The 144179-nt window shown below is 38.1% G+C and overlaps 1 protein-coding gene across 2 annotated transcripts; it reads left to right on the top strand.

Moving 5' to 3' along the window:
- Nucleotides 1-38997: 38997 nt before the first annotated feature.
- LOC131061412 (probable LRR receptor-like serine/threonine-protein kinase At1g56140) lies at nt 38998-110619 on the top strand. 2 transcript variants are annotated; one of them, XM_057995060.2, is made up of 24 exons: nt 38998-39156; nt 39402-39543; nt 39644-39715; nt 40952-41023; nt 41249-41320; nt 41488-41559; nt 41743-41814; nt 41918-41989; nt 42161-42232; nt 42613-42684; nt 42804-42875; nt 89680-89748; nt 89909-89974; nt 90342-90407; nt 90680-90718; nt 90890-90942; nt 107616-108031; nt 108223-108415; nt 108607-108768; nt 108872-108984; nt 109138-109348; nt 109467-109704; nt 109797-109947; nt 110051-110619. In XM_057995060.2, the coding sequence occupies exons 1-24, from the start codon at nt 39075-39077 to the stop codon at nt 110396-110398; spliced, it is 2997 nt and encodes a 998-aa protein (XP_057851043.2). In that variant the 5' UTR covers nt 38998-39074; the 3' UTR covers nt 110399-110619. The 2 variants fall into 2 exon arrangements, with proteins under 2 accessions (XP_057851043.2, XP_057851042.2); XM_057995059.2 differs by having other exon boundaries at nt 39026-39285.
- The last annotated feature ends 33560 nt before the right edge of the window (nt 110620-144179 follow it).

Raw genomic sequence — 144179 nt, 5'->3', positions numbered from 1 at the left:
TAGATTCTCATACTAGTGAGCTCCTTGATCCCAACCTCCATTACGGGGTACATGAATAAAACCTAGAGGAAGAGGTACTAGTAGATCAACTTGATATATCCCCACAATTCTCCTCCTTCCTAAATGACCCATATAACCATGTTAGAAAATATAATTAAGGCTAACCCAGGTGCCTTTTTGTTGGACCTCATTCTACATGGAGCTAGACTCCTCCCAAAATTTGACACTTCCATCCTCACCACTCCCCCAACTGATGAGTTCCTTCATGTCACCCAACCCATTCTTAACCCGCCACCACATAATTTTATTCCATCCACTACCACCAATCTAACCACTACTCCGCCTGTCACCTCTACATCCTTGAACAACATGGCCAACTTCATTGACACAAGAATTCCACCTCCAAGCACTAGTCAAATATCCCAACCTCATAATAATGTTTCCGCTACTACATCCACATACAAATACATCAGTTATATCATTCCCCCCACCTCTAGCTACCATCAATCTAGGTCCAATCTACACCATCAATATCACCCCCTTCACTATCAACAATCTAATTAGCCTCAACTTAGCGATTTTGCAAAAGAGCTTCAAAACATGAAAAATTTACTTAAGAGACTAAATGATTGACATCAAAAGATGACTTATACGTTTGAGGAAATGTGTCCATATCCTTTTGATAAATCAGTCTTCGTGGATCCCTATCCTCCTAGCTTTGAAATTCCAAATTTTGATAAATATAAAGGAAAGGGAGACCCTAGAGAACATGTGAAGGAGTTATTCATATCTTGTCAAGAGGTCTCTTATAGCGATGTCTACCTAAGAAGACTTTTTCTAAAGAGTCTAGGGGACCCCGATCTCACATGGTTCTCCAACTTGCCACATGGATCGATCACTTCATTTCCTGATCTAGTTGAAAATTTTGTGGCCCATTATAGATATAACATTAAGAATTATGCATCCATGATGGACTTGTTGAGTACCAAACAAAGAAATGGATAGACCTTTTCCAACTTCTTGCAAAGATGACATCACCTTGTTAAGATATTTCCTTGTGATATCCTCAAAGCACACCGAGTAGAATTATTTATTTGCAATTGTGTCCCCAATATATCTTTCTAATTTCTTGTGCAATATCTTAAGGACTATGAATAATTCACTAAGATATACTTAGCCATAGAAAGATAATTGATAGAACAAGGTGTCATTAAACATTATCAAAAGGAGTCCCAAGCTTCATCCTCTAATAACAAACCCAAGTTTTGGGCCAAAAATAAGAATATAGAAAATGATGGTGTAACAGATTCCAAACATGTCCAAACAATTCATGTCCCATCCAACCTACCTCCCAAATCCAATCCACCTCTCAATCCTCCACCTCAAAAATCAAACCAAACCCAACCCCAACATTTTTGTCGCTTTTAAGCCATCGTGGTCCACTAATCAAGCAAAGTGTGAGTATACACCTCTCGCTCAACCTATTGATGTTGGTTTTCAATAACTAGCTAGGGCCAACATGGTTCAATACCCTATCACACAACCATGTGATGAGAATCAAGCTAAAGCTACATAGTACCATAGCAACGAATATTATTAATACCAATGCATTAAAGGTCATGACACTAAAAAGTGTATGAAATTGAAGAACTATATCCAAGACCTTGTTGATAGAGATGAAAATTTTGAAAGGGTCAAATCAAATACATCCAATGAAAAGCTCAAGATTTATCAAGACCAATTCCCTGAGCATGACAAAGGAAAAGCCTCATCATGTCATTTTGTACCTTATGATTATGCCAATATTGTATCATCCTTCGACTCCCTTGTTCAAATAGAAGCATTCAGAAATTATGTTGACACAATCTCCATCAAGGGAGTTGATAATCCTAACACACACCAAAGAGGGAGAGTTTTTATCCAAGCAGCACATCCCCCTTCTGCTAGTTGTAATGTAACCACTCGCAGAGGGAGGGTCACTATCCAAGGGGCTCCTCATCCTCCCCCTTCATCCTCCAACACTCCATCCACATATTATTATGACATCCTCAATGACCTGGGCAAAAAAATTGCACAAATTTCCATCTTTGAGCTTCTCAATTCATCCCTTGTTCATAAGGAAATCCTTGGAAAGGCTTTACTTGAGTCACATATCCCTAATAATATCAACGACTCACAATTTCAATATTTGATAGGAAATATTTCCGCCCAACATCACCTCATCTTCACCTCTAAAGACGTTTCATCCAATGATACATGTCACAATAAAACCCTTCGTATTGATGCCATTGTACATAAGCATAAAATAAAAAAGGTCCTTATAGATAGTGGATTCAGTCTAAATTTGTGTACATAACGTTAATAAAACAATTGGGATACCTCGAGGATATTATTGATTCAAAAGGAAAAATCATAATCAAGGCATATGATGACACTGAAAGAGTTCCTAAAGGCAGGATCACATTACCCCTCCAAGTGGGCCCAATAGTAGTGGAAACACCATGTCAAGTCTTAGACCTTGATCTCCCATACACCATTCTCTTTGTCCATCCTTGGATTCATTCCTTCCAAGTCATTTCCTCCACTTACCATAAATGTCTTAAATTTCCATGTAATGGTAGGGAAATCACAATCCTTATCAATCCACATCCCTTCCAATATTGCAAACTCCTTGAGGGAAAACATGCCCATCATTGCCCTCTCAACACCCCTACTTCAACACCACTCATTGATAACTCTAATTTCGTGTCTACCTCCAATTTGACTCAACTTGAGATGAAGGATAAGATTGTTGACAATGGATGTGGAGAATGTACTCTTCAAAATACATCTTATGTGGGACATCCCCCTACCTCCACTAAGTCCTATGGGACACCTAAAGAGATTAAGATTTAGAAAAAGCCCACCATTCAAGGTGAAAAGGCTACCTTCTAGCGGTGGGGTCCACTAGATGAAGAAATCCTTGAAGCAGATGTCACTTCATGGCTCTATTGAGAAGAAAATGAATAGACTGTCAATATCCTAAAGCATCGACCATTGTGGAAAAAATGGGATATCAAGGAAGAAAAGAGCTTATTGCACCTATCTCTGTAATATCCTCGACAATTTTTATTTTTTATTTTTTCAATAAGATTAAAATGCAAACACAATAACCTGTTAAGGTTATAGAAATAAGCCAAAACAACTGAAATGGAACCCTTTCACCTTTTGTTCACCGAGAGCCCAATTTGGGAGGGTGAGAGCATACAGTGTTCCGAGGATCGTTAGCACCAAAAACTAAATTGAAATTACAAATGTAATGCCACTTTTCACCAAGACTTAATTAAATAATTGCAATAGAATTAATAGATGAAATATTAATGTTAAGATCAATGTAATAAGACTAAATTAGATGTGAATAATTAATGTGATAATTTGACAATAGTTATAAATTCAATTGATAAAACAATAGATGGAATAACATAGCCACATATTATCATCAAAATTATTATATTATAATTATCCTTTATCATCAAGGGCTTCAAGTACTTATCTATATCATGAGGCTTGGAAAGGTCATTCTCACTTCAAGGAAGTTCTGGTGGTATTGGCCTTTATTGCTAGGATGCACTTCTCAGAGGAACTGCTTATTACATAGAACCAACCATATGATCTACAATTCAAAGGAATGGTCATAGGTCTAGGCTCTTTACGACAAGTAAGCACTCCAGGAGGACAAATTCTTACACAAAACCTCTCATGCCTTCACGACACAAAATAAACATAGCCCTGGCCAAGACACCGTACCTCAAGTTGGACACACATTGTGTGCCCCTTCTCCAATGCCCATGCCAATCAATAACCTTAATTCATTCCTTTGTCCCCTCTAAATTCCTATATTTCCTCCCATGCCCATAGCCCATCAAGCCACCTTCTTCTTCTTCCTTGAGTGAATTCCATTCCCCCTCCCAAGTCTCACATAAATGACTTATATGACCTTTTCAAGGGTAGTTTCCAAACCATCATACCCTTTCGAAAAGGTCACCTTTAGTTGTCCTTTAATAATTATAATTATTCCTCTCTCTTAAGAGAGTTTGTCATTAACATTATTTATTAATATTTATTTAAACCAAAGGATTATAATATCTTTTATTTTTATCTCCCTTTTTAAATTTTAAAAGGGTTATTTCATTACTTTATCTTCTCTTGGAGAAATAGTCACATAACAATGCACGGGGGGCAAGCCAACCCCTTTTTCTTATCCAACATGAAAGAAAGTAAGCTACTTGGCAGAGAATTGGCCAAGGAAACAAGGAGGAAATTCAACACAATCACTCTACCACTTATGCAACGGAAGGACTTATACAAAACTATCACTCTACCACATATTTCAGCGGGAGGACAATGTCACTCAACCACTTACTCAGTGGGAGGAAAAAAGACACCAACTGAAATTACAAACACTAAGGTGGACAAGCCAACTTCTTCGACTTATGCAATGGGGATTACAATGAGCACTTCAAGTTCAATAATAGAGGTTAGTACTACTAACCAATGATACAAGGATGATTACAATGAAGTACTACTAACTTACAACTATAAACTATAGCTGATTTCAAGCCAAAAATAAAAAAATAATAAGTCTGATATAAAATACTAGCAACTCTAGAACTAGACCAACAACACTGATATGCACACAACTCCTCCGAAATAGCTCCAAAATGCACACAAACACATGCAAACCACAAATAAGACCAAGACAATCAAACAAGGAACTCAAACCAACACTAGAATCACCACACAAGGATGACACGCAAACCTAGGTCGCTCTAGAAATGTACAACCATCTAGGAAGTACGATTTGCAATTAAAAATTCAACCCAACATCATATCCCACGCCCTTCTACATGAATGGTCGCCTCTCCAAGACGCTTCCAATGAGCCTCTCCCTAGAAGAATTAGACACTCAAGCAGAGCGCTATGAACAGAAATCCACTTCAACCACTCCAAAACCTGCAACATAGGAAACACACCAAACTCAAAAAATTGGAAATCCACACACCAAAATTCACTCGCAAACACATTGATAAGCTAGGTACTATATTGCAAGTACAAAACTATGCAAGCTAGGAAGCCTCAACTTCGAAGCTCAGATTCACTCACCATTTCGGCAACATAATGATATAATTTCTTTAGATCCTCCAAATAAGAGCCCAAGGCTTTTATTTATAACATTTCCTCTCAACTACTCCCAAATCCCCCCAAATCAAATTACATTTCATCTTGCTTCAATAAATGGTGTTGCACTTCACTTCATGTGTTTGGCATCCCCTCCTAGGCAAGAAGTTTGATTTTTTCCCTTGGAGAATAAATTGCAACTTAAAATGTAATAAACACATGGGATATGCCTCCTTTTTCTAACGCCATTGACTTAGGAAAATAACAATATTAATGGTAGATACATTTTTTTCCCCCTAAGTCGCCCACAATAAAATTAATCAGTAATAAAATAATTAAATATTAAACCTTAGGATAAGAAAATAATATTTAATTAAATAACTTGTAACTCCAATATTGGTTATCATCAAAAGAAAGGATGAAGCTGAGGAATGAAAACCATTGAACTGAACTAGATCAGGACCCTGTCTAAGACTGCTAAAAATAGCAATGCTCAAACTGCCACTTACTAAAAATAGTAAGTTGTGAAATACTGCTCCAAAAAACATGATCTTCACACCCAGAGAAAGAGCTCGAAAAACTCGATAAAACTATACCATCTAGTCAGCCAAACCCTAACTTACTAAAAATAGTAAGTTCACACTTCACCATAGAATCAAATGCATGTTATGCCACCCTGAAGTTCATGAAAAACCTAGAAGGAAACCATAAACAGAACTGAAGAATTTTCTCCTGACAACCCCTAAAAAGCTTGTGCAGAACTCTAGAAAAGTAGGAAACCCTAATTCTCCTTTCCAAATAGCCTACGGGTCTCTAGAATAGGCCACAGGATCACTAAATGAACATCATTGAGAAGGGGACATTACAATCTCCTACAAATATAACAGAGGATTGGGTTACTTCCCCATACCTAAATTAACCCTCACAGGTGCTCCAACGACTCACCCTTCTGATGTAGATGACTCCGATGAAGTGAAATTATATGAAGTTGCCTTCAAACACCTCAATGAACTTTTTTTTTTAGTCCCACATCGACCCCATTACCCACTCCACACCATCTAATCTTCCACTCATATACCCCAAACTCATTGAGTGGGACCAACAAGGATCGCTTTCTCTTGACATATGTGTTGATGATAAGGCCCTGTTGGCGCTTTTGGACATGTAGAACTTGAAAGATCACACTGACGTCTATGACATCGAACTCAATGGGGATGGATAATTTAATAGTTAAGTCAACTCCCTTAGTCAAAAAAATAAAAAATAAAAATCATGTTCCCTAGTGAAAACCTCAATGAGGCGCTATCAAACGATGAAAAAGTAAAAAGAAATGATGTATCTGCTAGTGAAATCTTGAACCAGGTGGTAGAGGATGAGAGAATTGAATTGCCTACCATGGTTCCTCCATTAAAAGATAAATCATCTATGTTGATTCAAGAGACAAATAAAGTCAACTTGGGGATCGGTGAAAATTCAAAGAATATGTTCATTGCCAAAACTCTCAACAATCAAGAAAAGTAGAACATAACAACCCTTATCAATTATACACAAATCAACTTTGCATGGTCATATGTTGACATGTCAAACATGTATCTTGACCTTGTGGTTCATCACCTTGCCTCCCATCCTCATGCAAAACTTGTCAAGCAAAAATTAAGGTGTATCCCCAAATTGCCCTTTTGGTCAAAATAGAGCTATATAAAATGTTAGACGTGGGATTCATTCGACTCATTGATTATCCAAAATGGTTCTAAAAAATAGTACCAGTTGATTAACCAAAAAGTGGCATTCGTATTTACATAGACTTCAAAGATCTGAACAAATAATTCACCAAGGATGATTCCTGATGCAAAGGTCTTGTGCCTAGCTCTCCAATTCACCCTTACTCACCCCAACTCCTCAACTCACCCTTCTACTCAAGCTCCTCCAAGGTAACTTGTTAGGGTACACTCCTTAGAACTCCAAGGCCTAAAATCTATTGGATTTCCTCCTAGGTATATCCTCTTGAGGTTTCTTGTTGGTTTTGACCCAAATCTCTGATTTTGAGATGGTCTCCTACTAGGTTCCCAAAGCTCCAACTAGGCTCCAAAGACCTCCACCAAGGATCTTCACTCTAACAACATGTTTAAAGTTTGTGGTTATGTTGTGCAGGTATGTTCAAGGTCATTTTATGCATTGACAAGGTCTGCACCTTCCTCCCAAACCTTAGGCTTTCAACTTGCTTCTACCAACTGCTATTAGGCCTAATTGACTAGCCCTTCTTGGACTGTGTTTTGGTCTTTTCCCCCAAACTTTCCTAACAACCCCTAGATATTTTACATATTCAGATACCCATTTGGAAGTTAAACAAGATCACAAAGTTTCCCATCTGGATTTGTCGTACAACTAGGGTAACTAAAAAAGAGCTATTTTTAAAGGGTTTAGGGCTTCCAGGCAGTTTTGGAAGATGTGCTCCAAACTCTTCACCAGTAAAAATCACCAACCCAAAAAATATTTGATTATTTTAGTAAACCCATAGACCTTTCCAAAAAACTATGGTTTGTTGGGCTATCACTTCTCCATGGTTCTGAAAATGAGCAATCTCTGCTGCCCTCACACACTAGCTACAAGCTTGTGTGTTATTCATCTCACCTATTCTCCTCCTTGTGGCCTAAAAAAACACAAAATGCCTACTCTAAAACTATTTACAGAGCCTAACCAAGCCATCCACTAGATTTAAACTTGTTCCATTTGTGGAAGCTCAAGTAAAATGCATTTTTACAACCAAAACCCCAAGTTTCAAGGGTTTGTGAGCAACTTTTACAAAAACAGTGATAACTTTTGATCCAAAGCACTTTAGACCTTCATATTATACTTGTTGGAAAGATAAATTAAATTCCTAACTCCCTCTTCAATATGAGCATTGTACCAGACCATACAGGTTGTACAAAAGCATAAATTCAAAGCAAAAACAGTCCAAACGTGAGGAAAAGCATAGGAAACCCTTGGCAAATGAATTGAATGCAAACCAAAAGTTGATTAACATGTTATTGGATATTATTAGAAAGTTTTATACACCATTTTAAGTTGGTTCCAACCAACTTCCAATTCCATTTCCTTCATGGACAACTTTTGCCTAAAAATGCAAAAGTTGTCATGACCAACTTTTGACAACTTTTACCTATGAGTGCAAAAACACACTCCAAGGCTCTCAAGGCCTAAAAAATTACTCAAATGGAATCCCACAATGGATTTAAACCATTTCCAAACATTCTAGCAAGTTTCCAGACATCCACCTGGTACAAACCAAAAATTGACATTTTGACAACTTTTCAAGATAATAACAATTTTGGATCCTGAGCACAACAAAAGTGTGGACAACCAAACTATGGCTTCCAAAAGCATCATAGGATTTATTCCACCTTATTACAACATAAAATAAGTCGTGTCATGCCTATGAAGCATTTACCTATTATACCTACAACTGCAACACAAAACACTCAATAAATCATTACAAGCAATGGTTAGAAAATTAATCAACGAAAGATAAAAACCATAGCTAATCGATCTATTGCCTCCTAGTAAATGCAAGTATGAATTTTGCGCTCAGGTCTGGTTATGAAAATTCCAGTGACTTGACTACACTTAAATGGAGGATTTAAATGATGAAGATGCATTATCTAGCAATGATAGCATGATTAAGCTACATGATTTCATGATTATTCTATAAAATAAGCTAGATTTAAGATAAAATTGGTCATGATAAAAATGCTAAAATGATAAACTAAGAGCTATATGACTATAGTAACAATGCTCGAATGCAAATGAGATGGGATCAATCGGGATTGGGATCATTTGTGCTCCAAAATGAGGTCTATTTATAGGATTTCCAAGGCCAGGGGTGAGGTGGCAGCAATCAACGGTCAAGATTAAGTCTGAAGATACCAATGGTTAAATTGGAGGAAGTTGGCAAAGAGGTTGGATGAAAGGGAACATTGTCATCTCCATGGTGACAAGTGTCAAGAGGCTTCTAGAAGAGGTTGGATGAAAGAGAACACTTAGTGACAAGTGTCACAAAGCTTTGCTCATGAGAGGACAAAGTGTTAAAGGAAAGGGGACATGGTGGTTAGGATGTGCAAGCTAGGATGGTTAAGTAAACCCGGGGTTAGATGGAATGAGTTAGGTTTAGAAGGGGTTAGGTTAGTTGGTTAGAAGTTAGGAGAATTTGAATTTAGAAATTCAAATAATAGCAAAAGGCTAATTAATCTCAACAACTCATTATTGATTTGTTTTAATTAATCATGGGATTTGGAAGAAAATGAATTTGATGATGAATTTGATAGGGGGAATCAATTAATTTGAATTAATGAATTGAAGGGGATTATTTGAAAATGAACTTATTAAATAAATCCTTAGGTTTATTAATAAGTAGATGAAAGGGGGAATTTAATCAAATAGTTGATGAATTCAATTAAATTGGGGAGGGAGATTAATTAAATAATTTCTTATTTAATTAATTATCTTCAGACCATTTTTAGGTGTATAAAACTTGAAATCACACAATAACTCTAAAATGCAAGAAAAGACAACTTTGAGCTAGGTGCTTTGCACCATACTCCCCTAGGGCAAGGAACTCAAGTCCCTTGAGTTATCAGGTCTGCTAGTTGCACTCCATAATGAATTATGTCCGCTTCTGACATCCACATAGCCTCTAAATCAGGTAGACCTTCCCATTTCACAAGATAATGTTTGTAGATGCCCTTTCTTGTCTTCTTGGTCACCTTGGTATCCAAGATGCTTTCCAACTAAACCGGTTGACTAACTGGTAAATCCTTCACCCAATCCTCTTTAGATTGCAATGTGGTATCCATCTGAGAGGTCTGAGATTCTCCTTTATAGGTATACAAGTCACAAATATTGAAAATAGGACATATGGCCAAAGAAGGTGGTAGTTCAACCTCATAGGCATTTTGGCCAAACTTATACACAATCCTGAGTGGCCCTATGTTCTTCATCATCAACTTGGTTGGCTATCCTTTTGGAAGTCTTTCCTTTATGAGATAATCCAAAACTAAGTCTCCAACCTTAAATTGCAAGTTCCTCCTTGATTGATCAGCTTGTTCCTTATATTTTTTTGATTTTTGTTGCAAGGATTGCCGTACTTTGTCATGAATTTCCTTAATACCTTAAGAAAAACTCCCTCCCTGAGCACTCTTCTGGGTCATTATGCTGATATCACTAAGTTATAAGACACCTCTAGGATGCATTCCATAAATAATTTCAAAAGGACTTTTTCCTATGCTCCGGTTGACTGAATTATTGTATGCATACTCTGTTTGGTTGATAACCAAGTCCCAAGTCTGACCATGCTGCTTAGTGAGACACCTTAGGAGATTACCCAAGGACCTATTGACCACCTCAGTTGGACCATCTGATTGTGGATGGTAGGCAGATGAAAATGAGAGTCTAGTACCCAATTTCTTCCATAAGGTTCTCTAGAAATGACTCAAAAATTTAACATCTTTATCACTCACAATGCTAACTGGAAGTCCATGGATTCTTACTATTTCTTTGAAGAAAAGACTTGCAATATAGGTGGCATCATTGGTACTCTTACAAGGGATGAAGTGAGACATTTTGCTGAACCTATTTACCACCACATAAACACTATCAAATCCTTTTAGTGTTCTTGGTAAACCCAACACAAAGTCCATGCTCAAACATTCCCAAGGCCTTTGGGGTATGACTAAGGGCTGATATAAACCTGCATTACTTGTTGATCCTTTTTCTCTCTTACATATGGCACATTGTTCAACAAATCTCCTTACTTCTGATTGCAACTTGGGCCAATAGTAGAACAGACTAACCTGCTCCATTGTTTTATCATTGCCAAAATGACCTCCTAGACCCCCTTGATGTTTCTTTTGAATGATGTTTTGTCTCATAGAGCATTGGGGTATACAAAGGAGATTTCTTTTAAACAACAAACCTTCTTGTATCATATAGTTTGAGTAGGAAATATGAGAAGTGTTAGAAAAACCAGAACATGTAGCATATATATCAACAAAATCTTTGTCTTCATTGTAGCGGTCTCTCAACTCCTCCAACCCCACACTGTGCAATTTAACCTCCTGTATGGTCATGACTCTCCTACTGATTGCATCAACAACTTTATTTTAGGTTCCCTTCTTATGCTTGATAGTGAAGGTATAAGATTGTAGGTATTCTACCCACTTCAGGTGTTTTTGATTCAACTTATCTTGTCCATTGAGAAAACTAAGGGCATGGTTGTCAGTATAGACCATAAACTCTTTGGAAATAAAGTAATGGCACCACTTCTTCAAAGCTTGAACCATGGCATACAACTCCAAGTCATAGACATAGTACTTTTGTTTTGCTTCATTCAACTTTTTAGAGAAAAAGCTATGGGAAGACCCTCTTGACTTGAAACAACCACTATTGCTCTTTGACTAGCATCACACTCAACTGTAAATAACTTATTGAAATCAGGTAACCTAAGGGTAGGTAACTCATCTATCTTAATTTTCAACAACTCAAATCCCTTTTGGGCCTACTCTGTCCACCTAAACTGACACTTGACTCCGTCTTTGATAATATTGAGCATAGGAGCACACACATGACTAAATTTTCTTACAAACTTCCTATAAAAGGATGCTAACCCATGAAAGCTACTAACATCACTGATATTATTATCTTTAGGCCAAATGAGGATTGCCTCAACCTTACTAGGATCCATTTTTAAACTACCTTGTGAAATGACAAAAGCAAGATATACAAGTTCAGTCTTGAGAAAATCACACTTTTCAAGGTTGATTTTGAGTTGTGCCTTTTTCAGCTTCTTCAAGACCACCTCCACATCCTTGAGATTTTCTTATTTGGACCTGATAAATATTAGAATGTCATCAAGATATACAATTACAAATTTACCTATGAACTCAACCAAGACTTCATTCATGAGCCTTTGAAAGGTGCTAGGTGCATTGGTAAGGCCAAATGGCATGACCAACCACTCATAGAGGCCAACATTGGTCCTAAAGGCTATCTTCCATTCATCCCATGGTCTGATTCTTATCTGATGATAACCTGATTTTAAATGCACCTTTGTGAAGTAGCTTGCACCCCCAAGATTGTCCAATGGGACTTCTATCCTTGGCATAGGGAAGTAGTACCTTATAATGATCTTATTGATTGCTCTGGAATCTGTACACATTCTCTATTTTCCCCCTTTATTGGGTGCTAATACAATGGGTACAACACATGAACTCAAACTCTTTTTAATGAATGCTTTGTCCAAGAGCTCCTGCACTTGTTTGGCAATTTCTTCATTTTGACTAGGTGTCATTTTGTAGGCAGCCTTGTTAGGCAAACTTGCCCCTGGAATCAGGGCTATTTGGTGATTTACATCCCTCATTGGTGGAAAAGAATCAGGTATATTTTCTCCTATTACTTCAACATATTTTTTTAGTAGACCTTTCACGTCTTGTGGCACTTCTTCCATTGGATCTGCCTTACCTTCTTCACTAGGTTTGAGCATAATAGTATACCCTTGATCTCCTTCTTGTTTCATCACCTTAAGAAACTCTTTCACACTCATCATCATCACACTTGATCCCTCTTTTTTTTCCTCTTTTGGATAAGGTAATGGATCCATTTGATACCTCTTATCATTCTTGATAATGACATGGCTATTCTTCTCTCCACCATGCTGAGCCTTTACATCAAATTGCCATGGACCTCCATACAATAAATGGCAAGCATCCATAGGCAATATGTCACAAAAAATCTTGTCCTTATACTCACAAATCTCATAGTCTACCCATGCTTGCTCATCAACTAAGACATGTTGGCCCCGATTGAGCCATGACACCTTGTGGGGAGTTAGATGTGGCAGCCTCTTTAGCTTGAGTTTATCCACCATTTCAGTTGAAACTATATTCTCAGTTGAACCTGAGTCTACAATCACTTTGCAAATCTTTCCTTGAGACTTACAAGTTGTTCTAAAACAACTCTTCCTCTATGGTGGCTCTTGAGCTTGAGGAATCTTCAAGACCTTCTTAGCATTAGACTTTCACCATCTCTCATTGGGCCTGCCTTGCTGACAGGGGAAGAGACGCTTTGATTGTCTTCTTCCTGCACTAATTGTGTTCTTATCTCACCCATGTATGAGTGTGAAGAGCTGGTTGCTTTCTCTAGACACCTTCCCATTGTGTGGCCAACTTGATTACAATTGTAACATCTACCAGTGAAAACTAAATTTCATCTTCCTGAGCTTCCAAATCTGCCCCTAGAATTGTTTCTTCCTCTGAAGCATCCTCTAAATGGCCCCCTTGAAGAGTCTCCACCACCTTCTTTCCTTGATTTTTCTTCATTCCTTGATGTTTGTTGTCCTATACTAAAAGTACCCCTTCCTCTAAAGGATCTGCCACCTCTAAACTTTTGATTTTGTTCACTCCTCTTAATTTTGTCTTCTACCCTTAATGCTAACTGAAAACACTTATGAATGATATCAGGAGTAAGGATACGGATTTCATCTTGTATAATTTGTCTCAATACATTCATGTATCTAGCCAATTTCTGCACCTCATTCTCATGCTTCTTAGCTCGAAGGCTTAATTTATGGAATTTCTTCGTGTAAGCATTAACATCTAGCTCCCTTTGTTTCAGATTTTGTAGTCTCTTATGAATTTAAACTTCATAATCTCCTGGAAGGAACTGTGCTTTAAGTCTGATCTTCATACACTCCCATGAAGTTATCCTTTTTTTTCCTTCTTGTATCCTTTCTTATTGCATCATATTCCACCAAACCAATGTGGATTCTCTCATTCTTGATTTGGGCACATTAACTCTTTTCTCTTCTGCTACCTCTTTTTGATCAAAATGATTATTGAGAGCTTCTATCCAATCTAGAAACTCTTCTCCATTGAAGTTTCCTCCATATGTGGTTAATCCATCTAGATTGTCCTTAGAACACCCCATTGTGTCTTAACCTTTTCCCTTCTCCTTCTTTGCCTCTCTGGTTCCTCTGCTTCCTTCTATATCTTTCAATCCTTCTATCATCTTTGCCACCATCTGTCAAATGGCTTATGTAGTCATTGCCTTTGGAGGCATTGAACTTGCTTCTGATTCTTAACAATTTGACATACACCAAATCTATCAAAGAATGGCTCTGATACCACTCTGATGCAAAGGTCTTGTGCCTAGCTCTCCAATTCACCCTTACTCACCCAAACTCTTCAACTCACCTTTCTACTCAAGCTCCTCCAAGGTAACTTGTTAGGGTACACTCCTTAGACCTCCAAGGCCTAAGCTCTATTTTCTTGCCTCCTAGGTATAGCCTCTTGAGGTTTCTTGTTGGTTTTGACCCAAATCTCTTATTTTGAGATGGTCTCCTACTAGGTTCCCAAAGCTCCAACTAGGCTCCAAAGACCTCCACCAAGGATCTTCACTCTAACAAAATGTTTAAAGGTTGTGGTTATGTTGTGCAAGTATGTTCAAGGTAATTTTATGCATTGACAAGGTCTGCACCTTCCTCCCAACCCCTAGGCTTTCAACTTGCTTCTACCAGCTGCTATTAGGCCTAATTGACTAGCCCTTCTTGGATTGTGTTTTGGTCTTTTTACCCAAAATTTCCTAAAAACCCCCAGATATTTTTACATATTTAGATACCCATTTTTAAGTTAAACAAGATCACAAAGGTTCCCGTCTATTTTTATCGTACAACTAGGGTAACTAAAAAAGGGCTATTTTTAAGGGGTTTAGGGCTTCTAGGCAGTTTTGGAAGATGTGATCCAAACTCTTCACTAGTCAAAATCAAAAACCCAAAAAATATTTTATTATTTTAGTAAACCCATAGACATTTCCAAAACACTATGGTTTGTTGGGGTATCACTTCTCCATGGCTCTGAAAATGAGCAATCTTTGCTCCCCTCACACACTAGCTACAAGCTTGTGTGTTATTCATCTCACCTATTCTCCTCCTTGTGGCCTAAAAAAACACAAAATGCCTACTCTAAAACAATTTACAGAGCCTACCCAAGCCATCCACTAGATTGAAACATGTTCCATTTGTGGATGCTCAGGCAAAATGTATTTTTACAACCAAATCCCCAAGTTTCAAGGGTTTGTGAGCAACTTTTACAAAAACAGTGATAAGTTTTGATCCAAAGCACTTCACACCTTCATATTATACTTGTTGGAAATATAAAACAAATTCCTAACTTTCTCTACTACTATGAGAATCGTACCAAACCGTACAAGTCGTACAAAATTAGAAATTTAAAGCAAAAATAGTCCAAACATGAGGAAAAGCATAGGAAACCCTTGGCAAATGAATTGAATGCAAACCAAAAGTTGATTAACCTATTATTAGAGATTATTAGAAGGTTTTATACACCATTTTAAGTTGGTTCCAACCAACTTCCAATGTCATTTCTTTCATGGACAACTTTTGTTTAAAAATGCAAAAGTTGTCATGACCAATTTTTGACAACTTTTACCTATGAGTGCAAAAACACACTCCAAGGCTCTCAAGGCCTGAAAAATAACTCAAATGGAATCCCACAATGGATTTAAACCATTTCCAAACATTTTAGCAAGTTTCTAGACATCCACCTGGTACAAACCAAAAATTGACATTTTGAGAACTTTTCAGGATAATGACAATTTTGGATCTTGAGCACAACAAAAGTGTGGACAACCAAACTATGGCTTCCAAAAGAATCATAGGATTTATTTCACTTTATTACAACATAAAATAACTTGAAATCACACAAAAAATCTAAAATGCAAGGAGACAAAACTTTGAGCTAGGTGCTCTGCACCAATTCCCTTTGCCCAACATTGACATATTAGAGGATCTTACAATGGGACATTAGATGCTCTCCTTGATCAATGAATTTTTAGGTTATAATTAGATTAAAATTTTTGTAGAGGATCAACATAAGACAACATTCACCACTCCATGAGAAATTTTTGTTACCAAGTCATGTCCTTTGGACTAAAGAATATCGATGCCACCTAAAAATGAGCTATGACCACCATTTTTCATGATCTTCTACATGACATCATGGAAGATTACGTGGATGATCTCATGGGTAAATCAAAAATATGAGAAGGGAGTATTGTTGTGTTAACTAAATTTTTTGAAAGACTTGAGAAATACAAACTATGCCTCAATCCTAAGAAATGCATCTTCAGGGTCACTTCCAACAAACTTTTAAGTTTATCAAGACGTGCAATTGAAGTTGATCTTGCCAAGGTAAAAGCTATCATGGAAATGTCACCTCCTAGGAATCTCAAATAGCTACATAGTCTTCAAGGAAAGCTTTAGTCCATCCACAAATCCATTGCCCAACTCGTAGATAAATGTCAACCCTTTTCTCATCTGCTTCACAAGGATACCAAATTTTAGCAGGATTGTCTATGTTAGAAAGCATTTGATAAACTCAAGGAATATCTTTCCTCCTCACTAGTGTTAATGCCCCCTATTCTAGATCAATCACTCCTCTTGTATATATCAACTACAACAATTGCATTGGGGCCACTATTTGCATGGGTTGATGAAAAAGAAAAAGTATGAGCTATATATTAGATCAATTGTACTCTCATGGGTATGATCTCAACTAGACACCTATTGAACAAGCATGTCTTGCTATGGTCTTTAGTATTCAAAAACTATGCCACAACGTGCTTAATCATAAGACCAAGCTCATTGATAAAATTTACCCAATAAAGTATCTCCTTTCCAAAGCCACTCTTATAGGGAGAATAACTAAATGGGTAATGATATTGATTGAGTTTAACATTGAATATGTGGATTGTAAAGCCATTAAAGGACATATTATTGAAGATCAGCTGGCTAATGTACCTCTAAAATAAGATCATCCTTTGGTTGCAAATTTTCCAGATGATTCTATCATGACCATCGTGCAATCTACCAATTGACAACTATACTATGATGGCTCCTAAACACAACATGGGTTCGGGGAAGTCATTTTGTTTGTTACCCCTGAAGGAGATTGTATTCATAAGTCATACAAGATAGCTTTCTAATGTACCAACAATATTTCTAAGTATGAAACCCTTATCACAGGGATCCACATTGCCATTAATTAGAAAATAATTGATTTACATGTCTATGAGGACTCACAATTGGTTATGAAACACATAAGTGATGAGTACTAGACTAAGGATGATAAGTTGCTTACCTATTGCTGCACAGTTGAATATTTTAAGAAACACTTCACCTCTATTTAGTTTGAGAGGATTCCTAGGGCAAACAATAAGGATAGTGTAGACGTATAAAAATGACCATATTCCTAAATGAATATTTTATGTTCATTTCTCTATTTGATTAAATCTAATTTAATTAAATTATCCACATTCTTCTATTTTATTAAGTAAATTACTCAATTTATTTAAATAAAATTCACTATACCATTTAATGAATAAATCATTTTATTCAATTAAATCCCCCTAGCCACTTTTAATTAAATTCAAATTTAATTAAATAGTTATCCTAAATTGAATAAATCTAATTTATTTAATTATAACCAAATTGAATGAAAATCATTTAATTCAATTAAATCCTATTATCCCCCATCCACTTACAAAATCCCAAACCCCTTCCTAATCCCTTCTAGAATCTTCTAATCACTTCTAATTAACCTAACCCTCCTCTAAACTTTGACACATCCCTAAGCAAAGGGAAGTCATTTCTCAAAAGACCCAAAGTCTTTGATAACCATTAAAGGTTTTCAACCTTCAACCACCAAAACCCTTAAAGTCTTTGAAAACCATTGAAGGCTTCCAATCTTCAACCACTTAATCCCAAAGTCTCCAATAACCATTAATGGTTAATTCAAACCCTCCCACATGGTTAAAACATTTGTTTTGACTCAACCTCTACCCAACCCAAAGGTCTCATCAGGCCATTAATGCTTTGACCATGATTATCTCTTAATCATTTGCACAAAGGTTTATTCTTGGATTAATTCCTAATCCAGTGGGTAATCCTAATTTAGACTTGACTCTTAGCCTTTAGATAACCATGAGGTCTTCTCAGGCCTTTAATGCCTCCAACCTCTTCTTTCAACCCAATCCTATGTTGACACTTGTCACTATTTTATTGGTGCCAATTGTGCACATGGATCCCCAACTTTCAAACTTGGCCCTTGATTAAACCATTCAATCTTGACCATCCATTGCCCTGTTTGTGCTATAAATAGAGCTCTGATTCCTCCATTTTTAACAATCATCTTTCAAATTTGAAGCATCACACTTATGCTCAAATATATTCAAGCCTTCATATCATTTTTATGCTCATCATTTAGCCTCTCTTTAAATCAGGAAGTAGACTAAATATGTATGTTTAGAGTAATTTATTTATAATTCTAGCTCAATCATAGACTAAATATAGTATGTTAGGATAGTATTCATACTAATCTTGTCATCTTATCATTTAGTTTATTGCATTTTAGAATCATACCTAGCTTAACATCCATTTCATACTAAAATTCATCAAAGCATCTCTCGTTCTCATATTTGCCATCCCTAAACCATTTTGCTCAGTAATCTAAGAGCAAAAACGTTGGTTTGAGGGACATTGTGAGATAAAGAACCATGGGACCCTCCTTGGGAAGCTGAGTAATATTACGTTACTCCATAGCTTGCACCAAGAAGTCCTGTGTGTGTGTGTGGACTAGTTTTTCTCATTATTTTCACATTTTAAATTCTACCAGCCCACTTTTCCACCATACAGATAGTAATACCATGGCCACTATTGGATTTGTCCTACAAATGCCTGAAAATAGGCACAAGTGTGATTTTGTGGTGGAACATCTTCTTATTCCAACATTTGATATCCTTGAATCTGAAATGGTATGTGAAATTGTTGGTCCTGGCTCACCACATAGGACCATGACATTTACACCTACCTTGACAACAATACCATCCCCCCTAACCTCACTAAGAAACAACAACAAACTTTCATGTGTTTCTCATCCCATTATACCATTCTTGATGATACCCTGTATCAGAGGCACTTTGATAAAACCCTCTTATGATGTTTGGACAAGGAAGTGGTTGAACGAGCACATCGAGAGGAACACAAAGGTATATGTGGAGTATATTCAAGTGGTTTGACTTTGTCAAAGAAGATCCTTTAGATATGATATTACTGGCCTACAATGGAACAAGAGGCTTATCACTTTGTGAAGAAATGTTTGCCTTGCCAACAACACAAAGATTAATTCACATGCCTTCACAAGCATTGCAAACTATTACTACTCCTTCACCCTCTCATAATGGGGGATTCGTCTCATTGGAAAAATCCATCCTACCTCCTCCAATGGCCTTAAATTAATTCTATCTCCTTGAGGATCTTGCATGAAGAAGATTGATTCTATCTACCTCGAGAATGTGCAAAATCTTAGTAAACGGTGGAGAGTGTGTGATGGGTTATCAGCTTCCCGAAGCGGTGAAGAATAGACAATGGAGAATGTCTTGAGATTTTTTCAAGATTGTTTTACCCCATGTAATGTGTTTAAACAGTCAAGATTGGACCGCTTATATTGTTAACCTAGATACTTAGGGTTTTAGATTTTGGCTACCGACCTAATTGTTGCTATAAGGTCGATGATGATTCTCATTTGAAGTTGTTGGCAAATGAATGTGTGTGAAGTGATTCTTTCCAAACCAGAGCAGTGAGTAGAGATCTGCAAAGTGTGATTGTAGATGTAAAGGAATTGAAGCAGATCTACCTTGGCATTAAGTGTTGTTATCATATCAGTGTATTACCTGTTGACTTCTAACCATTTCAGCAGATGGAACATCCCTTTACCGGGTAGCTTTAACAAACTTTTTGTAAATCCTTTAACAGGGTGACTCAAAATCATTGAGTTCTTTAAATCCTCTGACAAGGTAACCTTTAACAAGGTTTTAACCTCTAACTGGGTATTTAGCCATCCCTTAACCGAGTGATCCCTACCAGGATCGGTTCCTAGCAAAACTTGTTGTAAAGTCTTTGACCAGACTAGGCTCCTAACAGAGCAAACTTCAAAAGAGTTCAAGAACAACTTGTGGGTATTCATCCCCACCGTGGTTTTTCCCAGTTGGGTTCCACGTGAAAAATAAGTGTGTCATATGTGATGCTTTTTCATGTGATGTTTTAGTGTTTTTTGTTAAGCAGTAATGCAAGTTGATCCAGTGGTCATTATATTTCTGATGTATTACTTGTTTAAGCATATGGGTGAAGTGGAAATGAGATATTAGGTTTTGTGAAGATCTAAGTGTTACAGGTTTAGGACTCTTATAGTCACTGTGTTTTACCGGTATTGCCTTGATTTAGATTGGTGATGTTGTTTACCAGTTAGTGCAGTCTTTGCAGTTTAAGTTGTTAAAGAAGTTTTTGTCTATACTGATTCACCCCCCCCTCTCAGTATCTGGTGGGTATTTACTGTTCATCATTATTCATCGATTGGTATTAGAGCATCCTCCAAGTCCTCTGTGTTATAAGCTTAACCGCTTGAGGAAAAGATCCTATTCTAATGATGAAGAGGGAAGGTCCTAAGTTCAACAAAGATAACTTTAAGATATGGAAGGAGAGAATGAAGATATACATTTAAAGAATGGGTGCTCAACATTGGAACTATGTTGAGAATACTTATGTTGTCCCTACCGGTACTCTCACCGATGATCAAAGAAGAAAAATTCAGGAGAATGGGCAAGTCATGGAAGCTCTTATCAGCAATCTATCTGATATTGAGTTTATAGATGTTCAGGATAAAGATAATTCCAAAGATGTATGGGATACTCTGGAGACTATCTATGGCAGTGATGAGCATGTAAAGCAGGCTAAGGAAGAGAGACTGAGGGGAAAATTTGAAGACATGCGGATGGTTGAAGGAGAGACCATTCAACAATATGGGATAAGAATTAAAAATGTTGTTGGAGACATTAAGAGTGCAGGAGGAACAATGGATGATTCCACCATTGTTAGAAAAGTTTTGAGATCTTTATTACCGGTCTGTGCAATAAGGGTTGCTGCTATTCAGGAGTTGAGATCTATTGACAAGACAAAGGTATCCCTTGATTCCATTATTGGTAAGTTGACTGCATATGAGATAAACAATTATGATGGTAGTGTTCAAAAGACTGAATCAGCCTTTAGAGCATCTGTTGCACTATCTAGAAAGGGAAAATATGTTGGTACCAGTTGTGAGCCTAGACAAAGCAAAGATATGGATGATGAGGAGATCCTGATGGAATTTGAAGCTCTTCTTGCCAAGAGACTTCCTAAGGGAACTAGAAAATACAGAGGTAAGCTCCCTTTGAAATGTTTTTCTTGTAATAGGATAGGGCACATTGTTGTAAACTGTCCTACTAGTGATAATAAGGACAAACCGGAGAAGTTCAAAAAGTTCAAAGGAGGAAATAGGAGAAACTGTCTTGTTGCAGTTGATGAAGGTGTCACTGATGATGAATCAGAAGATGAAGAAAGTGAAGACATAGTATTTGTAGCTATTAAGGAAGATGTGTAAGACAAGAAGGCTCTTGTTTCCCACTTTGATAATTCTAATGAGTGGATTATTGATAGTGGATGTTCTCACCACATGTCTGGTGACCAGAAAAAGTTTCTATCTCTGGAAGAGTATGATGGAGGTGTAGTCCGATTTGGTAATGATGCACCATGTATGGTAAAAGGTAAAGGGTCCATCTCTCTAAATGGAAAAATCAGTGTTGATAATGTGTATTGGGTAGAAGGTCTCAGACATAACCTTTTGAGTGTTGCTCAGCTGAATGATAAAGGACTCACTCTGGAATTCAAAGATGGAGTGTGAAAAATAAAAGGAAAGAGTGGTGAACTGATGGCCATCGGTATGCAGACCAAAGGTAACTTATTTCAGTTAAATGCAAATATTAGTCAATGTCTAATGGCTAAGTTTGATGATAGTTGGATATGGCATAGGAGACTTTGCCATGTAAATTTTGATAATATTGTGAAGGCTAGTAAGATCAAGGCAGTTAGAGGATTGCCTGTGCTGAACAAACCGGAGAATCCCTTGTGTAGAGAATGTCAACTGAGGAAAATGTCTTCCTCAACCTTCAAAGGTAAATCTTTCACAACAGATAATTTACTTGATCTTGTGCATACTGATTTGTGTGGTCCTATGAAAACTAGGAGTGTTTAGGGAGATAGGTACTTTATGATTCTTACTGATGATTGCTCAAGAATGATGTGGGTCACATTCTTGAAAGACAAGTTTGAAGTTTTTGGAAAGTTCAAAGCCTTCAGAGCACTAGTTGAAAAGGAAAGCGATAAGAGGATCAAATGCCTTAGACCCGACCAAGGAGGTGAGTTCACTTCTGGAGAATTCAATAAGTATTGTGAAGAGAATGGCATCAAGAGACAACTGTCTGCCCTCCAGACTCCATAGCAGAATGGACTAGCAGAAAAGAACAACCAGACTATAGTTGAAGTGGCTAGAACGCTGCTAATTCAAGGGAAGGTTGCTCACACTTTTTGGAGAGAATCGGTGAGCACTGCAGTCTACACTATGAACCGGGTACTCATCAAGAAAGGTAAGGATAAAAATCCTTATGTGTATTGGACTAGTAAGACTCCAGTAGTAAGCTACTTTAAAGTGTTTGGTAGAAAGTGTTATATCAAGAGAAGTGAATACCAGAGCAAGTTTGATGCAAAATGTGATGAGGGAATATTCCTAGGGTATTCCACCAAGAGCAAAGCTCTCAAGTGTTTTAACAATAGGACTCAGAGAATTGTTGAAAGTATCAATGTTAGAGTTGATGAAACCTCTGAGAAACCTGATGAAACCAACAATGAGTGAGTGGTAGATGAACTGGATGTAACCTTCTGGGAACTGGTTGCAAAACAACCAAGTACAAGTAACAGTGCTCCTACACCAGTAGATGCTGACAAAGATGAGGATGAAGAGGAAAAGCAAGAGGAATCAGTTAAGATCATTCATAGGTATGTAAAGCTACATCATGATCCAAAGCAGATCATAAAGGATAAGGATGCAGGAATACTTACAAGAAGAAAGGTCAGAGAGAATTCTTGCATGATTTATGAATTTGAGCCTAAAACATTTAAAGAGGCACACAAAGATGAAGACTGGATTAAGGCTATGGAAGAGGAACTTGACCAGATATAAAAGAATGGTACATGGTCTTTGGTACCCAGACCTGAGCACAAAAATGTTATTGGCACCAAATGGGTTTTTAGAAACAAGCTGAATGAAGATGGCACAGTGGCAAGAAACAAAGCAAAATTGGTATGTAAGGGATATGCTTAAGAAGAAGGAGAAGACTATGGAGAAACCTTTGCTCCAGTAGCTAGATTGGAAGGAGTTAGAATGCTACTTGCATATGCAGCCTTCAAGGGATTCAAAGTGTATCAGATGGATGTGAAATCTGTATTCCTGAATGGAATACTTGAAGAGGAAGTGTATATAGAGCAACCAGATGGGTTTGCCCTATCAGAAGACACTGATATAGTATGTAGGCTACATAAAGCCTTGTATGGATTAAAGCAAGCACCTAGAGCATGGTATGAACATTTACACTCCCATCTTGTGAAGATTGGATTTGAAAGAACAAGTGAAGATAGCAATATCTATATGAAGTTAGAAGGAGATCAGATTCTGATCTGTGATGTGTTTGTTGATGACATAATTTTGGGTGGAGATGACAAGATGAGCCATGCATTTGCAGATGAAATGAAGAAGGAATTCGATATGTCATTAATCAGAGAGATTAAGTTCTTCATTGGACTACAGATTCAATAAAAGAAAGATGGTATCTTTATCACTAAGTCCAAGTATGTCAAAGAGGTGTTGAAGACCTTTGGCATGGAAGATAGCAAACCAGTTGGTACACCAATGATGACCGGTTGTAAATTGTCAAAAGAAGATGACTCAACATTGGTGAATGAGAAGGAATACGGTCAGTGATTGGTAAGTTGCACTGTGTAGTACACAACAGACCGAACATTGCACATGCAGTGGGCATTGCTGTACATTTTCAGAAAAGTCCAAGAGAATCCCACTTGGTAGAAGTCAAGCAGATTCTTAGATGTCTAGAGGGAACTATAGATTATGGATTGTGGTATCCATACATTAATGATTTCAATCTCAAAGTGTTTACTGATTCCGATTGGGCTGGTAATGTGGACGATCGAAAGAGCAAAACCGATGGTGCATTCTTTCTCGATGGCAGACTAGTCTCATGGATGAGAAACAAGCAGAGTTGTATCTCTCAGTCTACAGCTGAATATGTGGCAGCATTTATGAACTGCAGTCAGACAATTTGGATGAAGCATGCATTAAGTGGTTTCAAAGTCCCTGTATCTGAACGAGTGAGTATATTTTGTGATAACACAAGTACAATTAATATTTCCAAGAATCCAGCACTGCATGCTAGAACCAAGCACTTCGAGCTCAAGTATCATTTCTTGAGGGAGAAAGTTCAGAACAAAGAGGTTGTATTGGAACATGTTTCCAGTAAGGAGCAGTTAGCAGATATATTCACCAAGCCTCTACCAAAGGCTACATTTACCTATTTAAGAGGTGAATTAGGGGTGCTACCTATTCAAGAGTTGAACTAAAGGTACGTGCTCTAGATTAGTCGGGTATTGTATTGTCAAATCTTTTCAAGATTGGTGTGTTGAGGGATGCTACTCCTCAGGGGGAGCAACATAGTAGAACATGGATGTTTGTGCCTCCACTTTGGCATTGTTGTCAAAGGGGGAGAAGATGTGAAGCAAAGAAGATATCTGTAGTATTGAAGACATATTATATGGAAAAAGATGTAGAGATATCTTTGTGTATTTCCATCAATGCCAAAGGGGGAGATTGTTGGCATATGTGCAGAGTTTGATGACATGATGGGATTGTATGTTGTTATTGATGTCAATATGCTGAAGTATGAACCGGTATATTGAAGTAAGCAAACTGGCAAGAGAACCAGTATGATGGTATGAAGTGAATTGGTATGATGGTATGAACCAGTATATGCAAAAAGGTGAACCGATATGTTGGAATGTGACTCGGTATATGCAAAGCTTGTATCGGGGTTTCATTTGATATGACTACCGGTTGGTAGTCTCAGCTTCAGGGTTTCCGGTTGATGCATTCCAAGTCTGTGTGATTCGACCGACGACATCTTGTGATGAGTTAGCATTGAAATGAAGATCAAATCATGTTGCCACGTCATCCTTATGCGTGCGAAGAATCTCCTCGAGGATCTTGCATGAAGAAGATTGATTCTATCTACCTCGGTAATGTGCAAAATCTTAGTAAACGATCAAGAGCGCGTGATGGGTTATCAGCTTTCAGAAGCGGTGAAGAAAGGACGATGGAGAATGTCTTGAGATTTTTTCAAGATTGTTTTACCCCATGTAATGTGTGTAAACGGTTAGGATTGGACCGACTGTATTGTTAACCTAGATGCTTAGGGTTTTAGGTTTTGGCTACCGACCTAAGTGTTGTCTATAAGGTCGATGATGATCCTCATTTCAAGTTGTTGGCAAATGAATGTGTGTGAAGTGATTCCTGCTAGATCGAAGCAGTGAGTAGAGATATGCAGAGTGTGATTGCAGATGTAAAGGAATTGAAGTGGATCTACCTTGGCATTAAGTGTTGTTATCAGATCAGTGTATTACCTATTGACTTCTAACCATTTCAGCAGATGGAAAATCCCTTTACCAGGTAGCTTTAACATGCTTTTTGTAAATCCTTTAACAGAGTGACTCAAAATCATTGAGTTCTTTAAATACTCTAACAAGGTAACCTTTAACAGGGTTTTAACCTCTAACCAGGTATTTAGCCATCCCTTAACCGAGTGATCCCTAGAAGGATCGGTTCCTAGTAGAACCTGTTGTAAAGTCTTTAACCAGACTAGGCTCCTAACAAAGCGAACTTCAGAAGAGTTCAAGAACAACTTGTGGGTATTCATCCCCACCATGGTTTTTCCTAGTTGGGTTTCCACGTAAAAAATAAGTGTGTCATGTGTGATGCTTTTTCATGTGATGTTTTAGTGTTTTATGTAAAGCGGTAATGCAAGTTGATCCAGTGGTCATTATATTTCTGATATATTACTTGTTTAAGCATATGGGTGAAGTGGAAATTAGATATTAGGTTTTGTGAAGATCTAAGTGTTACTGGTTTATGACTCTTACAATCACTGTATTTTACCGATATTGCCTTGATTTAGATCGGTGATGTTGTTTACCAGTTAGTGCAGTCTTTGCAATTTAAGTTGTTAAAGAAGTTTTTGTCTATACTGATTCACCCCCCCCCCCCCCCCCCCCTCTCCTCTGAGTATCTGTTGGGTATTTATTGTTCATCATTATTCATCAAGAACTTTGCCAAAAATTTAACTTCCAACATTGCTTTTCCACCCTTTATTACCCATAAGATAGTGGTCAAGCTGAGGCTTCAAATAAAACCCTTATCAATATTATTAAAAAGACAATCAATGAATTTGGTTGTGATTGGCACTTACAACTTAATGTTTCCCTATGGGATTGCCGTAGTAGAATCCATACACCCATTGAAACCACCCCATACTTCCTTATTTTTGTTTTTGAAGTTGCCCTATCAATTGAAACCGCGTTTCCCTCGTTGAGGGTTTCATTGGAAAACATCTTCCCTGATGAGGAGTATAGAGTTACACAACTTTAGGAACTTCAATCACTAGATGATAGGTGCCTCAATACCTTGAATCACCTTCATGCATATCAAAACTGCCTTCGTCTCCAGTATAATAAGAAAGTTAGAACCCGTGAATTTAAGACCAGTGATTTGGTACTTATATAAAATCAGCAAAATCTTCAAGATCATGAAAAGAAAGGCAATTTTGAGCCTACTTGGTTAGAGCCTCACATCATCATTGCTAAGTATGGATCTGGGGCCCATCAACTAGCAACACTTGAAGGAAAACCCTTGGATGATCCCTTAAATATCATCTACCTCAAGAGGTTTTATGCCTAAGTTCGTGGAGTCTCCCAATTTTTGAAATATCAAAAAATAAAAAATAAAAATAAAAATCCAAAAAAATGAAAAAATGCTAAAAAAAAATACAAAAAAATAGCAAAGAGAAATAAGTTCATCCATTAGTTTTGTTGTGCTATAGGAAAGTATCATGGTGAAAACCTATCTACAAGTGCCATGAGTAGTTCACTAAATCCACCATCTATTTTGGATACCTCTCGTCCCCCTTTCCCCCACCTATTGTCCAACCTTTTATAAAATTGTCATTTCCTTCTTATTTCCCCTTCACATCGACGTTCTTCATATTAGCCTAATGGAATTCATTCCACAAATATTCTTTTCCATCTCCCACCTACCCATATGAGATGATAGGCTACTCTAAATCATGAATACGAATCCATCCCATCATATTAAGCTTTATCCCATCACTTTGAGCTTGAAACCATCACATTGATCTTACCACCAAACTGAGCTTACTTGACTTGCACATACACCAAACACCTATCAACATTGCATTATCTAAAATCAATCTTGAGTTATCCTCATTTTTGTTCTTTAACCAAAATGACAGTTGCCCCACCATTAATCTTTTTCATCATGCCCATTAGGATTTATCCTTCCCGTGAGTTGGCAGTTTAATCCAATCCTTGTCTTACCTCTTGGCAATAAATTTTTGTTGGCCAAAAGAATTATTTGCATGTGTTGATCTTTTGTTTTGATCTTATTTGTTGTCTCGTGACTATACCTACTTAGGACCACATAAATCCTTCTATATATTGGTGTGTCTTGATGAGTGTACATTGGGGCATGGTTTGTGTTGGATGACATGTTTGTTGGTTTTCTTATGCATGGTCCAACAAGTTGATCTATAACTATGAACATGTAGGTATGGTGGTGGTGGTTCTCCTTTTCATATACCCATCAAGTTCCTATAAAGGAATTGTGTGCACAAAAATGTCACCATACTTTTATGCTCATATATACCATCATAGCTATATGTGAACTTGCATATACAACCTTTTGTTTGAGAGTCTAAGTCCATGCACAGGGAAAATCATTGCATCTTGGCTTTTATAACCAATGGTGTGGTTATCCCTTTGCAATACCAAAACTAGGATTTATCTCCACATAAATGCACAAAAATCCCATCATCCTCATTCATAAGCCTTCCATTCAACCTATTCCATCATCCCTGCATTCTGTTTCTCACCTCCATCTACCTCAAGGCTCCGATTTATCTCCACCCATCCCTCCCATTTCTTCCTAGGCTTATGTACCATGGTTTGTACACACAAAAATATTTTGATCACTCACACATGTTTGCCTCACATTGCATTAATCATTTTCAAGTAGATCATCCTAGGATTGCATTCAGACATGTTCCCCCCCCAACCCCTCCTCATGAACCATATTCCATTAATTGGCCTCCTTTATTTGTCTATTCAAATTTTCCTCGTACATGTAGGTTGCATTTCATAGAGAACTGAATATGCAAAAAACTCGAGCTTTGGCCTTGTCAAGAGCACCAAGTGTTCCTTTTCTTACGTTGTGGGATGACATTGCGCGCTTGGCAACTCTTGAAATCTACATGAGTGGTTGTCTACAATGGAAGACATTATCTTGTTCTAGGTAGGGTTTTGTGATGCCCTACCCCGAGCCATCATACCATTGCAATTATTTTTTTATGTTTTGGACCTATTATTGATACTTTATTTTGATGCATTATGGACATAGATTTTATATGATCCAGTTATTGGATAACATTGATATAGTGTATGCCATTTATCTCTGATTTGCAGTACTCTATTATGATGCTAGAAATTATGGATGCATGCCTTATAAATGATTGAATTTCATGATGATTATGATAATGCCATTGAGTAAATTATTTTATGTGGATTTTATTGGATAAATGGTAATTCAATTGTTATAATTGAAATTGTATGCAAGTGTCTGAATTGTATTCTTTTCATATGTTAATATTATATGTGATTATTTGAGATTACTAATGTGCAAAGTGAGATGTGTAGGAAAACTAATCCATGTGATCATGGAAACTATTCAGAGAATGAAGCTAAACCTATGTGCGTTTGTGAAGACAAGGGTTGTCTATTTGGAGAGACAACACCTCGTGTGTAATATATTTTATTAGTAAATGTTTATGCTTGTATGCGTGTTTAATTGAATTTGTTAAATTTGTTAATTCCAAAAAAGGCACATTGCCATGTGTATTTAGGTATTGTGTATTTGTATGGTGTCACTTGACACATGTGTTGTGAAGTGAGTTGGCAATGACATGTCCTTTGGAGGGAATTTGTTTTACCAATGCATTTTTCAAAATATCCTAGTATGGTCCCAAGAAATTCTTGGATAGAGAGCGATTAAAAAGGACAAGTCAAGGTTGACCCGTAGGTAAACTTTGGGTGAGTTTCTAGAGGGTTAAACTAACTCCTAAGGTTATGTTAGGGGCATTTTTAAAGGTCCATATGTTATACCTATGGGTAAAGGGAAATTTTAGCCATGTGTCCACTCCCTGGTGACTGTCAAGTTATCTCAAAAGTTGAGTTTTTCAAGATGGCCAAATTTCAACTTTTAAGGATTTTTCTTATTAGGTTAGACAACCTTCCAATTGAGTGATATTTGATCTTCCCCATTTTTCTTTTACCTTTTTGGGTTGCCTTGTTTAGAGATCTTGTAGGATGTTCGCAAGGCCAACCTATGAAATCTCTCACCCTTTCCAAGAGGTTGGAAAGAGTGAGAAGAGACTTCTTAGGGAAGGGTTTGAGAGGGAGAATTTCGGGATCACCCGCTCTCCATTTTTGGGGAACTTAGAATTCTTGTTGCCTTTTTTTTGGTCTCTTGGAGTTGCATTTTTCTAAGTATGGAGAAGTAAAAAGAATAGTAGATTGGGCAGCTCTTCTTCAACTTCTCCTCATTTCCATTTGCAAGTTTAAGGTTGGTAGAAAATCATTCTTGTAAATGCCTTTATTGTTAATGTGAAAAGGATTGTATGTGTTTTTGCTTGTTGCTTTCTTTTTAGTTTTTGGAAGTTCATCTTGATTCCTTCCTTGTGTTTTTCCTTATTTGTTGAATGATTTATATTTTTGGGGTGTTTCAAGACCATACTCACCCTTGGGAGGGTAGAGTAGCCTTGGGGGTGAAGGGCTGCCTGATAGTCTAAGAGTGTAGAGACTCTCTTCTTGGAAGAGAGAGATACACAAGGGTTATGTGACCCTTACTGCATTGTATTTTTATGTTTATGCAAAGGGGGTCATAAGGGGAGATTTTGGGCTTGTATGCCATGGGGGACATAAGAGTATTTTGGGACAATTATATGGCTTGTGGTGGTTCTATTTTGGCAGCCTTGTAAAGGCATCATGTTCTCCATATTGCAGATTCTCCTCTAGGTACTTGGTCCACCTTCACCCCTCAAAGAAATGGTCACTTGGTGACTTTGTTTATCCTTGGGTTGGAGAGTTCTAATGTTGTGAGTCTTTATTGTGTTGTGTTTGTATTGTCTGTATTTTGTTTAGCCTTGGTTCTCCTAGCTCAGGGGTAGCTTCATGTAAGCTTAGGTTGGGAGGTGAGCCTCCATTGTCACAAACTACAAATATTATTGCAGGTTTGCTTGGGAATAAAGAATAGAGTGAAGTCTTTTTGCAAAGTTCCTATTTAATATATATTAAGTTTTCAAAGTAAAGAAATGTATTTTTGTCAAGCCCTCATTTGGTAGAAATGAAGAGGCTTGAGTTTGTAACCTTCCTATTTTATGTAAAAGAAACAAAGAAGAGACAAATGTATATTTATTTGAGTAGTTCATTTCAAAGAAATAAAAGAAAAGAAAAGCATTTGAGTTATTCTTTTATATTTGTTATTGCTTGAATAAGTTGGAATGAAATCTACTTTTTGTTTTATTAGTTAATAAAAGATATGCATGTTGGAAATGGGAAAAAAAAAGAGTTAGATAATTATTTTAGTTGTTTTCATTCTGTTAATCTTATCATTTCTTGAAAATAAGTGTTAAAAGTGCAGTTGAAAATAAAAGGAAATGTTATTGATGTCCATAGTTTAAAAAAAAATAAATGAAAATACTTTTTAAGTGTCAGTTTTAATCCCCTTAGTATTTGCATCATGCTACTTTATTGATCAAATAGAAATCTAAAGAAATTAGTTGCAACTGTAAAATAAATTATTTATGTTAAACTTTATATTCTGAAAATGAAAGTTCATCATTGCATTCTTCTAAAACTCTACTTTTAGTTAATTTGTAAATGCACAGTTTAGAGGAATAATTTAATCTATGCATTTTTATTTAAATAGAAAAGATAGAAGAAAACGATTTTGTTTATTTGACATACTTGCTCTAAGCTAGTGTAGAAGAAAATAAAAAGTGCAGATTTAAGTATATGGTAACCACAATGAGTGGAACTGTGGTTATCCACAATGGTGCCCGCGTACTACCGTGCGGCTCACAACCACCACCCTTGATCGCACCTCAAACCCCGACCCCATGACACCACTGCCTCTTTGGCCTTCATGCCTCCATCATGCCTTCCTTCGGCTCCGCCCTTCTTCACCTGCACACACACACACAACAAAAAAAATTATAATAATGTGTTGTTAAAATAAAACTCTAACCCAATTTCGGTTAGGGTAAATGAATAACAAGAAAAAGATTATGTTAAGAAAACATAAAACCCTAACCCTATTTCGGGTTAGGGTAAATAAAATTACAAAAGAAAAAGAGTCATAAGAATGTAAAATAATATAAACCCTAGTTAGGGTTAGAATAAAAGAAATAAAATAATAAAAAAAGGGGGGAGATCTTTTAAATTTGAAATGGAGATACTCCATTTTGTTTTAAGTTATTGTTTTAGGTTAGTTGATCTTTTAGGGATTTTAATTGCAGGTGTAAATAATTATTATATAGGCAATATTATACTCATGTATAGGTATTTAAGTTTAGAAATTACTAATGAAAATTTTATATAGTAAAATGATTAATTTTATGTTAAGAGGGTAATTTGATGTTGATTATTAAATATTTAATATTTAATGTTTTAGGGGAATTATTTCGACAATAATGTGAAGTTAATGACTAGGAAATTAATATATTTGAATTAGTCAATTTTAATAGACGAATTTAAAAACATTATTTTCGATTGCTAAATTAATTTATTTTTGAATGCTATGGAAAATGTGATAGCATTATTTTAATTAGTTCAAAAGCAATTAAATATTATTAGGAATGAATATTATCTCTTGATTAGAAAATTGAAGAATTATTTGAGGTGAATTAATTAATTATTAAATAAAGTTGTGATGACTACTTAGGTAAAATTATTTCAGCATTAAAAATATAAAAGCTATATTTGTTGCGTTAAATAAATTAACCTTAGGAACCCATTCTTTTAACGCACAAGTCAACCCTTAGTATAAACAAACTTATTTATCGCATCTTTTACCGAATAATATTTAGTATTTTTGTGTTGTTTTAAAAAAAATGTTGTTGCGTTTTTGCCCAAAAGTTTGGGCATGATAGGTTTGTACCATTCTCTTTGGCACTAGGTTGCTTGCATCCATCTCAGGATCATGTCATTGCATCTGTTTAAATTCGAACAAGTCACCCTTTCATAACAAACTATAATCATTAATCACACTATTCCTCCTAGGCTCTCATTTTAGAAGTCATTTTCATGTAGAATGCCTTTTCATCCAAGTCATAGATCCCCCTCTTTCATGTCAATCCTATGAGTTCCTAAATTTAGTAAGTATATAATGCTTGGGATGGGTGTGCGAAGCCCTATGAGTTACTAGTATTCTTTGTATTTTATATGACAATGGGACAATTTTCTTTATTCATTTTGTACATCATGTCCCATCTAGCATGAAAGAGGGTTTTAAGGGTGTGTTCCTCTTAGGTCACATGTCCTTAGGATTCATTCATATTTATTTAATTGAATAATATCATTTATCTTTCATATTGTCTCATCATACATTCATTTTAGATACATTTTGCATAATGCATTATATATATCCATTATTGCATTTCATCATCATCTAGAAATTAACTCATCCATCATATACATATACATACAAATAATTTAAAACACATATATCATCATGCATAAATCCACACACACACGCATATCATCTACATGCATCACAAAACATGTTAGCAACATCATGCATATATCCACACATATAAGCATATCATCCACCTGCATCACAAAACATGTTATCACCATCGTTCATATCATATATCCATCTCATAAGCATAACTACATACATCATAATAGAGCCATCATAAAACATACATCCTACATCAGCACATATCAATCTCATATAAATCATATCACATACAATACAACATCACACATTATAGTCACACCATAAACATCCATCCTGCATACACAAATATCAACCACATCATAAGCATGACATATCATAATAGATCATAACATCATTATGCATAATCATCATCAACATCATAATAAAAATTCATCATAGAGTCCATCAATAAATGTCCATATATATAATGTATATATCATCACCAAAACCATGCTCATGTAAATGTTTCAAAAACAATGTTTAAAATCACGGTACATAGGAATATCCCCATAGGGTCAAAAATGGTTGTCCATGAGCACCACTATTTGGTTCTCTCACCATCTGATGGTGTAGGGCCTCCCCCTCTTGAGCTCAGTTTTAGTGTTGGCAATGGTACCCTCATAGTCATAGATCCCCCTGATACCTTTAACCTGGTTTGCCTTTAATGTGTCCTCATAGCACATGATGAAGCCCACTAACCTACTGATAGTGCATCCTCATATAGACTCTTGTAGTACTGAGTCTCTCACGTAGCCCTCTCCATTTTTCTTTGTGCATCCATCGCATATGTCACATTTGTCTTAAACCCTATGGTCCCTCTCTCCCCTCAAGTGTGTGATGTATTCCTATGCTTGGGCTAGTCGAGTTTGTAGACTATCTCTCCCCTCTCATAGTCCATCCATCTCCTCCACCATAGCTCCCCCTCCCAGGTCCTGTAGGGTTAATAGTCATCTCTCTCTTGGATATCTATGTCTAGTACAACCTGTAGACTGTCCTGGACTCTACCTATAGAGTGTCTACTTCAGCTCTCTCTCTCTCTCTCTCTCTCCCCCTTTTCCTGTAGGCTTGCTGACCGAGCCCTCTCTATGCTAGCTCCATCTGTAAGCTAGTGGTATGTGCCATCCCCTCATTTTGAGACCTAGATAGCTAGTCTATCAACCCTTGTAGTCGATCCTAGGTTTCCTATGTCATAATTGGAGGTCCCCTCGGTCTATCTCTATGCCCCACCCTCTATCCCCCTTCACACTCCTCCCTCTGCCCTTATACCTATGTCGAAGCCTACACTTGCACTTGTACCTATCCCTCTACCTAACCTTGTCCCCAACCTTGCTTTGGGGCATCCACATGCACCTGCACTAGTCCCTGTACCTATATCGGGGCCTGCCTCGACCCTCCTCCTTGCCTTCTCCATTGTCTAATCTATGTTAGTGTTCGTGGTGGTCTTTTTAGTCATGCTTTGCCTGTTGCTAAGGCCTCAACCATCGATGCGTCTCCTCCTTCATCTCCTTCACCATCTCCTCCATCACCACCATCATCCCCATCTCCTCCAATAACCCAATCCACCCCAACCCCTCCCTCATTTGCCTCCAACACCCTCGGGATCATCAATCATGTATCCCTGTGGTACTCCCACCATGTTGCATATGTTGTTGTCATCCCTGCATCCATAATGTTTGTTCATGGATCCCACATTATCAATTTCATACCCAAAAATCTCAACCAAGCCCACATAATATCAATAGCATCTCCCTAGGCATTTGTCTCCTATGTCACTTGAGGATGTGTCAACTCCCCCCTACATTCTCTTATTGGATGCCAAATTGCCTCATCACCCTGTGTGGTAAGTATTGGTCGATGACATGTATTGTCTGACCTATCAACCAACATTTGGTTTGCACGAATGAAACAAAGTAGTCATCCTGTGCCCATGCCTCCACCATCCTATAGGGTATCCAAGCATAATCCTACATCTCATCCATGTAGCACCTCCAATAATCAAGTTCCCTCATCTGCACATAATGATATAATCCCCCATACCTACATACATTGGGTTGTTCTAGCTCCCTATCCCTCACTCCCAATGGGCGACATACAAATATATGCTCGAAGGCCCATATATGGAGGAGTGTCACCCCCATCCCTAAACTCTTGTTCCTGTAAGACACGCATATGAATATCGTGGTACAATTGTCCTAGCATTACATAACCCAAGGCATAGATAACTATCTCATAACATCATGTATAGAAATTTGGTCCAACTGATAAAAAATCCATGGCTATTGATATTAGGCATCATACGCTTGTTGATCAATTTGAGTACATACAAGACTACCCTTATAATCCACTGATGCCTCTCCATTGCTAGCTTAAGTCACATCAGCATCTGATCCATAAGAAAATCATCCATCTCAAACACTAGCCGCATGTAGTGCTTGTTGTGGTCTAAGTAGTACTTATGGATGACCCCCTTGAATCTAAATGCACAAGATCTGCCACACATCCTCCAAATTGATTAACACCTCCCCCATCGATAGGTGGAAGTTGCATGTATCATTATGTCACCACTCTAGCAATATTTTCATTGTCACGTTGTGCAATTGCACACACAACCATCTATGTACCCAACCCATCTCAATCACATGCAGTGTCATCCGGTCTACTCTCCCCAATCGGTCTCACAACTGCATGGTCGAAGGCCAATGTTCTCTCAAGTCCACCAATCCTAGTGACCCCTGCATTTATAATTTAATGCTATGAGTTTTTTCTGAACCTAATATATCATTCTCCCCGCAATAGTTGGAGCATCTCCTCCTACCTTTTCCTACCTTTTCCCCATTTTTGTCCTAGCCTAGTCTTCCATTTTAGCGGAGATGCCATTTCCTAGGCACCTACGTCGAATAATGTAGATGTCGAAACCGCAACAGAGACATCATTCAGCAGGTACCTATGCCGAACAACACGTGTCATTTTCTAATATTTTTTCTCTCTTTTTCTGTAATCCCTCAGATGCAGACTTTGATCCCTCGATTGATGTCTATGCATGCGGTACCCCACATGCACTTACATTGCAGCGTCTGTGCATGCACCGTTGCCCAGCTGCAAATGTCGAACTGGCGATCAATATCTTGTGTGTCGATTTCTTCTCCCCCTATTATAGAAATAAATGCACCTATCTAAACAATTAATGAGAGGCTTAGGGTACGTATCGGCTCCCTATACTCCGGTGGTCACTAGAATCTCCTCACCCACTCCTTGCATTGTGCATGTCATGGAATGTTCACCATCTTGATCATTCCTTCACTCTGGGCTCCTTTTGATTGCAATAACCGAGAGTACACAAATGACCTCCCATGGCCTCCCCATAGCCTATATGTAGCCTTTTCTTCCACCTTCAAACCTTCATCATTTGCATAGATCTTCTCCTTTTCCCTCGGTTTCTTTTCCATTAATTCCTCCCTCTCTTCCTTAGTATCCTTTACATAATCTTTTCTATTCTTATCAATAATTTGCCTTAAATTTTTTAAATTTTTGGGTACAAATTCTCGAGGTGGCATCATCCTTACATATTTCTCTTTTTTCCCTCACTAGGGCATCTTTTTCTTTGACACGATGGTGTTTCACAACACTGTATCAAAGAGGAACAAAATGTAGACACCCCAAATTAATTAAATTTTATTTAATTAATTATCTTTTGTAACATGGTCAATTTTACTAATTATGTTAGCCCCTTCATCATTTCAAAATAATTTATTAAATTATATTAAATTAATCATGCCCCCATTTAATATAATTAATTTATCAATTAATTATATTCCCCTTTCCTCCCAAAGGTTTGATTTCTTTTAATAAATCAAATCTCACTTTAGCCCATAAGCCAAATATTCCTCTAATCCAAATTAGTCAATTAATTCTTGATTAACTAACTAATACCCTTGATTCTTACAAACCCTCCCACTAAACTTATTAATTAGTGATTTAGGCTAACAAATCCTCATTACCATTTCTTCAAATTTTAAATTTCTCACACCTACCTAAGTCCACATGTGACACCCCACTTAAACGAACTTTGCATGCACAAGTCATTTTCAAGGGCCTTCACATCACTCTTTGACCATGGGTTCTCACACATGTGTGAGGATGCTCTTTTCTATAGAGCCACCCTACACTTTCCCCTTTCATCCATTTGTCATATCCCCCATCCTACACCTCTTCTACTTTGTTACTTTTGCTTGAACTTTTCATTCTCATGTTCTTCCCAAGTGTTTGATGGAAAGATTGGTGGTAGAAACATGATACAAATTTAAAGAATTACATTCCTAACCCAATCTGTTGTGTTCTTAATCTATTCTTTGTAGTTCTTTCAAATACTACTTTACAATAGGTTCTTGATTCTTCCTCTTTATTGGGCTTTTATAGTAATATAGAATTTGGTATGTTAGACTAGAGCCTAAGATTGTTTTCTTTTTCTGGTGCTTATATTTTACTAGGGTTAGCATATATTGCATCTTGATCATTCTCATATTAAATATATCCAACTTATTATTAAATTGAGTAGTTCAAGCAATTCTTGAGGTCTTGTCCTTTCACCTAGTTTGTATGACATTAAATTAATAGCTTGCTTGCTCCCTTTTATCTAAAATTTTTCTTCTAGAGAGTTGTTATTTTTGGGGATATGATCCTCGAGTCTACTTATATTATTAGACTATAATTATTTATTTATTATTCTTTTTAATCTTTGGAAGTCTAAAAATCATATTATATTTTTTATGGGTATATTAGTTGTAGTTTTCTATTATAAACAAGGTTAATACAAATTTCTCTATTTATTTTTTAATTCAAGCTCCCACAAAGAAGGTGGTGCTAGAATTTCAACACCCACAAGATTTTCTCAACCATTAGAGGAGTGCCTTATGTACAATGAGCCAGGTGCCACCAAATATTATTGGTTACACCATGCCTCCTTGTAGATATAGCTGAAATTGTTCTTGTACATGAGCCATTTCTTGTCATTGTCTAAATCCACAAATTGGAAATCCACTTGTAGTAATCAATTTGCCACCTAACAAGGATGTTTTGATCCCCCTACATATCATTAAAAGATGGATGAATGACTTTAGATATATTAAACAAACACATAAAAATAAACAATAAAAATAAAGAAAAAAAATTCTAAGTAACTCTAAAATTAAATAAATTTTTAAATATAAAGTAAACAATAGAAATAAAATAAAATAAATTTTAAAGAATATAATAAGATATCAAATAATTAAAATATCTATACTAATTATTTTATATTAATATAAATTTTAATAAACACATAAATTTTGGAATCATAAATATCAAGTGATTATATTTTATTATGTTTAATAACAATATCTAAAATCAAATTGGAGGTGATAAACACGAGTACGCTATAAATGCAGGACTTCAAACCCTCCGTTCCCTCATATCACCAGATTTCGAAAAACCATAACCCTCAACATTATCAGTGCCAGGTTGGCAAACCAGGCCAACCGGTATTCGCAATTTTATAATTTTTTTAATTTTGAATCAATGCCACATCGTTTGATAAAGCTGAAAGCCCATCGGTATTCAGAAATTTAAATTCCATCAGCAACCAAACCAAGTGCCATAATAGACAAATAACAATAATTCACGTTACAATTCCTTAAATTGTATTACTATATTGTCTTTGACAATTCCTTTTCTCCTCAGCATCATTAAATAATAATAATAATAATGTTGACTCTTTAGTCTTCAGTGAATGTCGGTGGGCTCACAGCCTCTGGTCTGAAAATGACACGCGACTTTAAATTACATAAACGTAAAATTTTCAGAACGAGACAATTCCTCACTAGAGCCAACAATCGATGTCCTGGTATGGTTTCTTTGCAAGCTCTGCTTATGGCTTCCCATTTCCAGTGCACCATCTTACTTATTCTTTGCACCATTTTTTTGGATGGCCTCCTTGAACAAGCTGAGGCTGCAACGACACCCAAGGATGAAAGTATACAGCAATTTTATAGTCTCCTTGTAATTCACTGCACTTATCTGGGATTCTGGAGTCAAATTCTGTATTTCTAACTTCCGGTTTTTTATTTTTTTGGTGGGTGTAATTAACAGTTGAGACACTCATCACAATTGGAAAGACGCTGGGTAAAGGAGACTGGAACTTCACTGTGGATCCCTGTGCAGGAAACATTCCAAACGAATTGGGTTGTAACTGTTCTTACCAAACTGAGACCGTTTGTCATGTTATCAACATGTATGTTTTTTGTTGTTATTAAGCTATTTTATGAACAGGGAATGGAATTTTGTTTTGAAGTAACAGAATGGATTCTTAGGGTTCGACTCTTTGATTGCAGAACACTTGTGAGCCTCAATCTCACCGGAACGCTTCCCCCACAGCTAGCAAATCTGTCATATCTTCAGAGCCTGTGAGTAATCCTAATTATACTACTGACATATCAATTATAATAGAAAGGTACAAAGGTAAGGGTGTTTTTTAGGTCATCGTGAAGCCACGGCCCAAATTGGTAAATGGCATACCCTTATGCACGCACTCAATAAAGGGATTGCTTTCAATTATCTTTTAAATTGTTTAAATGAGGTGAACAACCCCACCTCCTCCATGTTTGACTCTGTAACCTCGACTTTAGAGTTCAATCCAACCCCATTTCTGAATTGATCTCAAATTCTCTTATTGTATATTTGCTAAAACTGTTAATACAAATAGTTTTTTGGGATTAACTGCCTAGAGTATTTGATATGGGAGTCATTTTGGTTTTGATCCATTTCTCATGGGAACAGTGAGTCAGTAGTAGCAATCATTTTAAAGAAGTGATTGAAGCTACTTGAAGGTTCATTTTGCTAAAACATCTCGAGTTTGTTTGATGGTGAATGCATGTGTACTACATAATGAAATTCACATGTTTAAATCAGGAGGGGTAGGGTTCTGCAGCTCAAAATAATCTAAGTTAAATAGATAAATAATCCCCTTGTGGGATGCTCGCATAACAAGGGTCTCATACACCAAATTCATGTCCCACTTGGTGACAAAAATGGCCTTAGGATACTACCTCACCTTTACATATGTCGATCCTATCTCTTCACCACACTGAGCATCCGCATAATAGAACAGCTCAAGTTTGTTTGATGGTGAAGGCATGTGTACTTCATAATGCAATTCACATGTTTAAATCAGGAGGGGTAGGGTTGTGCACCTCAAAATACTTTCAGTTAAATAGATAAACAATCCCCCTGAGGAATGCTCGCATAATGAGGGTCTCATACACCAAATTCATGTCTCACATGGTTACAACGATGGCCTAAGGATACTACCTTACCTTTACTTATATTTGGTCCCACCTCTTCAACACTCTGAGCATCAGCATATGCAATGATTGCCAAGTGAACCGATCAAGCTTATGAGAGATGGTTTGTTGAAGTGGGGTGATTTTGGTATCAAATAATCTGTGCATTTAATGGCCCAAAGGACATCCAAAAAAATTGAACTGTGAGAGTTCCATATGCACAAAATATTTATAATTTCTCTGAAACTGTATGTGAATTTTGCTACATCATGTCTTTTAGCATAGATTATTTCACTCCAGTATTATGGTTTGCACTTTAGATTATTCCTATGTAAGTATTGACAGTGGTGTTTGTGACAGTATTCTCACAGACAACTATCTAACCGGTCCAATTCCTTCACAACTGGGCTCCTTGAAGTCCTTGAAATTTCTGTAAGTACAGAGTTGTAACAGTTTATTTGCTATACTCTTGACAATGTTGACATTACACTCGTTCTAATTTCTCTTCACATATATAGGATTGTATTGCACAACGAAAGGCTTTTGAATGTTAAATTATTTGGGAAAAAATTTAGAGTCATGGCCACCTTAGGAGAAAATTTCATTAGACCTTGGATGTCTGTTTGTTTAACTTGTAGTTGAAATTTCGGACTACAGGGATCTTTCAAGAAATCTTTTGTCTGGTCCTGTTCCAAAGGAGCTTGGAAAACTTGCAGATTTGGAGAAACTGTAACCCCCTCTCTCTCTCTCTCTCTAAAATTCACACACATATATACACACTCGCTTTGTTGCATTTGAAAACGTACATCTGGTACGCAGATCAGTATATGCTGTTTGCATCTCCAATTATAGTATGAAAGAATTTTTGAATGATCAAATTTCCTGTTGTTTTCTAGGGTGCTTCATTCCAACAATCTTTCTGGTAAACTTCCTCTAGAGATCGGTGACTTGACAATGCTACAGACAATGTATGTGTCTATCATCTTTTCACATGTATTCATCAACTCCTATCAATGATGTATACCTGTTATTTAATGCAGCACCAACATTGATGACTTATATATTTATCTCTAATCTGGAATCAGTGGCTCTAGGATAATGAAGTGAAATAGTTTTGGTTAACACAATTATTGCTGTCCTTTTATTTACAGGCATATATCTTCTAACCGATTTACTGGTCCGATACCTGAAACTTATGCCAATTTACAGAATCTGATAGAGTTGTAAGTGGCTATCAACATCTGTAAAAAATCTTTAAGTTAAAATATCATTAAAAACAAATGGTTTCCACTGTCTAAAGAATCATTCTTTTCATCTTGGTTACAGTTGGGCATCTAGCAATGATTTGAATGGCACAATGCCAAGTAACATTGGGAATATGGTCAACCTAGAAAAATTGTGAGAACTTAATCTATGAATTTCAAGCTGGTTTGGATGTTTTTTCTATCCTTCATCCAAGGATGATGATATCAAATGAATCAACAAAGACATAAAAATGTAACTTTTCTCATTTCTGTAGAATCTATCATAGTAGGTGATAAATGGGTATGTGAAATGTTTCTATTACAGGATACTTCAAGGAACTTCTTTGCAGGGACCAATTCCTTCAAATATATCACGGTTAACTAAACTAGAAGATTTGTAAGTATTGTCATGCTCTCATATCTTCTTTCTGTAAAACAAAACAGTTGTCAAAACTCCTAGTTTTACTGTGTTCCAAAAATTGAAAGGAAGATAAATGGTAATAAACATCAAGTTTTCAGGGTCCATTTGATTAAGTTGAAGAACTTCAGGAATAGATTGTGTTTTCAATTTTTGCTTCAATGTTTTCAGATCACACTTTGTGATCCATCATCATAAGATAAAAGGTAGCAGTCGCTAGTAAAACCACATTTGCTTTGTAATCCTCTCCTTTGCATTTGCACCTTTAAATTCTCTTACTATCTCATATGTGCCTCGGTATCACATATATGTTGATTGGCAATTAAGCATTCAGTCATATTACGATTCAATGTTAACAGGAGGATAAGTGATATAACACAAGGTGGGAACTCCTTGGAGTTCATACTGCAATTAAAAAATCTGAGGACATTGTAAGTAGAAGAACATCCTTGATGACTTTTCTTTTCTGGAGTATGCATGCTATTTTTAAATTTTTATTTGCTTGACTGTTACTGTTCCGAGTGACTTATTATAGCTAGGCATGTTGCAGAGTTCTGAGGAACAACAATATCACCGGAAACATTCCTGATGACATAAGCATATTATCCAAGCTGAAAACTTTGTAAGAATCTCAAAAATGTTTTGCTTAACTAGTATTACTGTATTTAGACCATAGGAGAAACACCAATTCTTATTTATTAGATGTGATATGATAAAGAATTTTTGTACATCGCATTCAAAATATTTAATTGGATTACTAGAAACTATCTCTTTTAAAATAAAATAAAATCTATCAATGTAATATATATTGAAAATGTTTTAGAAACAATTTAGCTCAGTTATTTCCAAATCCTTAGATTTTACTGTTTTCATCTTTTAAAGGAACTCTACATCTAAGCTAATAAATGTGGTAAATATTACTAGGGCTAAATAAGGTAGCCACTTTGGGACAAAAATTCACTGGAGTCATGAGAACTGGATTCCTTAAATACAATATAGATATGCCCCCTTACAATTGAGGGAAAACTGATTTCTAGTAATATCTTGGGGAATGTAATGTCCCCATTTTCATGAGAATCAGTTCGTAGAGGGTTTAGCCTATTCCTGGCTCTCGTAGGCTAATACGGTTTGTTTAGAGGGTCGCTTGGGCAGTTGCTTGTGGCTTCACATTTTATTTTTATATGAATTTTGGTGAGATAATGTATTCTCATGTATGATGTCAGGTATGAAGTCAATTGCATTTTATATTTTAATGATATTTTAATATTATCTAAAGTGTAATTAAATATTATTTTATAAAAGAGAGTCTTCTAGAAGGAGGCTGACCCATGTGAGGAAAAGAATAAATAGAGGGTGAGGCTCATTATTTTGGCATCGAATATTTGATATTTTCTTCTTGTGCTAATGAGCTTGTGGAGCCAAGGGTTTCCGCAGATCATTTCAGTCATTGAGAACGATAACTCTCTTTGATTGGCATAACTGAGGTGGTGAAAGATCCTCTGAAGGGTTGCAATTGAGAGTGAGGGATACTTCAGTCCTTCATATCTGAGCTTATTGTGTTATGCATCAGCATTCATGGAGATCGAATTGGGAGAACGCTTCAGCTACATGGTCTATTGATATCCATGATTCACTTACACTTCAAGGGAAGATAGGCGATGTTTGGAGGTGATTTTTGGTGGTGATTTTGAGGAGTTGGAGGTGAATTTCAGTCCTAATCGTGGTCTGCCATGGAGGTCGATCAGACCTACTGAGACACACCTTTTGTTCATTACTTCAGATTAAGGAGGCAGAATTTTGTGGGCAGTTGTTCAATGAACTTGTCTTGCCTTGGCAATCATTTTCATCATTACTTTTTAGGGAAAAAGTGCTGCATTAATTTATTATTACATCTGCAACTCTAGGGTATAAGGCAGCAGAAATTGGAAGTCAGCCATTAGAGTTTATCAATAATATCTAATACTTGCATCAATAATGGATATTGTTTATTTATGAAGTCTGAAAATAGGATCAGAAAATTAGTTGCAGCAAATTCATTATCTCTGAAACATGTATGGCAACTATTTGACAAAATGTCAACTTCAAAAATTGATACATATTTGAGTTGTTCCATTAATGGCCAGCTTATTATATGATTCTTTTAAGCTTTCAATCAGTTAATGATAAGTTTCAGATTGTATGTGAATTGTTTGACGATATTCCTTGAATCATAAAATCTTCATTTTGTATATATATTAGGAAGGGATATTACAAGGAAGTCTATGAAGAATTGCTACTACAGGTACTCATGCTTCACATTTAAACAACTTGCCTGGTGAGACAAGAGATGCATAAAAGATTACCATGGAAGTTCAGATTCAAAGATGGACAAAAAACTACCATGGAAGTTCAGAATTGAGATGCACAATAAGCTGCTAGAATTTTAGAATCTGCTCAGTCTAACCCAACTGCCTGTCTTGATAGTTACATTCATGGCTTCAGAGTGATCCAACTATAGTGTATTATATCTGCTGTCCAAGTTTATCCAGTGTCTCCATAATCTCCTATATTTGGCCTGAATTCTCATCCAGCTGCTTTTAAGTTCCTTCTGAAAAATGAAGATCCTCAAGCCAGATTTTTAACGAACTGAGAGATTAGCACTTCTCTGTGACCAAATATGCTCTTGATAGCACCTGATAATCAGATCCCACCGTCTAAATACTTTCCCATCTGAATGAACTTTATTTTCCTAGGTAATCTTCTCAGAGTCAATGGTAAATGGCATTCGAGCTGAATGGATGAGCTGAAGTGGTTCCTGTCGTGCCTTGCACACACTCCCCTGTCGTCGATAGGGACCCCCTTTGCTTGTTTGCCTTGTCATGGCCCTGAGTAGGACTTTGTTAGGTTGCTAGAGTAGGATGTAGGAGGGAGAGGAAGTAGGGTCCCAAGGTACAACAAGACTTGAGAAACGATGTTCAGGCTATGATTTCAATGTTTGCAAAGTCCAGGACAAGAGAAGTGACGAAGGCTTGTGGAGAAACCAGAGGTCCATCAAAGTAAGTTTGGACCATTTCAAGGCAAAAAAGTGCAAATTTGAAACTTCTCCACAAGTCTAGATACTCCCTAGACCTCGAGCAAAGTTTTACAAGAATCCAAATATTCAAAGAGAAATAGCTCAGACCTCAAGTGCATAAGCCAAGGCAGATGTCATTTCAAAATGAGAGGCTTTTTGATTTTCCCTTGAGAATATTGAACTCACCAGATCGAATGAATCTAATTTTGTAGGGTGAACTTGAACACGTAAGTAAAGCGAAAGTCTCCATTCACCGAAAATTCCCAAACACCAATAAAGGAGGGGTCGGTTTTGTTTTAGAAATTCGAAAGGCTTAGGCATAAAGAACTATTTTTATAAAGTCTTGATAAAATCCACGAAGTTTTTGCTGAATGGGGTCCAAATAACAATATTAACCTCGGCGTGCCTTCACAAGTTTTCTTGTTGTGGCAAAATTTCTTCACATTTCAAATCTCATCCAAATCACCGAACTTTATCTGAAAGGTGGCAATATTAAAGGGATGAGATAAATTTAAAATCGAGGCACTTAATAGTGAAATGCTTTCTTCACCTTCGAAATCGCCAAATAAAGCACCGAAAATTTCCAAGCTCCCATGTTTTGAAAGCGCTTTCTTTTTCAAAATTTGCCTCTATTAGCCAAAAATATGCCAAAGAAAAGAGAAGGCCAATTTAAGTCACATCGCCCTTTTCAAAATCACCTATAAAACCATTGAATTTTCCCCGAAAATGATTCATGTCAATGGCGAAAATAAACAAAGTTTGTAAGTTTGTTTAAAGACTTGAAATCTTTTGCCATAGCCTCAAATCGCCAAAAAGGCACCGATAAAGGGAGGCAATGTTAAAAATTAAGGCAACTGTAAAGTCCAAACGTTTAAAGAGGAAAGTAAAATTTCTCCCTCTTCTCCTTCATTTCGCCTTTCAAAAGCTTAAGTTGTGCCGATAGGAGGATGAGATCAAGCAAACCAAGTCAAAAGGTGATATGAACCTTAGGCAAGTCTCAATCCACCTTCATTTTGCCGAGTAGGCACCACAAAAGGGGAAAACGTTGTGTTGAAGGATCAAGCTCGAGTTTTTTTCTTTTTCTTATGCCCCTCATCCACCAAAAACTTCTAAACCGTAGTTCGTGAGCAAATATATGTCAAAAGGAAGCTTTTTTTTAATTTGCTAAAGGATACACTGGGGAGGAAAATTCGCAGAACGCGTCTTTCTGTGTGAGATCCATCCTCCATTTTCTATGTTAAGATTGAGTGAGGTCAGGGTTCGTTTAAAGCAGGCCAAGGCGAGTAAAGTTCGTGGTATTTGCAAAGCCATAGAGGCACTGGCCAAGATAAAGCGTGTTCCAATCATCAAGCCATTCTAGCCAAAACATCTGCAGTAAACAAATCATTTCAATCATTCCTAGGTATGTGTCTATTATCAAATTTTTTGCAAATGAGAAGTTTAATATTTTGGAATGATAGTAAAATGCTGCATCTAAGATACTAGGGTTAACTAGATTGGCACCAAGAGCTGCATATTTTAAAAATTTGAAAATCTAAATCCTAGGTTGCCCAAACACTACCAAGCTAAAACAAAAACCTTGCAAACACCCAGCTGGCAATAATTTCGGGATTCATAGCCCAAATGGAAAATTTAAAACCTTGCTCAAATAGACCTGCAAATACCGAGTTTCTACCCATATCTTGGCAAAACAAGGCCAAAATCGCAAAATAAACCAAGCCAACAAAGTTTAAATTTAAAACCGCGCCAAAACCAAGATTCCTAGCCATGCAACAAATCTAGAAAAGTAGAACAATAGATGACAACAATTTTTCAAAACTCACCATTACGCTGTTATGTTGTTTCTTTGCTGATGATTTTGATACTAACGTTGTTGATGGGCACCGCTAACCCCATTTTCACGTTTAAGACCGCCTTGTAATTTGCATCCTAGTGTGTAGGGTAGATGCCTCCCAAAGTGGCTGAGTCCTCTAAGGCACCTGAAGCACCAAGAACCTCCCAAACGTTTTGTTGGATCTCAAATCAACATATTGGATAGGTTCTAAGGAAATGCCAACTCCTATGATCAAACCCTCCAATTTGACATGGCCAACTTATAGAGTGAACCTATTTGGTTACTAACTCCCTCACTTTAGGCTCTGCAAGACCTAGGCGGGTATACTATTCACTAGTGTCTTTCAATAACTAATGCTTTTTATAGCAGATTGAGTATCTTGATCCAAATTCTTCCCTACCTCAGAATGGCATAGGTTCCTAGGATAGGTGGCTTTTAGATAACTCCAAGGTTGTTGTTGTGAAAGCTATTTGATCTTTGTACTTAAAATTTATATGTTTACACTACTGCTAACTGATTTTATATGTCCTACTCAACTAGTCCTATTGCTTTAATGTAAAGGTAATTGATATGGTAAAAAGTTATGATTTGTGAATGACCAGTGTCTTTCCTGTTATTTGGGCTACAGAGTCTTATATTTCTCTAGGACTTAATGTATGATTTGTGAGACAGTTTTTAAACTTACCCCCTTTGGTAAATCTGTCAGTTACTGTTTCTTATGAGATCTGCTAAATGTTTATATCATAAACCACCTGAATGAATTTAACCCTAACCTTAAGGGACCATTCGAGGAAGAACTACAATGAACAATTACAATCCACGAGTAGATCTTTTTAATCCAAATTTATAACATAGGAACATAGACTTCATTGTAAGAATACGAATAACCTTATCTCCTTTAGATAATATCACAAACAATTGCCTACAGAAAATGAGATAATCCACAACACATATGCGAAGGAAAACAACTAATTGAATTGATGGTTTAAAAATAATACAGTATTATCCAGAGTTTATATTATATTTCTCTTCTATTTCCTCTTCTTTCTCCCCTAATTTACATTTTTTAACCACTTATATATGTGGTTGAATGGGCATCATACCCCTTTTGGGGTGAAAAGTCACCATTTTACATTAAAATTAACAAAACCCTTTGAAATTAATATGCAAACTAATTAGTCAATAACCTTGCTTTAAGCTATCTTTCGGGTTTTCATTTGGTCGGCAGCCTTAAACTTCAGATACGAATCTGATTTTTTTATTGGTGGTAGGAAACATCCACTTCTAAAATGGGTCTTCATCAGATTTGACATTTGCATACATTTTCATTGCAAGTCGACATCTTCTTTCATGCAGGTCGAAATAACAGGCTTTTCAGCCTTCTTACGGTCTTCTGTATGGTCTATAGTCAAAAACACATTGTACAGATCTAATATTTTTACTGGAGCTTGGAATTTTGATAATCTGAAATGGGTATTTCTTATATTTTCATTTTTCATTCATTTTAATTCTCTGTTCATATCATCTTTTCTACAGATCAAAAACACTAGTCTTTCATGGGGTCCATTGGAATTAATTTATTCATATCCTCCTTTACTCTAGTTGTTCAAATCATTAATCATCCATTATGTGTCATTTCCATGACGTGACCACCATTTTTAATAGTAGGGTGCTTGAAATTATTTGGAAATTTGAAGCCCCTACACGTCTAAGACCGAGAACCACTGCAAGTTGGAGAAAATGAAATATGAATATTAGGGATTATTGTGGGACTCCAAAGTCCAGAGCCAATCGAAAAATGTGGGGGATACGGACTTTGGACATATTGACATCCAGTAGTTTAGAGACAGAGTGTATGCCACAAACGCCCATTGGAGAGTAAAGAGGATGGTGGAGAGTGGAATTGCACAGGCCGTTGGATTCCCGCAAGCCATTCAAAACTATGAGCTCATTGTAGAAAGCTCCAAACACTACAAGCCTGATGATAGGGTGGTTTTTGTGAACGAGATAGTGATGGCAGATTTCACTCCTAAGGCCATTGGAGAGGCTTTTGACACCCTAGTGCATGAGGAGGCAATGGTAGTAACAATGAAGGAGGCTCAGACTATATATGATTAGAATCCCACTAAGTGCAAAAGCAAAATGAATGACAAATGGTTTAAAGAAAAGAGACCCCACAGCACTAGGATCCTTAAGAAGGTGTATAGGAGTGAATTCAATGAGGAATACGGGGACATGGTCACCCTACTCAGCCACGTCATGGGATTGCCCCACTCCAATCTGTTTGAGGAGTGGATGTTTTATTATGCAGAGGAGGTCTTTGTAGGAAAAATCAAGTTCAATTGGGCTCAAATCATTAGTGATAACATTCATACACAACTAACTCATCTTGCAGAGAAGAGGTACTTCACTATGTCCTCTTACATGGTGTATATGTTTGCACGACATCCCAGGTTGATGGGATTAATGTAATATCCCTTGCCAAATCTGATATAAAATTCTGATCCTTCTGGCCCAGATATTTCGTCAAACACTTGGCATATGACTGATTTAAAGTACTTCAGACTTGTCTTGTCATCATAAACTTTTGTTTTAACAATAAGGGTAACTTGCAAACCATAGAATAATGATCTAGGATGATAATGCAACTATAATTCTTAATATTTGATGCATTAATATAAATTAGTGTGCAGAAATATATAACTACAGCAGACTGAAATTATGACAAATAGTTGGTATGCAATCATGAAACAACATGTAGACTAAAACAACCTTATATCTCCCTTTATTGAAGGCGATAGACTCAATACAATATCTAGATAAGAGCTAAGACCATTGGCTAACAATGATAATTTTCAGAATGTCTGAGTACAAATGTTAAAATCATGGATTCACACATACATGACTGAAACTATTTGTAAATAGTGCCAAGAACAACCTGGAAATATCTCCTAGGTGTAGAAGTGAAGAAGCAAGCAATATCATAGACCAAAGAGCCTCCAATGTGCCAATTCGTACTACTTCTTGGTTCGCCCCTGCTGCTGCATATGGAAGGTCTGATCTTTGATAATGATCAGCAGTAAGTCCTTAACCTTTCTCCCAAAAGGATCACCTTCTCCTAATAAGGGTAGCGCCACCATATGATGATGAGAATTGATGCCAAAGGTGGTAATATGAGCAAATTGAAGGGACAACAACTGACTGGTTCGATTTTTATTTAGACTGATAGTGCTCTACTTCCTCCACAAATTGCCTACAATCGCCTCAAGATGAATCGCCCTTGGCTCCTTCCAATATCGCTGTCCTCAAACCTATCAACTGATGCATCACTGATGATAAATGAACAAAATTGTGGAAAAGAGGAGGTAAGGTGCGATCTGCTTCAGACTGATATATTAGCTGCAACTTCACTCAATTCTCCTCCAAAATGCATCAAATGGAATCGCCCTTACTTCTAGATAATATCGCTGACTTCAAGCCCATGAAAGGATGCATTCACTATGACATATGGGCAAAAACGTGGTAATCTGAAGGTCTGATGCAAAACATCTCAGATCTGATATGAAACTCAATTAGCTCAGTATGAAGGACTGAATGCCCCACACTCTCAAGGCAACCCTTCGGAGGATCTCTCACCCCCTCAGTTATGCAGATCAACGGGAGGTTTCGTTCCCTAAGACCAAATCTACGGACAACCCTTGGCTCCACAACCACAATACAAGAGAAGATAACAAACAATTGATGATCAACCATGAATTACCCTCCTCTATTTCTTCTTTTCATATCCCATCATAAGATTCCTTCTAGAAGATCCCCTGCTTGTTGGCACAGGCGTTCTTTGCTCTCCAAACTCGCCGGGGAGAAACCTACCGCGAGACCTGTCGACAACAAATTTTGCAACAATTTGAAGAAAGGAGTCGATGAGAGGAGGAACGTGACGAAAGCCGTTGACGAACCTTCAACCCCACAGAAAGAAGGAATTGATGCCCGTGACACTAAATAAGGATAGAAATCATGTGCTGAAGGAGGAAGAAGACGCGCACGAGGCAGCCACGAGGACGCTGAGGTTAGAACAACAAGTAGAATGTCGGCGATGACTGAAGAAACTTGTTGAAGAAAGCACAACTGGCAATGATGGCTTGGGTGTTGAGGGCCAAGTTTCGATACTAATAGACACCACCAGAAAGCGATTGGGGGACCTTTCCCTGACATTGGAAGAGATTGGTGATGGGAGTATGGTAGAGCCGTACACACCATACAGAGGTGTCGAGACCAGGAGGGAAGAGGAGACAGAGATCGAGAACAGAGAGGCCGGGGATACCAGTGCGACCGAAGGTGTCGGGAGGACACAAGGTCACGATAGTAGAAGCAATCTGTTCGGTTCAGGCTCATCACACCCTGGTAGTCAGAGCAACTTGGTGGGACCCAACAGACCAAATCTCGGTGGAGTACCTTTTGGAGGACCAGTGTCTGGAGGAGGAGTTCCTGGAGGGTCAAGTACGAGTTCCAGAGGGCAGACTGGGCCGCCGCCAAGGAACGTGATGGTGAATCGGCAAAAATTGCCTAAGTTCAATGGAGACGGGAAAGAAGACCCGATATGCCATTGCCGTACATGTGAAACAATCTGGTCGGCCAATGGCGTGGCCGATAGGACGGAATGGGTGGTGCAATTCCCCGCCACCCTACGAGGAGTAGCCATCGATTGGTACTCGGATGTTGATAAAACTAAGCTGACAACTTGGGATGAATTACACAAAGCCTTTGAAACAGAGTTTCGACTTCTTAGAGACGACAATGAAATCGTGGCAAAAATCCTGAGTACCAAGCAAAGGAAAAGTGAGACCATCCGAGCATATAGCCGATGCTTGAAGGAATTGTTGGGAAAAATGGACAACCAACCCGATGATGGATTGAAGAAAAGGTGGTTGTGGAGGGTTTGAAGTCGTCACTCAGAAGGAAAATGAAAAATGTACCCCCACATCCTACGAAGATGCCTATAATCGGGCAATGGACCTGTAAAGTGAAGGGAAGACATCCAGGAAGAAGAAAGACAGATCCTCTGGAGAGGACTCCTCCTCCGACGGAAGTAGTAGCGACGAGGGGTCGAGCAAGAAGGTGTAAGCCCTTCAAAAGGATATGCATCCCATGATGAAGGAATTCAAAAGTATGAAGGGAAGCACCAACAAAAACGAGGAAGTGTGGTGCGCGGAATGTAAGGAGGAAGGTCATACAAAAGGCTCCTGTCCTAAAAAGGCCTTTTGCGACATTTGCCAAGTGTTGGGACACTCCACCAAAGAATGTCCTTACAACATGAAGACACGGGGAAATCAGGTGCTTTTCACCCAAGAGCAGTCGTCACCCTCCGCTATAGTAGGCACATTGCAGCCTCAAGCCAACACCACGACATCATCTGGTGGTTACAGAGGTAACCGAAGGGGAGGAAGAGGCAACAATAATAATAGCAATAGCTGGAGTCGAATGCAGTATGATGCCAAAGGATGACCAATGATTCAATGTCAGGCCTGCAACTAGTGGGGACACTTTGCGCGAGATTGCCAGAAAGAGGAAACACCGCAGAACTTGTGCAGATGGTGTGGTCCTGGAGACCATGACGACACTAATTGCCCCAAGCCAGGGGTTAATCTTCTCAATATTGAGAAGACTTGTGGTAAAGAAGTATTGGCAATCACCCGTGCTTAGACCAAGAAGGCCTCTTATCTTGACCCCCGTACGGAGAAGGAGAGATTACGGGAAGCAAAGGCCAACATTGAGTGGGAGATGATGGAAGAACGATGGAAAAATGCAGAGGTGGTGAGTACATCATCCTGTACTGAAGCCGAAAAGAACATAATTGGGCAAGTCTTGCAGATGGAGGTGCCGATAAGGGTGAAAGCAGTGAAAACTTTAGTGGCTAATATTCGCCAATTGGCTATTTTTTGAAATTTAGGAATCAAATTTGGCTAATAATTTCAACTTTGAAGGTGACCCAAATCGCCACATTTTTGCAAATTTTTATTTTAATGTTATTTAAATTGCCAGACAAATTATTTCATTAATATTTTTAACTTAAAGATTCGCCACATTATTTGATACATGATTGGATCAGATTCGCCAACATTTTATAATTTATTGTAGAAATCCAAATTAATTCACCAATAATATTAAATATATCAAAATTATTAGTTACTTTAGGGTTATATCACCAATCTTTTGTTTCCACTATTGATTTAATATATAATCTAATGACCTTCATTGTATTCCATGAGATAAAATGTACCTACGAGTTGTAATGCTCATGGGGTTTGAAATTGCTTTTGAATTGTTGACTTCAATGAAAACCAATGGTCTAAAAGCAATTTTTGGCCCCAGGAGTATTACAAATTGTTTGTAAATTTTATCTCACAAAATAGAAAGAGGGCTATTAGATTATTTTAATTTAATGGTAGAAACCAAATAAAGTATAGTCTAACCCTAAAACTCATTAATGATTTCAACCTTCATGCCTTTACTTTTTTATAAAAGATTATTTTTAAATGAAAGGAAATGTAATAGTAATTAATGCATACAATGATTATTTTCCAAGATTCGCCAATATTTTCTACCAAAAAAAATTGATATAAACAAATTCGCCAATAAAATTATTTTATTTTTTATAAAAAGGAAGGATTCGCCAATAAACATTATTATTATTTTTATTTTTATTTTTAAATATTCGCCAAGATTTTATACAATTTTTTGAGGAGGGGTTTCTTAAAGTTATCACTAGGTGAAATGCCTTCTAGACACAATGCCACAGCTGGGGACCGCCATTTTCAGTACTGTACAAAGCACCGCACACACACCTTCGGTGTGACCCAGATGGAAGTTCTGGTCAGCCTCTTGGCTGATCCAATGTTGTTGGCCTTAAATAGTGGTCAAAATCCTGCGGTAATGGAAATGGGAATCCTCGGGGCTATTCTCAAGGACACCATCATGGACGGAGGTTCTGGGGTGAATGTCTTGCCGGAGGATACATGGAAGAAGCTCGAGAAGCCAACACTATGGCCACCCACATTCAATTTGGTGGGAGCAGACCAGCACGACATCAAGCCACTTGACACCCTGATGGCCTATCTCGTGACCATTGGCACACAACCCTTGCTACTGGATTTTGTGATAATCCCACTTTAAAAGAAGGGCTATGACGCCATCTTAGGGAGAGGGTGGCTGGTCACAGCCAAAGTGAACCACAATTGGAAGAAGAACACCCTTTCCATGGAGAAAGGGGGTTGGAAGTACATTATTGATCTTAAGACCCAGGTTGTTGGCGAGGAGCTTGCATCGTCGGACTCTGATTCAGAGGACTCAAACAGATGGGAGTGGGATTCCTACGAAGGCAAAGATGAGATGGAATGAAATAATGAAGGAGTGCTTGAACTCGATGGCTGCTTGGAAGATGACATCTTCTCATTGAATGGACTCTTCCACTAGCAAATGGAAGATTATGAAGTGTTCCACCTTGCGTGTCACATGCTGCAAATTGAAGAAGAGCCAGACGAGAAAGATGAGTTCCTGCCAGAATACAAGGAGTATAAGGAGGGAGACGCCAAAGTGAATGATGTTCCAGTGTACGAGTTTTCAAAGGACAGACCGATGCGGTACGAAGACCCCACTGTGAAGGAGACGAACTTAGGAGACACTACCACCCCTCGAAATATCTGGGTAGGAGACGATTGAAGCCCGGTGCTGAAGGTTGCAACATTCAAAATCTTCATGGAATACAAGGACGTGTTTGCTTGGTCTGACAAGGATCTGAAAGGGGTCCCACCAGAATTGTGCGTCCATTAGATACCATTGGTCCCGGGAGCCCAGCCGGTACGGAAGAGGCCGTACCGAATGAACAAGAACTATGTGGCCAAGGTGAACGAAGAGATTGAACAGATGTTGGAGGCCGACATCATATTTCGGGTGGAGACAAGTGAGTGGGTCTCGCCGATTGTGATCTCACTGAAGAAGGAGGCTAACCAGATCCGCATCTGTGTGGATTTTCGGTGCCTCAACGTAGTCGCCATTAAGGATCCGTTCCCTATACCTTTCATAGACAACATCCTGGAGGAGGTGGCTGGCCATGAAATGTATTCATTTCTGGACGACTTTTCTAGATACAATTAGATTTTGATAGCTAAGGAGGACAAGTTGAAGACCACCTTTGTGGTGGAGGACGAAGTCTATGCGTTCAACCAGATGCCGTTTGGTTTGTGCAATGCTCCGACAACATTCCAGAGGATAATCCTTCACATCTTCGATAAGATGTCTATGGGAAATTTAAAGGCCTTTTTGGATGACTGGTCAATTTTTAGTAGCGAAAACACTCACTTGGTGGCATTGAGAGAGTGCATGGAGAGATGCCGGAGGCCCAGGCTGGCCTTGAATCCAAGGAAATGTAGATTTATGGTACCGCAAGGAAAGTTGCTGGGCCATATCGTTTGTAAAGCTAGATTGAAAAGTGACCCGGATAAGGTACGGGTAATTGTGGAGATGGAGTCGCCCATTGATGTGATGGGAGTCAAGTCCTTCTTGGGACATATAGGATACTACCGGAAGTTCATCAAGAACTTTGCCCAACTTTCATTCCCATTGGACAAACTGACAAGAAAGGGCGAACCGTACATATGGGGACCATCACAGGGGGGAGCATTCGAGGAACTCAAGAGGAGACTGGTGGCCGCACCCATTCTAGCCTATCCAAACTGGGACTGAGAATTCCACGTACATGTGGATGCCTCGAACTATGCCATTGGGGCTACACTAGCATAGGAAGGGGAACATGGGTTGGATCATCCCATCTATTTTGCCAGTCGGTTGATGTCGAAAGCCGAGAAGAATTACAGTACCACCAAGAGGGAAGCCCTCAGAATGGTCTATGCCATACAAAAATTTTGGCACTACTTGTTGGCGACACCCTTCACTTTCTATGCAGATCACCAGGCGTTGGTGTACTTGGTAAATAAACCCATTATCCAAGGTAGGATAAGCAGGTGACTACTGCTCCTTTAGGAGTTCACTTTCGCAATAATTGTACAGCCAAGCAAGAGTCATGTGATCGCGGATCAGTTGTCCCGGATTAGGTCGGGAGAGTCGCGAGGAGTCAATGATGATTTTCCTGATGCACATCTGTTCCAAATTGCGGCACTACCGCTGTGGTATGCAAACATTGGGGAATACTTGTCTACCTCTCGGTTCCCAGCCAGAATGTTATCGAGTGAGAGAAGGAAGTTGGTCTTGAGAAGCAGGACATTTCGATGAATTAATGGGTTGTTGTATAAAATGGGACTTGACCAAGTCCTTAGAAGGTGTGTGATGGAAGAAGAGATTCCGGGAAGCACACGAAGGGCCCGCAGGAGGTCACATGGGTCCAGACACCACTGTGCGCAAGGTATTGCTGGCTGGACTATAGTGGCCCACCCTGTATAATGATGCATGGGAATGGGTGGTGGGCTGTGATACATGCTAAAGGGCAGGAAAACCATTAAAGCGGAACTTTATGCCTCTCAATCCATCCCATGCCTAGGAGGTGTTTGAACGTTGGGGTTTGGATTTTATTGGACCTTTGAAGGCCAGCAGAACAAGAAGGTGTCGTTACATTGTGGTGGCGACATAATACCTTACGAAGTGGGCTGAGGCGCGAGCACTGCCGGATAACTCAGCTTTGAGTGCAACCAAGTTCATTTATGAACAGATTATTACAAGGTACAGCATCCCAATCCAACTGACGAGTGATCGCGGTGGGCACTTTGTGAATCATGTTGTCAAGCTGCTCACAATGGAATTGAAGATTTTTCAGTCCCTGTCAAGCCCGTACTACCCGAGGGCCAACGGGCAGGCGGAGGCTACTAACAAAATACTAGTGTTGGTGATCTATAAGTCCTGCAGAGTTGAAGGGGAAGATTGGGAAGAGAAGTTGCTGTTGGTACTATGGGCATACAGGACCACCAACAAAGTCACCATAGGCTAGACACCCTTTCAGTTGATGTACGACCAGGAGGCCATTGTGCCGACAAAATTCATGGTTTCGAGTTTAAGGATCGCGATTGAGAATCGCCTAGGAGATATGGAAAGCCTGCTGGAATGGTTGTATGCGTTAGGCAAGTTGGATGAACACAGAATGATGCCCCAATGGGTCACTGAAGCTGCCCAACAAAGACGAAATTTTTGGCATGACAAGCACATCCGGCACATGGAAATTCGTCCAGGGTAGTGGATGTTGAAGTATAATGTGTGGAATGAGATTAAGCCTGGGAAATTTAAAGTTCGATGGCTGGGGCCATCTAAAATCCGCGAAGTAGTTGCAAATGGAGCAATTAAGTTGTCAACATTGGGCGACCAGCTGATAAAGGAGACGGTAAACGGGTTGAAGTTGAAGATTTACCGCCACAGGTAGCAGTGGAATGATTCAGTTCGCCCAGAGGCGGGGCCTAGCTAGACAAATTGAAAAGGTAATTATTTGATTTTTTTTCGCTGAAAGAAAAAAAAAATTGAAAAAAATTGAAAAAAAATTAGAAAAGTTAAAAAAAATAAAAAAATAAAAAATTAAACATACCGTACAGTGAATTCACCGTACGACGGATGTTAAAAAGAGCACAAGGAGGCCGTATGGCGAAAACAAACAAAATAAAGACAGAGAACAAAACCATATGGTCACTAGCTGGAAGGAGAACGAAATCCGTATGAAAGGGGGAGGACGCATCCGTACGGTCACGCCAAGAAATCCGTACGACCAGTAGTGATGAGGATGACAAGGACTTGACACGTATGGACGCTGAGAAAGGACATTGTACGGCTGAAGAGGGAGAGGGAGGACCGTACGACAACATAAGATAGAATACGTACGACAACAAACAATAAATCGATACGGCCGAGGGGAGAAACAACTGTACGACCACGTGATCGAAGGAGGTTGCACGGTGAAGGAAAATGGAGGACCGTACACCAACATCAAATACAATCCATATGGCCGAAGAGCATATACTAGCGCTATACATGAAATTTGTATGGTTGAGCATTGATGTTCTGTATGAACTGAACATGTACAGTCTGTACATCGGTGACAGCTAAAGACAAAAGACCGTACAAGCAATTTAGGGAATTGGAAAGGTCGTACAAGTGCCATACAAGGGACTGCGTAAAAGGAAAAGAGTCGTACAAGGTAGAGCATAACGAAATTTCAAAAGTTTATTAAGTGTTGGTGCCGGTAGCTAAATCATTCAAATGGAATTAGGAAAGCTGGACTGGAGAAAACGGTTGCAGCAGTTAGACCAACCATCGAAGTCAAGGAAAATGGCAGAGGGAAGCACGACAGCCAAGGACAAGGGGAAGCGAGTGTTGCAGTTTGGAGTGAAAATTGCAGGGTCAGTGGATACAGGAAAAGCCAAGAAGGCAATGCTGGAGAAAATCACACCTGACACTATTACATTTGAAGGATTGAGTGGAAATGTCTACAGGACCTGGTGGTTGGAAACCCTAGATAATTATGCAATTAAAGAATCTCTTTGGAAGGCACAGGTGCATTGGGCAATTCAAATGCCCATCTTCGCCATTAGGGATTTTGAATCATGTCTACGAATGATGGTGGCTACATATGACAGCGCGACTAGGGCATCAACTTTCTCTTACCAACAGAGCACTGTGACCGTCTCCTTTGCACCTGATGATTTTGCTAGGGTATTTGGCATCCCAGACGATAGAAAGAAAATAAACAAGAATGCCACGAAGATGTCGCCAGAAAGGAAAGAACAACTGTTGCGGTTAATTTTTTCGAAGTGATCTCTCAGACCAGGAATGGGCTGCGATCAAGGCACCCAAGGGTAGAGGGTTGAAGAAGTCCTACATTGTTCCAGGAGATTGGCAGTCTGTTGGATGTTATGAAAAGCAGACTTACAGGAGTCAGCAAGGCATCTGACGCGGTGGTACCCATGATTGCACTTATGAATGGCCTGAGGAACGGGACGGTGTACAATTGGGCAACAGTTTTGTCTGACAGAATCCACAAATTCTTGATCTTGTGGCACAAGGCTTTTTACATGTCGTTTCACGCCATAGGGTTTTTCCTCGACGTTGTACGCACACAAGTGTTGTCGGAGAAGCATGTCTGGAAACCTCGAGAGACGAGGGACCCTTCACAGCCATTGATTTTTTATTGGACCCACCTGGATACCATGGCAGGTAACGGGCAAGCCCATTCTAGCAGGAAGCGACGGGGACCACCACAGGTAGACACAAAACAGGAGACGAAGACAGTTGACGAGGATGCATAAGAGGTTGATAGTAGTGCAGAGGAAGGGGACGATTCCGAGGACACTTCTTCTTGGAGCAGCCAGAGTCATGACACATTCTGCCTTGCCAGCAGGAAGGAAATAGCGAAAGCCCATAGTACAGAGGAGAGTAGTGGCCATGCAGTGCCTTTTGAGCATGTGACGAGAGGAATCCATGGATTGCTGGCGGGTGGAGTGCGACCTGCGGGAGTAGGCCGACAAGTATATGCACCAGTAGTATTGACTCAGGATGGAGGACTGACACCTCTCTAGACTTCAGCGGTGATGGTGGGAGCCATACCAGCAGTACCCATCCCAGGATTTGGGCAGTTGAGACCTCGACCTTCAATGCCTACACCTTCCAGGGTTGTCACAGTAGTTCTAGCAGAGGATGTTCCAACAGTGTCATTGGTTCCCAGCGAACCTCCTTGCATTGGGTCTACCTTACGGAAGGAACCGGTACATACGGATGTCTCGGCAGTAGAGGGTACGGTGACCGGAGATGATGATGCCACCATGGATGTGTGGTTGGGTCGTTATGAAATGCCTCCCATGACACCACTGGGACCCTAATGTAGAGTTCTTGTGCCTAGCACTCCAATTCACCCTTACTCACCCAAACTCCTCTACTCACCCTTCTACTCAAGCTCCTCCAAGGTAACTTGTTAGGGTACACTCCTTAGACCTCCAAGGCCTAAAATCTACTGTCTTGCCTCCTAGGTATAGCCTCTTGAGGTTTCTTGTTGGTTTTGACCCAAATCTCTGATTTTGAGATGGTCTCCTAAAAGGTTCCCAAAGCTCCAACTAGGCTCCAAAGACCTCCACCAAGGATCTTCACTCTAAAAGCATGTTCAAAGGTTATGGTAATTTTGTGTAGGTATTTTCAAGGTCATTTCATGCATTGACAAGGTCTGCACCTTCCTCCCAAACCCTAGGCTTTCAACTTGCTTCTACCGGTTGCTATTGGGCCTAATTGACTAGCTCTTCTTGGACTGTTTTTTTGGTCTTTTTCCCCAAACTTTCCTAATAACCGCCCAGATATTTTTACATATTCAGATACCCATTTGGAAGTTAAACAAGATCACAAATTTTCCCATCTAGGTTTGTCATACAACTAGGGTAACTAAAAAGAGCTATTTTTAAGGGGTTTAGGGCTTCCAGGCAGTTTTGGAAGATGTGCTCCAAACTCTTCACCAGTCAAAATCACCAACCCAAACAATCTTGGATTCTTTTAGTACACCCATAGACCTTTCCAAAACACTATGGGTTGCTGGGGTATCGCTTCTCCATGGCTCTAAAAATGAGCAATCTCTGCTGCCCTCACACACTAGCTACAAGCTTGTGTGTTATTCATCTCACCCATTCTCCTCCTTGTGGCCTGCAAAAACACAAAACGCCTACTCCAAAACTATTTACAGAGCCTACCCAAGCCATCCACTGGATTGAAACTTGTGTCATTCGTGGATGCTCAGGTAAAATGCATTTTTACAATCAAAACCCCAAGTTTCAAGGGTTTGTGAGCAACTTTTACAAAAACAGCGATAAATTTTGATCCAAAGCACTTCAGACCTTCATATTATACTTGTTGGAAAGATAAAACAATTTCATAACTTCCTCTGCTATTATGAGCATCGTACCAGATCGTACAGATCGTAAAAAAGCAGAAATTCAAAGCAAAAACAGTCCAAACGTGAGAAAAAGCATAGCAAACCCTTGCAAATGAATTGAATGCAAACCAAAAGTTGATTAACCTGTTATTAGAGATGATTAGAAGGTTTCCTTCATGGACAACTTTTGCCTAAAAATGCAAAAGTTGTCCTGACCAATTTTTGACAACTTTTACCTATGAGTGCAAAAACACACTCCAAGGCTCTCAAGGCCTGAAACATCACTCAAATGGAATCCCAAAATGGTTTTAAACCATTTCCAAACATTCTAGCAAGTTTCCAGGCATCCACTTGGTACAAACCAAAAATTGACATTTTGACAACTTTTTAGGATAATGACAATTTTGGATCCTGAGCACAACAAAAGTGTGGACAACCAAACTATGGCTTCAAAAAGCATCATAGGGTTTCTTCCACGTTATTACAACATAAAATAACTTGAAATCACACAAAAACTCTAAAATGCAAGCAAAGACAACTTTGAGCTAGGTGCTCTGCACCATACTCCCCCGGGGCAAGGAACTCAAGTCCCTTGAGTTATCAGGTCTGCTAGTTGCACTCCATGATGAATTATGTCAGCTTGTGACATCCACATAGCCTGTGAATCAGGTAGACCTGCCCATTTCACAAGGTAATGTTTGTAGATGCCCTTTCTTGTCTTCTTGATCACCTTGGTATCTAAGATGCTTTCCAACTGAACCGGTTGACTAACTGGTAAATCCTTCACCCAATCCTCTTCAGATTGCAATGTGGTATCCATTTGAGAGGGCTGAGATTCTCCTTTATAGGGATACAAGTCACAAATATTGAAAATAGGAGATATGACCAAAGAAGGAGGTAGTTCAACCTCATAGGCATTTTGGCCAAACTTATGCACAATCTTGAGTGGCCCAATCTTCTTCATCATCAACTTGGTTGGCTGTCCTTTTGGAAGTCTTTCCTTTTTGAGATAAGCCAAAACTAAGTCTCCAACCTTAAATTGCAAGTTCCTCCTTGATTGATCAGCTTGTTACTTATATTTTTCTGATTTTTGTTGCAAGGACTGCCGTACTTTGTCATAAATTTCCTTAATACTTTCAGCAAAACTCTCTCCTTGAGCACTTTTGTGGGTCATTGTGTTGATATCACTAAGTTCTAAGACACCTCTAGGATGCATTCCATAAACAATTTCAAAAGGACTTTTACCTGTGCACCGGTTGACTGAATCATTGTATGCATACTGTGCTTGGCTGATCACCAAGTCCCAAGTCTGACCATGCTGCTTAGTGAGACACCTTAGGAGATTACCCAAGGACCTATTGACCACCTCAGTCTGACCATCTGATTATGGATGGTAGGCTGATGAAAATGAGAGTCTAGTACCCAACTTCTTCCATAAGGTTCTCCAGAAGTGACTAAAAAACTTAACATCCCTATCATTCACAATGCTAACTGGAAGTCCATGGATTCTTACTATTTCTTTGAAGAAAAGCCCTGCAATATAGGTGGCATCATTGGTACTCTTACAAGGGATGAAGTGAGACATTTTGCTGAACCTATCTACCACCACATAAACACTATCAAATCCTTTTGGTGTGTGTTCTTGGTAAACCCGACACAAAGTCCATGCTCAAACATTCCCAAGGCCTTTGGGGTATGACCAAGGGCTGATATAAACTTGCATTACTTGATGATCCTTTTGCTCTCTGACATATGGCACATTGTTCAACAAATCTCCTTACTTCTGATTGCAACTTGGGCCAATAGTTGAACCGACTAACCTGCTCCATTGTTTTATCATTGCCAAAATGACCTCCTAGACCCCCTTGATGTTTCTCTTGAATGATGTTTTGTCTCATAGAGCATTAGGGTATACAAAGGAGATGTCCTTTAAACAACAAACCTTCCTGTATCATATACTCTGAGTAGGAAACATGAGAAGTGTTAGAAAAATCAGAACATGTAGCATATATATCAGCAAAATCTTTGTCTACTTTGTAGAGGTCTCTCAACTCCTCCAACCCCACACTGTGCAATTTAACCTCTTGTATGGTCATGACTCTCCTACTGAGTGCATCAACAACTTTATTTGAGGTGCCCTTCTTATGCTTGATAGTGAAGGTGTAAGATTGTAGGTATTCTACCCACTTGAGGTGCTTTTGATTCAACTTCTCTTGTCCATTGAGAAAACTAAGGGCATGGTTGTCAGTATAGACCACAAACTCTCTGGGCAGCAAGTAATGATGCCACTTCTTCAAGGCTTGCACCATGGAATACAACTCCAAGTCATACACAAAGTACTTTTGTTTTGCTTCATTCAACTTTTCAGAGAAAAAGGCTATGGGAAGACCCTCTTGACTCAAAACAGCCCCTATTGCTCTTTGACTAGCATCACACTCAACTGTAAATAACTTATTGAAATTAGGTAACCTAAGGGTAGGTAACTCAGCTATCTTTTTTTTCAACAACTCAAATCCCTTTTGGGCCTCCTCTGTCCACCTAAACTGACACTTGACTCCCCCTTTGATAGTATTGAGCACAGGAGCACACACATGACTAAAGTTTCTTACAAACTTCCTATAAAAGGATGCTAACCCATGAAAACTCTTAACATCACCGATATTCTTTGGTGTAGGCCAACTAAGGATTGCCTCAACCTTACTAGGATCCATTTTTAGACAACCTTGTGAAATGACAAAACCAAGATATACAAGTTCAGTCTTGAGAAACTCACACTTTTCAAGGTTGATTTTGAGTTGTGCCTTTTTCAGCTTCTTCAAGACCATCTACACATCCTTGAGATGTTCTTCTTTGGACCTGGTAAAGATTAGAATGTCATCAAGATATACAATCACAAATTTACCTATGAACTCAACCAAGACTTCATTCATGAGCCTTTGAAAAGTGCTAGGTGCATTGGTAAGGCCAAATGGCATGACCAACCACTCATAGAGGCCAGCATTGGTCCTAAAGGCTGTCTTCCATTCATCCCCTAGTCTGATTCTTATCTGATTATAACCTGATTTTAAATCCACCTTTGTGAAGTAGCTTGCACCCCCAAGATTGTCCAACAGGTCTTCTATCCTTGGCATAGGGAACCGGTACCTTATAGTGATTTTATTGATTGCTCTGGAATGCTCTGGAATTTGTACACATTCTCCATTTTCCCCCTTTCTTGGGTGCTAAGACAGTAGGTACAACAAATGGACTCAAATTCTTTTTGATGAATCCTTTGTCCAAGAGCTCCTGCACTTGTTTGGCAATTTCTTCATTTTGGCTAGGTGTCATTTTGTAGGCAGCCTTGTTAGGCAAACTTGCCCCTGGAATCAGGTCTATTTGGTGATTTACATCCGTCATTGGTTGTTAAAGAATTAGGTAGATCTTCTTCTATTACTTCTGCATATTGTTTGAGTAGACCTTTCACCTCTTCTGGCACTTCTTCCATTGGATCTGCCTTACCTTCTTCACTAGGTTTGAGCACAATAGCGTACCCTTGATCTCCTTCTTGTTTCATCACCTTAAGAAACTCTTTCCCACTCATCATCATCACACTTCATCCCACTTGTTTTTCCTCTTTTGGATCAGGTAATGGATCCATTTGATACCTTGAAAGATCCCTGATGGATCTCTTTTACCAATCTGCTGTAATTTTTATTTATTTAAATTGATTTTTCCTGCTTATTAATATTTTCTTTCAGAAATAGACAGAAGTTGCAGAAGGGTTGAATTCTTTTTGTATTTTGATGATTTTTCAACAAGTAAATAATGAAGTACAAGTACATGAACAAAGTACTGAAAATGAAGTTCATATACAGCCAAAACAAATTCGATTCAAGGCAGATTTCTGAATATAAAATCAAATATTTGACCGGATGAAGATTTCCAATAATTTCAGGAAGATTACAATCAGGAATAATTCCAACCTGGATGCTGAAAGAGTAACATAACTAGGAATGAAGTTGTGGCAAGATTCCAGCCCTCCAAGTGCTGCACGTGGGAAGGAAAGTGGCTGCCAGGTATAGCCGTATGGTTGCCAAGTACACCCAACTGGTTAGAAACCCCAAACCCCACGCTGAACTCTGTCAGAATTGCTGAACCTCCAGAAAGAATGCCGTACAATCTCCAAGATGCTAATAGCTGCAAACAAATCCAAACCACTGTATTGGGGGCTACGTCCCAAACAGGCAAGGCATTGGGGTTGGCGTCCCAGATGCTGAAAAGCTCTTCCAGAGCCAAATCTCAAATCCAAGATGTAAAATGTGTAAAAGATAATCATAGAATGAAACTCCTATCCCCTTATAACCCCTCTCAATTGCAAATCGAACCCTAATTGTCTCCAAGTGGCGTGGTCTAGTGGAAATGTTATAATTTCTTATTTTAAAGTGGTCATGTTACTAGAAAATGACCTTTTTCCCCATAGACAGAAATCCGCTCACTGAATTGCCCTGAGACCAAAGAGAAAGATTTAAAGAATTTCAAGATCTTTCCAACGAGCTATCACACAATAGGATGCGCATCCAGATGAGACCAAAAATCCCCTTATTACTCCAAAATGGCTAACAACTTAGCCTTATTTAATTATTAAACGCTAACTTAGGAAATATTAAAAATATAACCCAAATAGCCACAAAATGCCCAACTGACATTACAAACCCTAAAATCATCCTGTCACCTGTCTGTGACTGAAGTCGGAAATCAAGGATTCACTGGTAGTCTCATCCCTAAAATCTAGGGATGTTCCTAAAATTTAGGAAACAAGCCCAATCTCTTTGAAACTGAAACCATCTAAAAGGTCATGAATAACCTCACGACTGGCAACTGTCACGACCTCCTAAAATTTAGGGATACCCCCTAAAATCTAGGAACTGCTCCAAATTGGCTCCAAACTGCCTGTAAAGCCAAAATCCAATCACTATATGCACTGAATGAGTCCCAATCAACCTCTGCTAGCCTACGAGACTCCAATGATAGGCCAACTCCTCCGTCTCCGATGTCCACTCTAGAAAGGGGACATGACAAGCCTCCCCTCTCGGAGTTGCTTGCCCCACAAGCAACTGAAACACCAATCCTCCACCATCCCAAATAAGATGTAAACAAATCATTGCATGTAACTGCTGCTCATCTCTGATATAAACAACATGCAATGCCCCGGTTTGGAATGGCTCCTCAAAATGCTGAAGCACCTGTGCTGTCAAATCAACACTGTCTGGGTCCCAGAGCGAAGCATAGCTCCCGCTGAATACCTCAAGTGAGCAATGGAAAACTATATCATCTCCATAGATCAAATATCCATAAATGCCAAGACCACTAGTGTGTCTGTGATCACCAACATGCATAACATCCGTCATAATATCCAATGAATGCCAATCCATGGAAGACCCTCTGTGATCTGACCCCATCTGACACAAGTGACACACAACTGCCACACACTGCTGCTGATGTGCCGGAAGATCTAATGCCAACTCACTAGACAATATATAATACTGACTAAAATCATCACTGTCCAAGCTGGCATCTAAAAATATGTAATCACCAACTAGCAATGAAACAATCACCCTGTCTAGAGAATCAGGTGAAATTGCCACATCAACTGGCTCAAAGTACTCACTAGGAGTAACATCACATAACTCATCCACGCCAGCTATCTGATGACAATCAACCTGTGGATCAACTGTCGTCCCACTCTGCTCGATAAACTGAGATGGATAGTGGGTAAACTCCAGCTCCATCCTCGTGATATTTCGAACATACCGTCCAAGTGTCAACAACCATTGTACACCCACAACTACATCTATACATCTGAAGTGAAGCAACCCATGTAGGATCCACGAAAGGAAGGTACTACACATGTCTATACCATGATCCCACACAAACCACCTGTAGGACATAAACTGCTCCTGCTGCTCTCCTCTGATATAAGTGCCATATAATCTTAATATCTGGAGCAACATACTATAATCCCTATAAGACGCTGTATCAAATGAATCAACACCTGGATCCCAAATAAAACTAAATCCACATCCATCTGTCATGAAGAGACAATGATAGTAAGAGGCATCGTCGATACCGTGTCTCTCTATAGCCACTGTGAAACCATAAATACCACCAATCTTCAATGTTGAAATGGACCCATCAATAAGACAATTTCCAACAAGCAAAGTGTGATGGAAACCTCTCCAAAACCTTTGATCAGCGGCTGCAACTTGCCCAATTTCTCCACAAGTTAGTATGTCTTCATTGGAGGATGCCAAATAAATATATTGTTTAGCCATGCACCAAATATAGTCTCTTACACGCTGATCTTCATAGCCCACTATCACATCTAAGAAAACTGAGTCATCAATTAATAAGTACATCGCTGCCCTATCATATGAAAGAGGTGACAAGTCCACAAATGAATAGTAGATGTTTTTGTTCTGCAACATGGATAAACCTTCAGTGACTGGTCCACTATGAATGCCACCTAACAACTCATAAACTTCACACCTAGTCTTCCCAACTTGAATGTTCTCAATGCAAGGTTTCAAATTTGACTCATTAGATGAAGGAAAATTGCTGATCAAACTCAGAAAATCAAACTGATTTCTATTTCCATTCAATATATCTTCGCTGTCCTTTTCTTCCCTTGGAAGAAATAAAGATCTAATGGATGATTCTCTTTGTATCCTTGCATCATCTAACCGATTGTGACGCTCTTTGACTCTTTGGAGGTGGTGTCTTGCTTGGGCAGCAAGCGTTTTTGCTTGGGCAGCTCTATGTAACCAATCTTCGTTCAACTTTTGGCAATGTTTTATATCAGCTGCCCCAAAGTACACAAAATCAGACTTATGGTGAGTTGTATTATTTGCATCAGCATAACCCATGCTTGTACCATAAGCACCCGCAAATGTAGAATGCAAATCTCTATTCTCTTCATGACCAAAGGCTGTCATATCTTGAGGGAGATAAGTTATGTCACTGCTGTTATGGACTTCAGAATTATGATCATACTGTGGTGACAAATCTTTGGATTCACTACACACCATTAAATTTCGACTTTCCTCATGGTCTTCCCAATTGAGAAGAGGAAGTAGTGTGACAAATGAATCCAAACTTACGCTGTCCATTTCAACCTCATGTTCTTCATCAATTGCTGATTCAAAATCAGTCTTTGGGCAATCTGAAAACTCATCAAACCTCTCATGAATGTCTTGTGTATTGCTTGAAGTTACAAACTCTTCCACCAAAAATGATGGGACAGCGTTGTAACCAACCAAAGAGGCACCCATTGGATCTACATGTCTCTCAAAATCTTCAAATAGTTTCCTACCAATCTCACTGGTAAACATCATATCTGCTCCTCTTCCTTTGCTTCCCTTGCTCTCAATTGACTCTTGTTTTGTTCTTGGTTGATGACGTGGACTTGAAAACATCAAGTCATCTTCAACTGGTACACCCATGAATTGTGTGAAGGAAAGGTGGTCACGTATCTTTTTAGGAAGAGAGCAATACTTATCATAGTTGTTCATAACTATATCATTGAATGTCTTGGCAGGAGACCTTCTCCTTGTACTTGTTGAAGGAGTTGTACCCTTAGACTGTCTGGAACTCCTTGAAGGTGTTTGTTCAAATTCTTTTCCTGCTTGTTTATTTCTAAACAACCCTGTCATGATGTCCAATTTGATTTTCAACCAAACTAAACTCAAATCTGAATTAGAACTCTTGATCTTCACCCAACAGGCTGGCAAGATCAAAGCTCTGATACCACTGAAAGATCCCTGATGGATCTCTTTTACCAATCTGCTGTAATTTTTATTTATTTAAATTGATTTTTCCTGCTTATTAATATTTTCTTTCAGAAATAGACAGAAGTTGCAGAAGGGTTGAATTCTTTTTGTATTTTGATGATTTTTCAACAAGTAAATAATGAAGTACAAGTACGTGAACAAAGTACTGAAAATGAAGTTCATATACAGCCAAAACAAATTCGATTCAAGGCAGATTTCTGAATATAAAATCAAATATTTGACCAGATGAAGATTTCCAATAATTTCAGGAAGATTACAATCAGGAATTATTCCAACCTGGATGCTGAAAGAGTAACATAACTAGGAATGAAGTTGTGGCAAGATTCCAGCCCTCCAAGTGCTGCACGTGGGAAGGAAAGTGGCTGCCAGGTACAGCCGTATGGTTGCCAAGTACACCCAACTGGTTAGAAACCCCAAACCCCACGCTGAACTCTGTCAGAATTGCTGAACCTCCAGAAAGAATGTCGTACAATCTCCAAGATGCTAATAGCTGCAAACAAATCCAAACCACTGTATTGGGGGCTACGTCCCAAACAGGCAAGGCATTGGGGTTGGCGTCCCAGATGCTGAAAAGCTCTTCCAAAGCCAAATCTCAAATCCAAAATGTAAAATGTGTAAAAGATAATCATAGAATGAAGCTCCTATCCCCTTATAACCCCTCTCAATTGCAAATCGAACCCTAATTGTCTCCAAGTGGCGTGGTCTAGTCGAAATGTTATAATTTCTTATTTTAAAGTGGTCATGTTACTAGAAAATGACCTTTTTCCCCATAGACAGAAATCCGCTCACTGAATTGCCCTGAGACCAAAGAGAAAGATTTAAAGAATTTCAAGATCTTTCCAACGAGCTATCACACAATAGGATGCGCATCCAGATGAGACCAAAAATCCCCTTATTACTCCAAAATGGCTAACAACTTAGCCTTATTTAATTATTAAACGCTAACTTAGGAAATATTAAAAATATAACCCAAATAGCCACAAAATGCCCAACTGACATTACAAACCCTAAAATCATCCTGTCACCTGTCTGTGACTGAAGTCGGAAATCAAGGATTCACTGGTAGTCTCATCCCTAAAATCTAGGGATGTTCCTAAAATTTAGGAAACAAGCCCAATCTCTTTGAAACTGAAACCATCTAAAAGGTCATGAATAACCTCACGACTGGCAACTGTCACGACCTCCTAAAATTTAGGGATACCCCCTAAAATCTAGGAACTGCTCCAAACTGGCTCCAAACTGCCTGTAAAGCCAAAATCCAATCACTATATGCACTGAATGAGTCCCAATCAACCTCTGCTAGCCTACGAGACTCCAATGATAGGCCAACTCCTCCGTCTCCGATGTCCACTCTAGAAAGGGGACATGACATACCTCTTACCATTCTTGATAAAGACATAGCTATTCTTCTCTCCATCATGTGAGCCTTTACATCAAATTGCCATGGACGTCCCAACAATAAATGGCAAGCATCCATAGGCAATATATCACATAAAATCTTGTCCTTATACTCACCAATCTCATAGTCTACCCATGCTTGCTCATCAACTAAGACATGTTGGCCCCGGTTGAGCCATGACACCTTGTAGGGAGTGATGTGTGGCAGCCTCTGAAACTTTAGTTTATCCACCATTTCAGTTGAAACTATATTCTCAGTTGAACCTGAGTCTACAATCACTTTGCAAATGTTGCCTTGAGACTTACAAGTTGTTCTAAACAAACTCTTCCTTTGTGGTGGCTCTTGAGCTTAGGAACCTTCAACAAAGACCTTCTTAGCATTAGACTTTCACCATCTGTCACTGGGCCTGCTTTGCTGAGAGGGGAAGACACACTTTGATTGTCTTCTTCCTGCACTAATTGTGTTCTTCTCTCACCCATGTATGAGTGTGAAGAGCTGGTCGCTTTCTTCGGACACCTTCCCATTGTGTGGCCAACTTGATTACAATTGTAACATCTACCAGTGAAAACTAAATTTCCTCTTCCTGAGCTTCCAAATCTGCCCCTAGAATTGTTTCTTCCTCTAAAGGATCCTCTAAATGCCCCCCTTGAAGAGTCTCTACCACCTTCTTGCCTTGAGTTTTCTTCATTCCTTGATGTTTGCTGTCCTCTATTAAAAGTGCCCCTTCCTCTAAAGGATCTGCCACCTGTAGACTTTTGATTTTGTTCACTCCTCTTGATTTTGTCTTCTATCTAACTGAAAACACTTATGAACGGTATCAGGAGTAAGGATACTGATTTCATCTTGTATATTTTGTCTCAACCCATTCATGTATCTAGCCAATTTCTCCACCTCATTCTCATGCTTCTTCACTCTGAGGCTTAGTTTATGGAATTCCTCCATGTAAGCATTGACATCTAGCTCCCTTTGTTTCAGATTTTGCAGTCTCTTATGAATTTGAACTTCATAATCTCTTGGAAGGAATTGTGCTTTAGGTCTGATCTTCATACGCTCCCATAAAGTTATCTTCTTTTTGCCTTCTTGTATCCTTTCTTTTTGCATCATATTCCACCAAACCAATGCTGATCCTCTCATTCTTGATTTGGCCACATTAACTCTTTTCTCTTCTGCTACCTCTTTGTAATCAAAATGATTATTGAGAGCTTCTATCCAATCTAGCAACTCTTCTCCATTGAGGTTTCCTCCATATGTGGGTAATCCATCCAGATTGTCCTTAGAAATGGATTTGACTGCATCTAGGAATAACTTTTGGTCTTGAGGCATAGCTACTGCTGCTGGTTCCTCTCCATCTTCCACTTCTTCATCAGTCTCTGGTCTTGAGGCATAGCTACTGCTGCTGGTTCCTCTCCATCTTCCACTTCTTCATCAGTCTCATCACCCCATTCTGTCTTAACCTTTTCCTTCTCCTTCTTTGCCTCTCTGGTTCCTCTGCTTCCTTCTGTATCCTTCAATTCTTCTATCATCTCTGCCACCATATGCCGGATAGCTTCTGGAGTCATTACCTTTGGAGGCATTGAACTTGCTTCTGATTCTTCACAATCTGACATACACCAAATCTTTCAAAGAATGGCTCTGATACCACTCTGATGCAGAGTTCTTGTGCCTAGCTCTCCAATTCACCCTTACTCACCCCAACTCCACTACTCACCCTTCTACTCAAGCCTAAAATCTACTAGCTTGCCTCCCAGGTATAGCCTCTTGAGGTTTCTTGTTGGTTTTGACCCAAATCTCTGATTTTGAGATAGTCTCCTACTAGGTTCCCAAAGCTCCAACTAGGCTCCAAAGACCTCCACCAAGGATCTTCACTCTAAAAGCATGTTCAAAGGTTATGGTAATTTTGTGCAGGTATTTTCAAGGTCATTTCATGCATTGACAAGGTCTGCACCTTCCTCCCAAACCTTAGGCTTTCAACTTGCTTCTACTGGCTGCTATTAGGCCTAATTGACTAGCCCTTCTTGGACTGTTTTTTTGGTCTTTTTTCCCAAAATTTCCTAACAACCCCCAGATATTTTTACATATTCAGATACCCATTTGGAAGTTAAACAAGATCACAAATTTTCCTGTCTGGGTTTGTCGTACAACTAGGGTAACTGAAAAGAGCTATTTTTAAGGGGTTTAGGGCTTCCAGGCAGTTTTGGAAGATGTGCTCCAATCTCTTCACCAGTCAAAATCACCAACTTAAACAATCTTGGATTATTTTAGTACACCCATAGACCTTTCCAAAACACTATGGGTTGCTGGGGTGTCACTTCTCCATGGCTCTGAAAATGAGCAATCTCTGCTGCCCTCACACACTAGCTGCAAGCTTGTGTGTTATTCATCTCATCCATTCTCCTCCTTGTGGCCTGAAAAAACACAAAATGCCTACTCCAAAACTACTTACAGAGCCTACCCAAGCCATCCACTGGATTGCAACTTGTGCCATTTGTTGGAAAGACAAAACAATTTCTTAACTTTGTCTGCTACTATTAGTACCGTACCAGACCGTACAGGTCGTAAAAAAGTAGAAATTCAAAGCAAAAACAGTCCAAATGTGAGAAAAAGCATAGCAAACCCTTGGCAAATGAATTGAATGCGAACCAAAAGTTGATTAACATGTTATTGGAGATGATTAGAAGGTTTTATACACCATTTTAAGTTGGTTCCAACCAACTTCCAACACCATTTCCTTCATGGACAACTTTTGCCTAAAAATGCAAAAGTTGTCATGACCAATTTTTGACAACTTTTATCTATGAGTGCAAAACACACTCCAAGGCTCTCAAGGCCTGGAACATCATTCAAATGGAATCCCAAAATGGATTTAAACCATTTCCAAACATTCTAGCAAGTTTCCAGGCATCCACCTGGTACAAACCAAAAATTGACATTTTGACAACTTTTTAGGATAATAACAATTTTGGATCCTGAGCACAACAAAAGTGTGGACAACCAAAGTATGGCTTTAAAAAGCATCATAGTATTTCTTCCACCTTATTACAATATAAAATAACTTGAAATCACACAAAAACTCTAAAATGCAAGAAAAGACAACTTTGAGCTAGGTGCTCTGTACCAGACCCTCGCTTGCCTCACCCCAGCCATGTCCTTTTTCGGAGATTGTGGACCTCAATGAGGGTAGTTCTCATCAGGAGGCCGGACAACAGTATATGGCGATGGACTTCCTGCAGAACACCGTAGGGTTTGAGGAAGAGATGGCAGCGATGCAGCAGCAAGAGTAGGCCACTACCGAGAGCCAGCCGGAGGGCATGGAGATATTTTTGGCAGAGATGGGAGCTAGTGCACAGATGAAGGCAATAGAGGTTGAGGCCAATGCATGGAGATTGGCAGTCTCTATTCAGGAGCAGACTGTTGGGCAGTCTGCCATTGAGGGACTCCTCGACTTTGCCATTGACGGGCGTGCTAAGGAGTTTGGGAGATGTTTTGAGGCCAGGGGTTGGCCTACTGTGGAAACTTTCGAGATGTTGGCATATTGGAGGCATGAGGAGACGGCTGAGGTTGGTGGAGTACACTTGCTGCTACAGTGAGTAGAGCAAGCTTTCCGGGATGGGTACTACTAGCTCAAATGTACCCAACATGGTGCCTTGGCAACAGAGACAGAGAGGGTATACTTCAAAAACTCTGTGTAGGCTTAGCAGTGAATTGAAGAATTAAACAAAATCTCATCACTCTGAAATTCTTCATCAGTTCCTTCAGATGAATCACTTTCCTCTTTTAAATAGAGACCCTTTTTGGATTTATTAGTCTTCTTATCCTGTTCCTTGAACTTCTTTTTGTTAAACTTGGGCTTCTTTTCATAACTGCCATCTTCATTGTTCTCATACGGACATTTAGCTGCAAAGTGTCTAGCCTTTCCACAGTTAAAGCATTTAAGAGGCAACATATTCTTTTGTTTGCTAAATTCATTCTTCACCCTTTTCATGAACAAAGCTTCCTCTTAGTCTGAATCAACATTTGAACTATCACTTGAAACATGCTCTTTTTGTTTGCCTTTCTTTAAGACTTTGAAAGCGGTCTCCCGTTGTGATGATTTTGTGTTTGTCCTCATCTCATATTCAGTCAATATACCATGGAGCTTGTCAACGGACAATTTATCAAGATCAACCATATCCTCGACGACTGAGATCTTTGCATCAAATCTTAAAGGTAGAGACCTTAAGATTTTCTAGATAACCAAACTATCATCAACCTTCTCACGAAGACCTTTAAGAGAATTGACAACTTCATCTACTCTTAGAAAGTATGCTGCAACATTCTCATATTTTTTCATTTTCAGACTTTCAAACTGCATCTTGTGAGTCTTTCATCTCCTTCATAGGCATTCTGGAGTTTATCCCACATTGCTAGAGCAGTATCACAGTGCATGTCTTTAACAAACTCAGATTCAGACAATCCACACAGTATAGCATTCATAGCCTTAGCATTGCTTTCAAATGCTTTCTTTTCATCAGCACTAGGATGATTTTGAGGAGGTGTATAGCCAGTTGAAATGGAATTCTAGACATCAAAGCCAAGTGACATCAAGTAAGTTCATATTCTAACACATCAAAGGGCATAGTTTAATCCATCAAATAGTGAAGCTTTGTTCGTTGCAAGACCTTCCAGAGCATTCATCTTTGTGTGCCAACAGGATCAACCCTCAAGCTTTGAAGCTTTAATAGAAGGTACTTGCTCTGATACCAAATCAGAAACACGCAGTAAACATTGAGAGATGGGGGGGGGGGGGTGAATCAATGTTTAAAGTTTTACCAATTTTTAAAAGACACCAAAAGATAGACAAAAAGATCAATAACACACGAACACAAGATTTCTCGTGGAAAACCCTTTCGGGTAAAAAAACCACAGCAAAACAAATTCTTATTAATCTTCAAAATAGGCACCAACCCGACAATACATGAGTGATCTTCAACTCACAAGGGGCACCAACCCTTTCAAGGCACCAACTTATCAGTTCTGAAGCACCAACTTCACACACAGGAACAACAAATCAGGAGCACCAACTCCAAATGAATCCCTTTTCTGAAACTAAATCTCCTACTCAAAGAAAAACTTCCAGCACTCAAGACAACTTAAATCAGATCATAGTCTTCACAGTACCCATGCAACATGTAAACACAGCTCCCAGTTTTAAGAACCTAGCCACATTCTTTTATGGCATCAAAAAATTTCCCTTCAACTTTTTAGTATATATTCAAAGAAGTAAAACCATGCCCAGAGATGAAACAAATGAAAGGAACATAGACAAATTTCTGATTCGTGGCAATCTACAACACTTTTATTCTCATAGCAAAACCACCACTTTGAAAGAGCACGACACTCTTTTTTGAATTCTACAATCCCTTCACTTCCCGAAGCGCACATACAACCATTCATAATTTAAAAAAAAACGCTTGCAATTACTTCCACACTTTTTTTGTAGCTTTATACCATTATTCTTTTGGTTCTTCCCATTTGGACCAGCCCACATAGCAACGTGTTAATGCCTGAAACAAAAACATTTTGTCACCACACCTTCACCTTAAATTCAAATGCTCTCATAAAAGGAGTGCCAAATCATAGGCACGCAAAAATCCACCATGGCACGATAGATGGAATAATATTTCCACGAACTGTGCAGATAAAATCATTTGTCGATACCACCATACGCCTTAAGCTGCATGACCACCCAAAAAGAAATCACACCACACAGAAAAACACCCTCCACGATCACACGACCTCCATATGCATAGCGAAAGCTATAATGTCTTACCACAAAAAATAAAATAAAATTTTACACCACGTATCGACTTGGTATAAGTGACAGGAAAGCATCATTAAAAAAATAACGCATAAGTCCAGGCTTTCAAAAAAAAAAACGATTTGCCACATTCACCTTGTATCAAATAAAAGATTTTTAAAAAGTCATGGTTTTCAAAATTAGCTTCTATCCCACGAACTCTGCAGAAGAAAAAAATCGTCGATTACATTATTAGAATCCTTGACCAAATTTTAAAAAGGTGTTACAGAGTCACTGAGATGGATAGAATGTGAGAAAGTTATTCATATAAGCTGCCATAATTAGTCTCCACTTTCATTTGCTTTTTAAAAAAAAATCAACTTGCTAAAAATTGGGTCCCACAAAGACAAACTGATGTGGCATAGGGAATATTCAACCCATGACAAAGTATCTGATTTGGCTGCTGACAGGAGACAGACAAACATGCAGCTCGAGCAGGTAGACACCCATACACCTAAATTGGCAACTAGATAGCTGAACCATAAGCTAGCACACAAACAGCTAGCACAACCAGGTAGGCAAGAAAGCTGCTCAACCAATTATCCAAAAACAAACACAGTTCAGCCTTTCAGCTTTTGAAATCAATGACAAATAATCCAACACCAATATGTCTATTGTAATGAATTTGGTCTAAAAAAATGATATGAATAGAAGCTTCTGAATTTTATAGTCTCCTACACAATATTGCATGTTCTTTTGTAGAAGCACATTTGCAAGGAAAACAGTAAATTTTTGCTTACACATTTGTTGTAGGAGTTACTAGTTTGATTAGTTCATCTTCAAGGAGGGTGGCAAATCTTTTTAGATAGCTTTTGGAGTGTGCAGTGTTTGTAGAGGATTAGCAAGTAGAATCATTTTTAATAAGTTAAATACGTGGGTTTAAATCATTCTAAGGCAGTGATAAATTATTTTTAGACCCCAAACATTGCATGTTGTTAGCATATCATGTTGAATCAAATTTTAGATTCTGTAATTCCAAGGAGCAGGCACCGATCTTTCTTGGTATCCTTATCTACTCAAATATTTAGAATGAAAAATTATACTTTGGTGTTGCATGTTAGTAGTTTAGATGATTTTCCATTATAAATAAATTTAGCAATATAAACTTAGTCAAATTCTTGGAGCAATTATTGTTGTTCTATATCCATAGAGAATTTGTGTATGGTGATGTTATTTGATGTCCAATCATTAAGGAACCATTTTCAGATCCTTACATGCATGAACAAATAATTTTCTGTTTACTATGATAAACCCATTGTTCATATAAAATTCAGTATTGTTTGAGGTGTACCCACCCAAGCCTTGCAGAGCCTAAAGTGCAAGAGAGTTGTCTATCTCTCATTCATTTGCCCAATCTCTCTATAGTCATAATAATAGGAATTCACAACTCCTAAGAGATTATTGGAAGCAGGCTGGAGAATCAATAGGTAGTTTTGCCTTGATAATGCATGAAGAGAATTTGTGTATTTTTTGGGACTTTCTTTTAATGAAACACAAATGAAGTGGACAATGCCAAAGTGGAGTATTTGATCTTGTTCCTATTGCATTTGGTTTTATTGTCAATGGTGGATTGCCCTTGAAGGAATGTTAATTTGGAACTATTTGATAATATCTTCTCCTTAGTATTTCAAACAAAATTCTCTTTGGATGGATGGGGTTCTGCTGGAGACATGTCATGTCCCCTTTCTAGAGTGGACATCAGAGACAGAGGAGTTGGCCTATCATTGGAGTCTCGTAGGCTAGCAGAGGTTGATTGGGACTCATTCAGTGCATATAGTGACTGGATTTTGGCTTTACAGGTAATTTGGAGCCAGTTTGGAGTAGTTCCTAGATTTTAGGGGATATCCTTAAATTTTAGGAGGTCGTGACAGTTGCAAGTCGTGAGGTTATTCATGATCTTTCAGATGGTTTCAGTTTCAGGAGATTTGGGTGTGTTTCCTAGTTTCTAGGAGCATCCCTAGATTTTAGGGATGAGACTACCAGTTGATCCATGATTTCCGACATCAGTCACAGACAGGTGACAGATTCAGTTTCAGGCTTTTGGTGTGTTTCGAGCTTTCTATAGCTATTTGGGTTATATTTTTAATATATTTAAATATTTCCTAAGTTAGCGTTTTAATATTTTAAATAAGGCTATGTCTATAGCCATTTCAGAGTAATAAGGGGTTTTTGGCTTTATCTGGATTCGTATGCCCATGTGTTATAGCTCGTTGGAAAGGTCTTGAACTTTTCTAAATGATTTTCACTTCCTAGGGTCCTTTTGGCACTTGGAGTTATTTTATATTGAAAAAGTGGTGTTTTTTCTATACTTGGGCGCCCAATATTGGGAAATATGACTTTATATTAAAGCACACTTTTCATATATCTTTAGGGTTTGATTTGGAAGGAAAGAGATATAAGGAGAAGGAAACCTAATTTCTCATTATCTTTTACATATTGAAAACTTGTTTGGTGCGATATTGCTCTGGTAGAGTAATTCTTCAATCTGGGATGCAAACCCCATGATTGGTACTGGCTGGGACGTAGCCCTCAGTTATTGATTGACAGTGGATTCTTTTGGCATTGGCATTATTGGTCAGAGTGTATGCGCTATTCCTTGTGGAGATTCAGATTGCTTGGTGAGGGTTTCAGTAGGGTGGTTGAATTTCCCCGTTGGGGCGTGATTCTTTCAGCTTGATAAATTGAGATGGATAGTGGGTAAACTCCAGCTCCATCCTCGTGAAATTCCGAACATACCGTCCAATTGTCAATTACCACTGTACACCCACGACTACATCTATACATTTGAAGTGAAGCAACCCATGTAGGATCCACGAAAGAAAGGTACTACACATGTCTATACCATGATCCCACACAAACCAGCCTGTAGGGTTTATGAGAAATTGTCACATCTGGGTATTGGATAAAAAGTTTTGATAATTCATTTCAGCATTTGGGTATTGGATAAAAGGTTTTGATAATTCATTTCGGCATCTGGGTAGTTGATAAAAAGTTTTGATAATTCATTTCAGCATTTGGGTACTAGATAAAAGGTTTTGATAATTCATTTCAGCATCTGGGTAGTTGATAAAAAGTTTTGATAATTCATTTCGGCATCTGGGTAGTTGATAAAAAGTTTTGATAATTCATTCCAGCATCTGGGTATTTGATAAAAGGTTTTGATAATTCATATCAGCAACTGGGTAGTTGTCAGCCTACACATTTATGCTTATAGTTGGACAGCTGGTAAGACAATACGTTGGCCAAAGTCCCAAAATTGTGGAGAACAAACTTTATTTCGACCTCCGGGATTCATTGGGATATCAGTTTAGTTACAGGTAAATACCATGGCTAGAACTAAAATTGGGCACTCAAAAGTTTCATCTTCTCCAACACGTAAAAGTAGGATGCCTCCTGCCAAGATATTTAATGATATAGTTATGAGCAGCTATCATCAGTATTGTTCTCTTCCTAAGATGATACGTGAGCTCCTTTCCTTCACACAATTTATGGGTGTACCCGGAGCAGACGAAGATAACTTGGTAGCTACAAGTTCAGATCAGTGGCAAAGAAGGAAAGAAGAATCAAGGGTGTAGGAATCAGGAATGGATAGAGAACTTTCATTTAGGGGTAATATACCTCTACATAAGAATGTTTTGGTGCCCTCAAGTTCCGATGAGTGGGACAAGAATTTATGTGATGGTTTTGTTAGACATGTGGATTCAACTCAAGGAGACATTAGGACAGCTATGGATAATGAATTGGCCTCACCTTCTGTGCAGGGGATTTCCCAAGAGGCAACTGATTTAGAGGTTAGCAATTCTGGTTTTCATGACAGCAGTGAGGTACCTTTGCATCAGCTTGAGGTATCAATGTCTACACTTGTACAAGATGGTGCCAATGGGCTGTCACATGAAGGTATTCAAAATTCGGGTACCGATGATGCTTTGAATGTTGAGAACTCATATCAGGATGATTCTGATTTTATAGATCAGACATTAGAATCCAGCCCAGTATGTTCTCTTAGTAGCACTAGACCCCAGGATCGTGAGCCAGTGGGTTGTGCGGACACATGGGATGCAGAAGAGAGTGATGACAGTGCATTTTTAGGAGTATCATCATTGACGGATGTGATGTTCTTAGAGGCACAGAGCAGCAATACTTTGGATGAGGTTGTATCCATGGCCGAGTGCATACACGATGTTGACTACAGAGAGGTACAGGATACAAATACAACTTCTTTCCACAATGTAGATTTTGAGTTTGTACAGTTACAGGAGAGCCAACATTCTCAGACTCCTCATCACCTAATTGGACAACTCAAGGTTGATGACAGGAGTATAGACACAGTTATTGAGCATTTCGATGTCGCTCGCCAGTTGTTGGCTACACATAGTTGGAGCACCCTCATGATTGATGAGCAGGGCAGCAGTGATTTTTCCTTACCAGAGTTTCATGCTCTTTATGGAGCCATTGGGATATTGAAGCATGAGTATTTACAATTAGTGACTGACCGAGATTATCTCCTTCAGAGGGATTTTATTAGTTATGGTGCTTTGTTGAGGGAAGAGGAGGAAGTTGATATCCTCTCTCAGGAGCTTGAGGCAACTGTTGTTGCATGGGAGGATACCCAGTTGTCCCTTCAGGAAGTGAACTCCAGATTGGAGGAGCTTTCTGATAGATTGAGAGTGGCACAGACATCATCAGCGACAGATATAGTACTATGTTCTATTGTGACACTGCGAGATTCACCAAAGAGTTGTGATTTGACTCACGATATTACTCCATCATTGTTTTCACAGGCGACTAGCAGTTTGTCAGCTGGTTGGGAGTATGATACTCCTGTTGACTTGTTTCCTTCTCTAGAAAGCAAATCTTCTTTTACACCTCTTACAGCTGACGAGGGAAACCAGTATGTTTCACCGCAGAGCCACAGTACTCAGTTGAGGTGTATTTTGGATTTTGGATCTCAGACATATGAGTTGTCTTCGGATTCATGGTTTGAGAGCAGTAGGAGTGATGATGAGTTTGATGGACAAGATTATGACATAGAGCCATTGAGTGAGCCTACGAGAGTCCTTTTAGATTACCTTGTGAGGAGTGCACTTAATTTCTCTTTTAGTCCGATTGTAGATGATTGGATGGCTCGCAGATGTGAGTTGGTTTAGGACTTATACTATCCGTGTTGCGATAGTGCTCTCCCATCTTCAGAGGATAGAGTTATTGATTGTAGGCACCCGATCCAGTAGTTTGGGATGGATTGTTTGCGGGATCAGCAAACAATCAACCGTTATGATGAGCAGCGATCGTCAGAGTTTTTCATGTCTTTGACACAGAGGCTTCATCCAGGATCATGGGGGAAGGATGATGCATGGATTAGCAGGTGTGTTGTTGTGGATGGTTATCACAGGTGTGAGAGTTTCACAGTGGCTGTAGAGAGACACGGTATCGAGGATGCCTCTTACTATCATTGTCTCTTCATGACAGATGGATGTGGATTTAGTTTTATTTGGGATCCAGGTGTTGATTCATTTGATACAACATCTTATAGGGATCATAGTATGTTGCTCCAGATATTAAGATTATATGGCACTTATATCAGAGGAGAGCAGCAGGAGCAGTTTATGTCCTATAGGTGGTTTGTGTGGGATCATGGTATAGACATGTGTAGTACCTTTCTTTCGTGGATCCTACATGGGTTGCTTCACTTCAGATGTATAGATGTAGTCGTGGGTGTACAGTGGTTGTTGACACTTGGACGGTATGTTCGGAATTTCACGAGGATGGAGCTGGAGTTTACCCACTATCCATCTCAGTTTATTGAGCAGAGTGGAACGACAGTTGATCCACAGGTTGATTGTCATCAGATAGCTGACGTGGATGAGTTATGTGATGTTACTCCTAGTGAGTACTTTGAGCCAGTTGATGTGGCAGTTTCACCTGATTCTCTAGACAGGGTGATTGTTTCATTGCTGGTTGGTGATTACATATTTTTAGATGCCAGCCTGGACAGTGATGATTTTAGTCAGTATTATATATTGTCTAGTGAGTTGGCATTAGATCTTCCGGCACATCAGCAATAGTGTGTGGCAGTTGTGTGTCACTTGTGTCAGATGGGATCAGATCACAAAGGGTCTTCCATGGATTGGCATTCATTGGATATTATGACGGATGTTATGCATGTTGGTGATCACAGACACACTAGTGATCTTGGCATTTATGGATATTTGATCTATGGAGATGATATAGTTTTCCATTGCTCACTTGAGGTATTCAGCGGGAGCTATGCTTTGCTCTAGGACCCAAGCAGTGTTGATTTGATAGCACAGGTGCTTCAACGTTTTGAGGAGCCATTCTAGACCGGGGTATTGCATGTTGTTTATATCAGAGATGAGCAGCAATTACATGCAATGATTTGTTTACGTCTTATTTGGGATGGTGGAGGATTGGTGTTTCAGTTGCTTGTGGGCAAGCAACTCTGAGAGGGGAGGATTCTCATGTCCCCTTTCTAAAGTGGACATCAGAGACAGAGGAGTTGGCCTATCATTGGAGTCTCGTTGGCTAGCAGAGGCTGATTGGGACTCATTCAGTGCATATAGTGACTGGATTTTGGCTTTACAGGCAGTTTGGAGCTAGTTTGGAGCAGTTCCTAGATGTTAGGGGATATCCCTAAATTTTAGGAGGTCGTGACAGTTGCCAGTCGTGAGGTTATTCATGACCTTTCAGATGGTTTTAGTTTCAGGAGATTTGGGTGTGTTTCCTAGTTTCTAGGAGCATCCCTAGATTTTAGGGAGGAGATTGCCAGTTGATCCATGATTTCCGACATCAGTCACAGATAGGTGACAGGTTCAGTTTCAGGCTTTCAGTGTGTTTTGAGCTTTCTGTATCTATTTGGGTTATATTTTTAATATATTTAAATATTTCCTAAGTTAGCGTTTTAATATTTTAAATAAGGCTATGTCTATAGCCATTTCGGAGTAATAAGGGGTTTTTGGCTTCATATGGATTCGTATGCCCATGTGTTATAGCTCGTTGGAAAGGTCTTTAACTTTTCTAAATGATTTTAACTTGCCAGGGTCCTTTTGGCACTTGGAGTTATTTTATATTGAAAAAGTGGTTTTTTTTCTATACTGGGCGCCCAATATTGGGAAATATGACTTTATATTAAAGAGCACTTTTCATATATCTTTAGGGTTCAATTTGGAAGGAAAGAGGTATAAAGAGAAGGAAACCTAATTTCTCATTATCTTTTACATATTGAAAACTTGTTTGGTGCGATATTGCTTTGGTAGAGTAATTCTTCAATCTGGGACGCAAACCCCATGATTGGTACTGGCTGGGAGGTAGCCCTCAGCTATTTATTGGCAGTGGATTCTTTTGGCATTGGCATTATTGGTCAGAGTGTATGCGCTATTCCTTGTGGAGATTCAGATTGCTTGGTGAGGGTTTCAGCAGGGTGGTTGAATTTCCCCGCTGGGGCGTGATTGTTTCAGCTTGATACCACCATTACAGCAGGTACACTTTACGTTGGAAGTGGTGAAGACTTTCATTCAGCCATAGCTGGTGTTCTTGGTTTGTGTTCATCATCTACCCTTCAGTTGGCGCCATTATCGGATGTAAGCACATCCCCAGTGCGTAGGGAATAATCTGGATATTATAAATCAGAAATCTGCCTGGTACGATTTGTATCAATTCTGATTTAATTGAATGTTCTTACTTGTTTCAGCTTCCTTCCTTATTTGCTGTTCTTTATTCATTACTTGCTTATATATTCAAAAAAATACAAAAAGAAACCAAACATTTTGCAACTTCTCTCTATTCTTTAAGACCATCAGCAAAATCACAGGAAAAATATAGTTTATTATTTTAAAAATTACAGCAGATCAGTAAGGGGATCCATCAGGGATCTTTCAAGACATTTGAGTTGGATCTTCTTTATCGCACCCCATGAAGTGCGAACTGCTGGCTTTGATGTTGTCCATAGTTGCATTGTGTTTCCATTCATATGCTTTGGGTGGCATTTTACTTTTCTTTAGTCCAAACTCTCTTGTTTAGATTTTTGTGGTCAATTGTTTTGGGTTCAATTCTTCTTGCTGTCCTCAATGAGACCTTTTGTGATGTTCCCTCTTCTGGTTCTGCTCGTTGTTGAAGAATCTTTCAGAGATATAATATCTTTGCCTTAATTCCTTTCTAAGAATCTTAACATTCACTAAGAATGTTCTCAGTCAAATCTCTACACTCACTGAGAATGTCACTGATCAAGGCTCAACATTCACTAAGAATGTCCTTGATCCAATCTTATCATTCACTAAGAATGATCTGAAGTCAATCCTAATCGCTGGTGATTGTAAACAGTGTTGATCAATAAAAATCTTCTGCTGTAATGCTAGGGATGAACTCTGATCTAGACCAGTTATCTTGCTGATCAATGGACGTTAATTATCTCCCTTATAATGTTTCTTTGCTACTCTGAAGAATCCAATCTACTCACTTGCCTGGTGAACATTGTCTCTTCCTTTGATTGGAATGAAAGCTTAGGAACGAGTTCTTTGAATGGTGAAGGTGTCAAATGCTTCCCTTCCTTTGATCATCTGGAAATGAAGCAAATATATATGTATTTATAAGTCGGCTGGGAATGAATGTTGTCTTGACTTGCTGCTTTGAGAATTTGTTAATTCTGATTTCAACGAATATAATGAATATCGTCCTCCCCTCTTGTTTGCTCGATCGTCAAGCTATATACATGTTCCCTTCTATTGAAGGGCTACACCCTTACAAGACATATCCGTCTCTTAATAATAGATCGTAACTTTTCAATTTGATCTCTAACAACATTTACATTAGTAAGTATATCATTATATATTGTTTAATGAAGTATATTATATTATGTTAATTATTTGTCACTATATACATTGTTCACTATTATGATTATTATGTTTACAATTCAATCGAGGGCCATCACACCTTTAAAATTGGTGCTTTTGTTTCTGGTTGGTCTATTGCTTTCTCTAGATTGAGGTAGACCTTGGTTAGGTGGTCAACTCCATGATATAATTGATAACAAAAAAGGGTGCTTTCCTAGTTAATTTGTTGTTGCCACACTACTCCAAGTACTTGAACAATCTTGTTTACGAAGGGCTTCTCAAAATCCAAGTTGATAAAAATACAGGCATTGAGAATCCTTGAATGTTTGGTCTTCTCAAAAGTAATGATGTGTTTACCTATTCCATTTACTATTCCTTCTACAGGAAATCCTTGGTAGTCCTCATTAGTTAGGAGGGGAAGTACTACATAAACTAGTATTGTGCTTGGTAGATCTTTGGAGGGGTTGGATGCTGGTAACCATAGTTTAATAAAAAATTCTCACTTTCTTCATATTGTCTCCTCTTGTTTCAAGGTGAAAATGGCTAAAGGAATATCTGTTGTTCTTAAGTAGAACATCTGTTGATCCACGTGGTTCCCAATTTTCTTGGGCTCATTGTCTCAGGGGTTTTGGTCTGGGGTAGGCCCCCATGCAATTGTAGATAAGTGTCCTCTCCTTGACAAGCCAAAATTATTGATCCATTTCATCTATGGTGAACTGAACTTTTGATTGGCTATCACTTTTTGATAGATCCCATTTACACGTTGGGCTAGAAACTAAGCTTTAGCTTAATTTGTCTTGCATGGTTGTAGAGGAAGTGGGAAAAGCCCTTTTTTGGAATTTGGAGGAAAATTGTTATGATTAGGATGGGCAGTAGATCGAAAAAATGGAAGGAGCCGTGGAGAATGAGGCAAAGAGAGTAGAGTGGAGATGTAATGTCCCCTTCTCATTGATGCTCTTTTCAGTGGTCCATTAGCCTATTCCCGAGACCCATAGGCTAGGTGGAATGAAGAATGAGGGTCTGGCATTGATGAAACAAGGACTTACTATTTTTAGTAAGTCAGGGAATGACCATTCTGGTGTTACTGTCCTATTGAGTTCTCCATGTTTTGCCTCTGGACACGATGATCATGCTTTTCTAAGCATTAATTCTTGACTTACTATTTTTAGTAAGTGGCAGTGTGGCACAATTCTATTTTTGGCAGTAGACGGGGTTCTGATTCTGCAGCAGTTTGGTGGTTGTCCCAACTCAGTTTCATCCTAGCAATGTTAATAATCAGTACCAGAGCCATATGCGAAATAATTGAATATTAATTCCTTATCCTAAGGTTAATATTTAATTAATTTGATTATTAACGACTGATTTATTATAAATTGGGATTAATGCCTATTTTTCCTAAGTTATTGGCAAATTCATTTTTATTAGAGAGATATCAAAATATTGAGGAAGATGTTATATTTTTTATAACTTATCTCTAATTTCGCCAAAAGTGGTTAACGTGGGTCCAAGTCTTGGGCGTGAGGTTTGACTCTTGCTTTGGGCGCTACACTGGGTCCACATGAAGATGAAATGCGATGCAAATGGGAAGTGGAATTTGCATTTGAATTTGAATGGTGAGAAGTTATAAATAAGAGCCTTGGGCTCTCATTTGGGATATCTTGAAAATTTGTAAGGTTATGCTACCGGTTTGGCGACAGAACTTGAGGCTTCGGAGTGTGTCTCCCTAGTGCTACCCGGTTTCGTACTTGAAATACAATACCTAGCTGTGCATTGTATTCTTCTACATTCTCAGAGTTTGCCATAGACATTTTGGTGTTGAAGTGATTCTGGAAACTTGCTGGTTTCGCCTGTGGCTGAAGCACATTTTTGCTCACACCACTCTGCTGGAGCGACTGACAGTTATGGGTATGAGCCCTATCTTCCTTCCCAGTACTGGCGATAAACTTTGTAAGTTTATAGCATGTTTGTTTAAGTTCTGAATTTATTATGCCAAATCAAAATTCCTAGGCTAGGCGTGGGTTTTCTACCTTGCATTGGGATGCGTGCAAATTAAATAAGGGTTTGTTTGGGGTGTTGTTTTGATCGGTTGCCATTGCATATGATGTACGGTGGGTTTGGGACTAGTTTGAGCTGATTTGGATGTAAAATGAGGGAGTTATGAGTATTTTGGCATTTCTCTAGGCTGCTGGTCTGTACTTTCAGCCTGCAGATTGGTTGTAACAGAAATTTATATCTTTATTGTAGAAATCTGCTTTACTCTCCTTCTATCATCTCTATTATTGTAAGGTTAGGTAGTAGTACTACTAACCAGTTCTATCTTTGTAATTCTCATCCCACTGAATAAGTGGAAGAGGCTGGCTTGTCGCCTGATATGCAACAAATTTGTAATTTTCAGTCCTCCCGTTGAATAAGTGGTCGAGTGATAAGTTAATGCTATGGTCCTCCTGTTGAAATATGCGGTGGAGTGATTGTTTAATGTAATGTCCTCCCGCTGAAATATGCGGTAGAGTGATTGTTTAATGTAATGTCCTCCCGCTGAAATACGCGGTAGAGTGATTGTACTTCAATTCCTTGTGGTTTCTCCTTGGTCGGTTTACCACCAAGATTTTGGTTTCTATCCTGCTGGATAAGCAGAAGGGGCTGGCTTGCCGCCCATGCATTGTAATTTTCAGTTTGATTATTGCTGCTGACGATCCCCGGAACACCGTATGCTCTCACCCTCCCAGTCTGGGCTCTCGGTGAACAAAAGGTGGAAGGGTTCCCTTTCAGTTGTTTTGGTTTATTCCTCTAACCTTAATGGGTTAATTGTTGTGGATGAATTGTTATTGGTCTAAAAAATAAAAATAAAAATTAGTGGGATATTATAGGAGACTATTTCTAATGTCCCCTTCCCAAATTGCACTAACTTTTACCTAAACACATAATTACACAAATTAGGGTTAGGGTTTGAACTTAGCAATCAACAACTTGTTCAACAAAATGAACTCTTGTACGTAGATCCTACATATAAAGAATAAGAACAAATACAAATACATATTCCTCTTATGTTAGGGTTATATCAATCATCAAACACTAAAATTATAATACATAAGAGTTGGAGAGAAAGAGACATGAGGTTTCCTTGGAGCCATTTCTACACCAAGCCCAAGAGAAATTACCTTCTACAACCTTCTTGCTTCACTTGGCCGCTCGCACTTGCTTGCCTATCAAGTCCGCTTCTCCCATGTTATCATGTCTTGTGGAGAATGTAACTGGGTTCCTTGACTCCTTCGTGTAAGGGCCATCCAAGTTCTAGATGCTACTTTGGTCATCCTATAATGGCCTACTTACAAGCACCTCCTTACCCCTTCATCACATTCCATACCCTTCCTCCACAAGTATATATTTCTAATATGTAGGCATCTAAAGATGTATGTTATACATTTACAATGAATGATGCACATTATATTAAATACATTTTTGCATGTCTAACTAACATAGCTATAATGCATAAGATAACTGATTCATACTAAGGCATGATTAACTCTAATTATTGTTACTATAATCAAAAGCTGATCAAATGATAACTCTAAACAGTTAGTCCTTAATGTTGAGTCCATAATGATGGAAAGTAAATTTAGAACATTCAGAATTCTTAGAATGCTGAAACCCAATTCTAATGACAGATAGGTGGTACTCATAGGTATTACCAGTAGTTCGATATTCCTGATTTGATGCTGACGATCTTTCCTTCTTGCAATGACTGAGACCAGGCCTGTAATTTTTCTTCTCTTCTGGAATCGATGCCTTCAATGAATGATGGGCATGTCTTCTTATATCTGAGTCCTTGAATGAGTTGTTGCATTGGATAAGACATGTCTCATGTCTTTTGGTAATCGTACCATTTACAAACAATTCTAATTACTGCATATATCATAATCAATCTTCAACTGATGGCCATGTTTAATCTCCCACTTATAATCACATCCCTTCATAATCTTGATGCTTATCTAATCGCACGTTTCTATTACGATTAATCTCCAATCATTAATCACTTTTGTTAGTTTGCAGATTAATAACACTTAATGTAGTTTACTTGTTAATCAGATTTGTTGAGGAATAATCAGTCTTCTTAATCGAAAGGTTATATTATTGATGCTGTTTAACTCAATCAAACATGATGAGTAAACAATCAATTAACCATGCAAATATTTATACTGTTATTTTATTAACAATTGATATGTTCTATTTAATATTAAAGTCAGCAAGATTAAACAGAGACATATTTTCATTACAATATAAGGTTCCATTATACTTGATCTTTCACTCCAAAACAAAAGATGTGATAGCAAAAGGATAGAAGCAGTGAGAAGGGAATCGGTAGGTACAGATATGCTTATGGCATTTCAGTTCTATTGATCTCTATAAATTCTTTCATTATAAAGCTAAAAATTGTTGTTTCTGTTTGGTTTTAGTTGCAGTATGGGAAACTCATGAGAATTTTTGTGGTACTATTGGCTAGAAAAGCAATAATTGCTATAAAAAATGGTCCTTTTGTTTAGAAATCAATTTCTTGCTCTTTAGTTTAAAAATGAATCATTTTTCATTTTTCTTACTCAAAATCTCCCAACCAATTTTTAAGTTACCCATCATTTCCACAGTATTGGGTGGGTATGAATTGAAATATTTTTTTATCATAAGAGTGAATTATTTGGTAACTGGTTCAATAAATATAATTAATTTGAATTTACCTGATACAGGGACTTAAGTTATAACAAATTAAGCGGAAAGATTCCAGATTCTGTCAACAAAATATCATTGGAATTTTTGTGAGTAGTATTTTAATTATTCCAAAAAAAAACCACTATTCATCTTTTGGATTAGAATGGTTGATAATCTGTCTGTTTTTTAATACTATATGAGGAGTTAAATTTATCAAATTTATATAGAGCAGAAAGCTAAACAAGGGGTAAGATGCTTGTATTTCAGGTTCCTTGGGAACAATAATTTGTCAGGGACTCTTCCTAGTTGGCTGACTACATCCGATGCAACAATGTGAGATGATCTATGTTCAATTTTACTTTAGTTCATTTCCTAGCATAGTCTTGGTGTATGCAAATTTATATCTATATAAGTATATTAACAATTTCCATGCTTAGTGAAAATTGTCTGAAAGTTGTTAAGAGAATTGTCTAAGTTAAAAAAATTAATGACAAGCTATATGACATCGGATCAATGGTGTTCCCACATAAGATAGCAAAATGTAGAGCACGCTTTCATGAAATAATACCATATAGATTATATATTGCAGTCACAATGAAAACATGCAGAAGATAAATCTTAATATTAGAAATCATGTGAATGATATTTTGATTATATATTGTAGTAGAATAACTTATTATGCTCCATAATGGTCTTGCAGAGACTTGTCACATAATAACTTTTCTGGGAATATCGAATCAAAATTGACTTCAGAACAGACAAAAGTGTAAGTATGAACATGTTGCTTGAGTTCTTGGTTATTTAATTCTTGCATTCAAATCATAAAATTGAACTCAGACTTAAATCCTTATGTCCCTATCAGAGTTTTCTTCGTATCATGGAGTTCATTCGAAACTCTATTTTATTTCTCTCATATGTCTATGCTAATATATCTTCCTTAATTTTTGAACATCAACTCAGGCTTCTTTACTTTTTTAATCAAAACTGCAACTTCCCTTTCCAATCAACCATTTAATTTAGTTTCTTGTGAATGTGCAGGAATCTGATTTGGAACTCTTTAAGCCCTACAGATCACAGGTGTTCTTCTAGTTCATCCATTGATTACGTTGTTTATTAAATCACAAAAGAAGGATACTATTGATGCATAGCTAAAGTTCAGTTTTGCGTGTTAATTGTACAAAGTATTTGTATATGCATTATAAATCTTGTAGATAAAAAAATCTAACAAAACTTTGTTAATTGCATTAGCAATCCGGCAGGCTGTCTCCAAAGAACCTTCCCATGTGGTGAAAAATCAAAATGTGAGACTTTTTAATCACTTTTCCTTTTTTGCAGTCTCAATAGTTTTCAGAATTGTTTTCTTGTATGTTCTTAAGAGGAAATATTTAGTGTCAAAGATATCTTTATTTAAATGCATTTGTATGAAACAAATTTTACCATTTGTATTTTAAATTTATTCATATGTGATAAGAAATGAAGTTAGAAATGACTAGGAACCACTCACTAAATCCCAAATATGAAAAATCAAATCATATAATTTAGAAGTCATTACAAGAGAATCGTATGCCTTGTGAAAAATCAAATTAGAGCTAACTTTTCCCAATATGCTACTCCCAACAATGGCGAACGGGATCCTCCTTCCCGTCGCCATTGAACTTCGGTAGTTTCTGTTTACCTGCCATTGATGGGGGTTGTCTCCCATGCGGTGGCTGTTGCTGTGTCTGAGCCCCTGCGTCGCTCCCTCCAGTGCCCGTGGTGTGTCCTGCGTGGGTGACTGGTGGTACCGTGTTCTGCCTGTTGTGCGTCGCACCTACAGCCGTACGGTTGCCCTCCCCTTCGTTCTCACCCGCGCCCACTCTTGGTTCCCGTTGGTGATCTTCACTCCGTGGTGTAAGGGATAAGTTTCTAAATTGATCCCGCGTCTCCTCGACTAGATTTCGCCGTAACCTTGTTTCTTCCAGAAACTCTTCGTGGCTCCGCGTCCTACGATGCTCTGGCGATGCGTAGAAATTTCTGTCAGCTTTTGCACCCTCCGTGACACCTCCTTGGTTCCCCTCGGGCCACCCTTCGGTAGGTCATCCTTCGGCAAGTTGCCTCAGCCTCCGTCTACATTCTACTTGCTGCTCCAGAATCAAGGCCCTCTACGCGGCCTCCCACTCGTCCGTTTCTGCTTTTTTATTTCTATCTTTATTCAATAGGATGGGCATTAATTGTCGCACATTTCCATAACTCACAATACATAAATCAAAACACGTCTTTATTAATTCATTTCCTCTAATACAACTCGTGTCAATGACACTTTTATTTGAATATAAAAAGTTCAAGGTTCAATTCCCTCCTGGCCTGGCGCCATCTTGTTCTGTTTCCCATCGGCTGTTTTCTTCGTAGCGTTGAAGGATTTGTTGGCGTCGCTCTTCCTGGGCAATCTCCTCCAGGCGAGCCTGTTGTGCCAGTGATGCTTGTGTAAGCAACCGGGGGAGGTGGTTCATCAACCGGTTTACTGCTGGGCTAACCTCCAGCGCTGTCCACATGGCACTTGGTGGGATTTCCGCCTTCGCCGCCTCTCGTTGGACATAGGTCTGGATGGCTACCTGGAGCAAAATTGAAAATTCTCTCGTTGCCATGTCTTCTCCTGTGTAAAGTTCTGTTCGCGCATCGTCGGCCTCTGGGTTTATTTCACCAACGGGTAGGCCCATCGTGTCCGTGCGCCATCCTCGTCTTCCGTTCTTGAGTACGTTTAGGCAATGGTGCCAAATGTTTCAAATGTTTACCCTCTCGGGTGAATAACTTAAAACATAAAGTACGTAATGCAAAATAATAACGCCATAGATATTAGACAAGTATATGAGATATTATTCCATTCATAATCGTGTGTTGCAATTTACATTCTGAAGTATATAAAGATACCGAGGGGGTGCGAGCGCCAACCGTCGCACCGCAACTGCCACCCCTTGGTTGCCAACTAACCAAAACAATTACACATAATTAACTAGTCGTATTTTCGTATACAATAATGCTGCTAACACTCCCAAGTCTTATGATAAGGATACTCTATTAATTTGTAACAAAACCTTTTACTTGCTAGTGGGATGTGAATTTTTCTGAAATGGCAAGTAAGGTATACAGTTTTAAATGCTTGATTAAAAGGCTTTGGAGCTAAGTGTAATGTCCCTTTCTTAGGCCTAGTCAGTTTGGTGATAGTTAGCCTATTTCCAAAGTTTTCCAAAGTTCTTGTAGGCTAATTGGTAAGGAAAAAGGGGACTCCAAAGTTCTTGGAGAGTGTAGGTTCAATATTTTAGGGTTGCTATTTATGGCAATGTGCTCAGTTGCCAATAATGTGCATCATGACACTTTCAAAAGTGTTTTTGGATGTTCGGGGTGCTCTCCAAACTTCTTGAAAGGGCCATCTATTTTTAGTAAGTCACTCGGTCTGTTCCGATCACCACCCTACATCTTCAGTATCATCTCATATGATTAGAGTTTGATTTGGATGTTGTTTCAGTACATTCCACAATTCACGTAAAATAAATTAAATGTTCTCAAGGTTTTTAATGTTATATTTTATGATCTATTTGCTTAAGTGAATTATTCGAGTAAAGGTGATAAAGTATTGCATAAAGTGGACACTCAGGAGAGACAAGGGGGGCCTATTGATGTGTGTTTTATTACACTTCAATCACATAATAAAGTATTGAATACTCTATCCTCTCTTGAATAAAATCTTCTCAAATGCTGAGTGAAAGGATCACTTGAGATGACTCAAAGCTTTATACTATCAGGTCTTGACGTGTGGATAGTCTCAATGATTAATGTGATTGCTGGTAATCCAAGGGGACTTACATAGTACATGAATGCTGCTGGAACGTGGAAATTTACTTGATTTGAAAAAAAGACAAAAGGGATTGAGGGTTTAGAGAAATCTAATCTACTCCTAAGATCAATGATAGCACTGGATCATGCTTGAATGGACATATTCCTTAAACCTTAATAGAACCTAACCAGGGTTTCAACAATAGAACTAGTGTTAGCAAGAAATCTAAGGAATGCAAATCGGAGTTCTATACCCTAAGGTTTTTTGGTGTTGTAGTCTTCTACCCTGGATTCAATCCTATTCAGGTAACAAGGAAATATATCCAGACCTAAGATTAGTTGTAAATCAGAATAAGAATATCATATACATATAATAGATCAGAATTCAGAAATATTTGTATTCATTATATTCTGTTTGTATTCATTACATATCCTTATATTCACCAATTCTTTTCTTACCATTTCCTCCTATTACTTACTATTCACCCTTATTTTGGTGAATCTTGTTGGTGTAATTAATTATTCATCTTGGATATTATTACACCTTACTTAAGTTTACTTAGGATAATGCATTTCATAGTAGTTTGGGTATGAGACACTTGGGTGTTTGTGCCACATTGGGATAGTGTGTGTAGGAGAATTTCCACCTTTTATGGTGTTGATCTTATCTTGTTGTCACATTCCACCTCATGTGGAATATTTTATTGTTTCTCCTACCTACCCACACCTATTTCCTACCTACCGTTGTTTCTTATTGAGCCACATGTCATGTTTGTGTGCTCACATATCCATATAGCCTTGCCTATATAAGCAGGCTCATCTACATTGTTTGTACGGGCAATCAATCAACATCTTGTAATGATCCAGTTGATGAGTATTTTCTTGATAGAATACAGTTTATTCTTGTAAAGCGGAAAATCGAACCCTAGGTGTTCCCCCACTCCAAGGAAAGAGAAAGGAGGTCACTAGGATTGACGGTTTTCACTTAGAAGAGACTTTACATTCAAAAGAGGGGTTGAAATTCACAAGATCCAATCCCACACAATGCAAGATTGAATTCTAAATGAGTTTCAAGGGTTGAGACAACAAGGATACCCTCTTTTGTAAAGAATGTAGATAGAAGGATTGAACTAGGAGTGTATGTAAAAGTAGGAAAGATTCGCTTGTAGACGGAGATAGAGACACGGGATGAAGCTACGGACCTGAAATTAGCAGTAAAAAGTTGAGACGATGCTGTCCTGCAAGTTTGAACGAAAGTTGTCGGGATGATGGCGCCCGGAGTGCACACGGTCCTCCGAAAAATCCGCGAAACGAAGGGGGATCTGTTCGTCTCTGCACAAGGATTCCAGATCTTCAATTACAGCCGCGTACCTGCAACCTACACACAGAAAAGAGAGGACGATTGGGGGGTTAGGGATTAGGGGTTTGCCTTCAGGTCAAACCCCGGTTTTGGAATTAACCAAGAAATGAGAATGCTGTAAATGTAAATGTCTGTAATGTAATCAAGTACTGATACCTTGTTGTAAGAATGTTTGTATTCTTACATGCGAAGGTGTAATGATGTTGTATGTTGTATGTTGTGTGTTGTAGGTGATCTCCTCTTCAATGGTTGAACCCTTGTCTTGAATGCAACACCTAGCCTTGAATGGAGACCTAGAATGCTCAATTGCTTGAAGGAATGCTTGAATGCTTGAATGTTTGAATGTTTGCCCATCGCTTCCGCCTCTTACACACATATGTTTTTCCTCCTCTTTTGGGAAGGGAAATGTAGTTTATATACTTGTCAATTAGGGTTAGGAGACTGATTTTTCCGACCTTAGGCCGACCTAGGAACATTATTTTCCAAATTGCAAGCTTGAAGACCCGATGCCCAACAAGAGACCGGGCCCAAAATAGGGCCAGGGACCAGGGCACTGGGCGCCATGGTCCCACCTCCCGGGACAACAGGGTGCAAGGAGGATCAGGCCAAGGTGCAGAAAGATGCAGTTTTTGATGTCGTAAACAGGTTTCGGGGTCTCCATTCAGGTTCAACATTGCGCCACCATCATGAAGACCCAAATGCAGTCGAAATTGCAAGTGTCGCAATTTTAGGACGCTACATTTAGCCCCCACTTTAGCGGGAGTATAAGCGTCCGCCCATACTTCCGGTAAAGTACAAGGAAACATCATGGAAAGACTTTCACCACGTCAAGGAGGCAAGATACACCAAGCCCCCAGTGGACTAAGGATCTTAAGACTTCAATTGACAAAGTAAAAGGGAAGATCACGAGGGAGAACCATGACTGACAGTAGTAAGGTTCCCTCACTATGAGTCATGCAAGAAAAATACCAAAAATATTCAAGGCAAAGCTAAGTTCGCCAAGAAATTTTTAAGAATCTTGAAGAGATATGAACGGAGTGTATGCCCCCTACGTTAAAGCGATCGCACATGCCTCATCAGGGGTGATTGCTTTAAGGTAGTGATACACATAAGAAATGAGAAGGGAAAGGAGCATGTTATCACAAAGATTTAGCCCCCAAGTGTGAGATAAACCCAAGGATAATAGACACAAAACACAAATCACGAGGTGACTTCGCTTTCCTTGGGGTCAGTATGCTGTATGATAATTCATGTATATCATATGTATGTATGCATAATTGTTCTTCATTCCCCAATCAAGGAAGGTCACCTAGAAGAAGGGAACACGTGTCTTTTGAGTCAACATGAGAGAGACCAAAAGAGATCTCAATGCTTTGCATCGTCCTCAAGTAAACAACACTAAGGACAACAAATAGAAGAATGAGAATAACACATAGAAGAAGTAACAAAAGATATCGAGAGAGGAGGAGAGAGTCTACTGTGCTAATGAACTAGTCTAGCACGTCATCCACCCCCCGATCTTGCTGATCAGTATTTCGGGAAGGCAGGAAACACGCTAGAGGAGGAACATCCAACACAGCAGATGGAGCTATCGCAAGATCCAAACAAGGGCTATGTTCATGTTCCAAGCCACGTTGTTCTTGTCTAGGAGCTAGGATAAGTGCTTTAGAAAATTCGTTAGATAAATGGTTATCAATATCAACATATTCATATTCACTATCAGAAGCAAGAGAAGTAACATTTTTATCATGAATAACATTTTCATCTATATCATCATCAAGATTTATAAAAATAGGATCTTTAACTCGCACAGGATCAAAACCATCATGCATCTTATGCTTAGGAGATTTTGGCTCAATTTTCGGCTGAGGAAAAAATGGAATAATACTAGCTGAAGGTGTCTCTGGGGATTGCAAAGTTTGAGAAGCAGTTGCACGAGCTCTAAAACGACGATTTCGTCGGCGTTCACGCGCAGAACGATTTCGTCTAGTCTTAGTGGGAAGTTGAGAAGATTGAGGACGAGGAATGTTCTCATCCTTATCACTTGGGTGTTTAGGTTGTGGTCTCTTAGGTTGGATAATAGGAGAAGAGGAAGGAGGAGGAACTGCTCCATAATAAAGGAGGAATATTTGGTTTAGGAAGGAGACCAAGTCCATCATGACGAGGAGGTATAGGTCTACTTTTAGAAAGTTTATTAGACATAGATATAGTCACATCCATAGGAATGGGTTGGGAATCTTCTTGAGGAAAGACATTAGTTTTATCTTTCAAAGGAAGAACTTCCTTCTCAAGTACGATAGGAATATCAAGTTTGGGTGTTCGAGGTTCACTTAGAGATAGGATCATATCTTTTTTCCACTTTTGATAAGATTTGAAAAGATGATCACTTCGCGGTGGAAGAGATTGGAATTGTTTAGGCCAAAAATAATCAATAGGAATGCTAGAAGTTCTTTCAGCTGGTTTAAAGAGACTATGATTGACAGTAACAACTTCACCATTATGGGGAAATTTCAAACACTTGTGAATAGGAGAAGCAATAGCTTTCATGGAAGATAGCCAAGGATAGCCTAGCTTCACACGAAATTGTTCGGATGATGGAATAATAGCAAAGCTCACATCAAGGGATTTGTTATGGACCTCAATAGGTAATGTAATAGAACCAATTGCAGGAGAAGAAAATGCATCAAATAATTTCACAACCACATTTGTTTTGTCATAGATCACTTGATTCAATTGCAAAGTAAAAAGAAATTCTTCAGTAATAACATTAACCATGCAAGAAGGATCAATAAGCACTCCACAGCAAGGTGTATTCTTGACTTTTGCAACTATATATAAAGGACCATCAGGTGTCTTGATAGTTTCACTGGAATCAAATGTGATGGAAGGTTCTTTAGGGATTTTTTGCTGCTCTACAAAGTTAATCACATTCGGTGTCATAGACACAAGACCATCAGGTGAGAAAGAGGAATCATTAGTCTCAATCACATTAGAGGTATGAGAAGGTAATGGATCAGTAAAAATCTTAAGATTTTGGTTAGGAAGAGCTACAGATGTGTTGCCTTTATCATTCACACCTGAAACAGAGATAGTATTATTATCAATCAAATCTTGAATTTTACCCTTTAAAGCAAAACATTTTTCAGTATCATGCCCAGGTTGATGATGAAATTGACAAAAAGATTTGTTATCAAAATAGGGTGAATTAATCTTTGCGGGATCTATTTGCTTTATAGGAGGGAGAGTAAGCACATTTTGTTCCAATAACTTATTCATAATACTATGCAATGATTCATTCAAAGGAGTAAACTCTCTTTCTTTTTTGAAAAACTTAGAAATAGGAGGCACACCTGATGCTGCATTCACATTGTTGTTGATGATGTTTTCATTGAACTTAACGAACCCTCTGTTCGGTTTAAACTTCCCAAATGGTTGTTGACTACTATCACCCTTATCACTCGGAGCCATAGGATTTGCTTGTTCCATTTGACTCACAGTCAGTTGATAATTGTGAAGAGTTGCACGCAACTGTTGGAAAGAAGTAAACTCAGAAAACAAAAGTTTTTCTCTAATATCTTTTTGTAAATTAGAAATAAAGATTCTTTGAATATCATTGTCAGGTATTGGAAAAGAAATTTGAGCACACAAATGCTTATATCTACCAATGAAATCAGTCACTTTTTCTTTAACACCTTGTTTACAATGCATTAAATCAATCAAAGTAACTTTAGGACTTATATTGTTTTGAAATTGTTGAATAAAAGCATTTGCAAGTTGTTGGAAAGAAGTAATAGAATAGGAAGGCAACGAGCAATACCATTGTAGAGCCTTATCTCTTAATGTTCTAGTAAACAGTTTTGCAAGCAACCTTTGGTCATGAGAAAAATCGGTACATATTGTTTGAAAGGTCTTAACATGTGTTAGAGGATAACCTTTACCATTATAAAGCTCCAACTGTGGGATTTCAACATGCTTAGGGGGGATAGCTCGAACAATGTTAAGAGAAAGTGGGCTTGCAACATCAAATGTGGGCACACTAAACTTTGATTCATAGAGGCAATTTGTTGCTGTAAAGAAGAGACAGTTTGTGCAAGATTGTTAATGGTCGCTTCAGTTGAAGAGTTCATATTAGACATGTTAGATTGTGATGGAGGTATTATGTTATTGAGAGAAGGTATTGATTGAGAGTAAGGTGGCGGGACACTATGATAGTTAGTCATAGGAGATGATTGGAAAAAAGGAGCACTACAAGGAGGAATGGAATGGTTGAATGAATTGCCCCCTTGCGTCATGTTCATTTGTGGAGATATAATAGGGACACTCATTGAAGAAATCGGATTGAATGAAGGAAGAGGGTTGATTCAAGAGGAAGGATTGCCCCCATGACTGGTGATCATAGGTGGAATGTTTTGTATTGAAGTAGTCATTATGTTTGATGTAAAAATAGGTATACTAGCAATAGAAGTTGTCAAAGGGGTAGAATGATTGACTTGAGTAGGAGGTTGTGTATAACCTAAAGTTTCGGCACAACTCTTCATAGGCATCACATTCGAATCCACGATGTGTGCAATACTACGCAAAATATCAATTCCATTCTTATCACTTTGAACCATACGTTTTAGACCCTCAATTAATGAAAGAGCTTGACTATCGGGGTATTCTTGAGACATCCATTGCTGAAAATCATCAAATTGGTTATCCAATTTCGAAAGTTGTTCTACAGAAACCTCATGGAGAGCTTCTTCATCATTAAGAGGATTAGAGGAATTACCCATGTCCTCGTTTAAAAGGCCATTCAAATTAGGTTCCATCTCCTCGGTAATTAAACCTTGGAAAGACTTAATTCTAAGGCTTCGTCTAACGGGAATAGCGTAAGTAGGGCTTATTGTTGTAAAACTCATGCACTAGAGAGAGAGAAGATTTTGAATTTTGAAAATAAAGTTGGCAAAATTGAACAATGAGATAATGATTATCCAATTTGAACTTTGTGAAAGAAGAGGGAAACACAACTTCCAAGAAAGGTAGGCACAATTGAAAAATTAGGGCCAAGGGGGGGGTAGCTCTTAATTTTAATTGTTATCTTGAAAATTGAAATCTTGAATTTTGAATTTATTTTCGAATTTAGAGGTAGCAAATTTCAATAAAATCAGCCAATCTCCTAGATTTAAGTTAAATGCAATCACGACAATCTCTTGAAATTTCGAAAAAAATGTCGGGGATCGTGGCGAACGGAGTGCACACGGTCCTCGCAACTTTTTTCGAAATTTTCAGGGATGAAAGTTATGATGATTTTAAAGCTAATCTGAAAAAATTGAGTGATTTTACGATCTGTAGATAGGCCAAATTAAAGTTGCAATCTCAAAATTGAATCCTACCAAGATTGTTGAAAAATGCGAAATTTGAATTTTGAAAAAGAGAGGGAAACTGAAATTTTGAATTTTATGATTTTAGAGGGAACACTAAAAGCAATGCAAGCTTTGAAATTTAAAAGTTGACTCAATTTCATGCAAAATTCAATTTTGAAAGTGGAAATCAAAGTTGTTGCAATTAAACACTTAATTTCAAAAGTCACAAATTGCAAAAATTTGAATAAAGCACTGAAACTTTGAATGAATGCCAACACACTTTTCAGATTTAGGACAGTAAGAAACACAATTTTAACACAAAATTTCAATTACAACAATTTTTGAATGATTAGAAGCCTTAATCGAAGCAATCAGGAGACCAACTTTGACTTTAATTTTGAAAGTGTTAGAGTTGATGAAATCAGCCAAGATTCTGGATTCTAGCAGAAAAATACAGTAAGATCTAGCTCCCGAAATTTTGGAAAAAATGTCGGGGACAATGGCGCTCGGGGTACACACGGTCCTCGCAACTTTTTTCAAAATTTTTAGGGATGAAGGATATTATGATTTTGTTGCGGGATCCAAAGTTACAGCCGATTTGGAGGTGTTTTGATCAGTGAAATCATCGGTCAAAGGTTGAATCAAGAGGGTTAAAAATTAGGGTTTTGACACTTAACCACCTAACTTTTAGAATTAAAGCACAAATATGAATTGATAATTTACAATAGAAGGGTAGATCTGAAACAAGCATTAACAATTAAACATTTCACAAGCTCAATTACTAAAAAGAAAATTTAGGGTTTTTATGCAATTAACCTCTAAAATTTGCAAAAGATCAAACATGAAAATGTAATTAAGGAAGCAAATTTTTCAGATCTAACCATGAATAATCAGAATTAGGATGTTCACGTCGGGTTCACCAAAATGTAAAGCGGAAAATCGAACCCTAGGTGTTCCCCCACTCCAAGAAGAGAGAAAGGAGGTCACTAGGATTGACGGTTTTCACTTAGGAGAGACTTTACATTCAAAAGAGGGGTTGAAACTCACAAGATCCAATCCCACACAATGCAAGATTGAATTCTAAATGAGTTTCAAGGGTTGAGACAGCAAGGATACCCTCTTTTGTAAAGAATGTAGATAGAAGGATTGAACTAGGAGTGTATGTAAAAGTAGGAAAGATTCGCTTGTAGACGGAGATAGAGACACGGGATGAAGCTACGGACCTGAAATTAGCAGTAAAATGTCGAGACGATGCTGTCTTGCAAGTTTGAGCGAAAGTTGTCGGGACGATGGCGCCCGGAGTGCACACGGTCCTCCGAAAAATCCGCGAAACGAAGGGGAATCTGTTCGTCTTTGCACAAGGATTCCAGATCTTCAATTACAGCCGCGTACCTGCAACCTACACACAGAAAAGAGAGGACGATTGGGGGGTTAGGGATTAGGGGTTTGCCTTCAGGTCAAACCCGGGTTTTGGAATTAACCAAGAAATGAGAATGCTGTAAATGTAAATGTCTGTAATGTAATCAAGTACTGATACCTTGTTGTAAGAATGTTTGTATTCTTACATGCGAAGGTGTAATGATGTTGTATGTTGTATGTTGTGTGTTGTAGGTGATCTCCTCTTCAATGGTTGAATCCTTGTCTTGAATGCAACACCTAGCCTTGAATGGAGACCTAGAATGCTCAATTGCTTGAAGGAATGCTTGAATGCTTGAATGTTTGAATGTTTGCCTATCGCTTCCGCCTCTTACACACATATGTTTTTCCTCCTCTTCTGGGAAGGCAAATGTAGTTTATATACTTGTCAATTAGGGTTAGGAGACTGATTTTTCCGACCTTGGTCCCACCTCCCGGGACAACAGGGTGCAAGGAGGATCAGGCCAAGTGCAAAAAGATGCAGTTTTTGATGTTGTAAACAGGTTTCGGGGTCTCCATTCAGGTTCAACGTTGCACCGCCATCATGAAGACCCAAATGCAGTCGAAATTGCAAGTGTCGCAATTTTACGACGCTACAATTCCTATCATCTATTTTGTTCTCTTCCTATCATCTATTTTGTGCTCTCTTATTTGTGCTTTCCATTGCCTCTAGATCTTGGCAAAATATCACAAATCCAATCTTACGATATATTTATTATCTGCAATAGGGACGTGGCTCGTAGATAGTATCCCTAGACTACATCCTATACTCCAAAGCTCATATTCCAGAGTCTTCTTGTAGTAAAATGTGATAACTTTTTTGGATCTGTGTCTACACTTTGCTTTTTGGCCAACAATAACTAGTATTAATATTGCAATAAATAACTCATAAAATAACAAGTTGATATTAACTAAATACTAATATAAATAGCTGCATACAACCAATCCTTATGTATTTTTAATTCAAAATTGCATAGATAAACACATAACAAGAAGTTTTAAGTCACAAGACTATAGTAGTAGTGAGCAAGGCATAATAGATCAATAAGTACAACTTACAAGTAATAATTGTTGATACAAACTAATATTATAAATATAACAATTGCTAATACAAACTACTATTATAAATAATGCTCACAATGACACGACATTGTGGCACCTTAGAAAATTAGAACAAGGAATATTTTGTGAACTCTCAACACTAACGCAATTCTTGAAGAAAATTGTCTCAAAAGAACAAAAAGGCTTTTGTCTTCCAATCCAAACTAGAAACTAAAAAGGTTTTTATCCTTCAAATTTTTTCACTCCAAGGGTTTGTGTCATCACATGAGAAGATGAATACAAGTGCCCAAGATTTGAAAAACTTTGAAAAAGGATTTGATTTGAATAAACAATGAATGGTGTATGCTTCTAGATTCGATTGTGTGAAAAATTTTGCATCAACGTTTCGGATCATACTCCGTGATCCATCATCAGGGTGTTTTTTTCTCCTTATGCTCTCTATCATCTTGATGATGGATCACAAAGTGTGATCCGAAACATTGATGCAAAAATTCTCACACAATCGAATCTAGAAGCATACACCATTAATTGAATGGATTGTGGAAATCTACTAATGTTAAACAATGTATGATCATCCTATGAGTGATTGGGTCTCTTCTATAGACTTTGTTTTGGGGCCAATATGTTAAATGTTCCCTTTATAAAGTGTTCATCTAAAATGTTTTAGAGAAAATATTACAAAATGCTTTATTAATTCCACAATCTAATAATAACATTTAAGTTGTCATTATTTCACAATGGAGACGAGAGCCAGAGTTAGGACAAAAACCCTAGCCGTCTATGTTGGTGCTTCGGCCTTTGATGCCTGCATGGAGAACCTGAAGATGAAGACGATGACCCTGAGGAAGAGGATGATGAGCTCCTCCTTGACATCCTTCTGGAGGCTCACCTGCATGCACATCTAGAGTCTAATAATGGCTCTAATGGCATTCAGGACTGTAGGTCTGAGGATGAGTTTTGCATTAGGGATGCATTAGTAAATATGTTGGGTTGGGAGACTTAGCAGATAGGGTATGGTGTAAACCCTATTCCTTCCCTCCCCTCTATTTTTGGCTTGCAGAGGGGTTTTCTTTCCGCCCCTCTGGCTACAACTCATGTGAATAAGACGACTGCAAATATTAAGGCCCCTATTGGTGTTGCTTCTGCACAGGTCATTATTGATACCCTTGTGTGTGGCTCCTCCAATGAAGGGGCTCTTGCTTCTTCGGTCTTTGGTAATTTTAATCCCCCTATTCCTTGTGAGGAAGATGTTGGCCCTCACTATAGCTTTGATGAGGGTTTTGGGCTGGATCTGCCTATTGTCGGTTTCGACTGATACAAAGAATGATGTGGCTATTCATGGGGCTGAAACTGCTTCAACCACTCCCTTTGTAAGTGAGTTGAGGAGAGATTTCCTTGCCAAATCTCTTGCTATTTTGGGGGGCAAAGGCATGCTTGCAAGTGTGGTGTCTAACGCTCTCAATGGTTCTCTAGTGGATGATCTGTATTTGTCTGAGGTTGGCGGCTCTCCTCCTGGGGATGGAGCCCCCACTATTGTTAGTAATGGTTTTGTTGGCCCTTGCACAAGGCTGGAGATGAGATGGATGTCAACCCCTCTGAAGACTACTTCTTGTGGAGTCTTGCTTGGTTTTGGATTGGCGTTTGTCTCTGTTCATGATCCCCCAATGGATTCTGAGGCTGGTTGATGTGATGGTGATGTTCAAAATGAGAGCCATGTTTCTCCTCAGTCTTCTAGGTTGAATATGGATGAGTCTCCCTTGCCTCCTTCGAGTTCTCCTTCTAGGCAATTGATTGAAGTGAATATTCCTGATTCATTGTTAGAATCCAATTGGCTGACATTCTCGCTTGTTGGTAGGTTTTGTGGTGATGCTCCTCATATTAAAACTGTTAGAAGATGGATTAACCATGTTTGGAAGCTACAAGGACATGTTAAGGTAACAGCAATGATGGCTCCTTGTCTTCTTTTCTCCTTTTCTAATATTGAGGATTGTTTAAGGATTCTTAGTGAGGGATCCTAGTTCCTGGGCCTAAATGTCCTTTGTTTGTCAAAGTAGACCCCTGGTTTTAACTCTCAGACTGATTTCTTGTTTCCGATGTGGGTTCATTTACCGGGTCTGCCTCTTGAATTTTGGCATGAAAAGGTTTTCATGGCTATAGCCAATTCCTTGGGAAGAGTTTTTGTTATTGACCTTGTCACTAAGTTTAAAAAATGGTTGCTGCAAGCGAGATTTTGTGTGCTTGTAACAAAGAATGTGGTGCTTCCTTCTCATATTACCCTTTCTTCTATGTTGGGTAAATGGACTCAGAAAATTGATTATGAAAATTCTTTGATTGTTTGCCATTATTGTAGACAAGTGGGTCATTCTCACAAGGCCTGCATGAAAAACAAGAACGTTCAGTTTATTTGGTGGAGAAAGGACCAGTCTAGTTTGTTGTCCTCTCCTCCTAGAAAGATTGATCAAATAGTGGATAGAATGGAGATCTTTCCTCCTCCTAAAGCTGCGACTGAGATTATTCAAAAGGGTTACAGGAAAAGTTGTTTGGGAGATTTGGATCAGCAGAGCAAGGAAACCAAGGAGACTAGTCTCATGCAGTCCTCTACTTCTGGAGGGACTGATCAAATGGTGGTCAGAAGGGAGATTTCTCCTCCTAATCATTATAAGAAAATATTCCTAGGAGATTCAAATCAACAGAACATGGAAAACAGGGAGACTATCAATCAAAATTCTCCGAATCACTTCTTTAAACCTCAATTTCTATTTTGTAGGTTTGTTGCTGTGTTTTGTTGCTGCTCAGTGGTATTGGTGGTTGGATGTTCTGCTGTTTTGTGATGGTTTTGAGTTGTTTTTGTGTTGTCCTGCATTGCTTTGCACTCCTATCTTTCTGCAAAAGGATTTAGGGTCCTTTCAAAGCTGTGCTTATCAAATAAAAAACATTTAAATTGTCATTTTACAATGTTTTTTATAAATAGTATTATTAGGATTAAATTAAAATATTTTTTGAAATTTATTACTTAGCCTAGCCTATGGAAAGTAAAGAAATGGGTCCCCATTCCACCAAAATCACGTAGGGTGGAGTCCTTGTATTGAATAATACTTTTCCTAATGGGCTCACTTGAGAACCATTCAACTTCAGCAATAGAACAATAGTTAATAAAAGAATTCGTAGGTCTGGACGTCCATTAAAAAAGAAAAACAATTCGTAAGTCACTCCTGAAAATAAATGTCTTAAATAAAATAGTTCTTAAGTAAATGTTAAATTAAATCATTCTTATGTTTTTAACTTATCTATCTACTTATTAAATAAATATTAAAATATTATATTCATACAAAAAATAATAAAAATAACTCTTTAAATAAAAGTTTTGAGGTAATATTTATATTTCATTTTAAATTCATAGTGTCATAATTATATAAATCTTAATATTATAATATGTATATTTTAATTAGCATAGATATCTTACATACATCTAACTCAAAAATACTATCAAGATTGATATCTCTTAACCTCTTTTAGATGAATTATTAAGATATCTTTATTCCTTTTATTTAGTTAAAAATTATTTTATTTAATAGAAATAGATGTATTTTATTCTACATCCATTTTTAAGAATTATTTTATTTTATTTAAATTAAAATATGTTTTGAAATTTATTACTTAGCCTATGGAATGTAAAGAAATGGGTCCCCATTCCACCAAAATCACATAGGGTGGAGTCCTTGCATTGAATAATACTTTTCCTAATGGGCTCACTTGAGAACCATTCAACTTCAGCAATAGAACAATAGTTAATAAAAGAATTAGTAGGTCTGGACCTCCATTAAAAAAGAAAAACAATTGGTAAGTCACTCCTGAAAATAAATGTCTTAAATAAAATAGTTCTTAAGTAAATGTTAAATTAAATCATTCTTATGTTTATCTACTTATTAAATAAATATTAAAAAATTATATTCATACAAAAATAATAAAAATAACTCTTTAAATAAAAGTTTTGAGGTAATTTTTATATTTCATTTAAAATTCAGTGTGCCACACTTATATAAATCTTAATATTATAATATGTATATTTTAATTAGCATAGATATCTTACATACATCTAACTCAAAAATACTATCAAGATTGATATCTCTTAACCTCTTCTAGATAAATTATTAAGATATCTTTATTCATTTTATTTAGTTAAAAATTATTTTATTTAATAGAAATAGATGTATTTTATTCTACATCCATTTTTAAGAATTTAAAAAATAAGTTTATTATATCTACACTATTTAGTAGAATTACTTTTATTCATAGCTATTTATTTGCTTAAAATAGTATCTATAAAAAATTAAAATAATTCTTTATTAAAATAAAGATAATTGTTTAGATAAAAATAATCTGATAAAATAGTTTTAATAAAATATTCTATTTACAATAACTATTTTATCAGATATTTGAATTGCTATAAGTAACAGTAAAAGAAACTAGTCAATTAATGAATGATGCGGTGATTTATTTTTTAAATATTATTTGTTAAAAAATTTGCTGACTTTGTAAAATATAAATATTTGTTTTATATTAAAACCAGCTAAATCTATTGCAAACTTGTCAAAGGTAAGTAGCAATAAGAATTTCGATATACGTGCTTGGAAACTGTGCTAGTAATAATGCAGAGGTATGGTGACAGTGGGTACTCTTTTCCATTTTCCCCTGCTAGAGTTAAAGAGTAGGCCAGATGCGTATCTGTTCAATGCAGTAAGAAAAAGGTGAAATGCAGCCCAAGTACAATTGATGTATTCTGAACTAAATCCAAGCTGTTCTACTGGCTCGAGAGTTACTACCTAGTTGAATATGCGGAAAGCCTTTACCATATACAGTTTGATGAAGTTTCTATTTATGCATTGCAGAATTTATTTTTTAGACATGTTCTATACATTACTGTGCAGTGCAGGGTGCATGTATTGGACTTCTGTTTTAATAGTGGTTTTGTGTTTAACAGACTATGGTTTTGCTATAAACTGTGGAGGAGAGAAACTCAAAATTTCTGCACCAAACTTTATTTTTGATGAATTTGAAGAGGATGATGAAGTTGATACCCTATTATTCTTTCGACGTTCCAAAATGTATTGGGGATTCAGTAGCATAGGATATTATATGGATTCTGATAGTGAATCAAAGGCTTACATAGCCAACAATAGCACCACCTTCACCATCACCCCACATAATACCAGTGCGTTTTCCTCCAATTTTGATCCAGAACTGTACAGGACAGCACGCATTTCTCCTGTCTCTTTGAGGTACTATGGCCTGGACCTTCAAACAGGACCATACAACATACAGCTCCACTTTGGTGAAATACAGTTTCCAGCTATGAAAACCACAAAAGGACGACGAATCTTTGATGTCTATATTCAGGTACATCGGTTTCCCTTTGACATTATTTTTCTTTAGATGTATGTATCAAAAGACTGAAACCTGATTTTCTGTATATGTAAAATAACAAGATTGAGGATAAAGATTTGAAAGCCCAAAATATCAAATAGGCTATCTATCTCGTATTTACCATTCTGATTATCATGCTTGGTCATATTGCAAACTTTATGCAGGGAGATCGAGTGTTGAAAGATTTTGATATAATGGAGGCTGCTGGAGGGCAAAATCTGGCAGTCATCATGAACTACACCATAAATGTTACCCAAAACTACTTAGATATTCACTTTTTTTGGGCTGGGAAAGGAACATGTTGTGAACCACAAGATGTGTATGGACCTTTGGTTTCAGCAATTGTAGTCACTCCAAGTAAGATCTTCATGCAAATTTATTGTCTTACAACTAATTGGAATATTCAATGCAAGGGGAATAGCTCAAGATTTGCAATAATGTAGCACGATGCATAAATTGGAATGTTTTTTTTGAAGATAAATCCATCAGTATTATTTTATTTTTTTAATGATACCAGATATATGAACAATTAAATTTTTTTGTGGCAGACTTCAAACCGCATTTTGAGAAGAAAAGTAAGACTGCTAAGATAGCCATAATTATTGTCTTAGTAGTGGTCATTTCGGGTCTTGTGTTGATATCAACTCTAGTATTTATCAAGAGGAAGAAAAAAGGGGACAACATATTATCCCGTTTCAGCAAGGACAGAGGTAATGTAATATTTTTAAATCCACAGTATTTAAATCATGTCTAGTTTAATTATTTATCAATTCTATTATTAAATATATCCTGTATATGGCTGGAGGTTATCAGAGTTGAAGACAATGGACGGTAATTCTTTCAGCTTAAGGGAGATGAAAACTGCAACTAAAAGTTTCGATCCCAAAAATAAGATAGGAGAGGGTGGCTTTGGAGCAGTTTACAAGGTGCATTGATAATCACCCTACAATTATAATTGAACCTATATGACTGACAAAATCATAAAGCGTGCATCAAAACATGCAAGCCAGACTTGATCAATACATTTTAGGAATCATGAAAGACTTACTAGATTGTAACACCGAACTTCTATTTTGCAGGGTGTACTATCAGATGGGAGGAAGGTGGCAATCAAGCAGTTATCATCTCAGTCAAAACAAGGGAATCGAGAATTTCTGAATGAAGTAGGCACTATATCTGCAGTGCAACATCCAGATGTCATTAAACTTTATGGCTGTTGTGCAGAGGGGGAGGATCTTCTCCTGGTTTACGAATATATGGAAAACGGCAACCTCGCGCAAGCTTTGTTTGGTGAGGCCACTCACTTTATATGATCAGTTATACTGAAATTTTATTTGTTCTGAAGTTAGGATAGAAAGCGAAAGCTAAAGGGGACAGCTTTACTCAGTGCATTCTATCTTACTTGCAGATCGCGATGAACCTCGTATTAAGTTAGATTGGCCCACTCGGTATAGGATTTGTTTGGGAGTTGCTCGCGGACTTGCTTATCTTCACGAAGAGTCGTTGTTAAAAATTATACATCGGGATATCAAATCAACAAACATTCTTCTAGATGAAGATTTAAATCCCAAAGTAGCAGATTTTGGGTTGGCAAGGTTATTTGATGATGGAAATACTCATGTGAGCACAAGGGTAGCAGGAACAATGTAAGTTGAAAAACACTTATATTTCAGATTTCGTTCCACTTACAAAAAAATTCAACTGTGCTAAAATCTTCTTATCATTTGAAATACTCCAGTGGGTATATGGCTCCAGAGTATGCCTTAAGAGGGCATCTCACAGAGAAGGCAGATGTTTACAGCTTTGGAGTGGTTGCGCTTGAAGTTGTTAGTGGCAGAACCCACACAGACACGAACTTGGAAGAAGAAAAGGCTTACCTTCTTGAATGGGTAACATTGTGTATTCAAATTATTTGTGTTTATGATGTAATAAATTAATAATGTATAATTCTGTGTACATGATATTATTGATGAATTTTGCTTGATTCCACAGACTTGGCATCTGTTTGAAGAAATGAGGATGCTAGAATTGGTAGATGTGAACCTTTTGCAATTCGGATACAACGAAAAAGAAGTGATAAGGGTGATTTATGTGGGACTTTTGTGCACTCACGAGAACCCTGGTCGAAGACCTTGCATGTCCGCGGTTGTTGAAATGCTGGAGGGCAGAATGGAAATACCTGTTCCACAGGCTCGCCCTGGATATCTCAATCATTGGCAAACATGGCAGCTGGCTGCTGGTGCGCAAAACAACCAGGCCCAATCCTCAACAAGCAATAGCTCCAACCAACAAGGGCCATGGAAGGACAACTCTTCTTCCCAAAAGCAACCTTCAGTATAGAATGATGTGCTATGCATATTTTTATTATTGTTTTATCTGAATTACTCCAAGATCTGTTGCAATCAGACCACACGCATAATTGATATGTATTAATAGAACTTACCTGAATTCTTTGAAAATATTTATTGTTCAATCTTTGTAATATGTTTAGTTGACAAATGCTCTTTCAATGATCCATAATAGTTTAAAGATACTGTCTGAGTGATCGTCACTTATGGATATTCTTGTTGTCAACACTCCTAACACCTCCAAATATTGTTAAGTCACCTCAAAAAGATGTGTTTACAGTCAATCATGTTCATTTAACATGGCAACATGAAAGAACATGCAAAACAGATATATGAACACTTGAAGGAAACGCACACAACTGCAACAAACGATATACACTGGAGAAATCTTGAATTTGCGAAAACCCCAGCTAGAGAGAGTTAAAAATTCTCCTCATTCCACTATCACAGTTAAGTGCAAATGTGTTACGATGCCTCGAGCAAGATCTAACTTAACTTTCAAATTAACCAATGTACCGTCCATGTGATTATTTTGGATCGGTAACTTTTCAAGCTTTCAGTACTTTAGTTCAAAGGTAACAAGAATTTCATTAATGTGATACCAAACATTCGCGGGAGAGGGGCCAGAAGTGGAGCGGGGATGTGAAATGGGGATACTTGTGGAGAGTTATGGGCCCCACAGTCGAGCAGTCAAGTTGTCAGCGCATCATAAAAAAGATCAGAAGCAGTGATTAAATGGACCACACATTTTACACATAAAAAGTGTTTTATAACATGCATATATTTGTCAAAATTAAGTGGAAACTAGTACAGTTTTGCAAGTCTGAGAACCCATGTTGCACCGGTAGTGGTAGGCAAATGGCCAGGACATTGAAATAAACACCCCCACATAAGTAAAAAAAAATGTACAACTGTGTAGACACATGAGCCTCAGCCGCTCAACTTTTTAACTTGTACAAAAGCTAAGTGAATCCACGTCATTAGTTTACAAGACATTCCATCCCATCGAACGTACCAATCAGATCCAACGCGATTCAGTTAGATGTACATTCACATTGCTTATCAAACCAAAATCATCATATTCTGCCTCATCAAACATGCTAAAGCGCACACGTAATGGGCACTTCCACCCACTTCCCCCTGCATCGAAAAACAAGAAGATGTAAGGCCACCATTGAACCTATTTAATCGACAGGACACAATTTTAAACACCAGCACATACTACAAGCAATCAACCAAACCAGTCAAGTCATCCATTTATGGCAAATTTGAAATCATAGAAAGGAAATGTAAAAACACAATCCAAATAGCAGGACACATTTATTTTTCCAAATCAGGCCACCACCAATCCACAAATCATTAATGCAAACAATTTGAATAGCCATGACATTTGGAGTCAAATTCATTTCATTACATTGCTTTAGAGTAAGTCATGGAGGAGCAGACCTTTAGGAGAAGCAAAAGCCATTTTGATACAGGTATTCCTCGCATTCTATTTCCACATTATTTGTAGTCTCTTTCTATTGTTAACGTCTACAATTGTTTGTATCTGATCATTGTTGTTCCCTAATTGGATGTGTGGTGTTTGCTAACTTATACTATCATTGGGATTTCAAGTTACTACGAGGTTTTAAGTTATATTGTCATTGGGGTTTTTCAATTATATTGTCATTGGGGTTTTCAGTTATATTGTCATTGTGGTCATTTGTCTCCATCTGATATTTATATGGGGTTTTAAGTTATATTGTCCATGGTTACCCATTTAATAATGTAACTACCATTTATGGGGTTCTAAGTTATGTTGTCCAGGGCTACCCATTTAATATTGTAAATTGATGAATACTAAGAGGGGGGGGGGGGGGGTGGGGGGGGTTGGGGTGTGAATTAGTATGCCTAAAAGCTTAATCAAATTCTTAAACAAATTTCCAGCATACCGGTGTAGTAGTTTCCAGCATACCGGTGTAGTAGTTTAAACAACAAACCGGTTAAAACATAAACAAGCCAAATAGAAAATAGAACATTCACCCACAAAAGCACAATCACTAGAACACAAGATATTTTGACATGGAAACCCAAATGGGAAAAACCACGGTGACTAAAACTCACAAGTCAACTGTATGCAGAATAGTAACCCGACCGGTTAAGGTCAGACTGGTTAAGGTCTTACAATGTTCTTCACCGGAACAGATCTTGTTAGGAATCCAGATCTTTGTTAGGAGATAAGTCTTGTTAAAGACTACCCTGTTAAAGGATTTCAGATCCACAACTGTGAACCACCTTTTTAGAGAATTTACAGTAGGCTTGGCTGGCCTACCCGGTTAAGGGTTGCAGACTTGTCGAAGAGATTAGTAATCAACAAGTGAATGATCTAGAAAGTAGCATAGAATGCTTGATTAGATCCCTGACAGTTCTCTGTTAATGCATTGCAACATTACTTCAGTATTCTAACCTTTGCACTCACAATCTCTGTAGTGAGATACCTTTTTCGCACAGACCTAATCTTCTCTCCAACACTCGCACACATCAACTCTACAAAACCCTAGACATGATGTCCTCATATAGGAATTTGATTTCATGTCGGTCCAATAAGATTAGACTACAATTTCCTAGGTACAGTGCATCTAGACACATTTGGTAACACGACACAGAATCACCGCTAAAGTGTCTGTGGATGATAACTCATCACACTTTACAATTATACCGGTTTGGCACAGTATACCGATTGTCGATAAACAAAGACTGGTAAACTGGAACATAGCGTTCTGATAAAAAATTAACTGCCGCTAGGGGTCCTCGTACCACTTGGTGTCTTCATACCACTTGAGGTCTTCAGTCATGCTTTGACCAGTAAGCATCTTTTGCAAAACACCGATAATCTTCTACAAACAAAGACTATACATTTAATGACATGTAGTACCAGTGTGAACAACACAACACATAATACCGTTTGAGAATAACTCATACATAAAATAAGTGTGTGGCCATCAATGACAATCACAACTAAACATCATCAAAATACCAACATAAATATCATTCATGTCCTCTAACAATCATTTGTCCATATCAACATCCAGCAACTGTCATGTAAGTAAATCACATGCATACCTAAAAAATCCTTTTCATCATTTCTCTATGCCTACAAGTTTAAAATTTGTGTGTCCACATCAACATACACTAACTCTGTCACATAGGCAAATTAGTTGCATACCTAAAAAAAACCTCTTCATCATATTTAAGTATTGTAAGTATCTAACTACTCGTTTACTATTGTAAGTATTGTTTGCATTGTATGTGTCCACAACATTTAAGTACTACTATTGTCTTTTACAGACTTAAGGTTCGAGTGCTATGAGTGTTGTTTAATGTTCTACCCAATTTGTTGTAACTATGCTTTAATTGTTATTCTCAATTTCTTGTCTGAATTCCAATTGTCTTTGTTGGTGTCCTATAATGGTCTACCATGTTTGTTGCAAGTGTCATTCAAGTGTAGCAAGTGTTCTTCAACTGTTGTTTGTTGTTAGTTTCTTTTATAGTTAGGCTTCTCTATTTGTATCAATGCAGTTCTAGGTCATAGTGTTTATGGTTCTAAGTTATTCTATTTATGTCGCCATGCATTGCTATTTGTAAGTTATATTGTTTATGCCACCATGCATTTCTATTTCTAAGTTATATTGTTTATGCCGTCATGCATTGCTATTTCTAAGTTATATCGTTTATTCCTCCATACACTACTATGATGTTTTGGGTTATACTGTTTATCCCATTTAATGTTTTACCCTTTCTTTAGGTTGTATGAATGCATGACTATGATGTTTGAAGCTATAATGTTTACAAAACTCCCAAACACATTTATTATATTGAAAGTGTACTATACAATATTGAAACATTGATTTAAACATTAGGGAAAATATTTTCAAATATTATGTTCAAGTATCACTGTAAACATTGATTTGAACTTTATAAGTCATTGTTTGCGATGACAAATCTAGGTGGAACTAGTGTACGAAAAGAAGGGAAACTACAAGGTTGCTTGCGCAAAGGAGAGGAGCTAGAGTACCACCATATGAGAAAGCTCCACATATTGTTGAAAGCACTCCGACACCTAATCAAGTTGTGGAGGATATTTTTGCATCTCCGACTCGAAGACAAACAACTCTCATAGAACATTTTTGGTCACCATTAGATATGGCAAGGGTGATTCAAGACGTAGAAGAGAACGATATGTTGTCAAGGGGAGTTGCAAGAAAATGGAAGATCTCACCAACCACACTCACCAACTGGTTAGGTGGTATTACATCCACCAACAAGAAAATACCATCGTGTTGACTGAAGATGAGGAGGCACTTATTGTGGAATGGTGCAAAGAGATGGTCGCAGTTGGCCATGGCCTTGAAATAGTTAATTTGGAAGCAAAAATTGCTCCCACCAACCACACTCACCAACTGGTTAGGTGGGATTACATCCACCAACAAGAAAAGACCATCATGTTGACTGAAGATGAGGAGGCACTTATTGTGGAATGGTGCAAAGAGACGATCATAGTTAGCCATGGCCTTGAAATAGTTAATCTGGAAGCAAAAGTCGCCCAGATTTGTCAAACTAAACCAAACCACTTGAAGGATGGGGTGCCCGAGAAATCATGGTGGACTAGTTTCAAGAAGAGGCATCTAGAACACACCCTATGTATAGCTGAAGGCTTTGATAAAGACATAGCAATCAACTTAATACTTGTATCTGCATTTTATGAGACATTGTAGAAAGTGTATGATGCAAATCCATATGATCCACTAGATATGGAATTGTGATGAGATTGGAATTCAAGCAGGTAGAAATGGTGGCATGAGAGTGCTCACCAAAAGAGGTAGCAGTAGTGTGTCATTCATAATTCCTAAGAGTTGGGAATGGATAAAAATTCTTTGTTGTGTTAACACTACTAGGCAAAGCATACTAGGATTCTACTTGTTCAATGGTAAGAAGCAGCTAAAAAATTTTATTGCATGCTGCAAATTGGGTGCTTGCATGGCAGCCCAACCACACACTTGATGACAAAAGAATTGTTCATGAATTGGTTACACCACTTCACCTGCTCAATTTTAGAAGGTGATGCAGAGTCCACAAGGAACTAGTGGTTATTCACCCCACTACCCACAAACCTATCAAAGTACTCTTGTCTTCACACAACTACCCCTCCAAATTCATCATTCAATGTATCACAAACTTTCCTCGTACAACTTCTCACATGAAATGTCCTTTTGGACTTCTTCTCATTGACCGCTTCCTTGGTCTATGAGGACACAATCCCACATACTTGCATGGGATGGACTAGAACCTTAACCCAACCCTATTTTGACCCTATAGGCCTAAGACAACACAATTCAATCACCTTTATGTGGTCAATAAACTTCCAAGGGTGACTTACCTTGAAATGACCTAGTTAGCTACTAGCCTTATTTTTGAGGTTTTTGGCCTATAATTTTAAATTCTTCCAAACAACCCTTCAAACAAATTGCAGTTTGGAATACCCTTTTGGCCACTATATAATATATGTCCGAATGGGCTCCTGCTCTCTCAAGGTAGGGTCAATGGTTTTTACTTCTCTCATGGACCTAATGTGCCAATTAGGCCACTTTTACAAAGCAATCCCTTAATAAAACTTGGTTTCCTAAAACCAATGCTTGGAACAGGTCTGTCCACCTTCAAGTTTCCTAAAACCAATGCTTGGAACAGGTCTGTCCACCTTCAAACACACCGAATCCACCCTTTGATTGGGTCTAGTCCACCCATACAACCTACAACAATCCAATTTGCTTTCAACCGGGACCAGTCACATAGAGATGCCTGGTCTTTTATTGGCCATATCTCCCATATGCAATTATCTTCCTATCCAAAACCACCATAGTTCTAGAATACATACATGGTCCTGACTTTGCACCAAAGGTCGAAATCCTCCAAAGATGGAAAGTCAATATATTGGCATTTGAATCCAAAACCCTAGGTAGGCGAGGGTTTGGTGACTAGTTTCAGAAAAAACTGATCGATCTCCCTGCAAACTTAATGAAAATTCACCAGACCAAAGACAAATTGAAGCTAATTTATTTCCCTACACAACCATGTGCCTTGTTTTTGTAGATGAATCTGTACAAGCAAGTACAGAGATAAAAAATAGTGAAATTGACAGGAAAATGTGTGTATTTCAATTGTATTCAACTCCAAAACTTCAACAAATCCATATATTCAACAACTAGAGGTATACATACCCTTACATCAACCAACACAACTGCCTCCAACCACATTTCAAAACAAATGACCATTGGAGACAAGTTGCTCCTCCTAGACAAGTTGTCAACATTTGACTTCTACAAAATTGGGTATTTTGGGCATTAGGCCTCTAAACATGACATGAATACCTCAAAATGGTTCCTTACAATGCAAAACAACATAAAAGACCTATCCTACCCATCCCAGACTCCTACTGACCTGTTGACCAAAGTTGACCAAGTTGGCTTATATATGCTAATAGGATCAATCGCCTTACAAATGGGTCCAAACTAATGCAAAACCATACAAATTGGTCCTGATGACCTTAGTAAATGCAAAAATGACTAAATGACTCATGATACATCATGAGCCTTCATGATCCCTCGTGGTGCCCTTGCACCATTTTCCCCGAGTAGAAGAATCTCAAGCTCCACTTGAGATGAGGTCCTCCAAGCATGTGTCATGCTTCTTGATGTCTTGCTCATCCATCCACACTGCTTCAACTTTCGACAACCTTTTCCACTTGACAAGATACTACTTATAGACATTTCTCCTGGTCTTCTTGACAACCTTGGTATCCAAGATACATTCAATTTGCATGGGCTGATCGGGTGGAAGATCCTTGAGCCACTCCACATCATCCTCTATTTGTATACCTATCTTATCACCTACAACAACATCACCTTTATAGGACATAAGGTCTGCAACATTGAAAATTGGTGAGAGACCAATGTCAGGGGGTAATTCAATCTCATAAGCATTAGGAGCAAACTTGTGAACAATTCTACATGGTCCAATTTTCTTCATCATGAGTTTAGTGCATTTCCCCTTTGGTAACCTCTCCTTCTTCAAGTGTGCCCATACCAGATCTCCCACTTGGTATTGCACATCTCTCCTCTTCTTGTATGCCTGTTCCTTATACTTGATAGCATTCTGCTGAAGTATAGTCTTCACCTGATCATGGATGTCTTTGATTGCTTCTGCAAAACTTTCTCCCTGTGCATTGATTCTTCCTTCATTAGGTAACTCTCGGAGCTCCAAAATCCCCCTAGGATTCATCCCATAAACTATTTGGAAATGACTCTTCTTGGTACTTCTATTAACTGAGTCATTATAGGCAAATTCTACTTGGGGAAGGACTGCATCCCATACTTGACCATGTTGTTTGGTTAGACACCTTAATAGTTTCCCAAGAGACCTATTGAGCACCTCTGTCTGCCCATTTGTTTGTGGATAGTAGGCAGAACCAAAAGGATAAGTTTGTACCCAACTTGCTCCATAGGATCCTCCAAAAATGACCCACAAACTTCACATCTCTGTCCAACACAACGCTAGAAGGAAGTCCATGAATCCTCACTACTTCTCTAAAGAAGATGTTTGCAATATGGGAAGCATCATTGGTGCTCTTACATGGCAGAAAATGAGCCATTTTGTTGAGCCTGTCTACCACTACAAATACACTGTCATACAACTTCTGTGTCATTGGTAACCCCATCACAAAATCCATGCTAATATTGTCCCATTGTCTACTAGGAATGGTTAAGGGTTGATACAAACCTGCATTTGTAGTTGCTCATTTAGCTCTTTGACACACCACACAAGACTCCACAAATCTCCTTACATCTGTCTGCATCCTAGGCCAATAATAATGTCTCCTAACTTGTTCCAAGGTCTTATCAAGGCCAAAGTGGCCACCTAAACTCCCACATTGCTTCTCTCTGATGATAGTATCCCTCATTGAGCACCTAGGGATGCATAGTTGACTAACTTTGAACAAAAGTCCATCTTGAATTAGGAATTCAGAATACTCCACATGATATTGGTTAGCAAAATATGAACATACCTTGTACATCTCCTTAAAATCTACATCTTCATCATGCATGGCCTTTAGGGAATCAATTCCTACACTCTGCAACTGTACCTCCTGCACTATTATCACCCTCTTACTCAGGGCATTTGCCACCTTGTTGGCTTGTCCTTTTTTGTGCTTAATAGTGAAGGTATAGGCTTGGATGGACTCTACCCATTTCATATGTTTGTGACTCAACTTGTCCTAACTATTGAGAAAACTTAGGGCTTGATTATCTATGTAAACAATGAACTCTTTGGGTAGGAGGTAATGACTCCATATCTTGAGGGCTTGTACAAGTGCATATAGTTCTAAGTCATAAGATGAATACCTTCTCTTGGCCTCATTTAACTTCTCGGTAAAGAAGGCAACTGGACTCCCTTCTTGACTTAAGACTGCTCCTATGGCCATATTAGCATCACATTCAATTGTGAAAAGTTTATTAAAATCGGGAAGTATGAGAATAGGTTGTTGAGATACTTTTACCTTCAATGTTTCAAAAGCCTTGTCTGCTGCCTCTGTCCAAGCAAACTTGCATCTTTGTCCCCCTTTGATGGTTTCCAACATAGGTGCACAAATTTGACTGAAGTTCCTGATGAACTTCCTATAAAAGGTAGATAGGCCATGAAAACTCCTAACCTCTCCTATGGTCCTAAGAGTTGGCCAATTCATAATGGCCTCAACCTTAGAAGGGTCCATCTTAAGATGCCCCTTGGAGATAACAAACCCCAAATATACCAATTCTTGCTTCATGAACTCACACTTCTTCAAGTTGATGAGTAGCTTCTCCTCATGTAGTTTCCTCAACACCAAATCCAAGTGTCTTAGGTGATCCTCCTTGCTCTTATATAAAATGAGAATATCATCTAGGTATACCATAACAAATTTTCCTATAAAAGGCTTAAGCACTTCATTCATGAACCTCATGAAAGTGCTAGGGGCATTACTCAAGCCAAAAGGCATCACCATCCATTCATACAACCCTTCATTGGTTTTGAAGATTGTCTTCCACACATCACCTTCCCTTATCCTGATTTGGTGGTACCCACTTTTCAAGTCTATTTTGGTGAAGTAGCAAACCCCTCCCAAACAATCCATTAGATCTTCTATTCTTGGCATGGGAAATCTGTACCTTATGGTGATCTTATTAATAGCCCTTGAGTTTGTACATAGTCTCCATTTGCCATCATTTTTGGGTGCCAAGATGGTTGGTACTGCACATGGACCAAGACTCTTCCGAATCAGACCTTTATTAAGCAACTCCTGCACCTGCTTAGAAATTTCCTCATTTTGAGTGGGGGTCATTTTATATGCAGCTTTGTTGGGCAAGGTGGATTCAGGAATTAAGTCTATGTGATGAATTATATCCCTAATAGGTGGTAGAGAGTTTGGCATATCCTCTTTCACCACGCCTTCATATTTCTACAACAACTCCTTCACTCTAAGTGGAACACCCTTCTCCTTGACCTTAGACTGATCTGCCATGTCCTTGGGCTTCAACACCAAAGCAAATCCAATGTCTTTATCTTTTAGAGTCTGCAAAATCTCCTTCTCTCCAACCAACATAATCCCTGCTTCATTCTTCCTATCACCCACACTATCAGGTAAAGGATTCAAGGTAAATGACTCACCATTTTTGGTGACGGTGTATGTGTTCTTTTGTCCATCATGTTAAGCCTTTAAGTCATACTTATGTGGCCTTTCAAAAAGCAAATGACATGCATCCATATCAACAATATTACATAGTATCCTATCCTTATAACCTCCTATATGAAAATCAACCCAAGCTTGTTCATCAACAAGAGTTTGTTGCCCTTTTGTTAGACATGAAACCTTATAAGGAAATGGGTGAGGTAACCCTTTCAAATGCATATTTTCTACCATTTCAAGAGACACTAAGTTATCAGTAGATCTGGAGTCAATGATTACCTTACATACATTTCCTCCTAATTTGCAAGTCATTCTTAATAGAGTTTTCCTCTGTGGGGGTTCTTGAGAAGTTGGCACCTTCAACAAGGTTCTCCTCATCATGAGACTTTCTCCTACCTCTGCATTTGTGCCTTTAGATGGTGAGTTCACACTTTGGCAATCCTCTTCTTGGACCAACTAAGTCCTCCTTTCTCCTCCTTGGGTATTGGTCTGATTTTTCTCAGGGCACGTTTGCAGAATATCCCTCCTATCCACAAGAGTAGCATCTCCCAATGAAAGTTCTACTGCCTCTTCCTAATCCTCTCCCTTTATCATTAGACCTTTTCCCCCTAAAGTTGCCTCTAAAATTTGTGCCTCCTTACTTCTTGCCTTGGCTAGATTCCCCTTGTGTCTTCTGAGGTTGACCCCTGCCACCAAAACCTCCCTTTCCTTTGAAGTTTCTCCCTCCTTTCCCTCTACCATTTTTGTCACTCTTCCTCCTTAACTTCTCCTCTTCTCTGAGTGCCAATTGGAAGAACTTGCTTACTGTGTCAAGGGTTAGGATGCTAATTTCATCTTGAATTCCATACTTCAATCCATTGAGGTACCTTGCCACCCTTTCTGGTTCCTCCTCATGGTGCATGGTTCTAAGACTTAGTTTGTGAAACTCTTTTGTATATGCACTTACATCAAGGTCTTTTTGCCTCAGACTTTGCATCTTCCTATAGATTTGGACCTCATAGTTTGCTAGTACAAAATGTGCCTTCACTATTGCTGACATAGATGTTATCATGTTTCTTCCTTCCTTCACCCTATCACCTTGCAAGCAGTTCCACCATGTGAGTGTTGCTCCCTTCATTTTGGGCTTGTCAAATGTATCCTTCTTATTTTCTAGGATCTCCCTACATTCAAAATAGTTGTTCATTGCTTCTATCCAATCCATGACTTCTTCTACATCCCATGCCCCACTAAACATAGGGACATCATCCTTGCCACCTAAGGAGCTTCGACTGACTACATGTAGGGCTTCTACAAATGCTTTATGATCTGCAGACAATTCCACCTCTTGCCTTGGGGTTTCTCCCTTTTCCCCCTCCTTACCTTAACCATCAAATTCACATTCTCCTTCATTCCCTTTTCCCTTAGCCTTTTCCAACTCCTTTACTTTGGCTTCGAACATTTCCTCAAACACCTTCCTTACAACCTCTTGTGACATTGACTTAGGAGGCATTGTCTTCTCCTCTTCCTTCTGCTGACATAAACCAAGATCACCTATCCCAAATGACCTAAAGCTTGCTTTGATACCACTATGATGCAGATTCCATAGGGAACTAGTGGTTATCCAACCCACTACCCACAAACCTATCAAAGTACTCTTGTCTTCACATAACTACCCCATTTGACAACTTTTACAAAAATGGGTATTTTGGGCATTAGGCCTCCAAACATGACATGAATGCCTCAAAATGGTTCCTTACAATGCAAAACAACATAAAAGACCTATCCTACCCATCCCTAGACTCCTACTGACCTGTTGACCAAAGTTGACTAAGTTGGCTTATATATGCCTAACATGATCAATTGCCTTACAAATGGGTCCAAACCAATGCAAAACCATATAAATTGGTCCTGAGGACCTTATTAAATGCAAAAATGATTAAATAACTCATGATAAAACATGAGCCTTCATGATCCCTCATGGTGTCCTTATGGCGCCCTTGCACCAAAAGGGGTCTCACCCACTAACAAACACTTGTTGATATTTTATGGCCATGGCAGACATGTAGCAGTCACAACCATCCAAGAAGCAAGGGTGTTGGCTATTGACTTGCTGATGTTGTTGGTGCACACTTTGCACAAATTGCAACCTCTAGATGTGAGATTTTTTTCACCTTTCAAGACATACTTCAAAAGTGAGCAAGCATTATGGTTAGACAAGTTTTCAATTATAGAAATTGGGAGGGTTGAGTTGGCAGGAACTAGACAGTAGGTCACTGTAAGAAGCGTTAACACCATCCAATATCATTGTAGGGTTCAAAAGGATAGGCATGTGGCCATTGAATATAGAGGCATTGGAAGAAGACATGCATCACAACTACACTTTTGAGATCAATGTACAAGAGGATGCTTATGTGGTACAACACGTCTTTAGTCTTTTTGGTGTTGATGATTCATTGGATGAAGTGGCACATACACACTTGTCCACACTTATAGATGTTAATTTGCAAGCTACAACACAAATGATCTATAGGGTTCTATACGAGGTACACCTCAAAGTGATTAAGATGTATCACTCTCACAAGTGATGGAAGAGGGGGATCGTCTTGACATGGTATACAGTTAGAAAGAGGATTTTGGAGGACAATCTTAGTCTTCTCTGTTGGGAAAAATGGTGTCTCAACCTTGCACTTATGTGAGGTTACTATTTATAGTAAGTTTTCATTTGAGCACGAAATGGTGCGAAACTCTCCCTGAAGCTTCTGGTTGGCTAGATAAGCATTCCGATAAAGTTTCGTCGCAAGGTCACAACTAGTTTTGAAGATATTAAAGTTTTCGTCTTGGAGGGGTGCAATAAAATATTTAAACTTAATTTTGGGGACTTTAGAGGCTCCAAAATGCCCTGAAAAGTGGCCGTAATCAGTGAAGCGAGTAACGAGGTGATAGAGCACTTCGCGAGCTTTCCGGCGCTTCAAACGGTTCGTCAATCGGACACTCGGTTCTCAAGTTATGGCCTCCGGAAGTTTGTACTCCTGAAATAGGAAAAATAATTTGTATCGGATACATAAATGAGCTGTAAAAGGGAGCAACACGTGTTGATGTGTGCTTTAACATGTCATAGGGCGTCTAGAAGGGAGATAAGGTCGGCTACACCTTATTGGGTGGATTTAGCCCATGGTTTTGTAATACCGTTTGATGGTTTCCTGTATTGTATCTCCTATTTATGAGGTGTGTGAGATAGAGGTTGCGTGTAAGAGTCCTATGGCTATTGAGTTGCCTCTGAATCTCTGATTAATGGTACTCCTGTGAAGAGCTTGCTCTGCGAGTATGTTGTAATCTGTTTTTGATTGCTGAATAAAATATTGAGCTGCTTTTGGAGGGTGGGGTTTTTCTCCCGAAAGGGTTTTCCCCACGTAAATCATTGTGTTGTGGTATGAATGCTATTATATCTATTTCTATTTTCTGTAACTGTTGTAATGATCTGAAAAAGTTTTGCATTACCCTCCTCTCAAGGTTAGTGTAGGAAGTTGTTTCCGCTACTTAACTTCCTTACAAGTGGTATCAGAGCCTGATCACCTTTGGTTTCAATTGTGGGCAGTTGGGTTTTTTGAACTAATCCAGATTTGAGTGGGAGCTTGTGCAGAAGACACTTTTTGATCTTGTTGCAGGAATATTCAGATGGCGAGTTCGTCAGGGAGAATAGAGGTGGAGAAATTTAATGGAAGTAATTTTGAGATGTGGAAGCTGAAGATGGAAGATCTGCTAATAGATCGAGATCTTTGGGATGCTGTTGATGCGAATGTCCAAAGGCCCTCAGATCCTACTGCGGCAGCTCAGTATGATGTTATGGACCGGAAAGCCAAGGGTCTAATCAGACTGTGCCTGGCAGACTCTATTCTAATCAATGTCCATGAAGAAAACTCTGCAAAGAAGCTATGGACTAAGCTTGGTGAGATGTATCAAGTGAAATCTTTATTAAATCAAATTTTCTTAAGAAAAAAATTGTATTCCTTGAAGATGGAAGAGGGTGGACGAATTGCAGACCACCTGGAAGCATTCAATATGTTGGTGGCTCAATTAGTATCCGTCGGTGTTAAGATGGACGAGGAGGAGAAATGTTAGATCTTGCTTTGTTCTTTGCCTGATTCGTGGGATTCTCTTGTTATGGCTATCGGTAGTACTTCTGTTGTTTTGAAATCTGAAGATGTGGTGGGTGCCCTACTCGGTGAAGAGATGCAAAGGAAGGTATCCATCAGTTCAAAGGAAGCCCTAACCGTTCGTGGAAGACCTAAGGAGAAAGGCAAGAAGAATGAGAAGCACGGCAAATCCAAATCCAAAGGGAGATCGAAATCTCCTGGAAAGTCCAAAGTCATTTGCTGGAATTGTAGTAAACCGGGTCACATCCGTAAGGACTGCAAAGAAAAAAAGAAGAAGAAGAAAAATAAAAAGTTCGATTCTGATTCTGAGTCCGACAAGGAAGATGGCGATGCATTTATTGCGGCTTTGGTGACTCATGCAGGTAATGATGCCTGGCTAATTGACTCATGTGCATCTTTTCATATGACTTCCAATAGAAATTGGTTTTTTGAATATGAAGGATTTAATGGAGGTAAGGTGTACTTGGGTGATGATTCACCTCTAGACATTGTTGGTCGAGGTAAAATTAGAATCAGGTTTTCTGATGGTAGAATAAAAAGGATTAATGGTGTGCTGCATATCCCTGGATTAAAACGAAACCTGTTATCTGTGAGCAAACTAATAGATGTAGGTGTGCAGGTAGTCTTTTCTGAAACAGGATGTAAGATGATTAAGGGTGCTATGGTAGTTGCTAGAGGTGTCAGGTTTGGCACTTTGTATAAGCTTGAAGCATACACTGTTGAGTGTAATAGCACTTCTGTAAAAAGGAAATCTGTGGATACTTCACTGGAAGATTTGAAGGTTTCACCTTCAGCAGATGGAAATGGTTTTTGGGTACCTAAGGGTGCTCTTCCGTCTGAAGCAAAGTTACCTGCAGAGAAGACTATGTTATGGCACCAGAGACTTGGCCACATTGAAGAAAAGGGTCTAAGGACCTTGAAAAATAAAAACCTTGTTGAAGGTTTGAATGATTGTAATCTTGACTTTGATTTCTGTGAGCATTGCATTTATGGAAAACAAAATTGCGTTCAGTTTTACTCAAGTTCTCATAAAACTTGTGGTGTTTTGGATCTTATCCATTCTGATGTGTTTGGTCCAGTAGATGTCTCTTCGATTGGAAAATCCACATATTATGTTTCATTTATTGATAATTTTAGTAGAAGGACATGGGTATATTTTCTAAAGAGTAAATCTGAAGTTTTTAGTCGTTTTAAAGAATTTAAAGCAATGGTTGAGTTGCAGACTGGAAAGAAAATAAAATGTTTGAGAACTGATAATGGCAGTGAGTTTTGCTCTAATGATTTTGATAGATTCTGTAAAGACTGTGGAATTAACAGGCAGAAGACAACTCCGTATTCTCCACAGCAGAATGGAGTTGCAGAAAGAATGAACAGGACACTGATGGAGAAGGCTAGGAGTATGTTGAGTGGTGCTGGTCTCGAACAAAAGTTTTGGGCTGAAGCTGTTGCCACTGCTTGCTACCTGATTAACAGGTCTCCTACATCAGCTCTTGTTGATAAAACGCCTATGGAAGCATGGTCAGGTCACAAGCCTTCATTGAGACATCTTAGAGTTTTTGGTTGCGAGGCATATGCACATGTGCCAAAGGAGAAGCGAACAAAGTTGGAGAACAAGGCTGTGAAATGTATCTTCATCGGGTATAGTTATAGTGTGAAAGGATACAAGCTTTGGGACCCTGTTGCACAAAAGGTAATTCACAGTAGAAGTGTTATTTTTAGAGAAATTAAGTCTCCTTCTGTTACATTGCAACCAGAACAGACTAAAAAAGAAGATGTGATTCAACTTCCTTCTACACCTGAAAGAGTTGAATCGAGACCCCTAGATAGGCAAGAATTTGAGGAGAGCTCGTCTAGCTCTGAATCTTCAGAAGAGGAGGCAGAACCTCCAACTCAGCTTGTTCGAAGGTCTACAAGACATAGACAACCACCTGAAAGGTATTCACCTAATGATTGGAGATGTATTTTTTCTTTGAATACTAGTGTGGATGAACCGAAATATGTAGAAGAGGCATTAGGTATGAATGATGCAGAATCCTGGAAGATTGCTATGGAGGAAGAAATGGCAGCTTTGAAAAAGAATGATACATGGGATCTTGTACCATTGCCTGAAGGACGAAAACCTGTTGGTTGTAAATGGGTGTTCAAGAAAAAGATTGGTTCAGATGGAAGCATTGAGAAGTATAAAGCAAGGTTGGTTGCAAAAGGCTACTCTCAGGTTGAGGGTGTTGATTACGGTGAGATATTTTCTCCTGTTGCAAAAATGACGTCCATTAGATTTTTGCTTTCTATTGCTACTGCTTATGATTTAGACGTTGAGCAAATGGATGTGAAAACTGCTTTCCTTCATGGTGATTTGGAGGAAGATATTTATATGACACAGCTAGAGCACTATGTGGTGAAAGACAAAAGTAATTTGGTCTGTAAATTGAAGAAATCTTTGTATGGCCTCAAACAAAGTCCTAGGATGTGGTACCAGAAATTTGATACATATGTGTTGAGTTTGGGATTTGAACGTTCTAAATCAGATCACTGTGTTTATTATAAATCTTATGGTGATCATTTCTTATTTATTGCATTGTATGTTGATGATATGTTATTCATTGGTAAAGGGAAAGGTATGATTTCAGAACTGAAGTCTCAGCTCGCTGCTAAATTTGAAATCAAAGATCTTGGTGCAGCAAAGCACATTCTTGGGATGGAAATTAGAAGATATAGGGTGAACAGAAAGCTATGGCTAGGCCAGAGTAAGTATGTGAATTCAGTGTTACAGAGGTTCAACATGCAGAATTGTAGACCATTGAGTGTTCCTTTTACAGTTGGAATGAAACTATCTATTTCAGATTGTCCTACATCCCCATTGGAGATGGAAGACATGAGCAGAGTGCCTTACCAGAGTGCGGTTGGAAGCTTGATGTATGCTATGGTCTGTACTAGACCAGACATTGCCCAAGCAGTGGGAGTACTTTCTAGATATATGTCTAATCCTGGTAGAGTTCATTGGGATGCAGTCAAAAGAGTCTTCAGATATTTGAAGGGTACTTCAGAGTATTCTTTGTGTTATCATGGTAATTCAATTGGAGACATGACTTCCCTTGATATCCATGGTTATGTGGATTCTGATTGGGCAGGTGATATTGATAGCAGAAGATCCGCCAGTGCTTATGTGTTTACTTTGTTTGGTGGTGCAATTAGTTGGATGAGTAAGCGACAGGCTGTGGTTGCTCTATCCACTACTGAAGCAGAGTATATGGCAGCTACTCATGCTTGTAAAGAGGCCATTTGTCTTAAGAGACTGTGTTCGGATATTGGAATAAAACAAGGTACAGTGAAAGTTTACTGTGACAGTCAGAGTGCAATTAGCCTAGCTAAGAACCCGACATTTCATGCCCAGACCAAACATATTGATGTTCAGTATCATTTTGTTAGAGATATGGTCGAAGATGGTAGGGTGAAGCTGGTTAAGGTGGAAACTTTGATGAATGTTGCAGATGCTTTAACTAAGGCTGTGAGCACAGAAAAGTTCAGATGGTGTTCAGAGTCTATGGGCCTTATGGCCCCTAGCAATTGATTCATTGTGTTGACACTCCCTTTCGCTCTTGCAAGGTGTTCGACAAGTGAGAGATTTGTTAGGAAAAATGGTGTCTCAACCTTGCATTTATGTGAGGTTACTATTTATAGTAAGTTTTCATTTGAGCATAAAATGGTGTGAAACTCTCCCTGAAGCTTCTGGTTGGCTAGATAAGCATTCCGGTAAAGTTTCATCGCAAGGTCACAACTAGTTTTGAAGATATTAAAGTTTTCATCTTGGAGGGGTGCAATAAAATATTTAAACTTAATTTTGGGGACTTTAGAGGCTCCAAAATGCCCTGAAAAGTGGCCGTAATCAGCAAAGCGGTTACGAGGTGATAGAGCACTTCGCGAGCTTTTCGGCACTTCAAACGGTTCGTCAATCGGACACCCGGTTCTCAAGTTATGGCCTCCGGAAGTTTGTACTCCTGAAATAGGAAAAATAATTTGTATCGGATACATAAATGAGCTGTAAAAGGGAGCAACACGCGTTGATGTGTGCTTTAACATGTCATAGGGCGTCTAGGAGGGAGATAAGGTCAGCTACACCTTATTGGGTGGTTTTAGCCCATGGTTTTGTAATACCGTTTGACGGTTTCCTGTATTGTATCTCCTATTTATGAGGTGTGTGAGATAGAGGTTGTGTGTAAGAGTCCTATGGCTATTGAGTTGCCTCTGAATCTCTGATTAATGATACTCCTGTGAAGAGCTTTCTCTGCGAGTATGTTGTAATCTGTTTTTGATTGCTGAATAAAATATTGAGCTGCTTTTGGAGGGTGGGGTTTTTCTCCTGAAAGGGTTTTCCCCACGTAAATCATTGTGTTGTGGTATGAATGCTATTATATCTATTTCTATTTTCTGTAACTATTGTAATGATCTGAAAAAGTTTTGCATTACCCTCCTCTCAAGGTTAGTGTAGGAAGTTGTTTCCGCTACTTAACTTCCTTACATTCTCTTGCAGCGAAGCCAACCATCATGGATGGTGGAGGGAGCTATGAACCTTAGTATTGATCTAAATGGCCAAGAAGAATACATAACTTTTTTGTTTCCATCTCCACCATCCACAACTATTGTACCTAAAGTTGTACATTACTATGTCGATAGTGACGATAGTAATGCATGTTTCAATAAAGAGACAAAAGAAGTTGTTGATGAAGTGGAAAACACATATGACTTGTAGTTAAATGAGACAATAGATTCTGAAATAGTGCCAACCATTACAAAATTCTTAAAGTTGCTTGTGCGCATTGACAATGAAAGACCAAAGAGTCATGGAGATAATATTATTCCTTTGAGCAGATAGTCCCAATTGTTAACTTCAAATGACTACATGAATTTGTTGGAGGAATAGGAGAAAAGGAAGAAAGAACTCGAGGAGATGAAATCTTGAAATAAACAACAAAATGTGGAGAAAAAGGCAACACATGTGGCACAAGAATTGAAGGAGAAACAAAAAATAGACAAGGAGATAACATGCAAACAAAAGGAGAAGTTGAAAATTGCAAAATAGAAGGAAAGAGTAGAAAAAGGAGCAAGAGAAGATCCAGAAGGCATAAGAGAAGAAGGCAAAAGAGCTAGAGATGGCATAGTGAGATCTACAATGAGAAAGACGCTTAAACTCTTCGATGAACCCCTTACCTAAAAATCATGCCTTGTTTCAAGAACTGATGAATGTAAATATTCCAAGGTTTTTGTTGTATTGAATTATTCAATAATCACCTAGTCACAAGTGCCTTGCACTCAATTTTCAAATCCAACCCCGCTTGCAATCACAACTCCTACTTAAAAGGAGATCGTGTGTCCCATTGCTACCTAGTGCACCACTACAACTATTGTCACAGAGGATTGCACATGTGATGCTAAGTGCGAAACCAAGTAATCATGTGAAACATGGAAACATATTTGATCCTACGGGTTGCTCAAATTGAAAGTGAATCTCCGGAGAACAGGTTGTCTTCATGTTCTGATGGATCTCCTACAACTAACTTCTTGTGAGAATAGACTAAAAAGGCTTGCATGTGACGAAAAACCTATCCTAATGGAGGCGATACACCGAAATTATGGAGTTTTAAACTATTGCACTGAAACTATAACATCTGCAATACTGAATGAAACACTTCACAAATCAATTAGACCACCTAACTCATAAACAATTTGTGAAAAGGCTCGATGTTATCCAAATTTCGCATGTAGGAAAAGTAAATTTTCACAACATGCAAGGAGCTGAAAAACCAGGTGAACATAAACCACAATCTGAATCACTGTGAAGTTATCCTACTTCTGCAAAGCAAGAGCACGATAGAGAAAAGGATTGTAAAAATCACAATAACTTTGTCAAAATCTCTCACTCGACAATGAAAAGCAAGAAATATTGACAAGGAAATAACTCTGTATTACAAAACTGAATGAAATATAATTGTATTACAATAACTGAAAAATTGCTAAGTGCTGAGATACAATGTTTTTTGTTGTATGTGTATGCAAAAAGAAAGAACCAGAGGGAAAAAAGGAGAGAGAGAATATATAGAACCCATCATGTACATCTCCTTCAAAAACCCTAATAGAAAAATCTTCATGAGAAAAAGCCTTGGGCGAATTTGCCCAAAAAAGCTAAAAAACCTCATGCCAAAATATGTCAAAAAAAGCCACTAATGCTCAAAAAAGGTCTCCAATTGCAACTGCATGAAAAAGTCATCCCCTGTTGTAAATAGAATTGTTGCAATTAATAAAAATAGCCCTGAAAAGAAAAGAACTCATCCTCTGAAAATTTGCATGTCAATCTCGCCAAATATAGCTCTGAAAAAGAAAACACTCCCACCACTGAAAACTGCATGATCCAAGAAGCCAAAAATAGCTCATGAAAGAAAAAAGCACTCCCTCTCTGAAAATATTAACTCCAAGATGCTAAACTGCATGTCTCAGCTGAAAAACCTAAGTGCATTTATTAATTAATTATTCATTTAAATAAATAAAGTATTATTTATTTAGCTTTGCATATACTTTTATTTACGTAAGTGAGATAATTAATCATTTAATTATTATATTTATCTATTAATAATGGTATATGTTTATTTATTTATTTTCTTTTACCATTATTAATAATTAAATATAATAATTAATTACAATAAAAGTATCTTGCACTTAAAAATAAAATTTTAGGGGTTTAAAGCTCCCGATGACTTGCATGTTTAAAACTCGACCACCATGCATAAACAATTAAACAACAACTTTCAAAAAATAAAAATAAGCCCATTAAAATCCCATAGGGATAAGGCATGCAAAGGTAAAAACTGTGAAAACCCTAAAAAATACTTCACTTTGCATTTTTATTTTCTGCACTCTCTGTCTTGACTGAGAAGACTCTTTTTACGACCATCATGCGTGAGATCAAACTAATGGTTTGAAGCTTGAACTGGATCTTCTCTGTGAGTGATTTGAGCTTTTATTTTGGTGGGTTCACTTCAAATCTCTGCATATATTTTCCATGTATCTTTTGCAAAAGCTTATCGCACAATTTTGCCATTTCTCGTGCACAGGCTTAGGGTTTCGGCAACATACTTCTGTTCTTAACTTATAATCATGAAAGGCATCAACGCTGCTTTGTGATTCTTTGACAATTGTTACTCTTGAAGTTATTTCTCATTTGTTGTCTTTAAATAGATTGCAAACCCTTTCGTTGATTTTCTTGAAATTATTGAATTTCATGCATATGAATAGTGACCTTTTATAGTTCTAATATTTGATATTTCTGCCATTGCGAGTTGAACCCTGAACTTTAGGGTTTGTTCCTTTGCGTATTATTGTAGGTTTGGGAACTTTGAATGTGCATTCCTCATTTGTTCTTTGAAGAATTTATGTAGTGACTGAACTTTATGGCTCTCTTTTGTGATCCTTTGACTATGATTTTTTCTACACCATGGCTGCAAGCATATTCTGCTATTTGGTTGCTCTGTTAATCTCTCATGGACTGCACTTGATTTCGTCTTATACTATGATAGTATATTTTGCTGATCTAAGATTGTCCATATTCTTTCACTATGTGTTGATTATGGATTTGTTGATTGTCTTAGAGGTGTTGTTGTGACTAAATATTTTTTTAATCTTCATGACTGTAACTATTATTCATAGTATGTCAATTTTGATGCATTTTATGCATCTATTAATTATCATGTATAGATCTTGTGTTTTCATTATACCATTTTATCATGAAGACTGTGATCTTATGGTTTCCATAGTGCTACATTAGTCCTCTCAAAACTCTATCTTTGAGCTTTATTGAGACTGTGTATTGACCTTTGAAGATGATACTAGGATATTCTTAATGCACCCTGGTCTTTGATACTAATGTGTCAATCATTTGTTCACTATTACTCATGACTTCAAGGCTTCATTATTAACATTGGCCTCCTCTCTATCATTATACCACTGTTTTGAGACATTTGAACCTCTGAGACTGAGATAAGCATATGGTTGTTAATACATTGCTCCCACTATGCATAGTCTATTAGTTGTACATATTCACTTTTGATGACCTTATTTTATCATTGGGGTGCTTTTGACTGGTTCTGGGACTGCACTTATGACTGTCTTTTCTCTAGACAGTGATTTCTTGTCCCGTTGTCCTCTTATGGAGCACTATTCATTCATCCTTGTAGTCCTTTTAGTTTCTAATTTTCCTTCTTTGCACAATGCCTTTGACTTGTGTGAGGCTTGCTTTGATATTTGTGAATATGCATTATTCACCTGTATCTTCATTTGTTCTTAACTTCTTTGTATATGTTGCAAATACATCCATTGTGATGATCAATGATAATTGTAATAAATACTCCAACCTTGCTTACACTTTCTCCATGGCTAAAGATTGGTCATTGTTATTGATGATCATTGTCTATTGAGGGTTCCAAGCTTTGACACAACATTGATATCACTATGGTTCAGTTCTCACATGCTTTTGACAGTTATCTCTTGATGATCTTAGGTTCTAACCCTGCTCTTACGATATGTGACCCTTGGACTGCATTTTTTTATTCTTGATAGTAAAAATTATCATAGGCCTTTGTCTCACTTTTCAAATGAGGCTGCACTTTGTATGATAAATGTTTGGAAATCTGCAATATCCCTTTGTTTCTAATGACTATTGCTTTTTTTATGCCATTTCTCTATCAATTAATGTTATATGGCTTTGAAAGGATGGAAAAGAGATCTTTATTAATTTTCTCAGTGCATTTGATCGGATGATCTGTCCTTATTGACTGGAAAAATTCTTTGAATTCCTTGATAGTGGTATTGATGAAAATATTGTCCTTCATTGTACCCTTGCTTGCATTGTTTTACCATTGTCATTGAGCTGTTGTGGGTGGACACTTAATGGCCTTGAAGGTTGTCTTTGAAGAGGACTGTGAGCATAATTGTTTTGCTTTCTTCTTGCTTGGTCATATTTAACCATATGTTTATCATATCCAATGCTTGAACTTTTACCAACGACTTCTCAGTATTGCTCCTATACTCATCATTATGTTATTGTTTTAGTATTTGGAACCTCTTGATTACATTGTTGATCTCTGTTATTGTTGTTGAGGAGGACTGTATCTTAAGATTTTGGTTTGTGCAAAGACTTGAAACCATTGGAATGGTATTTGTTGCATATAGGTCATTGAGGAGATCTTATATTTGATTATCTTAACCCTTCATTGATTTTCTTGAGTCAGTCTCCTGTAATAATGTTTCCATTGTGCTTTGGCAACCTTATGTGTTATGACTGTGTATCATCACTGATTAATGTATTTAGTTGCCTTCCTTGGCCATGTCTGCTATGTGGACTTTATCAAAGCTTTATGACTATCCTCTTTTTTCTTTTGAAAATTACATCTTTGTGTTGAAGACTGTATCATTATTGTTATGGCTGCACTTTTCTTAATATTACAGTCAAATGTTTATTCATTATTCTCATGTGATTGATGATGGTTACAAATTGTCTTTCTTGAGACTATGATACTTTAGATGATCACTATATTGATGTGCCTTTGACAATGATGCCTTGGCTGGTAATGTTGTGTCTATTCTTTAAATTTGATGGTGATTCATGACTACAAGTAATATCTCTTGATCTACTACTAGTCATAATATATTTGTGTAAATGGCTCCACTCCATATAATGACCCTATTTGCAATATAACTGTACTTATCTATCATTGAGTCTTTATAACTATAGTCTGACAGTGAATTTTTTGTTTAGAATGTATCCGATAACTATCAATATACATAGCTTAGAATGTAGCTTTTCCTTTTCTCTCTCATTTATATGATGGCTCTAGCCACCTATTGACCATGGGATACAATTATATTCACTATTGTATGTGTTGTGCTTGAATTGCATCTTTTACTGTCATTGAGTGATAATACATGGGACTTTGGATACGGTTGTGTTCCATTTTGATAGCTGATTAGTGTCACCCTTTGAGTAGTGACATGTATGCTGAGCTCAATTCCTTCGGGAGCCCATTTTAACCCACATACATGATATTTCTCCAATGAAAACCCGTATCTACACATGAAACAAACAAGTTACATAAAAAACATGATTCTCATTGATATCTCATGGCATCCTTTCTGCATTGATTCCTTTCTTTCTGATTATGATATGTTGATTACTGCAGACATGTGTTTTTATATTCTTATGTAGATGAACTATATTATTGACGAGTTTGAGTGTGAGAATATGATAATCCTCATTGCTCTAACATCATTTTTCTGAATCTCTTGCTGGTGTTGATGAATTGAGAGCAAAAGAAAGTGAAGTGGATGAGCATCTATGACTTTAGCAACTCTCTCAACTCTAGACTCATTATTCCAAGCAATGACGGGTTACCCTGTTCCCCCACTCATCTTTTTTTGTTATATAGCTTATTTTCATGCTTGTATGAAAATATATGTCTATGGTTTCAGCTATTCCCATGACTTGTGTGGGATCTCATGTATAGTTTGAGCTTTATAAATAAAAATGTGTTACATGAAAATGTTTTATTCATGTATATCTCTTTTGATTCAAACAATTTCATATTTGAAATAAAATACTTGTATGACATACATGTTTATTTGTAAAGATAGCAAATTTGAAAAAGAAATTGTGTACCTTTCTTAACTGCAATGTATAATGGCTTGTATAGGTCACCAAATTTAGGTGTGATAAAAATTTGGTAACATTTTTGGTGACCTCTTAGGGGTGTTTTCCTGCTAAACACGTAGAATCTAGTAGCCTAGTATATCCATTGGGCATTGAATCAAATATGACCTCTTCAAAATCGAAAACTACATCTCAGCACACTAAACAAAACTGAAAAATGAAATTACAAAGGCTCTGCATAAAGCGGAGCCTGCACACTATACAATTTGCACTTATGGAAAACTGCAAACAAATCTGAACTAAAACTTAAAACTGAAAACAACAATGTGTTGAAAGCACTTATTGAACTGAAACTTGCTGAAATATGAAAATAAGCACTCAAAACAGGAAAACTGAAAATGCAGAGTGCTTAACAACACTTATTCAAATCAAAATACTACAACTTGACTTATAGCTGGGCCTAAAAAATTGTTGAAAACAAAAATCTAAAACTGAAACTACTCTACTATGTACATATGCAAATTGTTAGTACTTAACAGCACAGTTTGAGGTGAATCCCATAGATAGGGATTGGCAACACCTCTTCATCTAGCTTAGCGAGATGGAATGCAATATTCTGTTTGCATTATGTGATAACATATGGGCCATCCCACATGGCATCAAACTTGGTGTGCCTACCAGGTCTATTTTTTAATTCATCCCACTTGAAAACAAGATCACCTTGATTAAATATGTGTGGTACAAATTTTATGTCAAAGGTTCTCTTCATCTAAGTATGGTGAACTTCTAACTTTCTATATGCTTCCTTTCGAGTTTCTTCTAACTCCATAAGCTAAGAAAGCCTAATCTGAATTGGCTGCTCCTCAAGTATCTGTATCTATTTTACATAGTTTAAAGTTGGCAATTCAACTGAAATAGGTAACTTGGCTTCTTTGCCATAAGTCAAAACATAAGGTGAGTTACTTGTTGAACTCTTTGATGTAATTCTATTAGCCCAAAGGGCTAACTTGAGTTTTTCATGCCAAGTTCTCTGATTCTCAACAATGGTCTTCTTAATGATATTGATCAAGTTTTTGTTAATTGATTTAGCCTGTCCATTACTGTGAGGGTAATAATTGGATGAAGTATTTAAATAGATATTATGCTTAACTAACCAATATGAAACTCTAAGACCAATGAAAGTTAAAGCATTATTAGAAATGATTGAGTCCAAGGTTCCAAACCTGGACACTAAGTCTTGATAGAAATTTGGGACAAAAGTTTCATTAGCTTCTCTTAATGGTACTTCTTTTGTCAACTTTGTGAAATAATTAGTTGCTGGAAGAATCTACTTGTGACTTGCACTAGAAGGTGGATTAATAGGTCCTATAAAATCAAGCCCTAGTGCAGGGCACCTCTTCTTTTCATGGTGTTTTCATGCCATTAGGGGTGTCTAGTGTTTGTTTTTTATTTACTTATGTTTCCATAATGGGTTGGATCTCAAGGATCACCCTAGATGTAATAAAATGCCTTTGTGTGGTCAATAACCTCTTAGGTGCACATATAAGCCTAGAGGTCTATTAGGTAATGTGGGCTTGAATGATGAAATTTTGTGTTTATGATCCTATAATGTTGTCTTAGGTGTTTCAAAGGTTAATAATGTCCTTAGATGTGTTTGGTAAGGTTTAGGTGCTTAGGAATTCAAAGTTGCAAAAGTTGTCATTATTATGAAAGCAACTTTTGAAAAGTTGCTGGTTGGAATGTAACCTCTCTCCAATGGTCACAACCATTTCAAAGTTGGTTGGGGTCATTGAGAGGAGACTATTTGTGCTTGTACAACTGATGAGAAAGGTTGGTTGAAGGCATAAAATGATTTGGAGAAGTTTGATGAAGAGTATGAAATGAAACAAATATGATTTTGCTTGAATTTTGTTATTTTTCCGTACTGTTCGTACATAACATCGAATGATTTTGTAAAATTTGGCTTGGTACAGTATAACACTGAATAATATTTCACATGAATTTGGTTTGACCCCTTGAAGCAGTGTTTGTGATGATATATCGATAATTTGCTTCTGTAGGTTTGAAAACCCTTAATTTCTGTAGGGTGTTGCAAAGATGAGGCCCTAACTTGCAATCTAGTCATTGGCTCTCAACGGCCTTTGGTAGGATGCAAGTTAGGAGGGTGTATTATAAGATTCCAAAGGGGTGAGATTAGGGGATTTGGATTGGTATTTTTACCACCAAGCCCTAGCCTAAACTTTGTAAGGGTTTAGACTACTATAGTCAAGAATTGATGAATTGCATGATGCTAGACATTAGAAGAACGAGTTAGATGGTTGAATTGGTACATTCAGACTTTAGAGAATCCCTCTGAATCATTGTATCTTCCTTGTGGTCCCATTATCATACACTTCCTTTGTAACCTAGGCCTAGTTTGATAAACTAGGTCTGTGACCCAAGTAGGTGTCTAGGAGTGTTGGAGCAAGTTGGGGATCTGGTTCTTTGGAGTTTGAGAGAAGTTCCAAAAGGGTATTTGAAACTACAATTATAATATACATTACAATTTATTTCACATAAACAATATTTATTGTCAAGTCGGCCTTGAATGCCAGTATAATCTTATGTCGGTGTAAGTTGGATGTCGGTGTGAATGAGCATTGTTGTATTTGCTAGTGCTGGTAGGTGAAGTCTATGGCCGATTGATCCCGTGGAAACTTGTTGCCATCAATAATAAGAAGGTTGTGAAAGGTCTTGTGAGACCCTCAGGGCATAGTGAAGGTGTTTGCCAACCCTTGTGAGGGATAAAGTTCAAGTTTTGGTTTTGGTGTGAGTTGAGGCCTTCATAGGCTTGAGATTGTGAGAGTGAAAGGTGAGAGTGTGTGTGGGGTTTTCCACAATACTACTGAAGACCTCTGCATTAGGTGGTATCAGAGCTCTAGAAGAACCTTGGGAAGAGTTTGAACCATGGGAGATTGGACAGAGGGACAAAGTGAAGAGGAGATACCCTCTAGAGTCATCAATGTAGAAATGGCTAGGATAGTGAGGGAGCAAATAGACAAAAACAAAAGGATGGAAGAAGAACTAGAAAAGTTGAAGAAGGATCAGGCTAGGAAGGAAGTTGGTTTAGACTCTGAGGAAGAAGAAGAAGGAGAAGAAGAAGGAGAGAACCCAACTGTACCTGCAGATCAAAGGCACTTCATTGAAGCTCTTAAGAGAGTAGGTGGGAGAGACACTAAGCCAGAATTACATATGTTTCAAGGGAAGATGAATCCAAATGAGTGCATGGACTGGATTGAGGCCTTAGAAAACTATTTTGAGTATGAGGAGGTGAAGGATAACCAAAGAGTAAAGATGGCTAATTCAGAATTGAAGGGTCCTGCCCTTAGTTGGTGGAATGTCCTACAAAGGGAAAGAATGGTGGAAGGTAAGAACCCCATCACTTTATGGAAGAGGATGGTGTCATAAGTCAAGAAGCAATTTGTCCTTGAGGATTATGAGATCATCCTACATAAGAAACTATAAAATTTGAGGCAAAGGGATTTGGATGTTAGTGCTTACATCGAGGAGTTCCATATAATGACACTCAAAGAAAATATACCAAAGAGTGAGACAAAAAAGTTAGCAAGGTACATGAATGGCCTTAAGTTCAACATTCAAGATGAACTACGTTTGTTTAATCGAGAATCAGTGCAAGACTTTTATCAAATGACACTTAGGATTGAGGAGAAGAAAAAGAGGTGAGGAGAACACCATAATAGAGGAAGGGATACAAATTTTAGAGGTAAGAGTAGATTCAATGGTAGAGGATAATACCCTAAACCCCAAGGAGAAACAAGTAGTCAGGAACATGAGGGAGAATCAGGGAAGAAAGGTACTTTTAGAGGGAGAAGAGAAAATGGAAGAGGAATATTTGGTGGAAGAGGACCTAGTGTTTTCACTGGTAGGTGTTTCTCTTGTAACAAGGTGGGACATCAATCATTTAGGTGTCCAGAGAAGCAAGGGAATGGTGGTCAAGGGGGTGAAAGAAGAGCACATTTGACTCAAGAAGAAGATAGTCAAAGCACGACCTCCTACCACACATCAACTTCAAAGTTTTCAAATCCAGAGCAAGGAGAACTCTTGATGATCAATAGGACCATTTTGAAAGTGCCAACTGTCAAAGAACCACCTCGGAGGAAATCTCTTTTCAGAACCTCCTACAAAGTACAAGGCAAGGTATGCAAAGTCATTGTGGACGTAGGGTCCATAGATAACATACCTTATGTTGAAATGGTTACTAAGCTTGACTTGCAAATAATACCTCATTCCCATCCTTATGAAGTGTCTTGGTTGAACAAAGATCAACAAGCCCTGATTAGTGAGCAAGTTTGGCTAGAATTTTCAATAGGCGAATACAAAGATAGGGTGTTGTGTGATGTAGTAGAAATGGATGCTTGTCATCTGCTACTTGGTAGGCCTTGGAAATATGATGTGGATGCTAGGCATGAGGGTAGAAAGAATGTCTACACTATAACCAAAAAATGTAGAGAACTTTACCATGACCCCCCTCCCGGATGATAGTAAGGATAAACACATTGTGACTAGTGTCATGCTAGTAGATGAGAATGAATTCATGAGGGATTTGAAGGAGAAGGATACTCCTTTCTTTTCCATAGTTGTCAAGCCTAGGGATCAACCTAAGAAGCAACCTAATAGCCATGATGCAAGAGGAAAAGTTGGGCCTAAGGAGGTTCAGGATCTACTAGATAAGTATAAGGGAATTTTTGCGGACAGTACCACAGATACTCTACCTCCTCATAGAGAAACCAATCATTGCATAAACCTTATACAAGGTGCTACCCTACCTAATAAGGCAGCCTATAAACTGACCCCTGAACAAAATACATAAGTTGCAAGAGAGATCCAAGAGTTACTTGAGAAAAGGGTTCATTAGAAAGAGTATAAGCCCATGTGCAGTCTCGGTAGTGCTAGCTCCTAAGAAAGAAGGGACATGGAGGTTGTGTACAAACTCTAGGGCTATCAACATGATAACAATAAGATATAGGTTCCCAATGCCGAGTGTAGTCACATAAATCTGTCCACTTAATTAAATGAATACTTAGTAATTATTTGATTATTTAAATATCAATTAATAATTAATTAAATTAATATTTAATTAATTCATCTTAACCCTCTTCTCCTATTAATTAAATAAATTATTCAATTTATTTGATATAATTCACTTAACCAAATTCAGACCATTAATTAAATAAATAAATCATATTTATTTAATTAAATATTCTCTCACATTTAAATAAATTAATATTTATTTAAATCCCCCAAAATCCCACCTCTCACATTTAAATAAATTAACATTTATTTAAATCACCTTTATCCTCTACCCACTTGCATTTTCCTACAAATGAAAGTTGCAAAATTATTTTAAATAAATAATTTATTTAAATCACCTTTATCCTCCACCCACTTGTATTTTCCTACAAAAGCAAGTATTATTTTAAATAAATAATTTATTTAAATCACCTTTATCCTCCACCCACTTATATTTTCCTACAAAAGCAAGTTGCACAACTATTTTAAATAAATTATTTATTTAAAATCCTATTTATCCTCACCCACTTGAAACCTTTAATGGTTTCCCTTAAAGCATTCAAACTTGATGGCTTTAAAGTCTTCAAACTTGATGGCTTCCTTCTATAGTCTTCTTAAGACTTTAATGGTTTTCCTTAAAGTCTTCAAGCCTTTAATGGTTTCCCTCAAAGTCTTCAAGCATTTTAATGCTTTATCTTCATTTTTCTCATTTAAATAAATTAATATTTATTTGAATATTTATCCAAATGCAAATTACACCATTTAATTGAAATAAATGATTTTATTTTAATTGAAAATACCAAAATTTCTCCCACTTGCATTTTCCCACAAAATCCACTTGCATGCCTAAACCCCTTCTAGAATTTTCTAATCACTTCTAAATAACCTAACCCCTTCTCTAAACTTTGTCACATTCCTAAGCAAAAGGGAAGTCACTTCTCAAACCCTCAAAGTCTTTGATAACCATTAAAGGCTTTCAACCTTCAACCACTAAATGGCTCAAAGTCTTTGATAACCATTGAAGGCTTTCAACCTTCAACTACTTAATCCCCAAAGTCTCCAATAACCATTAATGGTTACCTCAAACCCTCCCACATGGTTAAAACATTTGTTTTGACTCAACCTCTACCCAACCCAAAGGTCTCATCAGGCCATTAATGCTTTGACCATGATTATCTCTTAAACATTTGCACAAAGGTTTATCCTTGGATTAACTCTTAATCCAGTGGGTAATCTTAATTTGGACTTGACCCTTAGCCTCTAGATAACCATGAGGTCTTCTCAGGCCTTTAATGCCTCCAACCTCTTCTCTCAACCCAATCCTATGTTGAAACTTGTCACTATTTTATTGGTGCCAATTGTGCACATGGATCCCCAACTTTCAAACTTGGCCTTTGATTAAACCATTCAATCTTAACCCTTCATTTCCCCATTTCTTCTATAAATAGAACCCTTCTCCTCAAGCAAAGAGGAAGCATTAGAGTATTGTTGTTATACTGGCATTAGCATAGAGCTTTCTCATAGCATCACTATCTACTCTTGCATAGTATTTGTTTATCATATTCAACCATCTTGAATCTCCATACGGCATCCATGGCTAGTGCTAAAAGCTGAGAGCTACACTCATTTGGGACTTGGAGAGGAGAGGAACAAGGGAGGAGCAACTATGAGCATCTTGATTAGCTATTTTATTCTATGTTTATATGCTTTCTATTTCATGCTTAATATCTCTCTTGATATGCCTGTTTAGGATAATCTTTTGTTGCTAACACTAACGTTTGTTTTTTGTGCTCTTGTGTGTGTTGCCATCAAACAGATTTTCTAATTCTTTTTGCAGAGCATCACCGAGAATAGAGGATTTGATGGATTGTCTAGGAGGGGCCAAGTACTACTCCAAAATAGACTTGAAAAGTGGTTATCACCAAATTAGGATCAGAGATGGAGACCAATGGAAGACAACATTTAAGACCAATGGATGGTAATGTCATTTGGGATTTCCAATGCCCCTAGTACATTTATGAGGTTAATGAATGAGGTTCTTAAGTCATTTATCAATCATTTTGTGGTAGTATACTTGGATGATATATTGATTTTCAGTAAGGATAAAAATTAACATCTGATGCACTTGGATTTCGTATTGAGAAGGTTGCATGAGGAGCAGTTGAAGGTCAACTTGGACAAGTGTGTTTTCTTGCAGGAGGAATTGGTGTTTCTTGGATTTTTTGTTTCCAAAGGTATTATGAGAATGGCTCCATCTAAGGTGGAGGCAATCCTCAATTGGCCCACACCTAGATCTGCAAGTGAGGTAAAAAGTTTCCATGGCTTAGCAAGCTTTTATAGAAATTTTATAAGAAATTTTAGTGGGGTTAGTGCTCCTATGATAGATACCATCAAGGGTGGAAGAAAGTGTCAATTTGCTTGGAATGATGAAGCTAACAAGTCTTTTGAGTATTTGAAAATAAAGATTGCAGAGCATCCCATCTTAGTCCTTCACAATTTTCATAAGGTGTTCACTATTGAATGTGATGCATCTAAGAAAGCTATAGGAGGAGTCTTGAGTGTGAATTTAAATGAAGCAAAAAAAAAATATTCAACCTATGATCTAGAGAGGTATGCTTTGGTACAATCTCTTAGGAAATGGAGACACTATCTTTTACCTATGGAATTTGTTGTTTATACTGACAACCATGCTTTAAGCTTCTTGAATAGGTAGGAGAAAATCAATCATAGGCACATGAAATGGATGGAGTACCTTCAAGCTTTCACATTCACGATCAAGCATAAGAAGGGAGTGGCAAACAAAGTTACAGATGCGCTTATTAGGAGGAACTTGGTAATCCAAGAGATTCAATTAGAAAGCATGGGAATCAATGCTATGAAGGACATGTACCAAGAAGAGGTAGATTTCAGGGAGGCTTATGAGGTTTGTCAAGCTATGAATGAAAGGTATCATACTGATTTTTCTGAGTATATGCTTCAAGAAGGTTTACTTTTCAAGGGTAGTCAACTTTGTCTTCCTAATTTCCTTATGAGGGAGAATATTGTCAAGGAAAAGCATTGTGGGAGTTTATCAGGACATTTTGGACTTGATAAGACACTTGAGTTGGTTAGAAGGTTTTATTTTTGGCCAAGAATGCAATCAGATGTGAGGAAATTTGTTTCAGAGTGTGTGGTGTGTCAAGGAGCTAAAGGTACAAGTTCAAATGCAGGTCTCTATACTCCTTTACCAATCTGTACCAAACCTTGGGATTTTGTCAGTATGGATTTTGTCTTAGGCCTTCCTAGAACTAAATCAGGTTATGACAGTGTCTATGTTGTGGTAGACTGGTTTTCAAAGATGGCACACTTTTTACCATGAAAGGTTACACATGATGCTTCTAATATTGAGGTTTATTCTTCAAGGAAATTGTCAGACTTCATGGGTTACCCTTGAGCATTATCTCGGACAGGGATCCTAAGTTTTTAGGACACTTTTGGAGAACTTTGTGGCATAAGTTGGGGAATAACTTGTGTTTCTCTTCTTCTTATCACCCTCAATTTGATGGGAAGACTGAGGTAATAAATAGGTCCCATGGAAACTTGTTAAGGTGCTTGAACAAGGAGCATGGAACTACTTGGGATACCATTTTCCCACAGGCAGAATTTTCCTATAATGACTCTGTGAACAAAAGTGTAGGGTTAAGTCCTTTCCAAATTGTGTATGGTACACATCCCATAGGTATTCTTGAACTTAGAGACGTGAAAAATATTGATAGAAGAAGTTCTTAGGCAGAGGACTTTGCTGAAGTCATGAAGGATATACACCAACAAGTCAGAGACAAACTAATTCATACCTCTGAGAAATACAAGAAAGCAACAGATCTAAAAAGGAGAGATGTTCAATTTAAGGTGGGAGATATGGTGATGATTAATCTCATCAAAGCAAGACTCGCTAAGGAGAAATACACCAAGCTACTCATGAAGAAGATAGGTCCTCAAAAGATGTGGGAACAATGCATACAAAATAGATCTACTCCCGGATGTGGGACTATCACCTATATTTAATGTTTCTGATATATATGCATATAAGGGTGTTGTTGATGATGTTTGTGATGCAGGGCAATCTGATTCCTCTACTGCAGAC

Source organism: Cryptomeria japonica, chromosome 8, assembly GCF_030272615.1.
Source record: "Cryptomeria japonica chromosome 8, Sugi_1.0, whole genome shotgun sequence".
Taxonomy (NCBI): domain Eukaryota; kingdom Viridiplantae; phylum Streptophyta; class Pinopsida; order Cupressales; family Cupressaceae; genus Cryptomeria; species Cryptomeria japonica.
This window is presented reverse-complemented; position numbering and strand designations above follow the sequence as displayed.

Coding starts and splice junctions, on each gene's coding strand:
- LOC131061412 (XM_057995059.2), top strand. CDS start 39,075: ATGACACGCGACTTTAAATTACATAAACGTAAAATTTTCAGAACGAGA. Junction 90,943..107,615: donor ATGTGGTGAAAAATCAAAAT/GTGAGACTTTTT, acceptor TGTGTTTAACAG/ACTATGGTTTTGCTATAAAC. Junction 109,349..109,466: donor CCTCGCGCAAGCTTTGTTTG/GTGAGGCCACTC, acceptor TCTTACTTGCAG/ATCGCGATGAACCTCGTATT.